We start from the raw sequence: 119763 nt of genomic DNA, 5'->3' as shown, positions 1-119763 counted from the left end.
TTTGATATTGGAGAAAAGGAAGATGAAATACTACGGACGTATAGTATTCAAGACTTGCGGCATGAATTCAAATCCGTGGCAAAATCGTGTTTTTTCTAACTCTGAAGATGACGTGGTAGATATGTGATCTTTGGTTGAAAGGTAGAGATTATTTCTCTTGAGCAGTTTTTCCCAGAAGCAAGAGTAGCTAATATATGTTACAACTAGGCATTCAGGATGCAGTACGATGTCTGAATGATTCAGAGCCTCTGAACCTGGAAGTTGTATTATACGATCGATCAAAGTTCGCCGTCAACAACGCCGTCAACGCCGAAGTTAACAATCTACAAAACGCTTATTAGACTGGTAGCCCTCTAGGACACGAAGCGTGGACTCTACGTGCAGACCAAAGCGCCCTTGAAGTTTTCGAACGGAAGGTGCTGCGTACCATCTACGGTGGAGTGTAGATGGAAGACGGGAATTGGAAAAGGTGAATGAACCGTGAACTGCATCAGCTGCTGAGAGACCAACCATCATCCACACCGCGAAAATCGAAAGGCTACGGTGGGCGGGTCACGTCATCAGGATGTCGATTAGCAACCCAACTAAAATGGTTCTTGAGAGTCATCCGACCGGTACAAGAAGACGTGCTGCGCAGCGAGCTAGGTGGGTCGACCAAGTGGAGGACGATCTGCAGACCCTACGCAGAGTGCGGAACTGGAGACACACAGTCATGGACCGAGCAGAATGGAGACGACTCCTATGTACAGCAGATGTCACTCAGGCCTTAGTCTGACCAGTAAGTAAGTACTGGGAATTATTGTATCTTATCCACAGCCATAAAGAAATCTATAGTCAATAAAATACCCGGATAACTTTTTATATCGAGGGGCGCGTAAATGTTGTGAACGAAGATTGACCATAATAAAAAAAATGTTTTGGGCGGATGGCGATGGTACTTTGGATAAATTTCAGTGTAAGCGTATCCGTTTCAGGAAGCTACAGTGCAGAGTTAATTCCGTAAGTATCTTACCATAGCCCATTAGTCATGCCCCGTAGCATCTTGATTTGAATTCACGCCAGATTACCGCCAATCGACCGTCAGCTCCCTCTGAAGACAATAATTATCAAACGATGTGGAACATATACTTCAGAAATTGAAACATGTTCCTATACAGGAAAAATCAATAAAGTACTGGTTGACTGTAATGGCCACTCGCTGCGGTGTATAAAGGATATTAAGATGCTCCTTGTAGTAGCGTTCAACAGCTCGTTACAAATTGCGTGTGATTTGATGCCTTCGGGCCATTCGGAGCTAAATTAGCCGACTCGCGTCAACCGATCAAATTTAATGAAGCTACTCCCACAAGCACCGAACAAGTCAATAACGCTAGCCGCCGCCGCCGCCGCGTTTCGGAAAACTTTTACTCGCATCGGACTTAAATTTTCCTCTTGGCCACGAGGTGCGCACTACTGGTGATGATCGCCGCCATTGAAAGCGAAAATTCGCAATTCTTCAACGGCTGGCATCGCATCGATAATCAACCCTCAGCACGCATCTTTTGTGGGCAGGGGCGCTCGGTGGTTCGCCTGGAGATGTGCTACTCCGTCTTCGTTGACATTGGTGTAGCTGGGGATTTTTTTGAGGGAGAATATAGGGGAAGTCCGGATCCGGAACGCTACTGGCTTATATGAAGACATGTTTTTGTATGTTACAGCTTTTACAAAAGATTTTCATTAATTCTACAAAGCAGCAACCAAGAAGCGAACACACTCAACTCTGAGTTTGCACTATTCCATCCCCAAGCAACAGTTAATGGCCAATTAGTCTTGAAGGGGTTTTTAGAACCGTCATAAAACCTAATACCTTTCATTTGGGTGTTGTGGTATTTTTAATGACCTCTTATAGTCTATTTGTCTTAAAAATGCTACTTGGGTTGTAACATAACACATTCATTCAGCGAAAAGAAACTAACGAAATTTATCGAAATACCTTATGAATTTTTTCTATAACTTAAAATGATGGATGTAATAAGAATACCTTATGAAAATTGATCGTGCATGTTTTGACAAATTTCATAAGATAGGTTTATGCAAAGAGCAAAAAAAATCTTAAAATGATGCAGACTGGATTCTATCCATGAACATCGGGATCAACGCTTGAGAATACCATGTTGCTAAAAGCCAAACTGTGAGACAATTCTGCGTCATAGAGTGACCTTATGAAATTCATCCTATTCATTATGAATTGTTTAAAGGCCGTTTCATAAGTTAGGCCTTACGAAAATCTTAAGTTTATTTGGTTGAGTGTAGGATAAATCATTCGATGTGATAGTGCTCTCTTCAGTTATTATTGTGACGAGTTTGTCATCCCTTTTTACGCCGATGGTTGTCCATCGTCTTCGTGGTAAATGGAGGAGAAATTTCACTTCCAGGATCACGAGACTGAGCGCGCGCGCCTTCGCCACCGGATACCAATACCAACCAATAAATGTCCGAACGTCGAAAGTAGATACTCCATTCACTGACCACATTAAGACCACACCCGAAGCTACCAACTCGGAGACGACGATGGTTACAGTTTTTTTTATTTATAAAGCTATCTGATGCGGTGGTGGTAATATTCTTGTTAATTGAGGAACTAAGTGTTTTTATTGCATTTTTCTTCGCCAGTGTAAAAGATAATAAATCGTCCACGTCAAGGTCATTGAAAGGGATTCATAAGCATGCGGCGCGGCTTGGAGGCGCTGACGCTTTGGTGTTATGCGTAAAAGGGAGAAAGGCATTCACTCGTGACCATTGGCGAGTTATGCGTGTGCGTTTCGGTAGCTTATGCATTTTTAAGCTGGAAGCAATTACGGTTTTGGCGCCGATAAAGTTACGCATTTTATCGAGCATAATCGATGTGGCACCTTGAAGATGGATCGTTCAGATTCACGATTGCGTTCGATCTCGATGGATGCTAAGTTGAGACGCTGTTTTTTGCAAGGGATAATACATTTATGTCATGAAGTCTAATTTTAATCATACAAATAAGAAAACAATACAAATACAATACAAATACAATACAAATACAATACAAATACAATACAAATACAATACAAATACAATACAAATACAATACAAATACAATACAAATACAATACAAATACAATACAAATACAATACAAATACAATACAAATACAATACAAATACAATACAAATACAATACAAATACAATACAAATACAATACAAATACAATACAAATACAATACAAATACAATACAAATACAATACAAATACAATACAAATACAATACAAATACAATACAAATACAATACAAATACAATACAAATACAATACAAATACAATACAAATACAATACAAATACAATACAAATACAATACAAATACAATACAAATACAATACAAATACAATACAAATACAATACAAATACAATACAAATACAATACAAATACAATACAAATACAATACAAATACAATACAAATACAATACAAATACAATACAAATACAATACAAATACAATACAAATACAATACAAATACAATACAAATACAATACAAATACAATACAAATACAATACAAATACAATACAAATACAATACAAATACAATACAAATACAATACAAATACAATACAAATACAATACAAATACAATACAAATACAATACAAATACAATACAAATACAATACAAATACAATACAAATACAATACAAATACAATACAAATACAATACAAATACAATACAAATACAATACAAATACAATACAAATACAATACAAATACAATACAAATACAATACAAATACAATACAAATACAATACAAATACAATACAAATACAATACAAATACAATACAAATACAATACAAATACAATACAAATACAATACAAATACAATACAAATACAATACAAATACAATACAAATACAATACAAATACAAATACAATACAAATACAATACAAATACAATACAAATACAATACAAATACAATACAAATACAATACAAATACAATACAAATACAATACAAATACAATACAAATACAATACAAATACAATACAAATACAATACAAATACAATACAAATACAATACAAATACAATACAAATACAATACAAATACAATACAAATACAATACAAATACAATACAAATACAATACAAATACAATACAAATACAATACAAATACAATACAAATACAATACAAATACAATACAAATACAATACAAATACAATACAAATACAATACAAATACAATACAAATACAATACAAATACAATACAAATACAATACAAATACAATACAAATACAATACAAATACAATACAAATACAATACAAATACAATACAAATACAATACAAATACAATACAAATACAATACAAATACAATACAAATACAATACAAATACAATACAAATACAATACAAATACAATACAAATACAATACAAATACAATACAAATACAATACAAATACAATACAAATACAATACAAATACAATACAAATACAATACAAATACAATACAAATACAATACAAATACAATACAAATACAATACAAATACAATACAAATACAATACAAATACAATACAAATACAATACAAATACAATACAAATACAATACAAATACAATACAAATACAATACAAATACAATACAAATACAATACAAATACAATACAAATACAATACAAATACAATACAAATACAATACAAATACAATACAAATACAATACAAATACAATACAAATACAATACAAATACAATACAAATACAATACAAATACAATACAAATACAATACAAATACAATACAAATACAATACAAATACAATACAAATACAATACAAATACAATACAAATACAATACAAATACAATACAAATACAATACAAATACAATACAAATACAATACAAATACAATACAAATACAATACAAATACAATACAAATACAATACAAATACAATACAAATACAATACAAATACAATACAAATACAATACAAATACAATACAAATACAATACAAATACAATACAAATACAATACAAATACAATACAAATACAATACAAATACAATACAAATACAATACAAATACAATACAAATACAATACAAATACAAATACAATACAAATACAATACAAATACAATACAAATACAAATACAATACAAATACAATACAAATACAATACAAATACAATACAAATACAATACAAATACAATACAAATACAATACAAATACAATACAAATACAATACAAATACAATACAAATACAATACAAATACAATACAAATACAATACAAATACAATACAAATACAATACAAATACAATACAAATACAATACAAATACAATACAAATACAATACAAATACAATACAAATACAATACAAATACAATACAAATACAATACAAATACAATACAAATACAATACAAATACAATACAAATACAATACAAATACAATACAAATACAATACAAATACAATACAAATACAATACAAATACAATACAAATACAATACAAATACAATACAAATACAATACAAATACAATACAAAGTAGAGTAATTTATAACATGACAACAATCAGCATTATTTTTCTTGTTTCTAGCAAGAAAAAGCATATTGGGGCCGATTAACATCTTGGAATTTGTGCGGCTAACAATATTTTGTGGTGAAACTTTTCATAATCGAAAAGCTAGTAATTTGACAAATACCATTCACTGGACCTAATGATGTTTGGTTTATAAGATGGTGATCATTATATTTCAGGATACATCAAATCGAATTTAAGGTATGTGGTTCCGAAGCGTTTATTTCTTCACTTAAATTGAACCAACCTCTCTTACGAGGCTCCCTTAAATGAAAGTGAAGGTTTTAACGGTTTACCTGCTGTGTGTAGTTCACGATGTACCTTCTTCCATCCATATAATGTATTAAAATACTTTTCGTGGTCACTAAACGGCCAGCAACTCCGGTTGCGTTGTGGCGGCTATGTTTATTCTTCTCGTGCCAAGCCTCAGGCTTGAAGCCTGATTAAAAATACAAGCTCGCTTTACATTTAAAGTAATTGTGGCTTCATCACACAATGCACCACAGAGGTGCCATCGGTTTTGGCTCGATTTGAAAAAGGCGTTAGCTGAAAATTAACATTTTTAAGTATATCTATATATGATGTGTATAGTTTTTTTATTGCTGTGTTTCCCAGAAACGGTTGGAATAAAACTGTTCCACGCAATTAGAGTGATAGATTTGCTTTTGAAACATAGTTTTGATGTACAAGAAAAATTATACGCTTTAAGACTGAGGGTTGCAAAAAGGGTGAGTAGACAACCTGAAAGGAGAGTACAACATACCTCTGATATAGCCATCCGTAGCATGCAATCAAATTTGATTGGACATCGTATCAGCTGTGCATCGTTCTGAAATTAGCATGCAAAGTGATATTAACCCTCTAATACCCAAATTTTTGATTTTGATATAAATATCATTTTTCGTCATCTAAAATCGATTTAAACATGTTTTGGAAGATGATTCTTTTTAATTCTCGATTTCGTGAATTTCAGTTATTGATTTTTCTAATTTTTGTTTTTGAACATCCCCACACTTTTATATTTTTCCTGGAAGCCAATTTGGGGAACGGTTTTTTTGAGATGAAAGCATTTTGAGATTTTATGATTATTGTTAAAATATTATGTTCGTGAATTTCGACTGGAATTTGATTTATGATTTCGAACTGGCTTTCTCAGTCTAGGGAAATTCAAAACGACTGGTTTTGTATTGCCCGACGGCCAAATACACAAGGCCGAAACGTCGGGCAATACAAAACCAGTCGTTTTGAATTTCCCTAGACTGAGAAAGCCAGTTCGACATCTTAAAATATTATTATTTTAAATTTTTTTCACAGAAAATTTTATTTTCCGTGCAAGTTTAATGAAAATAATTTTAGAGTGTATTCGATTTCCTTAAACTATTAAACAAGGATAGAATGATTTGGGAAAAATTTAAAATATGTTAATTGTAGCGATTCAATACAAAATAAACAATGACTTCTAAAAGGTGACTAAAACATCAATTTTTCAATGTTTTTTTTTTTAAATGTAAATACGCTTTAAAATATACCTGAAACCATTTTGAGATATACAGAACAGTCCTAAATATCAGCCAAAAATATAAAAATATTGATTTTCCACGAAACAAAAATTACAAAAATGCTCAAACTATACCCCGTCTAAAGGCGGGATTGGGTATTAGAGGGTTAAACCGGATAAAGGAGAATATTGATGCAACTCTCCGACGGCAGCAAGCAGGATTCCGTGTCGGAAGATCCTGTGTGGATCATATTGTCACGCTCCGTATCACCGTGGAGCAAATCAATGAATTTCAAGAGTCTCTCTACCTGGTGTTCATTGATTACGAAAATGCTATCGACCGCCTCACGAAAAAATGTGGGGAGCCCTTAGGTACAAGGGTTTCCCTGAGAAAATCAACGGCCTCATTGAAGCACAGTACAGGGCATTTTCGTGCAGAGTAATGCACAACGGTGTCTTGTCCGACTTTTCCGTCGCTGAAGTAAGGAAATGTTTATCCTGGCTTTATACGAACATGTGAAAAAACTAGTTGTTCTATATTAGTTTTATGTGGTAGTTTTTTACTTTGCACCTTTGGCATTTACAAAACTATCATATTATTTCTGCTATAAACATCGTCAGTTAAAGACTTTGAAGTGGTCATGAATTGGTTTTATCACATATTATATGTCATTTCAATAAAACTTGCATTTGCGGTTGTTGTCGGAGAGATTTTTTTTTGTAAACAAATATACAAAACTGTGAGGCAATGCTTAAAACCAACAAAAGATTTCGTGGCCGTATTATGGATCAAGAAAGGCTGCGATAAAACCGTTAGTTCTATCATGAGCTCAGTTATGACCACCTCAGGAAGGTTAGCCCTATTGGAGAAATCCTCAGGAACACATAGTTTTATCAGAAAAAACATGTTGCCTAGCTGGGATAATTTATGTAAATACTAAAAAAATCATTACTCAATTTAATGCTTTCACGAACAGCTAAGATCAAACTTAACGTTTCAACACGTTTCCGTCAATTTATTTTCAGAAAAAATACATTTTGTCTTTGAAACTCCGCTATGTCAAAGAAAACCTTGCATTTAACTTCCAATTGCACAGTTTGTGTGGCGCACTTATTTTTTTGTCATTATCACAGTCGCATTCACCACAAATTTCCCGTGGCATGTCTCTTGACACGTATTAAACAGGAAACCTGAATTCCAGATCGGCATCTTTCCAAATGATGGCTGGATAAATAATCAAGCATAATTTATTTTGACGATCGAACATTGATAGTGAAAAATAAACAAAACAAGTTTTTGACAAGTCAGAAGATGGTTTTATTTAGAAGGTTGTATCGGGGATACGATAAAACTATGATACAACCCGAAATCCTGAGCCGGTATGCATACGAGGTCCTGTAGATCATAATGAAATAGGGCTGAAAAATCTTCGATAAAATCAAAATTGTTACTTGCAATGCCAATGGTTGCTACTCCGTGATTGATCTGAGCTGGTACCAATTGCACTGAGATCCAAATGAAAAAGGGACTTTGGCACTCCACTTATTCTCAATGCACAATTTAAGCAGCTCAAACGTTTTTGATCAATAACGGCGCCGGCCACGTCCTTATAGTCAGTTGGGAAGGGAAAGGAATGTTAGAGTGTGCACCGAGAGCACCTCTGCATCCCCACAACCAGCACGGACTGGGGTATTTGTTATGTCGAATTCGTTTTTGAACCTGGGTTGGAACTGGATCGGCGGAAAATGTGTAAACAAACAACGTCAAACAAACTTTAGTACAATCGAAACCGAAGTCGGGTTGGAGTTGAAACTGTGATCTGATCCAGTCCCAACCCAGGTTGGAACTGAATCAAAAACGAAAACGACATTAGATGGAAAGGATGGGAGATCTGGAAGTTATCGTTGGGTCGGTGATGCGATCCATGACTAAAAGTAAGTAAATAGCAAGACACTTCAGAGATTTCTCTACGAGTTTTGTTTTACTGTTTCTCTACTTTACAACATTCACTTTACAACATTTTCAACATTCACTGTACTCACTGTATTGAAAAGTTCCTACAGCCATTCCTTTGTCCTTTTTTGTAATTCACTTAAGAATTCCTTCAGTATTTTTTCAAGGATGGCTGCTAGTTTTTGGATGAACTGCTAAAATAATTTCTAGAGGAACTTCTGGGACCAAGGTACTAAAGTTGCTCCTGAAAGAATTCTTATAGTAACTTCTGGAAGCATTCCACTCGGATATCTTCAAGAAATGCTTTAAGAAATTTTATGCTGCTTAGTATAACAACAGGAGTCTCAACAGCAACTTATAGTTTATGGAACCTCACAGCTGCGTGATTAGCAAGTTTCTAAACGCACAACGCTACGAGATGAACTTATGCTATGGAAACGGTTAAGCAGTCTCGAGGAAATCAAATGATTTTATTTTATTTTACCTAACGTTTCGACCACTTTTTTGGTCTTCATCAGGGGTTAATCGCTATATGCGATGAAGGTTCGATTCCCACTCTGGGTGATGAAACTTTTCTCGAGAATGGGTTCTTTCCTGAATTCACTTGAGCCAGCTCCATGTCTCCATTATATAATGTTAAGTTGTGTTCATTCCGTACAGCCTCTGGCTGTGTTTTTTAACCATTCAGGATGCGCGCCGTTGTAAAAAGTACAACACAGCCAAAAACCTCGCTTGTCGTGTACAGTGCGAGCGTGGTGCAGTTTTGGTATCTGGCACGCACGCGTCCTGAACGGTTAACTATCAAAGGAATTCCTAATAGTTGGTATGTGACATACCGTATATGTCCTGCAGAAACTTATTGATAAATTAGTGGACATTTTATGAGGAGTTTTTGTTTGAATACCTCAACCCTAGTGGGATGTTATGACCCAGATAGTCACGCTGAATGTACACTACGCCATCGTGATGCAAAAAACCTGACATCGTATTAGGGTTAAGAAACTCTTGATAAACTTCTCGAGGAACACTTTGAGAATTTCTGACGCATGCTGTAAGCGGAACTCCAACAAATTCTATTAAAATTATTCAGACATTTGTTGGGAGACTGAGGAATCGGAGCTTCCTAAGGGATTCCTGGAGAGACTTTTCCTGGAAAAACTCATGAAGAATCTTTTGGAGAAACACCTTGGGTCATTTAGGAATCAACAGAACGTTCCCCGCTCCGAAGCAGTCGATGGAGGTGGCTCGCAAATGCATAGTCTGATTACACTAGTTTACAAAATAAAACGAAAGTCGGGAACTTCTGTCAACGACCAAAATTTTTGAAGCACAATTTAGCGCTGATTTCGAAACCGACCCTCAAAAAATTTTAAGTAGAACAGTTTTTGAGTTTTACAACTTTTCAAAATATGTAATTTACTAAAATTCAAATATATTGCTTTTTGTTCAACCAATTTTAAATCTTTTTCCATAAACTAAAAGCTGAATACAATACCATTTGATCATCTGAATACAGGTTTTGCGTCAGATTGATGTATTTCAAGATATTGGCGAGTTTTAGGGACGATCTCCTTAAATTTTAGCAAAATTCCCAAAACTTTTTGAAGAAATGTATTTTTTTTTTCAATAAAAAAAAAAACAATTTAAAAATTCTTTCTCGACGTTCATTTGACACATCATATGTAGGCGAGTTACAGTAAAAATTTCTGCTCAATCGGAGCATTGATCACGGAGAACGAGATGTTTGAAGTGAACGACTTTGCTAAAAAATAAAACAAACATCGATTTCAAATCATCAACCTTGTATGGAAAGTCGAAAAAAATTCCACTCTACTGTAATTTTTTGCCTTTCTCGTACACCAAGTGTACTGGAGGAGCTATATGTTCACTCCAAAAATGACTTTTTGATAGAAGGCCCGGATGGTCGAGCCACATATACCAATCGACTCAGCTCGACGAATTGAGGTGATGTCTGTGTGTGTGTATGTGTGTGTGTGTATGTGTGTGTGTATGTGTGTGTACAAAAATAAACTCACGTCACTTTTTGGCAGTAAACCTCAATCGATTTTAATGACCGACAGTTCATTCGACGCGGAATCTGGTCCCATTGTTTCCTATTGAAAATGGTTTGGATCGGTCCAGCCGTTCCGGAGTTATGGCCATTTAGGTGTTCCGGACCGGTATCCCTGGAAGGGGTCAGACATGAAAATGCAACAAACCCATGCATGCGACCCATCAAACCACGGCATTTTCGATTATCTGATGAACGGTAAGCAGGAAAATAGTCTCAGACCATATCTGAACCGGTAGTGTTCCGGAACCGGTTCTGGGTGTCCCGCCAGAAGAGGCCAAATATAAAATTGATCAGAAACCATTCATGCGACACTTTAAACAGCGGCATTTTCGGTGACATGATGAACGATTATCAGGAAAATAGTATCAGACCACCGGTAGTGTTCCGGAACCGGTTCCGGATGTCCCGCCGGAAGTGGCCAAATATAAAAGAGAACCAAACCCATGCATGCGACACATCAAACAGCGGCATTTTCGATTATCTGATGAACGGTAAGCAGGAAATACTCAGACCATACCTGAACCGGTAGTGTCCCGGAACCGGTTCCGGGGGTCCCGACGGAAGTGAACAAATATAAAAGTGAACCAAACCCATGCATATGACACATCAGAGCGCCGCTTTTTTGATAACCTAATGAAAGGATTGCAAGAAACCAGTCTCCGACTATATCTGATCCGGTAGGGTCCCAGAACCGGTTCCGGATGTCTCACCGGAAGTGTCCAAATATAAAAGTGAACCAAACGCATGCAAGCGACACATCAAACAGCGGCTTTTTTGATAACCTGATGAACGGTTAGCAAGAAAATAGTCTCAGACAATACCTGAACCAGCCTTGTTCCGGAACCGTGTTGCACCGGAAATGACCTTATATAAAAGAGAACCAATTCCATGCATGCGATACAACAACCCAGACAACCAGTAATCGTATAAGATGTTGCATAAGATGATAAAGTGCAGGTCATATGCGTGATGCCTCCATTTAGGCGCATGCAAAATGTACGCATATCGCCTCCACTTAAACATCTTATGCAACATCTTATACGATCACTGGTTGACTGGGAAATAACGGCTTTTCCGAGAACCTGATGACTGGTTATCCAGGAAGTAGGCTAAGACCACATTATGAACTGCCGGTAGTGCCGGAACTAGTTCCGAGTATTCCTTCGAAAACGGCCAAGTATAAAATTGAATCAAATCTATGCATGCGACACAGCAAAGCGTATTTTTTTTTAGTAATTGAACTTTACATGTTTTTGACCTTGCTTGCCCTAAACTGGCTATAACTTGAAAATGATCAAACTTGTCGCAGCTTTTTAACCCTCATTCGAAAGATTATTAAATTTCCTACCAAAAAAGATCCTTGGAATTTATTGGTTTAGTTAAATTACTTTGTTTTCTAGAGCAAATAAGTTCGAAAGGAGTGTTTTTTTATTCGCTTTCTTTAAATTATCTTTAAAAAATGCGTATTAAATTTGAATTTTCTCTTAGCACTTTTGCAATGGTGCCACTGGAGCTTGCGCACGTTGGTATCACGTTTTGCACCACGCACATAGTCTTGATCAACTGTACCGTAATCCGGGGTCAAATTGATCACTTTAAACAACTTCTGCGGATAACATCAGTGGCAATTCATATATTGCCAAAAGAATTTCCGTAAAACCAGTACCCAGTGGATCTCCATGGAACTATGTCACAGATTTTTGTTCAACAAATTTAAACTTTAAGTTAAATAACTCCAAAAATCAAAAAATTGGAAGTGCCACCTTGGGGCGAAATTGATCAGTATACAATTAAGCATCGGTTGGAAAGGAAAATTTCCTTCTCCGCTTAATTTTGCTCTTCTTAAACCGAATAACGCGTTTAAAATCTTACAACTAGTCAGTTGAATACTTTAAATGCAAAATTAAATTTCAAAATTTCCCCTTAAACGCCTCAAGATAGGCAATTTCATTTGAAATAATTGTTTTCTTATACAATAAATGACTATTTCATCATAAAATGATCTTTTTTTTTAACTATTTCATGTTCTGATTAGCTACATAACTTCCCAACCAAGGCTCCACGAAAATGTTAAAGCAGAGAATTTACGGTAAGACCTATTAGCAATCGATTGTTTAATAGCAATGATTTTACCTAAATGAGTAATACATTGCAAATTTCTAAAAAAACTAAGGCGAAACTAACTTTTTTCTAAAATATTAAAAGACTTCACTCATCTCTAGAAATCTACGAACCAGATGACGTAAAAAGTTCAAGATCATTATGACGCTTAAGAGTTCCTAGTATGGAATTACAATGTAGTAATTAAATGATCAATTTCATCTCGCTGATTAATTTGACCTCGGTTTACGGTACGTATGAAATAAAAGGAAAATAAAGGTTTGTACTCACGAACTTAACACCCTTATTAGAAACTATTGGTAGTGTCCGGAACCGGTTTCGGGTGTCCGGATTTTTAGCCCTAGGCTAGTTCATCTCAAGACCCACGCTTTACTTCCCTTCTGAAGGAAGAACTCACTTTTTGCGAGTTTGTCGGGAGTGGGATTCGATCCCAGGTCCTCTGCGTGATCAAAACCAATGTTAGCGATAAATCAAATCGTAGCTTTTTTATAGCCTGGTAAACGCTGGGTGAGTTTAAAAGTGAAATAATGAGCAGTTTTCATATATGCAAGAGAACCGTGACCAAAGTAATCCAATTAAATCACACCATTTTAAATTCTTGCTGTGTTAATATAAAGTAGGATCGATCAATGTGTTATGGGAAAATTGTAATTTTATGCATCTAAAATTAATGTGCACATTTTGGGTTCATAAGGAGGTCATGAACCGTATTAAGCGTATAAGTGTTCCGAGTGTCGGCTAATGTCGACGTAAAGATCATGAATACATATTTTTCGAGAAAGGCACTATCACCACTAGGTGGATCAATCTGGGTTTTTCTTTTGCGTTTTCGAACTCAGAGCATGATTCTACACCAAAAATGATCATCAGTTTACCGAGTTCAAAAATGCTGTAAACTAGTGTTATTTACCAAACCGAATCAGTCAGTCACCTTCAGTAGCACAACGCTGATAGCTGGTTATGTACAGTTAGCACCACTGTCATAGCGTTATTCACAGACAATGGAATATTATTAGCATTAGCATAAGCATTAGCATTAGCATTAAGCGAGTCACACAAATTCATAGGTGGTACAGTCCTAGACCGCTGTTATGAGGGTTGCCTCCTTCCCGTCTGAACCAAAGCACAAAGATTTGGGACTAATCTCTGACTCTTAGACAAGACTGACGCAATCCTCCAATGGTCGAGCACTGTACTGGCCACGTCCTTGCGACTGCTGGGGGATGGGAAAGGATGGTTAGTTTTGGACACCTATGAAAAATGTAGACAACTCTACGATCTCTCAGGTCTAGGTGTCACGGGAATTTGGGCGTTGTTAGTGGAAGGGTAAACTCCAAAGGATACGCTTGGTCAACGATCAGGTACACCATTGTTAGCCTTTTTCGAATCAGTTGTCTGTCCGAATCATCCTGGTTTCCTCGTCATCTTGATGGCATTTGGTTGAATTACTAGATTCTTCGGTTGATAATGTGAAATATAAAATAATATTAACATTGTTCACAGACAATGGAATATTATGAGCAAATTTTTAAATTTTGGACGTGGGATGTGCAATGTGCACTGTTCACTAGGAATGCCTGTAACAGTTGTGCAGCAACATCGGCCCCCAAAAATTATTTTGGGCGTTTCTTTAGAGGCTTCCTCGCAAATTCTTCTTAAAATTACACAAGAAATTCTTCCAGGAGCATTTCTCTTGACTCATACAGTGTTTTGTTTAGCAATTTCTTCGGGTAATCCCGCAGGAACCAGCAGAAATTGGCGGATTCTTCAGGAGTACCTCCAGGAATGCTTTCAGCTGTGGATTCAAAATTTCTTTCAGGAGTTACTTCAAAAATTCCTTCAGAAGTTGCTGTAGGAATTTCTCCCGCCGTTCCTCCGAAAAGTCCTTCAGGAGTTGTTTTGATCATTCCCCCATGAGATTCTCGGAGAATATCTTCAGTGGCAATCTACGTGACCTTCAACCGCTCTCCTGTCGAACACCGGGACGCAACGATGATAGCTCCATGGAAGCCCCAACTCCCCCTACCACAGTCGAGCCTATCCCGCCAGCGTTCAACAGCCGTTCTGGTCCTGTGTGTGGGAATGAAGGAGGGGTCTTCCAACCATCTACTCACGGCAAGTACAATGTAGCAACGAACAGTCCAGCATCTGATCCACCTTCCGGTTTCAGCGGATATTTCTGCGGATTTCAACTGCCACGCAGCGAGGTACCTGAATGCTACGACGCCAGTTCTATTGCAACCTCGAACTTTCCACTGGTCGAACGTATGGACAACGATTCCTCCCAACATGACATCGCTTTCCTTTCCATCTACTATCAAAACGTTCGTGGATTACGCACCAAGACAACAGATTTGAAGCTGCGCTTGTCTTCCTCCGATTACGACGTTATCATTTTCACGGAAACATGGCTCCGACCTGACATTAACGATTCGGAACTCACGTCTGACTACTCGATTTTTCGCTGTGATCGTAGTGCAGCTACAAGCGACCTGTCGAGAGGTGGGGGAGTTCTCGTCGCGGTCAAATGTGGACTACAATGCTCGGCTGTGTCTCTGGTCGATTGTGAGCACCTAGAGCAAGTTGCTGTTCGTGTGAGATTGCCCAATCGATCCTTATACGTTTGCAACGTTTATTTGCGCCCCTGTTCGGAAGCAGCACTTTATTCAGCGCATGCTATGGCTGCACAGAGGATTGCCGATCAAGCTGCAGATATCGACGTTAGGGGATTCTGGGGTAATACGCACCACTTAAGGAAGATGCGTCCAAATGCATATAAAAAGGCAATAATTTATTGGTTTAATGCATGCATTCGTTGCATACTCGAGCAGGAATGAATAACTGCCACATAACTGGAGCATACCAAAGTCAGGTATCATACCAAGACAAGGTATTGGTCGGTTGTCCAGGTATTAAAAATAACTAACTTTGGTATTTTGTAGGTATTGATAAAATACCTCAACAAGGTATTGATTTGGTGTTGAGGACTGCTTGAGGTATTATTCAATTATGGGAAAATCGCTATTTGTATGGAAAAATCTCCGATTATTATTTAGGTATTGCCATACCTGATGTCATTATTCACGCGTTATGCACAGAATACACACCAGTTATTATTTTAGGTATTTTACTTCTTATGCAGGGCTATTTAATACCTCATTCAGGTTGTAGGTATTCGGTTTTCCATACCTGAGTTAGTTCTTCAGCTATTTTCTCCTGCTCGGGTATACTTTCATTCTAAGAGAAACCAAACAAAATTTCGGCCTTAATACAGTTCAGCTCTTAAAAATAACGTTTTTTGTAAAGACTAACATTACAGCTTCGTATGTTTATGCGGGGCAGTATGCACCCTTGCTCGGGGTAAAATGCACTACAACAATGGGGCAGGATGCACTCAAACAAAGGGGCAAGATGCACAACAACATTGAGGCAAGATGCACCGTCGAGTTTAGAAATCTTTTTACTTCTTAGACAAAATGCATGTTTCATAAGGTTTTAAGACAAACAATAGCTCAATTTAGTTTGCGATTACTTACAGAGCACTCATAGATATGATTACAGCTTGTTTTCTATAGGTGCGTTTTGCCCCAACCAATGGAGTGCATATTACCCCAATCAATAGCAAAAAATAAAATAGTTTAAAACATATAATTTACGTAGATTACTGTTTAAGTTATTTTTCCTCTGCTTAGAATTGCCCTCAATGAACTGAATAAACACAACAGCATTAGATGTTTGGTCGGTTTTCACCATCAAATCATTCGACAAACGATCGGGAAAATTACATCAGAATCGTGCTTTTTAATTTTATTCATTTTTCTCACTAATTACGTAACGCAGATATGTAAAATTTTCCAGATGCTCATTTATTAAGAGGGAACGTCCATAAATTACGTCACGCAAAAATTGCCCATTTTCAACCCCCCCTCCCCCCTATGTCACACTTTTTGTATGAGACCTCTAAAATTTTTGTAAGGGTCGTCACACTTTTCTGAACCCCCCTCCCCCTAAAAGCGTGACGTAATTTATGGACGTTCCCAGACGTTCTATTAGACTGATAAGGTTGAAACCTTATTAAGCTCTAAAACCGATAATCCCTGAAAAACAAAGGGGGTGCGTTTTGCCTCGACAGTGCGTATTACCCCAGATGCCCCTATATTGATATTGGGAGACTACAATCTTCCCCGCCTGAAGTGGCGCTTCGATGATGACATCAATGGATACCTGTCCTTGAATGCTTCCAGTGAGCCGGAACTGATTCTTGTAGATTCCTTGTCGTCGTGTGGTCTGGTGCAACTAAATCCCTTTGTCAACTCTAGCGGAAACGTGCTTGATCTGGTTTTCTCGAATTCTCTTAACGATTTCGAAGTACACTCATTGCACAATTATGAGTCACTCAAGGAACAATCATTTCATAATATGAATCGTATTTCATACAAAAATAACACTTTCATTATTTTTATTTTATATTCTCTTCAATGAAACTCTTTTTTATTGTTTTATGTAATAATCTGCTTGTAAAATTCACTTTAGGCGGTGAAAATTACCAAAATGTTGGTGAATAATGAAAACCACAATAATGGGTCAAAATTGGCTGTGTAACAATTATGGGTCAATTTGTTGCCTATTATGGGTCACTCAAGAGGAATCGGTTCAACAATAATGTTTTGTCTATTTTTTCAATGAATGATCACTTATTTTCGATAGATCAACTATAGTAGAATCCAAAACTGGTCTCAAACCTCTTAACGAAGCTTGTTTTCACGATTTGGAATCAATTTTTCAAAATTGGAACAAATTCCCAAACACAACCATCGTTAAACGCCTAAAAGTATGTAATGACCATGTACGCAGAACTCTCAATATTATGCTGCACAAAAAGTGACCCATAATTGTGTGATTTTCGCTGTTGTTTGGAACAATAATGAGTCACTTAAATTTTGCCTGAAATAAGCTTTAATTAGCTGCAGTCACATAAATTTGTACATTTAGAACGTAAATTATACCTTTGTTCTGGTGACGATACCATTTCACACTCGAAAATCACTAAAGCTCGCTTTTACAGAGCTTACGAAAGCAGCGCACGCACTTTCCGATGTTCATAATCGAAGCGTTACTTTAACAGATGGTTTTGAACCGAACAAAAAAATATTGAAAATATGTATGTTTTGACGTATAAGCCCGTGTGCAATACGTATAGTGACACAACATAAATCAACTTATGAACGAAAAATGATGGTGGTTAACAAAAGCTTGCAATTAATTAGTATTTATCTATAAAAGTGGAAAGTGACTAATAATTGTGTGTGACCCATAATTGTGCAATGAGTGTACTGCAGTCTCCGCATCCGATTTTAACTTCAGACGATTATCATCCGCCACTCGTACTGCAGCTAGACACTCGCAGCTCTGTGCTTGCCCAGGTTGTTTCGGAATCCAGCACTCCCGAACTTGACTTCAAGCGCTGTAATTATGAGCATCTCAACACCATACTGGCATCTGTTGACTGGGAGCACTACCTAAATGGTTGTTCAGTCGACGCAAATGTGTTCATGTTTTACGACAAGCTTTCTGAGATTCTAGCTTCGCATGTGCCTCGTCGACGGTCTTTGGATGCATTAAAAACATCCTTGGTGGACGACTGAACTGCGTAATCTGCGAAACAGACTCAGAAAGGTGCGTCATCGCTTCTTTTCTGATAAATCTAACGAAAATAGAGCGATGCTCCGCTCGGTTGAGTCTGCGTACAACGAACTGCTCACATCGACCTACCAAGGATACGTAAGTAGATTAGAATCCAACCTTAAGCGGAACCCTACGATGTTTTGGAAGTACGTCAAGTCCCAACGATCAGGTAATCGAGTTCCGTTAAACGTGACATACGGCGATGTTACGGCTAACACACCCGCTGTTCAACCGTTCCTTAGAGGAAAAAACTTTCCCAAGTTTATGGAAAATCGCCTTCATGATACCCATTCATAAAACCGGAACATTGAGTCATGTGGAAAACTACCGTGGTATCCGATTCTTTGTTGCCTGGGTAAGGTTTTCGAAACTCTAGTACACGAGATTGTGATCAACGCTGCTAAACCGCTAATCTCGGAGTACCAACATGGATTTCTACCTCATCGGTCTACCACGACAAATTTGTTATGCTACACTTCCGTACTATTCAAAGTAATGGAACGCCGAATGCAAGTTGACTCGATCTACATAGACTTTTCGAAAGCGTTCGACACTGTTCCTCACAGGTACGCCGTTGAAAAATTCAAACATGTTGGTTTTCCTGATTGGTTTACTGAATGGCTGATGTCGTATCTTTCTGATCGTAAAGCATTTGTAAAAGTGAATTCTGCGTGCTCGAATTCCTTTGACATACCGTCTGGCGTTCCGCAAGGTAGTGTCATAGGCCCCCTAATCTTCGTGCTGTACATCAACGATTTGTGCCCTCGGATCTCCTCAGGAAAGCTGTTTCGCTGACGATATGAAAATGTTCAGAGTCATTGCCACGGTTCTAGACTGCCTTGCACTTCAGACGGATATTAACGAGCTGTTGTGCTGGTGCCACGAAAATGGAATGAACGTGAATATCAATAAATATAAGGTTATAACGTTTAGTCGCAAATGCAGCTCGGTAATCGATCAGTACCAGATGGGTTCCATCCAGTTAGAACGTGTGCAGTCAATTCGCGATCTGGGTGTGAACATTGACAGCCAACTTCGTTTCAACGAGCACGTGTCCGTAACAACTGCGAAAGCATTCTTCGTTCTTGGATTTATCCGCCGCAACGCAACGCACTTCACCGACCCGTACACGCTTAAGTCATTGTTCTGTGCCCTGGTGCGTAGCATCTTGGAATATGCAGCTCCGATTTGGAATCCGTATCACGCTTCGCAGATAATCCGCATCGAACGCGTCCAGAGGCGCTTCATACGTTTTGCGCTTCGCAATTTACCATGGAACGATCCTGAGCATCTCCCGGACTACCCTGCACGCTGCCGCCTAATCGATCTGGAACTGCTCTCTGATAGGGGTAAAAAGTCACAGCAGCTAGTCGTGTTCGATTTATTGCAGAACAATATTGACAGTCCGGATCTCCTACGGCAGCTGTCATTGAATGTACCGACGCGTCAACTTCGACAAAACGACTTCCTTATTGTTCCTGGGCATAGAACAAATTACGGCCACAACAATCCTTTGAGCTCCTGCATACGAGTGTTTAATGAAGTTAGCAACATGTTCGATTTTGGCATGACGAAGGAGAACTTTAGGAATAGGTCAATAAATTAGATTAAGAACCAGTCTGTACGATTTTTTATATCGAAGACATAGTAATAATAAATAAATAAATAAAAGCCTCCTTTGGAAATCCATCCAGCTCATCCAGGGACTCGTCAAGGAATTTTACTGGCAATTCCTACATGAGTTCCTTGGTGAATTTATCCAGTAGTTCAAGTTTTTTTTTCAGAAGCTCTTCCAAGAATTACAACTTCAAAAAATCATTCAGAAGATATTCCGAAAGTTTCTGAGTGATTTTTTTCTAGGAGTTCCCCTGGATGTTTCTCCAGGAGTTCCTTCGGAAATTAGAGAAGTTCCATGTGATATTTAACCGCGAATCAATCTTATTTCTGTAGAAGTTGCACAGAAAGTTTATTTTTATTTGCTTCGGCAATATCTTAAGAGAAACCCTTAAATAATTCATTCTGCTATTCCTTCTGTGGGTTTTTTTGTAATGTCATAATAAAATTGCAAATTTTTATGCGTTTATTTCGGACTTTTCTTCTTAGGATTTTGTTTCCGTAATTAACTTGGAATATTCCTCTGACTAATCCTTTGGGAATTCCATCGACGGTTACTGCAGATTTTTTTTTTGGAAATTGCTCTGAGAATTGTTTTAGGCATCTTTGCCAATAATTTGAGAAATTCTTCGGAAATTGATTTAAAAGTTATTTCAAGGGGTTGATCACTCGGCACATTGTGCCCGGCACACATGCCGGCACATCTCGGCACACATGCCGGCACAATTCGGCACACATGGGCACAACAATAAAATCCAACGTTGCTCTATAGAATCAACCTGTCAAAATACTCACGATTGAAAAAAAAACCGTTTATTTACATTTTTATCAAGTATGCTGGGTAGGATTTTGTTTGTAAACACCAATCAGATCAACAACATTCGACAAAAATTGACAGGGTGCTTCATTAGCGCAAAAACATTCAAAGAAAAAAACCCACTGGGCACGTGCGGCACTCTTGGGCACACACTGAAAATTATCCGGCACAGTTTTGGCACACATTGGCACACGCTCAAAAATAATGGCACAAACGAAGTGTGCTGAATGGCCAACCCCTTGAGTTATTTTGAGAATACTGTTGGCGTTTTCTTTGGAAATTACTCCAGCAAATCCTTCAGCAATCCCTTTAAGAATTGATTCATGAATTTTATTCCTAGTTCCATTAGGAAAATCATTTGGTTTGCTCCTTTTTTCAGAGATGATTTGATCATTTCTTTGTTTTTGGGATATAAGAAAAGTGCTGCTTTTGCAATACAGTGACCCCACAATTTATGAATCGGCAAAAATGACCACAGTTTATGGATCACTCATTTGATCAACACGGTGATACATAAATAGTGTACAAAATTAAGGTGATTCATCGGTGTGGGGTCATGCAAATCTACATAGGATATTGGTTCCCTTATTGAGCATGTGGCTCCCATTTTCATCCCACAAAAAACAAAGGATTGAAGCGCTATTTGTTTTGTTTTTTATTTTTGTATTTTTTGTTAGAAGTGAGCACCCATGAAAACAAAAAGAACGGAATCAATCGGTGCCGTAATCGCTTGTTTTCGAATAGGATGGAAATGGGAGCATGAGATTACTGATGGCACACATACCCTATTCATCATCATTCTGGAGTTCCTGCAAGAATTTCCACAATAAATGTTATGAATTGTTCAAGAAGTTTCTTCTGAAATTTTCAAAAATCGGAAAAAAATCCTCCCCAAAATCCTTCTTTAAGTTTTTCTGAGAATTTCTTCAAGAGTTCTTTTGGAAGTTTCTCCGAGAGTTCTTGCACAAGTTCTTTACTTATTATTTTAAGATTTGGCCCACAAATTGCTTCAAAGTTTTCTCCGAAAGTTCTTTCAGGAGTTCTACCGAAAATTCCTCCAAGCAATTCGAAAGAAATCATTGCTAGGGTCTCTTGATTGGCTTTCCAGTTATTTATCCGATTTTTTGGAATGCCAGGAACTCCTGAGGCAGTTTATTATAAACTTACTTCAGGAGTTTGTCCAAGATTGGCTTCAAGAGTTATTCCAGGTGTTATTTTGAGAATAGCTTCCTGCGACAATTCCTTTATCGGCTCTTCTAGCAATTTCTAAAAGAGCTCCTTCGAGTGCTGAACAATTCCTGGAGGAATTCTTAGTGGAATTTCCGGAAGAACCACAATATGAATTTCTGAAGTAACTTCTAGAGGAGTTACCGAAGGAACTCCTAGAGGAATTGCCGGAAAAATGTCTGGAGAAGAAGCATGTCGGAAGAATATCCCAGAAGAAAGTGTAGAAAAATTTTCAGTGGAACTCCTAGGGACATTCTCTTAGCAATTTTCTAGAAGAATTTCGAACACTTACAGGAAATTTCCTATGAAACTTCAGGATTTATTCCTAGTAAAACATCTGAAAATACCTCAGGCAAAATTTCTGAAAGATTTCACAATGGAATTCCTTATGCAACTTTCAGTGAAACACCTCGAGGAATTCCCCGCGAAACTGCTGGTGGAGTTCCTCATCTATCCTGTGAATTTCTCAACCATTTAATTTTGCTTGAATCTTGGCAACACTTTAATACACCCTAAACTACTAGTTTTCTATGTAATTCCTAGATTTCTAGAAACCATGAGCTATCTTCATCCCCGATATGATCGAGAACTCTAATAACTCGTAATAAATTTGAACAAAAAAATGTGTCACCGCTGAAAACGACCTTGAAGCACAGAGAACAGAAGTGCGGTTGTGTAAAGTATTACAACGGTTGTTTTGAAATCTTTAACTGGGAATGTGGCCATTACGCGGCGCTGCCACATTTCGAATCGGGGTACAAATTTGCCGTTGCTTTACCTCTTGGCGCTAGTGTCACCATGTGCGCATCTTAGTATAGTTCTACCAAGCAAACGCGTTGGTTTTCCTTGGAAAACAATAATTGTATTATTGTTCAACTCATCTCTTATTGAAACTAGCTGACAATAAGTTGCTCAAATTTTGTTGTTAGGTTTGTGTAATTACAAAATACTTATTGTTATTTGAGCAAATGTACCTCAGTCTCTGAGTAGTAAAATTTAAAGGTCAACTAGTGAAATATTTCTTTAGTTAACGCCATCATGGTGTCAAAACAAGTTTTTAAGTGGAAAAGTCACCGTTGATGTCGCTACTGCTTTTTTCTTTACACAAGATTTTTATGAAATTTTGTTAGAGCATGTTCATCTGTTCTCTGTGCTTGAAGCACAGAGAACAGACATTCAAGTCCGGTTCTGAAACTGTGTAAGGAATATAACGGCCATTTGAAATCGGCAACACAAGTGGCAATAGCGTGGTGCTGCAATCGGTTGATTTTCCATACTAATTTAATTCACCACTTGAAATGTTTCAATTCACCACTGACTGTGGCAATATGGTGTTTGGCGGCGTTAGTGATGGCATCGTGTATTGGTTTGCAACCTTACTCAAGTGAAGATTCAAATCCTTACACAACTTTCCGAATGAAATTTGGTCTAGCCTGGATGTCTGTTCTCTGTGCTTGAAGGTTCCAGTAGTCTGTATTAGCTCTGCCTTAAATCCTACGAGAGATTCTTAAAGAATTCTGAGAGACATTCTTCTTAAATCCTAGAATTTCCTTAGAATCGTGAAATGAATTTCTCCAAAATCATGAGATGTATTTTCTCAGAATCTGAGAAACCATACCCCGGAATAATAAAAGAACTGTCCCTGGATCTTTGAATACTCTAGAAATCTAAGAGAGACTCTTCGAAATTTCTGAGAGAAGTTACCTCAGAAGTCAGAATTGTTTGTGAGATTTTCCCTGGATTCTGAGAGCGATTTTGTTAAAATACCTAAATGATTACTGAAGATTCCTGACAATAATCCTGTAAGGTGACCTCCACAAATTCCAACAGGAAATCTTCCAGTATCCTGAGAGAAATTCTCCCAAAATCATGATAAAGATTACCTTTGAACCCTGGGATGTAATCCTGGGAGGAATTCCTCCGGCATCCAAAATTGCCGCTTGCTTGAGTTTACTCCAGATTTCATATGATGCTAGTATTGGTAGTCTTCTATTCTTAAGGCGACACGACAGCTGGTCTATGTGAAAGTGAGGAAAGACGTAATGGTGCAATGTACAGTATCGAACAATAAACATGCACCAAAGCCGTTTTCCCATACAAACTTGTCAATTTTAGATTGCCATATCTCAGTTATTTCTCAACCGATTGTCTTCATTTATCTGTGACGAACTACATAACATGTAAATTCTCGAAAACTATTGAAAAGGTTCAGGGATAACTATATTGATACAAAAGCTACAGATAGATTGAATTTTGACAATAAAAATGCACCAAGATGAAAAAATTGATAGAAAAAAATAGTTACGTCATAACATTATGGTGACTTCGGCAAATATATTTCTTGCGTAATGACTAATAAATTTGCTGAAGAGACCAACATAATTTGACTTCAGCATTTTTTGGTATTGATTTTATGGTTTTGGTGCATTTTTTTTGTCAAAATTCAACCTATCTGTAACTTTTGTATCAATAGTTATCTCCGAACTGTTTCAATAGTTTTTAAGAATTGACATGTTTTGTAGTTCGTCACAAAAAAATGAAAACAATCGGTTGAGAAATAACTGGGATATAGCAATTTAAAGTTGACTAGTTTGTATGGGAAAACGGTTTTGCTGCATTTTTAATGTCCGATACTGTACATGTCGAAATATCTGAGAAATGACTATTTGGCAGATGATCACGTTGGTGGATGGTTGCCATTTGGTAGGCGCAAGATGCTAGTCTGTGTGTTAAGATTACTGTGCAGATGATTTGGAGTTACTAGCACAGTTAAGGAAGGCTCGAGCTGCTTTGAAGAGTTTGCCAAATATATGGATATCCCAACTAGAATAGTAAGCGAGTTTTAGTCCGCTAACATTATAGTTGCATTGTTCAATGTCAGTGAAAGGTGGTGTGTATCAGTAGAGATCTCATAGAAGCTGCTTGCCTTCATTGACCAATGACTTCATATATCATGCTTGAAATTCTTTATTTTGGTTCGGAAATCGTTAAGATTTAACCCTTTGGAGCCAGATAGTTTCGCCACTGCTACCGTAACCTCGCTGGCCTCGAATACGTTTGTTATGATCGGTTTCATCACTGGGGTCATATTGACCTGTCCGGATCCAACGGGTTCAGTCAGAAAACAATACATAATGCGCTAATCAGAAGACAGGGTGAATAATTCGGCATAAACAAAACCAGGAAGCCCACGTAACATGTTTTGGTGTTTTATTACTTATTTATTCATAGCTACTGCTAAATACTGTCTATGCGTCAACTCTACCATTATTCAACTAAATCGTTTGACTATCTACGATAAACATGAGCATTTTGTTAGAGTAAGTTTCACGGATTGGTCGGTTCGAGTATCAATCAAAAGTACAAACTTTGCTTCCACGAAGCATTTCCGTGGAGCCTCCGGTAAGGTCGATTTCGTTTTCTGCGTCATAATTGTCTATTGTCAAATCCCACTGTCGGGAATTTTGGAGCCTTGCAACAATCAAAACGAGTACTTTTCCAAAAAGAGGACTATCATTATGGCGGCATCATCGTAGATCCTAAATCTTTTTCTTTGTACGAGTGCATCACGCACTCTTCCACAATCTTTTTTTTTCATCGAGCTTCCATCGGGTTAATAATTTAAATAATAAACTCCTAACTAGTAAATCTGCGCAACTAAAAATACATTTACATCGCGAAGCCCTTGTGGCTCCCCAAGGGTGGGGCCTTACTGACTTTTGTTGGCGTCGGTCTCACTCCGGGCCGTGGTCGAAGCCGTGCTGCTGAGGGTCTTCTTCTTCATCCGGTGCACCATCTTGTTGATCTTTTTGAACTGCTCCTCGGTGTACGGGGCGTCCCGTTTGCTGGAGGATTTCCGATCGGAACTAGACGAAGACGAGCTGCGGCTGGAGCTAGCGGATTTGCTGGAGCTGCTTCCACTGCCACTGGCCGATCTGGTGGCATGCATCCGATGGTGGCCAGAGTTGGACCGGGGCGTGTTGGCGTGGTAGTTGTAGATGGCTGCTTTCGGTTTCTGGGTGATGGCAACGATCGGTTCGGTATTGTAGGGTGATTCGATTTCCGGTTCCGGAGATGAACCATGGCTATGGAGGTCGTTGATCGCTTCCGGGGTCACTGGTTCGATGAAAGCTTTGTTTTCCAAGTACGGAGTTTGTGAGGGATATACAGCTTGGTAGATGTACTGCTGTTGCTGGTGATCGTGCTCTTCTGGTTGTGGGGCATGGTGAGCGGTATGGTACTCGGGTTGTTCTTCGGAGGCCTGCTGGAGCTGGGCCTTGACGGCTTGTGGTTTGTAGACGACCCGAGTGTGCTTGTCGCTGGGATAGTTTTCGACCAGTTTGGGTTCTGGGAGGTATTCCTCGGGTTCCTGGTGTTGTGGTTTGTGCTGAGCATGGTACTGTGCGAAGTTCTGGTATTTGGGAGGAGCTTGGTGATGGTAGTGTTCTTCGTGGTCATCGTGATCTGGAGTAGGAGTAACGAAGTTGACAACGGGTTTTTGATAGACGTATTCTTCTTGCTGTTGTTCAGGGGCAGTTTGAGGCTGTTGGTGTACGTATTGGTACTGAACTTGCTGGTGCTGTTGATGAGCAACGGCTTGAGGCTGATGGTAGGTTTCGTATTCATAGGATTGATGGTCAGGTTCCGGAGAGCTGTGATAAGCGACGTGGGTTGGAGTTGGTGATGGCTTGCGATAGGATGGTTGTGTTGGTCGATTTCTTGGGGACTCATAGTAGTGACCGTGAACAGGTACGAACTTGCCGTGACCAGCATTGTACATTGGGACGTAGACTTCTTCGGTTTGATATGGATCAGGTTGACTGTACTTGGTTGGCTGTGCTTGGTGACCCTGATGTTGGTGACCATGGTGATAATGCTGTTGTGCTTGCAGCTGCTGTTGGTGTTGGTGGTGCTGTTGCTGCTGAACTAGCAACTGTTGTTGCTGTGCAATGACCTGTTGCTGATGATGGTATTCTTGTTCCTGGAATTCTTTATACAGCTGGGCAGCGCGAACTTCTAGATATTGTTGTAGGAGAGCCTGCAGATGTTGAGCATATTTAGCAGGACCAGGAATCTTCAGGACAATCGTGGGAACATCATCATCTGACTGATGCTGATGGTGCTGTTGTTGTTCGTAATATTGTTGTTCGCGTGATGATTGCTGATAGTGACCATCGGGGTAAACCTGGTAGACCTCTTCGATGGGTTTCAACTCATAGCTGTGCGACGGTGTGATCTCCAATTCGGTGACTGTTTCCTCAGTAGAGTGGGTGGCTTTCAAGTGACCGGTATGCTGGGCGTAGGGATATAACATATATTTCTGCTTGGAAAAATGATACCCTCCTTCATGATGGTTGTAATGACCATATCTAAAATGGAACAAAAGAAATTTGTATTATCTACAACCTTAGAATCAGTACCATTAAACTTCAAAACAACAAACCCCAGTTCACCGTCGATGGTCCGCTTACTACTTCTCGTTTCGGAACTGTTGTCTCGCTGGACCTTGATCTTGAGCTTGTTTCCGCCGGCTTCGTTGAACTGCTTGTCCAGTTCCTTGATGAAGTCGATATCCTCTGGCGGCAAGCCGGTGAACTCTTCGACAATGGATTTCGGTGATTTGGTGGGCTTCGCCGAGGAAGCTTTCTTGGTGGGTCGCTTCTCCGGTTTCTTCTCCCGGTCAGCGGCCGATGTTTGCAGGGCCAACACCGCCACTAGCACCGATAACTGAAGCGAAAATAAAAATGGAATTAGTTAATGGACTTATCATCGTCCTGCTGTAATCGCTTTTAAAGAGCTTATCACTAGGTGCCACCTGGTTGAATCCATTAATTCTGATGATGTATAAATGTTGCAATTTTTGGTTGAGACGAACGGAAACAAACGCAATTACACAATTAGCGAAATTGATACCTCTGTACTAGGACCGTCTGAATGTGCGCTGCAAGAAATCCGACGGTAAAAGTTTGTGAATAAGTCATGAGTTTTCTTCTGCTACTGTGGTCCGTGAGGTATGTATGTAGGGTAAAAACACTAGACTTCGCCCCCCTAAAATTCTGCACTAATCTTCGCCACTTCATACATAAAAAATGGAATTTGTATAGAGGGGGCGAAGACTAGAGCAGTGGCGAAGTCTAGTGCTTTTACCCTATTACTATCTGTCTGTAGGCGTATGTTTGTTCACAGTTTGTTTTGATCAGTTGAGGTGGGAAGAGTTAAATTTAATATTCAATGCGTTGCGTTGATTACTAAGGCTTTGAGCACACAGAACAGAGGTTGAGAATATTATAGTATGTTTTCAGAGGAATCAGAATGTCAATTTACGTACGGAAAAAATGTATCATAGTTTACAATCCGGATTTTATACGCAGATTTTTCTGATGTTGTTGTTTAGGAATTATTCGAAGGAGTTTCCTGAGTAACACACCAAGATTTCAGTTACATTTTCGAAGTAATTTTAATAGTTATTTATGTAACGAGTTGCAAAAAGTTGATTTTTTCAGCACGAGTCGTACATTTATCCAACGAGGCTTGCCGAGTTGGATAAATACGAAGAGTGCTGAAAAAATCGAGTTTTGCAACGAGTTCCATACAAAATTTTATGCAATGATTTTTTTCATAATGCAACCCATTTGAGTTGCATAATGTTCATAATGCAACTCAAATGAGTTGCATTATGAACATTATACAACTATTTTTCATTATGCAAATCATTTCAGTTGCATAATGAGTCAGTTCGAAAAAATGGCCATTATGATACCAAAATGAGTTATATAAAATGTATATTATGATACTGAATTGCATAAAAGAAATTTTTACTGATACTTCTTGTACATTTTGAAGCATTCACTCACAAACAAGTACCTTCTCTTTCATCCCTTTCCTTCTCATGTTTGTTTAGGAAAGTAGGTAAATAGTTGTTTATGTAACGAGTTGCAAAAAGTGGATTTTTTCAGCATGAGTCGTCATTGGCGTATCTAGGATTTTCTCCTAGGGGGTGCCTAGGGGGTGCCAGTTTCAGTGGCTTCCAGGTTGCTTTTTTTGTAAAAAGAAATACCGATCCACCCTCAATTTCTTAGTATTATGATACACTGCGTCGCGGGAAAAATGAAATACATGGAATTTGAATCTTCAGTTTGAACTTAACTACTTAACAATCATCGCGACAATACCTGTTTTGTGGATTGAAAACAATCAGGTCCATTAGAACACATTTTCAAAGCAATTATTAGACGTGTAAATCTCGGAAACTATAAAATATCCACAAATTTGCAAAAAACATGTATGCATCGTGCTCTTTGTTTTATTGCATAATAATAACCCTTAGAAAAATAGTATTTTAAGAAAAAAAATATAGAGTTATAAATACTTAAAATTGCAAAATCAGGATACATATTTGCATTTTTGGTTTGGCCACAACATTAATGGCTGAAAATCGTTTTTTAATTAGTTGAATATTACCACGTGGACATGAAAGAACTTTTACAGGAAAATTGTGAGTATGATTCTTAAAACTACTAAATTCGCACTCGGTTATCCTGAGTTCCGTTCTGAAGCTTCACTAACTTCTTATCAATCCAGTTGAAACCCGGAATTTGGTGCGAGCAAATTTCTTTTTTTCTCATCGGGATTCTGATGCTCGCACCAAATTGCGAATTGGTAATATATCTGATGAATGGAATGCTAATTTTTTTTTATTGATATTTGCTTTAAAAAAAATCCAATTACTCTTCAGGCAATTTCTTTTAGTGAAGCCTTTGATAATCCATTCGACAATGACTCTGGGAATATCCTCACATATTTTTTTTGGAAATATCTTCGGCAAGTCATTCTACTTTTTTGGATTTTCGTCCATTTTTGGGACTTTTATTATTTAAGCTATTTGGTATTCCTTCGCCAATTCCTTTGAGAACTCCTTTGGATTTTTTTTTCATAAATCGCTTCTATAATTTTAATGAAAAATTTTCAGACAGTTTCTTCTAGATTTCTTTTTATGTAAGGAATTCCTGCAGCACATGATTTCGGAATATCTTTGGTAATTCCGATGTTACTTGCATTGAACTTTTTTTTTGAGAATTCCATCAACAATTCAATCGGAAATTTGGAAACTTCGATTATTACTTTGGGAACTTCTTTGGTGATTCCTTTGGAAATTGATTCGGCATATTTCTTAGAGATTTCCTCAGGGAATTTATTTGAAAAAAAAATCTTTGGTGATTTTTTTTAAATTTTGTTAAGGTGATTCTACGGCAATCAATTTTGGAGTTCTTTTTCAATTTTCTTTAAAAATTCCTCTGATGCTTTCGGATAATTATTTGAAAATTTTGTACGAAATTTGTTTTGTTTTTGCCTTTCTCGTACACCAAGGTGTACCGAAAGGCTATATGTTCACTCCAAAAACGAAAATTTGATAGAGCCCCCGGAGGGGTCAAGTGTTATATACCAATCGACTCAGCTCGACGAGTTGAGATGATGTCTGTGTGTATGCATGTGTGTGTGTGTGTGTATGTGTGTGTGTGTGTATGTGTACAAAAAGGTCACCTCATTTTTAGATAGTAAATATGAACCGATTTCAACGACCGATGGTTCATTCGACGCGGTATATTGCCCCATTGTTTCCTATTGAAAATGGTTCAGATCGGTCCAGCCGTTCCGGAGTTATGGCCATTTAGGTGTTCCGGACCGGTACCCTAGGAAGGGACCAGATATGAAAATGCAACAAACCCATGCATGCGACCCATCAAACCACCGCATTTTCGATTATCTGATGAACGGGAAGTAGGAAAATGGTCTCAGACTATATCTGAACCGGTAGTGTTTCGGAACCGGTTCCGGGTGTCCCGCCGGAAGTGGCCAAATATAAAAGTGAACATAACCCATGCATGCGACACTTCAAATAGCGGCATTTTCGATAACCAGTTGAATGGTGAGCAGGAAGGTAGTTCCAGACTATATTTGAACCGATAGTTTTCCAGAACCGGTTCCAGGTGTCCCGCCGAAAGTGGCCAACTAAAAAAAGAGAACCAAACCCATGCATGCGACACATCAAACAGCGGCTTTTTCGATAACCTGATGAACGGTAAGCAGGAGAATAGTTTCAGACCATATATGAACCGGTTATGTTCCGGAACCGGTTCCAGGTGTCCCGCTGGAAGTTGCTAATAAAAAAAACAAACCCAGGCATGCGACACATCGAATTGCGGCTTTTGCGATGATGAACGGTAAGCAGGAAAGTAGTTTCAGACTATATTTGAACCGGTAGTGTTTCAGAACCGGTTCCAGGTGTCCCGCCGGAAGTGGCCAACTAAAAAAGTGAACCAAACCCATGCATGCGACACATCAAAGAGCAGCTTTTTCGATAACCAAATGAACGGTAAGCAGTAAAATAGTTTCAGCCCATATCTGAACCGGTTGTGTTCCGGAACCGGTTCCAGGTTTCCCGCCGGAAGTGGCCAATTAAAAAAAATGAACCAAACCCAGGCATGCGACACATCAAAGAGCGGCTTTTTCGATAACCAGATGAACGGTAAGCAGGACTATATCTGAACCGGTTGTGTTCCGGAACCGGTTCCAGGTGTCCCGCTGGAAGTGGCCAATTAAAAAAGTGAACCGAACCCAGACATGCGACACACCAAATAGCGGCTTTATCGATAATCAGATTAACGGTAAGCAGGAAAATAGTTTCAGACCATATCTGAATCGCTAATATAAGAAACTGACGAAGTTGAAGGGGTGAATCCTGCTGAATGCTTCTGATGATGACCGAAGAATAGTAGGTCGAAACGCTTAACGCTAAACAAGCTGTATATCACCGATAATCACCAATCAATCCTCTAAATAACATATCTGAACCGGTTGTGTTCCGGAACCGTTTCCAGATGTCTAGCCGGAAGTGGGCAGTTTAAAAAATGAACCAAACCCATGCATGCGAAATATCAAATCATCAAAAATGTTCGATAACCAGATAAACGGGCAGTAGGAAAATAGTCTTTGACCAAGCTCTGACCACACCTAAGATTACCGGCAGTGTTGCAGAATCAGGATTAGATGCATCGCTGAAATTACAACAAAACAAAATCGATGCAAGCGATACATATGCGTAAAAGAACAAAATTTTGATAAAAATTCAAGCGATCTTGCAAATCACACCATTTTCCTGAGGCGTAATTATACAGTAGGATGAATCAACGTTGTAAGGGAAAAATTTAATTTTATAGCACTTAATTTACTGCGCACAATTTTGATGTAACTGGTTGAGCCATCGCGCTCTGTAACACGGTTGAAATTTGAATGGGTTTTATTATGGGCAATTTTACTTGCTTGCACTTTTTTGTCAAATTTTACATGAATCTTATACTGCCGTTCCACGTCCAATTATCCCATGTTATATGCGAATCCCATATAACATGGGATAATTATGCGTAGAACGGCAGTATAACCAATGATAATAAAGTAAAGGCTAAACTGTGCAGAAAATAAATTGCTGAAATGTCTTGATAATGTTCGGCATCCAGTGCTAGTGAAGGTGGTCAAGCAGTCAACTGAGAGGTTTAATATTTTTTGCAATTTCTCATCGTAAGGGGACGTCCATAAATGACGTAGCTTTTTAGGGGGGAGGGGGGTGTTTGTGATTTTGTGACGAAGTGTGACGATAGGGGGGTAGGGGTTTATGATATGCTACGTAGCTTTCTACTAAGCCTATTAAAAAAAAGTATTTCGTAATTAATAGAATTCTTATTCGTTATCCAGTAAATCAAAAAACAAAAACCCGATTTAATCCACCTATGGTGAACAGAACCCTTCTTACACTTATTAAAATTATTGTTGTATTATTTGTATTTAACATATTTGTTTTGTGTAATTTACCAAAAGTTCTAGAAAATATTGTGGATTTGGCATCTAGTGGATTGGTTTCCTAAATAGCATCATGGACCATGGACTAAACTACCAGAAATGCCAGACACTTCCTAGAGTCTTGTATGGAATGTTTAAAAAATAGCTTACATATTCTGGAATTTTGTATCTTTTATTAACTGCCAAAAGATCTTGAATCGATTAACAAATGGGTAAGAAAATCAGCGAGATACAATATATCTTAATCAGTCAATTAAATTAGCTCCGAAGTACTTGGTATTCATGGTTATGGTGTAAAAACGACAAAAATGATATATCTCTTAAGTTAATCAGTTTTGGCATTAGCTAGTTATTTTGGCTGTCTGGTTCTTCAAAGCTTTCATTTAACATATTGTTAGTTTCCATAAAATTCCTGTGTATTTGTAATTTGTTATTTATAATTTTGTTGAAAACAATAACCTGCTAGTATACACTTTGTATGAGGTCAGCATCATTTATTTAAAAATAGACTGGTCAAAAATAAAAATAAAAAAAGAATTTATTGAAATACTCTTCGTAAGATATCTCAGTAATCAAATGTCGAATCGAAATAAAATTGCAGGGTCTTATACAAGCATATTGTAGCGTTCATTTGGGGCTTAGAGAACCTAAAACGGTTGACAGACGGCTGAGATATTTATTATGATACTTTTGGTCAAAAATCTCAAAAGGTTTAGTTGTATAAATCCGAAGTACTCTTCGAAAGATATCTCTGCAACCAAATGTCCAATCGAAATAAAATTTCTGGGCGATCTACTAGGGTGATGTAGCTTTCATTTGGTGCCAAGGGAATCCAAATCGATTGATAAACGGTCGAAATATTTATTATGATACACTTGGTCAAAAATCTTAAAAAGTTTAGAAGTATAAGTACTCTTCGAGAGATATCTCGGTAACCAAACGTCCAATCGAAAAAAAATTCAATAGCGTTCTACTAGGATGTAGTAGCTTTCATTTGCTTCCAAGAGAACTCAAATCGGTTGACAGACGGCTGAGAAACGTGCGTGACTTTTTTTTGTAACGCACATACACACACACACACACACATACACACATACACACACACACATACACACATACACACACACACATACAGACATTTGCTCAGTTCGTCGAGCTGAGTTCATTGGTATATGAGACTCGGCCCTCCGGGCCTCGGATCGAAAGTCGGTTTTTCGAGCGATATTTATACCCTTCTTATGGGTGTAAGAAGGGTAATAAAAAGAATTTATTGAAAGAATTTATTGAAATACTCTTCGTAAGATATCTCAGTAATCAAATGTCGAATCGAAATAAAATTTCAGGGCCTTATACAAGGCTATTGTAGCTTTCATTTGGTGCTTAGAGAACCCAAATCGGTTGACAGATGGCTGAGATATTTATTATGGTACCCTTGGTCCAAAATCTTTCAAAAAGTTAACCTGTATTACTCCCAAGTACTCTTTGAAAGATATCTCGGTAATCAAATGTCCAATCCTAATGAAATTGTATAGGGTTCTACTAGAATGTTGTAGCTTTCATTTGGTGCCAGGGTAACCGAAATCGGTTGACAGACGGCTAAGATATTTATTATTATACAATTGGTCAAAAATCTCAAAAAGTTTAGTTGTATAAATCCTAAGTACTCTTTGAAAGATATCTCTGTAACCAAATGTCCAATCGCAATAAAATTTTTGGGTGATCTACTAGGATGCTGTAGCTTTCATTTGGTGCCAAGAGAACTTAAATCGATTGACAAACGGCCGAAATATTTATTATGATACACTTGGTCAAAAATCTTAAAAAGTTTAGAAGTATGACTCATAAGTACTCTTCGAGAGATATCTCGGTAACCAAACGTCCAATCGAAAAAAAATTCAATAGCGTTCTACTAGGATGTAGTAGCTTTCATTTGCTTCCAAGAGAACTCAAATCGGTTGACAGACGGCTGAGAAACGTGCGTGACTTTTTTTTGTAACGCACATACACACACACACACATACACACATACACACACACACATACAGACATTTGCTCAGTTCGTCGAGCTGAGTTCATTGGTATATGAGACTCGGCCCTCCGGGCCTCGGATCGAAAGTCGGTTTTTCGAGCGATATTTATACCCTTCTTATGGGTATTTAATGAATGGAAATTCATATAAGGGTGAGCAGATCTTGTCTGTTTCACAGTTGGAAAATGCCTCTGATGAGATTATTGATAAAATGATTTCATCATATCATGCTAGTTGCCCAATCCGACAGAGGTCATCCAACAGGGATGTCCCTTGGTGGAATGATAAGCTGGCAGATCTGAGGAAGAAATCAAGACGGTTGTTCAATAGAGCAAAAGTTACATCTGATTGGGTTCAGTATAAACAAGCCCTTACAGAATACAACAGAGAATTGAGACTAGCCAAACGCAAGGACTGGAGACGGGTATGTGAAGACATCAATAACGCTCCTACGGCTGCAAGGCTTCATAAAGTCCTTTCGAAAGACCATTCAAATGGTCTTGGAAGTCTTAAAAAGGAAGATGGCAGTTTTACTGTTGATTCTTCTGAAACATTGGAAGTAATGATGAGAACTCACTTCCCAGGATCGATTCCTTATTCGGATGAAGAACAGGACTCGGATAAGGCAAGACATGCGTGGTCGACCAATGCCTATCAAAAAGCTTGTGAAATCTTCACACCGTCGAGGGTCGAATGGGCATTGAGTTCTTTTCAACCTTTCAAATCTGCCGGGAAAGATGGAATTTTCCCAGCTTTACTTCAACATGGAAAAGAGGCGGTTTGTCCGCTCTTAACCGAAATATTCAGAGCCAGTATTACTTTAGCTTACATACCTAAGGCATGGCGGAAGGTTCGTGTTGTTTTTATCCCAAAAGCTGGCAAGCGGGACAAAACAACTCCAAAAGCCTTCAGACCCATAAGCCTTTCTTGTGTTCTGTTAAAGACCATGGAGAAAATAGTGGATGACTTTGTCAAGTCTACCAGCTTAGTAGAAATGCCTCTAAGCAAGTTTCAATTTGCTTATCAAACAGGCAAATCTACTATAACAGCGCTACAGTCGCTAGTCGGCAAAATTGAGAAATCGTTTCAAGCCAAGGAAATAGCCGTGGTTGCTTTTCTCGACATTGAAGGAGCATTCGATAACGCATCCTACAGCTCAATGCGTTCTGCAATGGAAGCAAGGGGCTTGGATAAATGCATTATTGAATGGATAATATCGATGCTTAGAGATCGAGAGATCTCTTCCGTTCTTGGAGGTGCGCAACTATCAGTAAGATCTGTGAAGGGCTGTCCTCAAGGAGGAGTACTATCGCCCTTATTGTGGTCTTTGGTAGTGGATGAACTCCTTAAAAAACTCATCAATCAAGGCTTTGAGGTTATTGGATACGCAGATGATGTAGCTATTCTGATACGTGGAAAATATGACGACACGATATCTAGTCGGCTACAATCTGCGTTGAATGTTACCATCAAATGGTGCCGAGAGGAGGGATTAAACGTAAACCCTTCAAAAACTGTAATTGTACCCTTTACTAGAAGGTTAAAAATAAATCTTACTGAACCTTCTTTAGATGGAGTTCAAATTCAGTTCTCAGAAGAAGTTAAACATCTTGGGATAACTTTGGACAAAAGACTGAATTGGAATTCTCATTTAAACAATGTTTTAACCAAGGGTACCAATGCCCTTTGGGTCTGCAGCAAAGCCTTAGGAAAAACCTGGGGTCTTAGACCTAACATGATTCACTGGATCTATGCTGCAATAGTCCGGCCTAAGATTACTTATGCTTCACTTGTTTGGTGGCCCAAAACAAATGAGGTAACCTGTCAAAAGAAGCTAAGTAAGTTACAAAGACTTGCATGTATATCTATGACAGGAGCAATGAAAAGCACTCCATCAGTTGCTTTGGATGCCCTTCTTAATTTACTGCCATTGCATCAATTTGTTAAACTACAAGCGGCAAAAAGTGCCCTGCAGTTTATACGTTACAATAAAGTCCTAGACGGGGATCTTGCTGGACATTTGAGGATCATCAAAGACTTCAAATTAAACATGGACATAAAAACAGTAGAAGATTGGATGATAACGAAGACCAACTATGATGTTCCCTTCAAAGTGGTGAAACCATGTCGCTATGTTTGGGATGCTGGTGGGCCAAGTTTACGTCCAGGTTCTATTGTATTTTATACAGATGGGTCCAAGATGGGAGAAAATACTGGAGCTGGTGTTTTTGGCCCCGGTATCAGTAAGGCTATACCAATGGGATGCAGTCCCACTGTATTTCAAGCGGAAGTTCAAGCCATTCTAGAGTGTGCCAACATTTGTCTGAAAAGAAATTATAGATCTGCCAAGATCTGTATTTTTTCGGACAGTCAGGCGGCTCTAAATGCGCTAAAAGCTTTCACGTGTCAATCAAAGCTAGTGTGGGAATGCATTATTTCTCTGAAGCAATTGGCCAGTAGGAACGAGGTAATTTTATACTGGGTGCCCGGTCATTGTGGAATTCTGGGAAATTAAAACGCCGACAATTTAGCTAGACAGGGTGCGGCATCAAGCTTTGTAGGCCCTGAACCTTTCTGTGGAGTTCCTGAGTGTGCTCTTCGGATGAAACTAAAAACTTGGGAAATGTCCACGGTAGAATCTAATTGGAATGCCACGGATACATCCAAGCAAGCAAAAAGGTTCATAAAACCCAGTGCAGAAAAAGCCAGGTCCATACTGAATCTAAACAAAAGAGATCTCAGGGTAATTACTGGTCTGATGACTGGCCACTGCCCGAGTAAATATCATCTAAGTAAGATTGGAAAAATCCAATCCTCCGAGTGTCGTTTCTGTCAAACGGAAAACGAAACTGCCGAGCATTTACTCTGCAACTGCGGAGTGCTGTACCATCACAGATTGGCGATATTTGGTAAAGGGTTTCTAGAGCCCTTGGAAATTTGGAGAAGTAATCCCAACAGGGTAATAAACTTTATAAAACGAGTTGTGCCTAGTTGGGATCAGGTGTTACATCAACCATTGTCCATCACAGCTCAATTGTGACAGGATACTTGACTAGCACCAAATTAAATATGGGTCATACCACAATATTCCTAAATAATGGACGCAGTGGTTAAAAGGCTCTACAGATGAGGGAAAAAAATGGGTGTAAGAAGGGTAAAAAGAATTTATTGAAATACTCTTCATAAGATATCTCAGTAATCAAATGTCGAATCGAAACAAAATTTCAGGGCCTTATACAAGGATATTGTAGCTTTCATTTGGTGCTTAGAGAATCCAAATCGGTTGACAGATGGCTGAGATATTTATTATGGTACCCTTGGTCCAAAATCTCTCAAAAAGTTAACCTGTATTACTCCCAAGTACTCTTTGAAAGATATCTCGGTAATCAAATGTCCAATCCTAATAAAATTGTATAGGGTTCTACTAGAGTGTTGTAGCTTTCATTTGGTGCCAGGATAACCGAAATCGGTTGAAAGACGGCTAAGATATTTATTGTTATACAATTGGTCAAAAATCTCAAAAAGTTTAGTTGTATAAATCCTAAGTACTCTTTGAAAGATATCTCTGTAACCAAATGTCCAATCGAAATAAAATTTCTGGTTGTTCTACTAGGATGCTGTAGCTTTCATTTGGTGCCAAGAGAACTTAAATCGATTGACAAACGGCCGAAATATTTATTATGATACACTTGGTCAAAAATCTTAAAAAGTTTAGAAGTATGACTCATAAGTACTCTTTGAGAGATATCTCGGTAACCAAACGTCCAATCGAAAAAAAAAACTCAATAGCGTTCTACTAGGATGTAGTAGCTTTCATTTGCTTCCAAGAGAACTCAAATCGGTTGACAGACGGCTGAGAAACGTGCGTGACTTTTTTTTGTAACGCACATACACACACACACACATACACACATACACACACACACACACATACAGACATTTGCTCAGTTCGTCGAGCTGAGTTCATTGGTATATGAGATTCGGCCCTCCGGGCCTCGGATCGAAAGTCGGTTTTTCGAGCGATATTTATACCCTTCTTATGGGTGTAAGAAGGGTAAAAACATTGCCTGATTTTTTTTTTCATTAACATCAATGTAAATAACCAATAAAGGAGATTAAAAGCAGCCTCATTTAATAAGACATGCAGCAACAACTGTAGCTGAGAAAATGGTTTTTAAATCCTGCGTTAGGAATAATGTATTGTATTTGCAGATACAATTTAATTTCGCTCAAATATTTCACACGACCAATAGTTTGTTGCTTGTTATAGAGCACTGCTCACCACTAAGATTGCAAAGGATTTTTTTTTCAGGACTTCCTCGAAGAATTTCTCCAACAATTTCTTAAGGAGCTCCTGTAGCAGCTTTGTAAGGAGTTTCTCATGGGGTTTTTTATAGGTTTCCCCAACAGGAAAAGGATAACATTTCCACAGAAATTCCTATTGGTAATACCAAAAAAAAACTACGGAAAACATTCCAAAAGGATCTGGAGGAATCTCAGAAGGAACTTCCAGAAGAATTTCAGAAGGAACTCCTGGAGGAATTTTGAAAGGAAATCATAGAGAAATTTCAAAAGAAACTCCGTGAGGAGTTCCTTGAGCAATTCTAGATGGAGCATTCGGAGAAATCTTGAATAAACTCCTGGAAGAGTCTCAGAAGGAGATATTTGTAGATTCTCAGAAGGAACTGCTGGTTCAACTTTTGGGGAATCCCGGAAGATTATCTGGATATAACACCTGGTGAAATATAAGAAAAAACAAATCCTGGAGAAATTCCAGAAGGAACAATGAGAGGAATCCGAAAAGGGATTCCTCGCGGAATTCTAAGAGAATGGAGGGATGCCGGAAAAATTCCTGGAGGAGTCTCGGAAAAAAAAATCCTGGATAAATCCTAGAAGGAAGTCCGCGAGGAATTCCAGAAGAACCCTGGAAGGAATTCCTGAAGGAATCCGAAAAAGAACTCCTGGAGGAATTCCAGAAGCAATTCCTGGGAGGGCTTTTAAAGAATGCCGGTGGGGTTTCCTGCCGAGATCTCGGATTGAATATCTGAGTGAACTCCTGAAGGAATCCCGAAAGGAACTTTTTTGGAAAACATAGAAAGAAGTTCTGATGGAATCTCAAAAGAAATTCCCGTTATATCCCTAAAAAGACGTCCGAAGAAACTGCTGGTGGAAGAGAGGAGAAGAAACCCTTGAAAGAACTCTTGAAGGAAACCAGAAAAAAAACATTAGAAAACAAACTCGCGGAGAAATCTCAGAAGGAACTTTTTAAGGAATCTAAGAGGGAACTCTGGTAGGATATATTGGAGGGATCTTTTAGGAACCTCTGAAGGAATACAAAAAGGAGAAATTCTCAAATGGAATCCTAAAGGAAATTCTTGCAGAAATCCCGGAAGGAAGTCCTGGAGGAATTAAAAAGGGAGAAATTCTCAAAAACGGGAATCCGAAAAGAAACTCCTTGAAGAATTCCAAAATGAACTGCTCTAAGAATTTTAGAAGAAACTCCTGCAGGGTCCTTAAAATGTCGTTATTCAAATGAAACCAATTTGATATTCTGAAGAGATTTATTAGTGAGCAAACTAATATCTTCGGAAGAGCTCAGGTAATATATTGGGAGCATCAATTTCCTGTTCTTCGGCATCCAGCAGAATGATGGGTGGTTTATTCAGTCATTAGCTTTGGTGATAATCTCCACTAGTTGCACCTATGGTCTTGATGTCAGCGATCTGATCCAGGCAGTCGGCAATGTTTTTTGCTATTGTTATTTTTTCATAATATGCTAATAATATTCAATAAACAACAAGTTAGAATTGAAATCAGAGCTAAATTTGAGTTTTTTTTTGTTTTTTGACATGAAATTTGTTTAAGGGGGGGGGGGGGGGGGTGTTTAAAAGCTACGTCATTTACAGAGGGGGGTATCTGAATTTGTGACGAAATGCTACGAGGGGGGAGGGGGGTATTAAAAATCGCTTAAAAAAAGCTACGTCATTTATGGACGACCCCTAATAGGCTGTTTTCCCTCACGCAAATCTGACAGGAAAAGGCTTATTTTCCCACACCAAATTAGCAGTGTGGTAATGGTTCATTACAGCACTGATTTGCGTTGCGTAATGAATCATTACAGCACTGTTTTCAGTTTCGATCAACTTCTTGATACTTCAGGACGCAGGTTTAAAAAATTCTGACAACCTCACAGCATAACCTGCTATGATCACACTTTCTTAAACATGGCTATGAACATCAGTGTGGAGTTTGATGAAAAAGTTTTGTTTAAAATTATCCTCAAATCTTGCCTCAAGTAGTAATTTATGAAATTGCGAATAACGTTGTACGAAACTCGGTGCAGAACTCGATTTTTTCAGCACTCATCGTAATTATCCAACTCGGCAAGCCTCGTTGGATAAATGTACGACTCGTGCTGTAAAAATCCTCATTCTGCACCTTGTTGCGTAAACTACTATTTCAGCTCTGCTTATACGTTTAACATAATACATAACATAGGAATAAGAGCCATCAATAAGTTTCCAAATTCGATTATGGCTTTGATAAGGTTCTTGCTTTTCTGAACAAGGCTGACACAAATTTCGATTTTCTCTTAAGTCAAGAGGGGTCCCCCTTCGAAATTTTGGATCAGAATTTACCATTTTGAGGAAGGGCACAAATGAATAAACCAATAAATTTTTAAATTTTAAGGTGAAGAGTCCTCCAGAAAATTTCTTACCCAACCCGATGAGTTAAGCGGTTTTGCTTAATTGTTTAAGTATTTTTTTCATCAAATACATTTATTATTTATCAACTCCACCCCCTTATTGACGAACAAGCACTGTGACAAAAGAAGAAAATGATATTTGTTCCGTTCTAGAGTATTTTCAGGATTCAGGAACACTTCAGCTTATGGCGTCGGAAATATCTTAGAGTACATATTCGCGAGAAAGGCGCTATCACCACTAGGTGGATTAATCTGGGTTTTTTTTTATTGAAAATATTTCCGGAATTTATTTTGAGATTGGATTTGGCCAATTTATTTAAAAAAAAATATTTTCTTCAGGAATTCCTGTTTTTTTTTTATGGAAGGCTTTTAATGCTGTTTTTTAAGGATTCTTTTGGCAACTACTTTGATAGTTTTAAGGTATTTTTGATGGATTTTTTCCGGCAATTTCTTTGGGAATCTGTCAGTAAGCTTTTCGTGCATTTCATAGGATTTTCTTTGACCAAGACCAGTTGAGAATTTCTGATTTTCAAATTCAGCCATTTTTGGAAGTAATAAATATACACTACCCGCCAATAATATGGAATCGTTGCAATACTCAGTATTGCAGCACCCAAAAAGTTTGGCATCACCCAAAATAAGGAGGTAAAATAAAGTAAACATAGAACGAATTAGGTTGTCGGTACGAGTTGCATTTTGAAAGAAAATTTGGGGGGTCATAAATGATTTTTGCCTCGAAGACCTGAAATAATCACATTTTAGGGTGATGCCAAACCTTTTTGGGTGCTGCAATATTCAGGTATCAGGCACGTTCTCCTCCATTTGGGAAATTTGTGCCATGCTGCAATATTCAGTATGAGTGTTGCAATATGCGATTCCATATTTATGGCGGGTAGTGTAAATACAAATAATTCATAAATAATTTCAAAAACAATCACGATAAAATTGCCAAATAAATTTGCAAAATAACTGAAAAAGAAATTGCTGATATAATTTCAGAAGAATGGCCATTGAAATTATAGAAAAAAAATCCAAAGAAATTGCTGATGAAATTTTAATGAAACTACCGCAGAAATAAAAAAAAAACAAACATACCGAAGGAATCCTCAAAGAAATGGCCATACTATGGTCTAGCGAATTCGGGGCGTAGGTTCAAACTCAACCAGAACGCGATTTTTTTTCGCAAATTCGTCTCACAATTTGTCAATTCTGTGCTTTCTAACTAATTACATGTTTTTTTTCGTACATTCCTATAGGATTTCACTAAAGATTTCTCTAGTAAATAACACCTCCTAGGATTTCTCTGGAAATTCCAACTATTCCCGAAATTCGAAAGATTTCTACTGGAATTCCTTGAAGAAGCCCAAAAGGATTTGCAGGAGAAATACCGTGATTAATTTCTATAGTAATCCACGAATAAAAACAGTAGAGGAAATCCTGGATGAGTTTTTAGTAAATTCCCTGGAAGAATCAAAGGAATTTCTGAAAGTATCCTAGGAAAACTGCCTAGATGAATCCTAGCAAGAATGCCATGAGAAATCCCTAGAGGGATTCCTGCAGGTATCACAGTGAGAATTTCTAGTGGAGACCTAGGAGGCATTACTGTAACATTAGAAGCAGCAGGAATAGCTTATTGGATCTAAGAAGGAATTCCTGGATGAAAGTCAAGAAGAGTTTCTGGAGGAGTCCAAAGAGAAATATTTGGAGAAATCCCAGGAAAAAACGGATTTCCAGGAGGAAACACCGAAGGTACTTCTGCAAGGCTCCTAGAAAGATTACCTAGAACAATCCCAGCAAGTTTTTGAAGGAAGCCCTGGAGAATAATTTCAAGAAGAATGTCGGGAGGTATTACAGTAAGAAATTCTGGAGGAGTCCTAGGAGGCATTGCTGGAAGAACCCATGAGAAATTTATGAGAGAATCCTTGGATAAAATATCTTCGATAAAAATTCCTGGAGTAATCACCGGAAAGGTTCTCAAAAAGTCACAGGAAAAATCTCAAGAGGTATTCTTAAAAGGACTCTGGGATGTGTCATTGTAGAAATCACAGCGGAAATCCTAGGAGGAATGGCTGGAGGAAACTATACAGGAATTTATAGAGAAACCCCATCATGAATGCCTGGGGGAATCTAAAGAAAAAATCTTTGGAATGCCTAGAGAAGTCCCTGCAAGAACCGGTAGAGGTATTCTGGAAGAATCTATAGAGAAGGCCCTGAAGAAATGTGAGGAAGATTTTCCGGAAGATATCCAGCTATAATACTAGGATAAATTCGTAATGGAATCACTAGAAGAGTTTCTGGACGTATCATAGTAAGAATTTCTGAAGGAATTGCTGGAAGAATCGTAGAAGGAGTTGTTTGAGGTATTATTGGAGGAAGGCCAAAGGTAGTTTCTTCAGGAATTCCATGAGGAATTTCTGGAGGAATCCTTGCAGAAATCCCTGGTAGGACAACCAAAGTAATTTCTGCATGAATTCCACGAAGATTACCTGGCACGATCCCAGCAAAAAAGCCAGGAGAAAGCTCTAGAAAATTCCGTAGCATAATTTCTGAACTACCACAGTTAGAATTTATTAAGGATGAATAGCTGGAAGAACCGTAGGAATTGCTAAAGGAATCCCAGCTGGAATATCTGGAGCAGCGCTTCCCAAAATCAGTTTTCGTGGCGCCCCCACGTGTCGCAGGTTCGCTTGTTCTACTCCTTTTAGCGAGCCTGCAAGAGGCTGGTGCGCCGCGAAAACGGAGTTTGGGAAGCGCAGATCTGGAGAAATTCCTAATAATCCGGGAGGTATCATAAAAGTAATTTCTAGAGAAATCCTACAATCAGGAATGCCGGGGATATCCTAAGAGAAGTTCCTCTAACAAATGCCTTGAGAAATACCTACAGTTCTTCTTGAAAGAATCGGTAGAAATATACTGGAAGAATCCATGATGGAATCGCGGGAGGAATTTCTGGAGGAATCTCAGGAAGATTTCCCGAAAGTATTGCAGCAAGTAAGTATGCCAGGTGAAATCCCTGGAAGTATTTCTGAAGGAATCCTAATGGGAATTGCTTGAACAATTCCAGCTGGAATTCATGGAGGAAGGCCAATAGAAGTTCTTGAAGAAATACCCCGTGCAATTTCCGGAAGAACCTCTGGAGGAAGTCCTGGTTAAATCCTTGAAGAAATCTCTAGAAGAATCACCGATTTTCTGGAAGAATTTTCGAAAGAACTTCCCTAGTAGAATTCCTGAAGGTACTACAGTGAGAATTTTTGGAGGAGTTTAAGAGAAATTGCTGGAACCCTAGCCACAGTTCCCAGAGGAAAGTCAATATAAGCTCCTTGAGGAATTACATGAGAAATTTCGAGAAGAATCTCTGAATAAAATCTCTGAAGGAATTCCAGGAAGAATCAACGGAGGAACTTCTGAAAGGATCCAGGAAGGTTGTCGTGGATAATCCCACCAGGAATTCCTGAAAAAATCCCAAGATTTTTTTTTAGAAGAATCCCTAGAAGAATTCCAAGAAGTACCTTAGTAAGAATTTTCGAAAGAAATACTACAAGAAAATGCTGGATCAATCTCTACAGAAATTTCTAGAATGTACAACCCCATTAGAACTGCCTGGAGAATCCTGAGGGAAGTTTATTGAAGAAATATCGGGAGGAATACATAAAGAAAGCCTAGAGACATCACTGTATGAATAGATAAAGGTATTTCTGGATGAATCCATGGAGAAGTCTGTTGATTGTACTTACCAATATCCAAAGCGCCAAAACGTACAACAGGCATATAAGTAATTCTGGGTGTGTTTAAGTTTTATTCGAATGTGCCATTAATAAATATTGGAATTTATTGTATGAAATTCTAAATTTTAGGTGACTGTCAAGGAAAAAATCTAGGGGGTGCCAAATTTGTTCTAGGGGGTGCCTGGCACCCCTGGAACCCCCCCTAGCTACGCCAATGTGAGTCGTACATTTATCCAACGAGGCTCGCCGAGTTGGATAAATACGAAGAGTGCTGAAAAATTGAGTTTTGCAACGAGTTCCATACAAAATTTTATGCAATGATTTTTTCATTATACAACTCATTTGAGTTGATGATGATTAACCTGGGCTTGTTAGGGGAATATCTGTGAATAAAAAGAAAATCGCGTTAAGTACTGTTCCTTTGAATTCCACTAAGAATTTGCATCCTTTGACAGATACGTATTTCGACCTCAACTGTAAGGTCGTCTTCAGTGTCTTGTACTTGCGTCGAGTCAAGTACAAGACACTGAAGACGAACTTACAGTTGAGGTCGAAATACGTATCTGTCATTTGCATTATGAACATTATGCAACTATTTTTCATTATGCAACTTATTTCAGTTGCATTATGAACCAGTTCGGAAAAGTCGGCAATTATGACATCAAAATGAGTCATATAAAATGAAAATTATGATACTGAATTGCATACAAATCTTTAAAGTATCGGGAATCTTTTAAAGGACTTTTGAGAACGGATATTTCAAAAGTACCGATGAGATATAACATTCATGGTTTATAATTCTACGGCTTTGTACACGACTCATATGAAGGAAAGTGTCCAATTATTGCTTGGCATCTCTGCATGCACAAACAACTTCGGGATCATAGGCAATTACTACGAGTGGAGAATCCGGTCCGGCCCGGTGTGTGACCCCACGCAAGCCACGTATGCCACTGCATTTTTATGTATATAGTTTTGTGGATTTCTGAGTGCAAGGGTACGGGACTATTTGGGCGGGAGTTTTATCTTGAGAAATCTCTGGAATAAGTCTGTCAATTTTAAATCAATTGAAATTATTTTAAAATTTCAAATTTTTAATACGTAAAGTAATAAACCGTTGCGAAATTACAAGTGAATTACAATGTCTTTGATTTTTCACACACTTACGTTGTTACGTTGTTAGTCATAATCTCCTACAGAAATACATTTCAAAATAAGTCCAGGGACTTTTTCGGGAGGCCTGAAGTTATGTTTAGGATATCAATATGAAACATCTCTACATCTGGCGCACTTAAAAAAAAAACATTTAGCGAATTTTGCTAATTATATTACAAGGAAGTCTCATAGTGATATCTTATGAATATTTTCAGTGATATATTTTTGCCCTTCTTAGACAATAATTGCCACTTTTGCACTGAAAAAACTGATCTTAAGAAAATCATAAGTTTGTCTTGAATTTCGACATAAGAAAGTTTCGATTTCAATAAGAAATTTTTATCATACCATTTCATTAGAAATCTTAAGGAATATTTTTAAGCAATATAAAATATTTGTCGCAATCTGGAATCGAACCAGGGACGTCGAGATAGAAGATGCTTTATTCACGCGCCTATCGACGCTTCGGAAGTTGGGATGGTTTTCGGGAATAACGTTTCATTAGATATCTTATGATTATCATAAGAGCCTGTGATTTTTCTTAAGACCGCTCTAATGAGTTTCTTAGGAAATGTTTGCCTTAGTGCAACCGGACTTGATGTGGTGGTAGAGCAGGTGACTACCACACCGAAGACCTGAGATCGAAGTTTACTCCCGACAAACTCACAACAGGGGAGAAAGGTCCTACCCAAACATGCCCACCTGCGCGCCATCTACTGTGGGTTCTAATTTGTAACATCTTTTGTTTAATGGGTTTATAAACATCAACAATAGCACAAACATCAGTGTTTTTCTCTCGATTTAGATGCTTATGATCAGTGTTTTCGGTAATTATCGAAATTTCTTGAGCCACAAAATTAAATTATAACAGAGAACAGACATCCAAGTCCAGTTCCGAAACTGTGTAAAGAATTTAACGGCCTTTTGAAATCGGCAACACAAGTGGCAACATCGTGGCGCTGCATTCGGTTAATTTCCCATACTAGTTTAATTCACCACTTGAAATGTTTTACTTCACCACTGACTGTAGCAATATGGTGTTTGGTGGCGTTAGTGTTTTCATCGTGTATTGGTTTGCAACCTTACTCAAGTGAAGATTCAAATCCTTACACATCTTTCTGAATGAAATTTGTTCTAGCTTGGATGTCTGTTCTCTGTGAAATTATCCTCTCATTTGAGAAAAATAATCGCCCAGGAAGTTTTCAATTTATAGCCGATTTTCGCACTTCAAACAAAGTAACAACAAAAACAAGCGAGAGTAGAGGCTAATATTTCATAATGGTGAAAACAGAACACTGATTTTTCCGGAATATTTTTTTTTCAATCCAGTATGCTGAATATAACCACAGATAACAGATGTTTATGCTAGTACAAATTTTTCGCAGAATCCTGTGTAAATGTTTAAAACGATATACGTTGGCTCACTACCGCCATCTCAACTGATTGCGACATTACATCTAACTTGAATGCAAGAATAGTTCAAAGTTCCACTTTCATTCAAGATCGAATACAATCTTGAATGTAAAATTGCATTGTGCATGCAATCTTGAAAGCGATCACTGACTATCGATCACTGCGCCATCTCTAAATGATTGCCACATGAATTTCAGCTGCTCGTTACATACAAAATGTGTGTGTGTGTGTACGTTTCATCGCAAAAATATGATAAATTGGATGTCGAATATTGTACTGTAAATCGAACTAACGCCGCTGTTATTAAACTGCTTCACATGTATTGAAGCCTCCTGTACAAATAATTAACTGTTTATCGATACTCAACTACTAACGCATTTAAATCATGGTCTGCAAGAGCTGCTCGGCTGCCACTGTTGGAGAAGTAGTCATCGTATGTGAAGGGTTTTGTGCCAACACTTATCATGCCAAATGTGTTGAGCTGTCGATTGATGAAAAGAAATCGACAATGATTTTTCATAAGGGCCTAACTGACTTGATCGATTTCTCTTCGTCGACTCTCTTTTTCGCTAATAGCTTGATCAAAACAAACAAAATGTAGTCGTCTTCTTCGCATTTCAACCAAAAACAAATTGAAAAACTCAATACACATTCTGTGACAACTTGAAGAGAGGATCGATGAAGAGAACTCTAAAATGTCAGTTAGGCCCAAATGAAAAATCAGTGTTGAAATGCTGTTTAGTGAATCCTCACATTTACTGGATTTGTGCAGAATGCAGCAGTTTCTTACGAGATATTCGTTATAGTAATGAGATGAAAAGTGAGTTCGAAAAACGTTCGTATTCCGTTGAATAACTAAACAATAAATAAATAAATAAATAAAATGGCTGTTGAGCATTTTTACAAACATTGCCAAAATAAGCATAAACGTCTGTTATCTGTGGATATACCAAAGTATTCCAATCATAATATTATTTGCATGAACATCCATCGGAATTGTTTATCTACCACAAAATTATTAGCAGTGTTGGTAAAATCACACTCAAAGCACACTCATGAACCGCTCCTGCGTGAGCAAACTCGCGCGCGATTCTCTCATGCAAAATCTCGCTCTCACGAGTCAAGCGACGAATTCTCGTTCGCTTGTAAAACGAATCCAAATCAATTTGAACGACATCCATTGTCGTTGTACGATAGGTTTGCTTTTGCTCTATCATAAAATCCTAAAAACTTCGATGTAAATAATAAGAACACCAAGAAATGACCACGCAATGAGTGAAATCGCGAGTCAACTCATGCATGATTTTTTTCGGCGGTGAGTTTGGCGAGTCAAGATTCGCGCGTGAAACAACTCAAGCATGAGATTTGAGAATTTGAGTATTTACCAACACTTAGTGTAAGTCGCCAATTCTTGCACACTCCATGTTTTTCTAATGAGCTGTGCAATAATTGGCGAGTTTTTAAGGTGTGCAACAATTGGCGATTTACCCTAATCATTTTGAAAGTGTTATTTCATGAGTCGTGCAATGTAATATTCATGTTTTGGGGTTCACAGGGGAAAAAAAATGCGCTTATATAGAGTACGGCAGACATCCTTGGGCTGGTTATATCAATCGGATGCCGGAAGAGTATTGTCGTTTTTCTTCTTTAAAGATCCAAGGTAGGTGTTGGGTTCGTAATCGGTAACGCAAATGACACACAGCTATTTGCAACTACGTATGTAATAACTACTTAAGAATTGTGTGACTACGAGACTCTATAGATAGGTCTGAGCATAACAATACGTCAAAATTATGCTCTAAATATACCTCATTTAATAGAAAATCTTCAAGTTTGATTTATTTCCATTATTAAACTGAAACCCTATGGAAAAAGATTTTAGGTTCATTCAAGTTCGATAATACTTAGGTTCCTGACATGCGTGGGGGTATTAGTTGACTGTCAACTGGGAACAAATTTTGCCTACCCTCTATCATGTTTTAGAACCAGTAAAAAGACGTAACTACCAAACAAGAAAAGTTCAATTTTCGATTACAAAACTAAATATTATACCGTTTCATCATGCTAAAAGCAAGTGCTATAGCTTCAGAGAAGCAATAATTGCACGCGGACACAATACTGTTAACTATTAACTTTATTGATTATAGATACGCTAGTTTACACTGATATGCGGGAGTGAATTTAGGATCGACTGATCGGTCTACCTGTCGGATGGTGGAAGAGACCGACTTCCGTTAGCGTACATCTAAGGAGCCTATTGCTATAAAATAGTCATTTTGGTACTTCATGGTTGGTACCATTATTATAGTTATTCGAGGGATACTACAGTAAGTCAGTATGTGATTTGAACATAAAGATTAATATATTCAGCATATTGAATTGAAAAATTTAATTCCGAATATATTCGGTGTTCTGTTTTTACCATTATGAAATATTGGCCTCTACTCTCGCTTGTTTTTGTTGATGCTTTGTTTGAAGAGCGAAAATCGTCTAAAAATTGAAATCTCCCTGGGCGATTATTTTTCTCAAATGAAAGAATAATTGAACACTATGACTCAAGAAATATCGATAATTACCGAAAACACTGATCATAAGCATCTAAATCGAGATATTTGTGCTAAAGTTGATGTTTATAAAACCATTAAACAAAGGATGTTTACAAATGGCGCGCAGGTGGGCATGTATGGATGGGCGTAGAGGGTGGGACCTTACACCCCTGGTTACAAGCGCAGTGAACCATTTATTTTCCCTAGCTACCGATGTACTAGTTTAGTTATAGTTCCAGGAACATCAGCAGCTGCTGCAGGTAAGCTTCCGTCGCAAGAACCTCTAACAATGAGGAATACATATTATGCTGTTGGTTTCACCCCAAATGGCACAGATTTTGCGGTCTCCACCAACAAATGTACTGCGCGTTTCGCTGTAAATTCACCCGCAAATTTGATCGCAATCGTAAATAGATGTACGCTTTTACGCTGAATCGATTTGTTGTCTTCTACAATAAGTTCGCAAATTACCCCAGGAATAACGCGCATATTTCACTAAAACGGTTTCTTGCAGTCGCGCACGTCTATTTTTGCAATTTCTCATCGTAATAGGCTGTTTTACCTCACGCAAATCTGACAGGGAAAAGCCTACTTTCCCACACGAAATTAACAGCGCTGTAATGGCTCATTACAACACTGATTTGCGTTACGTAATGAACCATTACAACACTGTTTTTAGTTTTGATCAACTTCTTGATGCTTTCTGGACGCAGTTTTGAAAAATTGTGACAACTTCACAGTATAACCTGCTATGATCAGATTTTCTCAAACATGGCTATGAGCCTCAGTAAACAGTTTGATGAAAAAGTTTTGTAAAAACTAGCCTCAAGCGCTAATTTATGAACTTGCAAAAAACGTTGTACGCAACTCGGAGCAGAACTCGATTTTTACAGAACTCGACGTAATTATCCAACTCGGCCAGCCTCGTTGGATAAATGTACGACTCGTGCTGTAAAAATCGTCACTCTGCACCTTGTTGCGTAAACTACTATTACCATTGCGATTGAATTTTCGGGCTAATTTTTCCCGTAACGCAGGATACTACGTTAGTGAAATAAGTGCACACGTGACTGAGAAAAAAAAAATCCTGAGAGAGCGGACCATGAACTATGATTCCGTTTTCAGGATTTTGATCACGTTCACACGAACCTCAGGTATCAGTAGGTTGGCTCCAGAGGCACGTTTTCCTCAATTTGGGAAATTTGTGCCACACGAAACTAGATATGAACATTGTTCTCATATCTGTGAACACAATTCTCGTTTCCTAGCACTAACGGTCAGTTCAGCAGGCGCACCGCAGTGGTCCAAGATAGGATCCCGAGATCCTTCAGGAGCGTTGATATTTCTTGTATTTACTGCATCAATTTTGAGTTCTGATTGATTCCTTTCGACAGAAAACATGTATGTAGCTCTACGTAATGCCTACTGAAATTATCCACACAGACAAACAGACGTAACACTCTTCAAAACGGCTTGGCACATGCATTTAACGATCAATTCAAATTTCATTTTATTTGCGCGATCGTTCCACCAGATGCGCTAGTGTTCGATCGCTTTGACGTTTGCCAGTGTACACGTTGCTGAATGATGCAAACGAAAATAACAGGCAATTTGTGTAGTAGTGTGCGTGTCAGCAAAACGTCAAATCGAAATCCATCATGGCCGACAGTGTCGCGCGCGGTTCTACCAACAGGTGGCAGTGTGCTCATGAAAATGACACCGGGCAAAAGTTTTTGATGAATTTTCTCGAAGAGTTACGTCTGTTTGTCTGTGTTATCCATGTTTTATAGTGAAAACCTTCTTTTTTCGCTGAATTGTTCATCCACTTCTTAAAGGGGTCGAAAATACCTCCCTTACGCTACATACAAAAAATAGATTGTTATCTCGTACACAATTGAAACAATCCCCTTATCGGTCACATTTGATTAAACATATGTAATAAATAAATGACTTTTACTGCTATCTTATATTGAAGGGGACATTGAAGAAAGTTTAGTTATAGAAGAGAGTTTGAAATTATTACACGCATTTGGTGCAATTTAGATTTTTGGAAGTAGTGCAACGCCACGGACGCCACTCTCCGTAATGCTTCCAACCGATTTGTTGGAAGTAGCGCCTAAAGTTATGTTGCACACAACACTTTCTATAAACTCGTATCACAACAGCTAGCTGCGACTGCGAGGTCTAAAGTTGCATGCGATTCTGTCCGACATTTAGGACTCCTTACCTGTGAACGTGTCCCGCTTTAGTGAGCTCTCATTATAGTGGTAGACGGAAAACTATCGCTGTCTTCATAGTTCCATTATTTAACATTATTCAATCACATTGTACCTACATTTTAATAAAGTTTTAACTTATAATAAATGGCTACTATTATGGGTCCATTAGGACCGATTTTTTATGTTCAAACAAATTACCGATTGGGTCTAAAACCATAAAACACTTAGGAGAACACCCATTTGTATGCATAAATGTTCATGATTCATTAAAATTTATGCTCCGCTAAGCGTTTTTTCCACGTTCGGTATGGTGGAACACGCATCACGAACCACCTGAAGAAAGATGAAAGAGAAAATTGCGCCCCCAGTTGCGCGGAGTCCGAAACGCGCGCGCGCGCGCTCGACCTTGCAAGGCCGTTTGGATGGACCAACGCCAGCCAGCGCCAAAGCAGACCATTGAACCACCATGTTTGGGGAATTCGTGCGGCTTTGAAGTGGCCAAATTGCTGGGATGGGCGCTATCGCTAGCTGCTGTGTTGCGCTCTCAATTTCTTCGGCTTGCGCGCGGCAAAATGATTGAATGCCATGAGTCAGTCAGTGATCATCACCGTTATTGGCTGACTGACCGACCGGCCGCCACGCCATCACGCCGATTTGGCAACAGTTAACGAGGTGCTCGTTATTTCTCGATGTGAATTACAGTCATTTTTTTTCGGGCTTGTAGCTGAGGATTGGCCGTATCTTCTCTCCTCTGCTTTTGGTAAGGCAGTTCAATGACAGGTAAACGTGTGAGATTTGGCGTTTTTTTGCAACCGCGCTTTGTTTTATTATTAGTCTCATAAATAGCGTTTTCGTGCCATTTCTTGTTTGTTGGCATTTCAACAACTGATTAGGGTGTGGTTGAAATATTAAAAGTATGCATATAAAAAAAATAAACTTATGCAATAGCAAATACAGAAGCTTTGGTAAATCAACACAAATTTCATTTTTATTATTATTATTATTTATTAAAGAGGATTTAACTTATAGGTCATTCGCATCTACAAACTTCAAAATGTTTACTTTTTTATTTTTATTTTTTGATTCTCAATACCGTAAAACGGGGTAACTTTGATAGTTTTTCAGCGAATTTTTTAATTTTTTTTCCATGTAACAGTTTTTTCCCGGAGTTTTATATTTTTAAAACAAGAACTGGGGTCTCAGTTATCAATTGCAATTGAAAGATCCGATAATGTTGAATATATTGGGTGACTTTTAATTTTTCATATGAGCGAGACTCAAATTTTCATTTTTGGGTTACTTTGATTGTGCACTGAAAAACACATCAAATCTTAAAAAATAACCACAGATTGAAATCGTAGGAGTATGAACATGATGAGAGAAGCCTTGTGGAAAATATCAGATAGAATTTTCATACCAAAACTTTGATTTTTACTAAATTCTACATATAAAAATGTGTTTGTGAAATACTGAGTGAAAAACACAGTGAATTTAGCTATCAAAAATCATCATCTTTGTAAAAATATATGTTTAACGGTACATCAACATATGATTACATGCTATTCATGGTAAGTTCTCTTATTTTTAGGTTTTTTAAATGTTTTATTAACAAATTTTGAACAACACAGATTTATCTACAAGAAATTACAAGAGCCTTGCATATTTTTAGGCGTTTATCAATGTATGGATATTTATGTCACAATTTAGAAAATTGCTTCCATTTCGTAAAAACACACTTCGTTAAGAGATTCAAGGCCAGATTTGGAATCTACTATGATGATTCTATCGATCATTCATTGTAAAAATAGTTGTAACGTAGTCGTATAGCAGATTGTTTGAAGGGGTTGACAAATGACGAAAATATTAACAATTTTTATTTTTTGTCCAAAAAATTGTATTTAAACTAAGTTTTAATGAAAATGCATTTAAGATGAGCTTTCATATGTATAGAATTGATCTACGTTTGCCTTTTTCTTGACTGATTGAAGGAATCATAGTTGTAAGATAAACTATACAATGCCTGTCGCACTATCAAAGTTACCCGCATTATCAAAGATACCCCGTTTTACGGTACACAGTTTTATAGTTGCTTAAAGCAATTCTAGTACGTAGTATGTAGAGTTTTCTATTCCATTACACATACGATAATGTTTGCGAATTTGACAGTTTACAAAATTGTATGGAGCGATTTGTCTGCACATCCTTATGGCATTAAAAATCATTAATTCTCTTATGAGAAATGGTTGAGAACCAGCAATACATTTTTTGATGCACCCTACCCTTTAAATTGCTGGTCTCTGCTGGAAGGACCGACTAAAGTATGATGAAAGAGAAGTGAAAAAATAGGATTGTTGAAGAACAGAAGTGATGACCATTCAGATGATTGGCACTAAACCTCTGGCTGGAAAAGATGCAGGTGCTTCGATAAAGAGTTAGTAAGTGGCGATGTAATTGGTCGCTGCTCAAGGAGCGATCGTAATTGAAAATGCTTTCAATTGTGCGCTAATGCTGAGGGTTTAGGTAAGTATAGTTGATGTTACAGTGGCTGATCTGTAGATGAGGTTTAGATAAGTTCAAGCTGGTATAAAGATGACTGAATCGTACTCTTTTTGAGCGATTCATTGAAACTTCATGCGTAGGAAGGTTGTTAATTTAAGCTCAGATATTCAAGACAATTTTAGAGAAATGAAAAGAAAAAAAAATCATATCTTCACAACATTATCATAACTGGTCCAAAACAATTGTTGGCAGATTTTAAATTTCTTTTCTTGTGTTTTTTTTTTTTATCTAGTTCATTTATTTGGGGCCCAATCGCGTATAACGCTTTACGGAGCCGAGGATCTTTCTTTGTACTTAAAAGTATACATTATACAGAGTAATAACTTTTTAATGATATCTGTTAGTAAAGGGTGGAAGCCAGGGTACTCGTGGCAGCACGAGGCTAGAAGGTCACATTTTGAGGGATGGACAGGGTAAGGATTGGGCCAAAGGTTTCACTGCCGCTCATCCGGGGTGAATCGCATCTTGCTAGCGTATTCGGTGCCTTGTGGTGTTGGTACAGTGACCCCACAATTTATGAATCGGCAAAAATGACCACAGTTTATGGATCACTCCATTTGATCAACATGGTGATTCATAAATAGTGTACAAAAATTAAGGTGATTCATCGGTGTGGGGTCACTGTACCAACTTGTTGTGGGACTTGGTCTTCCGGATGGCCAGGAGCAGCTTGGCAGAGAAAAAAAAAAACTGGAGAAGAAAACACAAGCGAATTAAACTTTTATACCAGCAGAGCGAATAAAGTCGAAAATACATCCCATGTATGTGACATCGCGGGTCCCCAACACATCTTTCACAAGAACAAAAGGTTGTCTACCTCGGGCTCAAGGGTATCCAATAGTAGCGCTCATTATCCGGGCATTGCCAAACTACGTGGTCGATGTCATCATAACCGGAACCACATTTAGTACAAACATTGCTCAACGCGAGGTTAATCCTGTATAAATGCGCGTCTAGCGAGTAATGGTTGGACATAAGTCTTGACATCACGCGAATGAAATTGCGACTTACATCCAGACCATACCACCACACTCGCAAAGAAACATTAGGAATAATGGAATGTAACCACCGTCCCAGCTGGCCATCTCGCCAATCATTTTGCCAACTTTGAAGAGAACTCTGGCGAACAAAATGGAAAAATTCATCATGTGAAATTCTTCTATCATTGATCTCACCTTCCTGTGCGCCCACCTTTGCGAGAGAGTCCGCCTTCTCATTGCCATAAATTGAGCAATGTGAGGGGACCCATACAAAGGTAATCTTGTATGATCTTTCGACCAGTGCACCCATCTGCTCCCTTATTTTTGTAAGAAAGTAAGTTGAATGTTTTACAGGTTTCATCGACCGGAGTGCCTCAATCGAACTAAGGCTATCCGAGAAGATGAAGAAATGGTCTACGGGCATGTTTGAAATCATCCCCAAAGCGAAATTTATTGCTGCCAGCTCAGCAACATAAACCGGTATCAGAAGGCCGGCTCCAGAGGCACGTTATCCTCCATTTGGGACATTTGTGCCATAAAACATAAACCGGACAAGGTTCCTGAAGTTTGCGGAAGGCGGTGAAATTTTCATTGAAAACACCGAAACCAGTGGGTCCATTTATGCGAGACCCATCAGTGAAGAATGGGGGTGGAAGCTCAGGTAAAATATTATCTCCTGGGCGCCCATTAAAAACACCACCCCCGGCGAAGACTGGCGCTCGAGCCTAGCTATTTAGCACTGTAGTTGGAGGAAATGCCAATGCAGAATCCGTAGCTTCCGGGAAGGTAAGCCCAGCTCCCTGGGTTAGTGGGTTGGTGTCAGGCCCTGCGAGCCAGCCGTAAAAAGGACTAGCACCGGAAAATCAACAAGAGAAGAATGCGAACCGATACCAATGGCGACGACCACAGCGACGAAAAGGGACTTGCGATTGGAAGCTCGGTACGTGGAACTGCAGATCTCTCAACTTCATCGGGAGCACCCGCATACTCGCCGATATACTGAAGGACCGCGGGTTCGGAATCGTAGCGCTGCAGGAGGTGTGTTGGACAGGATCTATGGTGCGAACGTTTAGAGGTAATCATACCATCTACCAGAGTTGGGGCAACACACGTGAGCTGGGAACAGCTTTTATAGTGATGGGCGACATGCAGAGGCGCGTGATCGGTTGGTGGCCGATCGACGAAAGAATGTGCAGGTTGAGGATCAAGGGCCGATTCTTCAACATTAGCATAATAAACGTGCACAGCCCTCACTCCGGAAGCACTGATGATGACAAAGACGCATTTTACGCGCAGCTCGAACGCGAGTACGACCGCTGCCCAAACCACGACGTCAAGATCATCATAGGGGATCTAAACGCTCAGGTAGGCCAGGAGGAGGAATTCAGACCGATGATTGGAAAGTTCAGCGCCCACCTGCTGACGAACGAAAATGGCCTACGCCTCATCGATTTCGCCGCCTCCAAGAACATGGCCATTCGTAGCACCTTCTTCCAGCACAGCCTCCCGTTTCGTTACACCTGGAGATCACCACAACAAACGGAATCGCAAATCGACCACGTTCTGATTGATGGACGGCACTTCTCCGACATTATCGACGTCAGGACCTATCGTGGCGCTAATATCGACTCTGATCACTACCTGCTGATGGTTAAACTGCGCCCAAAACTCTCCGTTATTAACAATGTACAGTACCGGCGGCCGCCCCGGTACGATCTAGAGCGACTGAAGCAACCGGATGTCGCCACCGCATACGCGCAGAATCTCGAGGCAGCGTTGCCGGACGAGGGTGTGCTCGATGTGGCGCCTAGAGGACTGCTGGAGTACAGTCAAAGCAGCCATCAACAACGCAGCCGAGAGCACTATTGGGTACGTAGAACGGAGTCGACGAAACGATTGGTTCGACGAGGAGTGCAGAGCGGTTCTGGAGGAGAAGGATGCAGCGCGGGCGGTAATGCTGCAGCATGGAACCTGACAGAATGTGGAGCGATACAGACAGAAGCGGAAGCAGCAGACCCGTCTCTTCCGGGAGAAAAAGCGCCGCCTAGAAGAAGCGGAGTGCGAGGAAATGGAATTGCTGTGCCGTTCAAAGGCTACGTGCCGCAAGCCGAAATATGCAGGGATAAGGAAGGGAGCCTCCTGACGGACAAACGTGAGGTGATCGAAAGGTGGAAGCAGCACTTCGACGAGCACCTGAATGGCGAAGAGAATGTAGGCACGGAGGACCAAGGCAGCGGAGGAAATGACTATGTTGGTGCAGCAGAGGACGGGAACGAACCAACCCCCACGCTGAGGGAAGTTAAGGATGCCATCCACCAGCTCAAAAACAACAAAGCGGCTGGTAAGGACGGTATCGCAGCAGAACTCATCAAGATGGGCCCGGAAAAGTTGGCCACCTATTATGCGGTTTTATTGGCAATTATCGGTGAAAAATATTTTTCACCGATAATTGCCAATAAAACCGCATAATAATCGTTGGCCACCTGTCTGCATCAGTTAGTAGTCAAGATCTGGGAAACCGAACAGCTACCGGAGGAGTGGAAGGAAGGGATAATCTGTCCCATCCACAAGAAAGGCGACAAGTTAATGTGTGAGAACTTTCGAGCGATCACCGTTTAGAATGCCGCCTACAAATTGCTATCCCAGATCATCTTCCGTCGTCTTTCACCTAAAGTAAATGAGTTCGTGGGAAGTTACCAATCCGGTTTCATCGACGGCCGGTCGACAACGGACCAGATCTTCGCCGTACGGCAAATCCTCCAGAAATGCCGTGAATACCAGGTCCCAACGCACCACCTGTTCATCGACTTGAAAGCGGCATACGATAGTATCGACCGCGCAGAGCTATGGAGAATCATGGACGAAAACGGCTTTCCTGGGAAAGCGAAAAGTCCCAAAAAAAATGACCACGTGGTTTATGGACAGCCCCAAACTGCGGTCAAAAAAGATTCACCCCCGCACCAAATGTACCATGTACAAGACGTTAATAAGGCCGGTGGTTCTCTACGGACACGAGACATGGACGATGCTCGAGGAGGACCTGCAAGCACTCGGAGTTTTCGAGCGACGGGTGCTAAGGACGATCTTCGGCGGTGTGCAGGAGAACGGTGTGTGGCGGAGAAGGATGAACCACGAGCTCGCTGCAATTTACGGCGAACACAGTATCCAGAAAGTAGCCAAAGCTGGAAGGATACGGTGGGCAGGGCATGTTGCAAGAATGCCGGACAACAACCCTGCAAAGTTGGTGTTTGCTAACCATCCGATTGGTACAAGAAGGCGTGGAGCGCAGAGAGCACGATGGGCGGACCAGATGGAGTGTGATCTGGCGAGTGTTGGGCGTGACCGAGGATGGAGAGCTGCAGCTGCAAATCGAGTATTATGGCGGCAAATTGTTGATTCAGTATTATCATGAATTAAATGTGAACCAAATAAATGAATGAAATGAATCAGTGAAGAATCTCTTACAGGAATTGACATTTTGGTACTTTTCGTTAAAAATGCGAGGAATAGATATACAGCGAAGTTGATCTGGTATTCCATGAATAGCTTGTTTCATGGACAGATCGTATTTAACAGAGGAACTGTCATTAGTGAAGTGTACACGGGGAGGATTATAACTTGGTAGACTTATGTCAGATGACATGTAGAACAGATAGCTTCTCATGAATTTTGATTGAGTGTTCAGACTGAGCATTTCTTCGAAGTTTTCAATGACAAGTGTGTTGCTCACTCCACACTTGATAAGTAACCTTAGCGAGAGCTCCCAGAATCGGTTCTGGAGAGGTTTCACCCCTGCCAGGACCTTTAGGCTCGCATTATGCGTTGAGTGCATACAAGGGCGTAGCCAGAGGGGGGCAGGGGGGGGGGGCGTGGCCCCCCCTGACCGAGCAACTATATTCTAACTTAACCGAAAAACTTAGATGATCAGAGCTGTTTTTGACTAGTAAAAATAAAATTCTCCTGCATCCTCGTATTTTTTAATGTATGCAGGAATTCCTTCGGAAATTCTTGGAGGAATATCTTCGAAAATTCCTGAGGGTATTCCTTCGGAAATACCTGGAGGAATTCCTTTGGAAATTCCTGAAGGAATTCCTTCGGAAATTCCTGGAGAAATTCCTTCGGAAATTCCTTGGGCAGTTCCTTGAGAAAATCTTGGATGAATACCTTCGGAGATTCCTGGAGGAATTCTTTCAGAAATCCATAGAGAAATTCGTGAGGAAATCCTTAGGTGAATTCCTTACGAAATTCCTGGACAAAATAATTCCAAACTTCCTGGAGGAATGCTTTTGGAAATTCCTGGAGGAATTCCTTTGGAAATTGCTGGACGAATGTCATTGAAAATTCCTGGAGGAATTCCTTCGGAAAGTCGTGGAGGAATTTTTTCGAAAATACTTTTTGGATTTGTGAGGAGGTGAACCAGCCTGTGGCTGAAAGCCTCACTAATAAAGAAATAATAATAATAATTTTTGGATTTTTTTTTGAAATTCTTGCAGGAATTCCTTCGGAAATTCCTGGAGGAATTTTTTCAGAAATTTCGGGAGGAATTCCATCGAAAATTGCTGGACGAATTTCATTGGAAATTCCAGGAGGAATTCCTTCGGAAATTCCTGCAATAATTTCTTCGGCAATTACTGGAGGAATTCCTTTGGAAATTGCTGGACGAATTCTTTTGGAAATTCCTGGAGGAATTCCTTCGGAAATTCCTAGAGGAATTCCTTCAGAAATTCCTGGAGGATTTTTTTCGGAAATTCTTTTTTTTTTTTTTTTTTGGAAACTCCTGGAGGAATTCCATTAGGAATTCTTTCAAAAAATTCCTGGAGGAATTCTTTCAGAAATTTCGGGAGGAATTTCTTCGGAAATTGCTGGACGAATTCCTTTGGAGATTCTCGGAGGAATTCATTCGGAAATTTCAGGAGAAATTCCTTTAGGTATTCCTGGAGGATTTTTTTCGGAAATTCTTTTTATTTTTTTTTTTTGAAATTCCTGGAGGAATACCGTCGGAAATTCCTAGCAGAATTCCTTCGCAAAATCCTGCAGGAATTCTTTCGGAAATTCCGGGAGGAATTCCTTCGGTAATTCCATTAGGAATTCTTTCAAAAAATTCCTGGAGGAATTCTTTCAGAAATTTTGGGAGGAATTCCATCGGAAATCGCTGGACGAATTCCATTGGAAATTCCTGGTGGAATTCCTTCCAAAATTCTTGGAAGAATCCCTTCGCAAAATCCTGGAAGAATTCCTTCGGTAATTTCTGCAGAAATTCCATCGGAAATTCCTGAAGGGCTTCGTTCGGAAATTACTGGAGGAATGCCATCGAAAATTCCTTGGCGGGGTCCTTCGAAAAATCTTGGATGAATACTTTCGGAAATTTCTGGAGGAATTCTTTCAGAAATTCCGGGAGGAATTCCTTCGGAAATTGCTGGACGAATTCTTTGGAGATTCCTGGAGGGATTCATTCGGAAATTCCAGAAGGAATTTCTTTAGGAATTCCTGGAGGAATTATTTCGGAAATTCCGGGAGGAATTGCTTCGGAAATTCCTGAAGCAATTCCTTCAAAAAATCCTGGAGGAATTCCTTAAAAAATTCCAGAAGGAATTCCTTCAAAAATTCTTGGAGGAATCCCTTCGCAAATTCCTGGGAAAATTCCTTCGGAAATTCCTGATGGAATTCGTTCGAAAATACCTGAAGGAATTCGAATTTCATAGGAATTTCACCTGGAATTTTCAAAGGATTTCCTGCCGGAATTTCCGAAGGAATTCTTTCATGAATGTTCGAAGGAATTCCACCAGGAATTTTCGAAAGAATTTCTCCAGGAATTCCTTCATAAATTTCAGAAGGAATTCCTCCAGGACTTTTGCGAAGGAATCGCTCAAGGATTTTCTGAAGGAATTCCTTCAGAAATTTCAGGAAGGAATTTCTCCACGTATTTCCGCAGGAATTACTCCAGGAATTTCCGAAGAAATTTCTCTAGGAATTCCCGAAGGAAATCCTCCACGAATTCTAGAAGGAATTCCTCCAAGAATTTTCGAGGGAGTTCCTCCAGGATTTTCCCGAAGAATTCCTCCATGAGTTTCCGAAGGAGTTTGTCCAGGAATTTCCGTAGGAATTCCTCCAGGAATTTTCAAAGGAATTTCTCCTGGAATTTTCAAAGGATTTTCTCCTGAATTTCCGAAGGAATTCCTCTTAGAATTTCCAAAGAAATCCCTCCCGGAATTTCCAAAGAAATTTTTTATGGAAAATTTCCGAATGAATTCCTCCAAAAATTTCCTTAGGATTTTCTCACATAATCCCCAAACGTGTTTCTAAAGGAATGTTTGAAGAAGTTTCTGAAGTTTTCGTAGGAGTTCCGCAATACATTATTGAAGGAATTTCTTGAGGAATTTCCGAAGAAACTTCTCAAGGATCTTTCACCGGAATTCCTTGAGGAATTTCGTAAAGATTTATTTAAAAAACCGAAAAAATCCTCAACGAACTTATCAAACAATTTCTCACGAAATTTCCGAAGGTATTCCATAAGATATTTCAGACATACATATGTCAAAAAAATTTCCAAACGACCTCCTTTAACAATTTCCAAATTTTCCTCATCAAGGCATTTTTAAAGGAATTCTTCAAAGAATTTTCGAATGAGTTTCTCTAGGAAATAAAAAATCACAAGAAGCATTTCTTCAGGAATTTCCGAAATATTTTTTCAAGGAAGTTTTGAAAGATTTTTAAAGAAATTCCTTATGGAATTTCAGAAGGGATATCTCATGAGACTTTTTGTGATTTTTTTTCAATATTTTCGAAAGAATTGTTTCAGGAATTTGGGAAGGAATTCTCACAGAAATTTTCGGATGAATTCCTCCAAGAATTTTTGAAGGTATTCCTCAAGGAATTTTCGGAAGAATTCCTAACGAAAACTCCGAAGGAGTTCTTCAAGGAATATTCTAAATCTATTTCAAAGAAATTCCTCAAGGAATTCCCGAAGATTCTTCTAAAGGAAATCGTAGAAGAACTCTCGAAGGAATGTCTTATGGAATTTCTAAAGGAGCTTTAGAAATGAAGGAATTCCTCAAGAAATTTCTGAAGAATTTGTCAAAAAAATTCCAGTGGAATTCCTCAAGGGTTTTCGAAATAAATTCCTGACATTATTTTTTAATTGATTCTTTTAAAAAATTCCGAATGGATTCCGAATATTCCTCCAGGAATTTCCGGAAGAATTCCTTTGAAAATTTTCAAAGATTTTTTTCCGGTAATTCCGAAGGAATTCATAAAAGGATTTTTCGAAGAAATTTCTCCAAAAATTTCTTAGGGTATTCCTCAAAGAAAGGAATCTTAGTTTGATTGGAATTTTTGAAAGAATTCCCGGAGAAATTCTGAAAGTATTTTCTGGAGCTTCTCAAACGGATTTCTGGTGGAATTAAGAATGATATTTGTAAAGAATTACTGGGGAAATTCTCAATAGTGCATGGTGAAATTCGTAATAAAACTTCTGAAGGAATTATTGAAGAAATTTTTGAAGGTATTCCCAACGGCATTACTGCAAGTTTTCCGAAGGGAATTTCTGCTGGAATATCTACATTAAAATAACCTGGAAAAATATTAAAGAAATTTCTGGAGAAACTGCTGGATAAATTCAAATTCATGATGGCATTTGTTAAGAAATTCCTGAAGCAATATCTTGAGGAATTCCTCAGGATTATAATCATAGGGGGATTAGGGGCATAATGGACACCCGGGGCGAAATGGACACCCCTGTTTTTGCCGAAACCGTTAACTTTAATGTAAAACTTTCAATGCATAAGTGTAAAGGAACAAGTCATTGTTCTATTTTGCAAAAGTACCATTTATATTCCTTCAAAATAACCAAAATATCGTTGAAATTGAAATATGTTTTTTATATGGTGGATTTCTTATAATTTCGAAGCAGCAGCAAATAAGGTATTACGAGTGTTTGAGTGTGTCCACCATAAAAACAAGTGAATTGTTACCTTATCTACATGTATACGGAGATTTAGCAATGGATGAAGTATTTTGTTTTTGATCAGAGTTTACTTAAAATAGCAAATTTAATGTTGTAGTCGATTCGGGGCGAAATGAACACTGGCAATTATGGATGGATGTACGCGCGTTGCATACTGTTAGGCGTTTTAGAGAGTTTGGAAAAAATCAACCCGATTATTTTAGCCCAAAATTTATTTAATTAACTTTGATGTTATGTAAACTCGTCTAAGATGGAGTATTATATCTATGGTATTGATCTCCGTAGGCAAATTACTTAACTGGTCGATATTATCAAAGATACAGCATAAAATATGCAGAGGTGTTCATTATGCCCCGATGGGTGTCCATTTCGCCCCGTACCTTTCCCGCCAGCCCCAAAAAACACACGGTTTACAATTCATTATTTCTTCACAATAATGACATTCGACTTACTGTAAATGATTGAAATACATAGGAAACAAGTTAAAGTTGTAAGAAAACTGATAATATGTTAAGTTTTTGTCTGTTATACAGGCCTAACATACTCATGTGCTTAGGGTGTCCATTATGCCCCTAATCCCCCTATATGATTCTTCCATTGAACCATTCCTGTTAATCACCCATATTTCATACTTCACTTTTATTTATTTTTTAATGATGAAGTATTTGAACTCCTTGTTACTGCAAAGTGGTTTTCAGTGTAAGGGTGCTCGCCCCCCCCTGGCTGAAAAGCTGGCTATGCCCTTGAGTGCATACAGCCGAGAGCAATACGCAAACAACGGAATTGGATTCGTTCCAACTTTATTAGGTGGCAGTTTGCTGCTGAGTGAAAGCAGAAAGAGCCATACTCAATAACAGAGAGAATAGTCGTTTTGTAAAGTTTTATAAGGTCTTCCGGGTGAGCACCCCACCATGTTCCGGTAATTGTGCGTAGAAAATTCATCCTTTGTTGACATTTTTGCACCAAATACTTTATTTGGGTACTCCAAGTGCCTTTTGAATCAAACCAGACCCCAAGGTATTTCGATGTCAAAGACTGGTCGATTTCTATTCCCAAAAGATTGAGTTTCAGTTGGGCTGGGTTCCGCTTTCTAGAAAACACAACCAATTGAGTTTTTTGCGGAGCAAACTCGATCCCTAAATCTCTTGCCCAGATTGACAGATTATTTAGAGAATTTTGCAATGGTCTTTGCAACATTTCTGCATGTGGGCCTTCTAGAGAAACCACAGCATCATCTGCAAGTTGTCTTAGCGTGCATTGTCCATCCATGCAACTATCAATGACTTTCACGTAAAAATTATAAAGCAAGGGACTTAAACATGAGCCTTGGGGTAGACCCATGTAGCTAATTATGGAAGTTGTCAGTTGTCCGAGATTGAAGCTCATATGTTTTTCTGACAACAAATTATACAAGAAATTATTTAAGATTCCTGGAAGTCCACTATTGTGCAGTTTTTCTGACAATATGCCTATGGAAACTGAATCAAAGGCGCCCTTAATATCCAAGAAGACTGAAGCCAGTTGCTCCTTTTCCGCAAAGGCAAGTTGAATATCTGTTGAAAGCAACGCTAGACAATCGTTTGTTATTATTATTGGCTCTTTATTATGGGGATTTTCAGCCCGAGGCTGGTTCATCCCCGCCAATCGTTTGTTTCTTTCGTTTGTTTCTTTGCCCTTGCGAAACTCGAACTGTGTATTTGAAAGCAAGCTATTCGATTCAACCCAATGGTCGAGTCGCGATAGGATCATTTTTTCCAACAATTTCCTTAAACATGATAACATAGCAGTTGGGCGGTATGAATTATGATCAGACGCTGGTTTACTAGGCTTTTGAATAGCTATTACTTTGACCTGTCTCCATTCTAGCGGAACAATGTTGTTCTCCATGAATGAGTTGAACAGATCCAGTCGTCTTTTCGCGATATCTGGGAGATTCTTAAGAAGATTGAACTTGATCATATCGCGTCCCGGAGCGGAATTGTTTCATGAAAGAAGAGCCATAGAAAGTTCCAGCATAGTGAAGGGTCTGTCCAGAGAACCGTCTCTTGGGGATGTTTCCCAAGAAATCGGTTGTGCTGACTGAGTCTGGGCAGACCTTTTTCGCGAAGCTGAATATCCAACGGTTGGAGTATTCGTCACTCTCATTAGAAGAAGAGCGGTTTCGCATGTTGCGAGCCACTCTCCAAAGCGTTGTCATTGTATTTCGCCGGGAATTCGCCCAGTTGAGCTTTGATCTCCAAACCTCCAAAACCCTTCGATGACAACGGATGCGACAAGATCTAATGGGTCACACTGGCTCATCACCAGTCTTAACACCTCTCGTTTGGTGGGAGTAACAGCTGCGTCAAGCAGGCGCTCCAAATCTCTCCAAATCTGGGTAGCCAGACCATTTCCAGGATGCGTTCTTGCCCATCAAAAAGCATTTTACTTCATTAGAATTTTGCTCTCCGATGCGCTCCAACACTTCGGGTGAGTTTGACATCTAATTTCGTGTCTGGAAGCCTCCTCGAGCGTGCACTGTTCGTACATCCGATGCCAGCTGAACCGCATCGTCGACGCTGTCGACGCTATCCAGATAGTCGTCGACATAGTGGATCTCTATGATTGGCGTAGCTGATTCTGGGAGTTCCATCGAATGTTCCATTGCGTTTATATTCTTGGCAAATCGTGTATAGCATGTTGAGCTTGTTGAACCGAATATGACCACGTCCATCACAAACACTTGTATTGGGTCCTCCGGTATGACATGCCACAGAAACCTCTGAGCTTGTCGATCCTCGTGCCTTACCTCCACCTGATGGAACATCTCCACAATATCGGCGCTTATCGCAATTTCCTTCTGACGGTAGCGACAGCGCACCGCTTGAAGAGGCACCAACTAATCCGATACCTCTCAGTAGAGCCGAGTTAAGATAAACTCCTTGTACGACGGCTGCTGCATCCCAGATGATTCGCAACTTCTCTGTTTTCCGGGGATTCACAACGATAGCCAAGGGCAAATACCAGATGCGATTAGGGTCCGACTCTTCCAATTCTTGCTGCGAAGTTCGATGTTCGAAGCCTTTTTTGGTAATCAGCTATCTGCTGCCTCATCTTGGTGTAGAGCTCCGGTGACTTGGATAGGCGACGTTTAAGAAATTTCAGACGCCGCTCAGCCATCGGACGGCTTTTGGGAAATTCGAAGGTGTCGACCGGAAAGAGTCCGTACCGTTGTCGCTTCAAAAATTTTCTGCCGATTCTACCGCAACAGACACACCTACGCTCTACGTCGAGAAAACTGCTTGATTAAGCCATCAAGATCGTGATCGTCTTCTACAAAGGTGTAACTCCTGCGCGGTCTTCCAACGAGTGTCCAGCAATTCGGTTTGTGTCCACTTGTTTTGCAGACCATGAAATCCGGTGTTGTTGACGCTGGTTTGTAGTCTTCTTGACTTCTACCGCCATGCTCAGTCGACGCGTGGGCATTTACGACTGCTTCCTCGGTTTGTCCATCACCGGCGTCACTCGACTCGCTGCGTTGACGATAACATTCATGTAATCCGAGATAGTTCTCAGATCAGCACGGGCCACTCGTTGCGTGTACAGCATCCAGTCCAATTTTATGTTGGCTAGGGGTTTGTCAACCAACGCGTTGACTAACATAGGGTTTGCCAATTGCATCTCTTGGCCGGTGGCGACCAAGTGAGCACAGAGTTTTCGAACTGCTAATCTGAAATTGATGACGTTTTCCAACTTCTCGGAACGTAGGGCCGGCACAGCTCGCACTTCTGCCAGTAGAGTTCCAATGATGGTTTCAAATTGACCGTACAATGTACTTAGCGTTCGAATTATTTCCGGAACGTTCATCGGGTGAAGCAGGAAACAATTGACAGCTTTCCGTTGAAGTCGCATGAGATTTTCAGCTTCACTATAGCCGCAGTCGAAGTATCATAACTACTCCAAAATAGCGGCCACTCCGCGGGGTTTCCCGAAAATTGGGGAACTTCCTTCGGGACAACGTGTCCTGAACAGTTTGAGCGTTAAAGTTGACCGCTTATGCCCCAAATTGGAGATGGTACTGGGTTAAATCCCATGCCCTGCTGGTGCGCTGGATATAATGGAAGGCTTCATACAGATTCCCTAGTATCGCGTTGACCGCCGCCGGGATATTCACTGATACCGCGTTGGCCACAGCGGATCCATGCATCGCAATACAATGGGACTTGAAGATATACCGAACTGACCATTATATAGAGGAATAAGTGACGGCCGGCTATGGAAAATTTCACATGAATTCATCACTGGCACAGATGATATCGTTCCACTGTTGAAACGGGTTGGAATCACTGCTGGTTCAGTCACTCGCGAATACACAGAATGTGAACTTTCACCTATCAAAAACCATTTAAATATCGAGTTTTTGTCATACCCGAAGCAACTTTTAGCTGTGTCCAGTGTTGCGAAATGAGCGAGTACTCACACAACTAGTCAAACTCACGAGTGAGTATGAGCAGTACACCTTAAACTCACCGTGAGTATTACTCACATTTGAGTAAGCGCTGAACAACTCACACTCACTCGTGAGTATTGACGTGCAGATACTCACTCACGAGTATGCTTTACTCATAGTCATACGGTAATCTAAAATTTATCTAAAGGCTTGGAATCCTATCAAACATTAAAATGGTATGTTTTATTGGGGCGAATGTTTTGAATCAGTAGACAAGGTTGCTTGTCAATAATTCTATTGTTTTTTTTTTATTCTAGTGAATTGTATCTAACTGGTAGTTCTAAGCGCTCCGTTAAGGGCGGTCCTGAAGAGGTCCCCTTTGAGCCCAACAGCTCAATGTGAGGGCTTTTGTTTGAACTCAAACCTCTTGTAGACAGAGATCAATCCCCTGAAATGGCTGTCATCCACATATAACTGGCGTGAAGCCAAAAATTTGGTGCAGGACGTGGTGCTGATTTGAATGGGCGGTTGCATTAAGCTGAGTGATTTTTTTCTGTTAGTGCAGGCGTGACATTCACATATAATTGAGTTCAGCGTTGTTTTAAGGTGAAACATCAAGAAATCCTATTGCACTTTTGCATACAAACTTTAGAAGCACAAATCTGACGAACGAAGCATCGAACCAAGCCGTACTTGTTTATCCTGGCTTTGCTCACTTGAAAGAAGAGGCAGCTTTTCCAAATCGAACGCATTTGTTTACGAATTTTTGAGATCGGTGCTTTTGAAAACGTGAGTAGGGGTCCGAGCCGGCCATTGTGGCAGCCATATTTGGATTCTCTGAAGTTTCTCCTTAAATGGACGAAATGTATTTGCATGCTTGTGCGTCTTGTAAATTTAATAAAGAACACTAAACGCATTGAACAAATGTGTAAACGATCGTTTCTCAAATGCACGATAATTCGTACGACAAAGTTCGCTTCCGCACGTAGCAGATTGAAAGGCAGGCTGAAATTTCGTAAACGAGTCCGTTAGAACCGGCTTCAAGAACTAACGCTTTCTTCAGGGGGTTGGCTGAGATAGCAATTAAGAAAAAAGTAATTTTATGGAATCGTGTGGTGTGCTCGATTGGTAGCCGATTTGACCTTGGATTTGACAGTTCGATAGCAGCAGACCTGCTGCAAAGGCGCATATAGTGCTGAATGATAGCCATTTTAGCTGCTTATTGGTTACCTGGGTATGATTACTGACCATGTTACTGGTAGTAATTTGCTCGGCAGTTTTTTTTTCTTTTTAGGTCCGAGGCTCATATAATTAGGGTGGTCCAACTTTATATGAAAAAAAAAACTAAGACTTGAAAAAGCTCATGGGATTCCTTCAGAATTTGTTCCCTTTTTTTCATTCTTCAATCACTTAACCTAATTTACAGCTCGTTTGTCCACCAGGACACTGCGTGAGCAATTCCAATTGGAAGCTGTACTTACGCTTTGTACAGCTCCTAAATGTATTCTATTATAATTCTACTAGATCGAGCTGGATTCCGTTGCGCTGCTTTCACTTTCTACACTATCATGGTAGAATGATGAGCACGAGGATGTTGATGTGTGGATCTTGTTCCTTTTCCAGTCCGATTGGGGGTCCATTATGAGTTGCCGTTAGCCGATATCCAGGTGTCCGGGTCCGTTGGAGCATATGCTCCGAAGAGGGTCAGGTGCCAACTGCTCTCGGGGGGAGAGCAATTGACGAAAAATTGCAAGTGCCAGGCTGGGATCGAACCCATGACCATCCACTTATGAAGTGAACGTGTAGCCACTACGCTACGGGCCCTGGCAATTTGTTCCTTTTGTCACCCATAAGTTCCAATAAAGTTTTGTTTCAATTCTATCAAATCTAAGCACTTTTTTATGAAACATCCAGCAATTTGTGCTGATAGGGCACAAAAATCAACTATTCGTTTTGCTGGTTTTTGCTTTGCTGGATGCGTTTAGTGTGTAAGTTTCATGTTCGAAAGATGAGTACTCAAGTAAATTTACTATTTTTTGTAAATTTTAAATTACAAACTGATCAAGTGTTTAGTATGAGGAAAAACATTATTTTTCCTTACGGAATAATAGAACGGACTATTTTGCCGCGCAGAAAAAACTACAGCTCTTTTAGATTTACAAGGTAGGCGTAACCAGTGTAAAACTTTTTTTCCTTACTTGCCAACTCAAGTAACTTTGAAGCGAAACGACTATTTGTCCATTATATCTTTTTGCACAGTAATAGTAACTAGCCATATGGGAAAAAACGATCAAATGTATGCAGAAAAGAAAAGTTTCAAATGTTTGGACCTAGGAGATGCTGTAATTGACCCTACCATTTTTAATTTGAAGGTAGGTAAATATATGCCAAACATCTAAAGTGACCCGACGTATGCGAAAAAAGTTATACCATTGACAAAGTGTGGTGAAATATAGAGATTTCCTAATTGATGATATTACTTTGCATGCGTAGGTAAACAATAAGAGTTTTTAATAGCCTATGGTGCCAAAGCTCTCGAGCAGATCCACCTTTCCTCGAAAACTGTGCCTTGTATATAAATAATCACCATTGCAGTACAGAGCAAACGAAAACATTATTTCAAACCAACAAAAATAACTTACTCACTAAACTCACCATGAGTAAAATGAGTAACTCACGCGTGAGTAATGATGTCATTACTCACGCGTGAGTATACTCATACGCGAGTGACTCACTGCGTGAGCATTACTCGCAAATGAGTAAGGTGAGTGAGTATTTTTTACTCGTGAGTATGAGTTTCGCAACACTGGCTGTGTCATTATGCTCATAAACCATATACGTCTTCAGGAATAGACCCAAATATTTGATACTGACGACCTGAACGAACTCATAAGGCACGCAATGTTCTGATAATCAGCATGCCATAAGCCTCACGCATTCGGCATTTTCTCCTATGAAGTGTAACGCTTCCTCGTCGGGCTCTCGGTCGAGTGAGAAAGTTCAGATGTTTGGTAGGTATGTTTATTATCGCTCAAAATTGTATACCAAAACAACGATCGCTTGTCAGCTATACCCCAGCTGCAGTCGGCGTTCAACCCGTTTCGCACCCATCGATAAGCTCGTTTTTCAGACAATCTACAACTTCTTGGCTTTTCATCGCAGCTTGGTACCTAATAGTAAGTAACAGCGGTGCGATGCGGTGGCGTCGTCGTCGTCGCCTTAGCAAGAATGCATGCATTGGAAAATTGTATAATCAGCTAAACCGGTCGTCGGCAGTTGACTGGGGGCCAGTTGTTTGGCATCCTAACTAGGCGCAATTTTTAGCGAATGTGTGGGCCTTATTTTAGTGTTTTAGTCGCAAAAAACCTGATGCGTGCGTGAGTGAACAACAACAACCGGCCAAGACCGATTTTCGATATAGTTGGGGATTTTTCCGCTGTGACGTTCCTGGCCAAAAACAAGACGCACGTAAAAATAAATACGAGACTGAAAACAACAGCACATAAAATATGTAAGAAAGGTGTCTACCTCAATCGATTATGAAAGCGAAATGGAACGCAGTCCACGCGAATTGATAAACAAGTGTTTAACATGACCGATAGATTAGAGACGACCACGAACGATAAAATTTAACGAGCATGTTCATACCAACAATGTTGTTAAACAGAGGGCGGCTTACTTGATTGGGCATGTGCCGAACAGATGTTAATTTTTTCAACATTCAAGCAAAATTCAATGATTGATGTCTGAGGAAGTGTGGTAACAGTAAAAAAAAACATTGGTGGAGACACTGTAGATCTTGAAACTCTTCATTCCAAAATAGCTTGGGTGACCTTAGAACTAGAACACCAAGGCGACGCGCTTGTAATCAAGACCGAACAGTGCTCAGACGTATTGAGGACGGTGCGAAACGACGTCAAGCTCGTGGATCTGGGAGTCGATGTGCGCAATACTAGACGTACTCGTACTGGTGAAATGCACCTAGAGCTCGGGCGCGACAAGAAGCGTAAGGGCGCCGTCTATAAAACACTGGCGGAAGAGGTTCTTGGCGAAGGGGTCGAGGTGAGGGCTCTTCTTATAGCAGAAGCGACTCTGAAGGCGAAGAACCTAGACGAGATCACCGAACCGGAAGAGATTGTCACGGCACTGCGGCAACAGTGCGAGGTGCAGGTGAGCACCGCAGCCGTTCGGCTACGGAAGGGCCGGCAGGGACACGGATAACCTTGGTACAGCTACCTGTGGCGGACGTGAAAAAGTCCAATAAAGTAGAAAAAAGATCAAGCTGGGCTGGTCACATTCCGTGAGCCACCGGAGATTTTCTTCATGTGTCTGGAACCAGGATCAGGTGTTATAACTAGGCCCTGACGGATTGGAGACCGTCTGAAAGCCTGAAATCTTCTGGAAATGCACTGAATCTATGAAAATCCTCTGATTTTTTTTTTGAAATGCCACCGAAAATCCTCTGAAGTTCCTGGAGACACTCCTGAGTCCCCGTAAATCTGTAACGTCTCCGGAACCTTCTCAAATTGCACTATCAAATTTTCGTGATTTGTGCAAACATAAGAAGAGTAACGACATTCAAGAAACGCGTGACGTGAGGTGAGACATAATACTTATAGTTCTTACAATCGATAAGATTTAAAAAAATACCTTTCGTCGACCGAGTACGGGCGCGATGTCACCCATCAACAGGACAATGGCCGACTACTATCTTGACGATTGCAAGAACTATAAGTGTTATGTCTGGTCTCATGTCGCGCGTATTGTGAATGCCTTTAAAACTGCTTTGAGGATTCCTGAGATACCTCCGCGACCCCCGTGAAACCCCCTCGGGTTTCGTGTAACGCACCTGAGACCCTCATAAACCCTCAAAAACACCCCTGGAATGCCTCCGGAATTTCTTAAAAAATCATCTGAGTCTTCATGAAATGGCTCCGAAAACCTCTAGAAATCCTCGCGTACACCATGTAGCGCACCTGATCTTCCGAAATTCCCGTAAACACTTCTGTATCGCCTCTAGAACCCCCTGGAAATCCTCTGCAACTTCCAGAAATGCCTACAAAAGTCTCCTGAAACCCCCTGTAAAGCACGTGAGACCCTCGAGACCCTCCCTATGAAACTCCCATGAAAGCCCTCTGAAATTTAGCATGGCCCCCCTTTGAATTCCTAGTCACTCGTTCCCCTTAAACTTCTTTGCAATACTGAAATCCATTTACACACTCAAAACAGATTTGCTGACTCGGCAAAAACGCGCACAGCCGTGTGTCAACAACCTACTGTTCTCGAAACCCAAAAACAGTTACAGAAACCGAAAATGAATGATTACGAACTGATTCAACGACAAATACTTCTAGCGCGAAACAACGGACAAGAATTGAAACTTGCACTGACCCTAGCACAGCAGGGTAACCTGGCACAACTAGCCAAAGACACATGCCGTATAAAGCTTGAGATCCTAGGACTGAGTGAAGTTCGTTAGCCGAACTGTGGAGAACACAGATTGGCGTCGGGCCAAATTCTGCTATATTCTCGCCTACGAGGTAAACACCCTCCTCGCCACCGTGAAATTGGTTTCCTGCTCAACGCTCACGCCTGCCTACGCTGCGCTAATGAAGTGAAAACCTTTTATTGTTAGTGCAGTTGAAAATCGGAATTTTCGACACGCGAAAATCGATTTTTCTCCTAAACCGTCTGTCGGACGTACGTCGGGCACAGTGCGCTGAATAGAGAGCCAGATCCGCTGTCCAGCGCACTATGTCCGACGTTAGGTTTTACGTATGAATTTTGAGGAAATTCGATTGTCGGGTGTGGGGAAACTTCGGGTTTCAACCGCGACGACAATGAGAGGATAATTGTATTCGGATTCAGAACACGGGTTCGAAACCTCATTATGACCCAATGTTACGCGCCAACTGATGCTGCCGAATTGCAAGCAAAGCAAAGCAAAGCAAAGCAAAGCAAAGCAAGCAAAGCAAAGATAACCGTACACATCGTAGTTGCTACTCCGTGATTGACCAGAACAATCGAAGTTGCACAGAGAGCCAATGAATGTGAAAGCTTGGGACTAGCTAACCATTCTCAATGTGCACAATTCGAAAGTTCAGCTATTTAGAGTCAATAACGGCGCTGGCCACGTCCTTAGGTCATCAGGAAAGGGAAGGAATGTTAGTTCGACAACCGTTGCTACTAGAAACCGTGGAATCCACAGCATCCCCACAGTTGTCACGGGAAGGAATGGTGGTTAGTAGGGTAGGGTAAGGTGTGGATCTAGGAGCCACCTTTGTTAGGTGATATGATCCACTAGTTATATGGAAATACACGTCGCGGTCTTCATCACGATTATGATTTATTTGATCACGATGACCACTGATCCCGGATTTCGTGCTCGCGTTTCCATCGCCCTACCGTGGAAACCAACTGATCTACGATTATTGTAGCGCGATTCTGAACCCGGATTTTTCACTCGCACTTCCATCGCCCTACCGTGGAAACCGACTGACCAACGAATATTGTAGCGCGATTCTGATCCCGGATTTTTCACTCGCACCCCCATCACTCTTACCTGAAAATTGTCTGCCATTCGAAAATTCTCAAGCTAATCTAATTCCGCATTCCACACTCGCGCTTGCATGGCTCTACCGAGAAAACCGACTGACCAACGAATATTGTAGCGCGATTCTGAACCCGGATTTTTCACTCGCACTTCCATCGCCCTCGCCAACTGATGCTGCCGAATTGCAAGAGAAAAAGAACTTTTAAAGACAACTGAATGCTGTCGTAGATAAGATTCCAAAAGATGATCAAGATCCTCGTGGGCGACTTCAACGCGAAGGTCGGGTCTGATAACTCGGACTATGAGCACGTCATGGGACGCCGAAGAAATGAGCGAGAACGGTGAGCTGTTTGCAGAGTTTTGTGGCAACAATTGCATGGTGATTGGGGGATCGCTTTTTCCCCATCGACCAGTGCACAAAGTGACCTCAGCATGATCCACCAAGGGTTCAACGCATTACCCGTGTTAACACCGAAGCTCCATAATTGCAGGAGATAGAAACAGCCATCCGTAGCATGAAATCGATCAGGGTCCCAAAGCTCGAAGATCTTGTCGATCGCTCCTCGGCGGTAGGTCTCACCATCAACCTCAACAAGACCAAATCGTTGGATGTAAACACGGTCAACTCTTCCGGCTTCACGGTAGCTGCGAAAGCTTCCAATATTTTGATAGCCAACCCGACTAGATGGACATTACAAAATTATACCAAGCTGTGTCATTTTGTTACAATAAATTTTTATAACAAGGGTTGTTATAAAACATGTACCGTTAGTAGTTAAAATAACAAAAATTCTAACAAAATTCACACTGAAAAGAACAAAAATGTAATAACTTGTGTTATGATCATAACAAAAATATTACAAAATTTGTTCCATGAAATATGATAGAATATAACAAAATTATAACAAATTGTGTTATAATTCCTTTGACACCAATTAGGGTAAAAACTAATTTTTATACTCATTTTTTGGGTAAATATTTTTAAGTGTGTTATTCTATTTTTAGAAATAAGTAAATAACATAAAATATAGTTTTCAGAACGTTATAAAATTGTTGGATCCGAACGGGATTTGAACCAAGACACCTACCATCGGTAGAAATCTGGCGCCTCTGCCAATGAGGCCATCACGGCTCTTGGGAAGAGCGGTGATAAAAGCTTTACTGGTTCTACGTATTGCCAGCTCCGTCATTCAAATCCTTGTTTGTCAGACGTACACAAGAGGGGTAGTATGACGTCACATTGAGCTCGTTGGCACATAATAGACTTGATGTCGATAGAGTTCTTGTTTTAATCGATCACAATTATATCCTAGGCAGATTTGATAACAACTTTAGATATAATTTAGTTATATTCAAAATTTTATTTTGTTTTAAGCAATGAAATGAAATCCATCACATAAGTGGTCATCCATTAAGTATATCGTCACGTTTAGAGGAGGCAGGGAGGGTTGAAAATTTCCAATTTTAGCGTGACGTTTACCCTTTCAGGAGGCGCGTCGTTGGAAAAAGTATAACACCACCAAAAAAGCTCGCTCGTCGAATACGGAGCGAGCTCGGTGCAGTTTCAGGATCAAACTGGCGCGCGCCCAGAAAGATGATCCCTAAGGTCGGACCAACATAGGCAGAATAAATCCCATGATTAACTGAACAGAATTAGTAGCATAAAGGGCATTTTTTAATGATAATAATTATTTAATTCTACTTTTGCTCTCCACGTTCAATAACATTCACTACTCGGTATACTTTATCAATTTTGTCAGAGAGCAGTAGTAGTAGTACTGTTTTGGTATTTTCTGTAATCGATTTCATGTTTTCGTGTGTAGAGAGAGATACGTCATTTGTGTAAAAGTCAAGTCAAAAGTATTGCAAGTTCCATGTAACGGAAGAATTGTTCATCTGGACGGAAATTACAGCACATGCAATATCCATCGTTTTGGACAGGGTGACTTTGGGTATTATCAGCAGGTTTGTTATTTTCGTCGGCCGCATTGCCTTAAACTTGCTCACGCAGAAAAAATGACGCTTGTTTAAAACTATGAAACGTATAGTTGATTATCAAACTGAGAATTTAGTTATTCCAAAGCTATATTTCTTTGTTCTTACTTAGAGTTAACCGAAAGAAATTTAAAAAAAAACTCATCAAAATTGGTATTGAAAAACCTGTTTCAAATAATGTTTGCTTCATGTTTCATTTTGTCAACAAAATATCCGAGTTTCCTTCAAAATTATACACTGGTCAAAAATACGTATTTTGGGAATTAAAGTTTTTGTGTTAAAATATGTTTTTTTATGAGTATGTTTATTCTGTGTTTATTTTTTCACAAAGTCCATTTGTTTCATATAACGTACAGTAGAAATCGATGTCCATCAGATGTCTCAATAAGGCTAGGCAATCAAATTGTTGAAAAATGTGAAAAAATAAGAGATTTGGGTATAATTTTAGACACAAAATTAACGTTTGTAGAACATTATAATACAATTATCCATAGAGCATATAATATGTTATCGTTTATAAAACGTTTTGGTTATAACTTTCAGGATCCATACACTATAAAAACATTATACATTGCGTATGTGAGATCAATATTAGAGTATTGCAGCGTTGTTTGGTCTCCTTACATGAAAAAACATGAAGAACGCATAGAGTCAATTCAGAAGCAGTTTCTATTGTACGCACTACGTAAGTTAGGATGGACAGTATTTCCTCTGCCTTCATACGAAGCTCGTTGTTTGCTGATCAACATTCAGACATTGAAAGAACGACGTGACTACGATGGTATCGTTTGTTACTGATATTGTCTCACAGCGTACTGATTCACCTGAATTATTGTCCAAATTAAATTTTTATGCTCCCAGCCGGTATCTACGCGAGAGAAATTTGTTTACAGCGGAACGTCATCATGCTGATTATGCAAAATATGGACCGTTAAATCAAATGATGTACACTTATAATCGGCATTGTGAAATGATTGACCTAAATATGACTAGAACGCAGTTGAAGAAACATTTTCAAAACATTCGAAATCGTAGAAGCTAAATAAAATAGCAGGAAGATGTGGCCTTTAATGATAAAAATCTGAGCTAATAACACTTATAAATATAAAATATGTATAAATAGATATTAAGCATGAAATGTATTGAAATTGGTCTACGTTTGATTGACGACAATAAATAAATAAAAAAGTTTCCTTACCATATTTGTTCAGACACTTTTTCTCTAATACGAATGGTTTCGGTATAACAGTTTTTCAAGAACATTCATGTTAAATAAAAACATTCGTTCTTCTCAAAAGTTACTCTCGAAACCAAACGATCATTTATCACGTAAAATCACTTATACTGTTATTGCTGAATACGTTAGCTACGTTTTGCCTGAAACCGAGGTATTAAAGTTTTGTCGTTTACCGATTTCGCGCAGATTTGCTATATAGTGGATTCACTTCTACTCCACTTTCTCTACGCTGCTTTTCCACAGTTTCGAAGTTACGCGAAGTTCATAGTGGTTTCGCAGCGCGGCATCACGAACATTAATGCAAATCTACTGGTTGAAAATATGCCCATTTGATTTTGCCGGGATCAGCTGATTTTTGTTTACTATTTTGAACCAGTAACTCAGGTAGTGTTCGTGTAATGCAACGTGTACGTACACGCAACGCCACTTAAAGCAGAAATCACTATTAGAGAAGATTTTTCTTTCCTGTTAGCCTTTTTCTCCACCGGCCCTCCAATTTCTACTAGAGAACGCTACAAAAGCTGCCACATTACAAAATAAACTGTATAAAAGCAACGGTTTTGTTGGTTGGATTCTTATTAGATTGGCATATCGTCCAGCAACTATTCCGGATTTTGATTAGAGTGTAATAAAAGAATCCCAAAAAAATAGGAAACAGATACCTGTGAATCATTTGACTTGCAGCTATATATCCAGCTTACAGTTTATTTTGATAAAAAGTCATGTTGATATCCCAAGAGTTATTTTTTCACTACAGCTTCTAGCTATAAAGATATCGCATAACGATAGCTACAAAACACTACTTGTATGTGAATTTGGTAGAATAAAAGTAAATGATAATTATCAAGTTAATTATCAAGTTAATTATAACAAGTTCTGTTACTTTTTTTTTATAAAAACGTAACGCCGTCCACAAATTACGTATAAAACATGACGATTTTAGCGTTGCGTTGCGTTATAAATGAATACTACCTATGTTATACGTTTTGTTTTTAATCTTTTGGCTCGAATGGTCAATATTACAAAAATGGTCAACTTTTTCGCGTTGATACAAAAATCCAACAAATTTTGGAATTATTTTGTTGCAAAAATCATAGCAAATATTATAATAAATCTGTTACGAAATCATGTTATAGGTAATTATTTTAATATGCATTGTTAACGCACATAGAACGTTCGGATGTACGCGGTGATATCGGTCACTACTAAATACACGATTTCGCGGTATAAACAAACTGCACTTTATTTCCGTTCGAAAGTACAACACGGTATCTTTATTCACAGTACCGATCGCGGCGGAGGGATATTTATTACTGACTAGGGTATTGGTTCCCTTATTAAGCATGTGGCTCCCATTTTCATCCCACGAAAAACAAAGGATTGAAGCGTTGTTTGTTTTGTTTCTTATTTTTGTATTTTTTGTTAGAAGTGAGCACTCATGAAAACAAAAAGAACGGAGTCAATCGGTGCCGTAATCGGTTGTTTTCAAATAGGATGAAAATGGGAGCATGAGATTACTGATGGCACATATACCCTATTTACACTTTCTGCTGCCTCTATCCCGCAGAGATGGATAGGGAGCAATCCGATCGTGAAGCGATCGTACAATAGTATGCGGCGGTCAGCTGTTGCTACTGGTAGTGCACAAGAGAACAGAGAATGAGTGACCACGCGCTAGTATGGCACTCACAACTAACTGTGTTAATCTGACTGTTGGCGCAGACATAGCCGGCCGGCTTGAAACCTATGGATTTCAAAAACTGGTTTCCTATTCGCTATTCTCAATGAACTAAATTTTCAAGTTTGGATTGGGAACTAATTCACTTCAATTGACTTCAACGGCACATCGATTCAGCTGGACATCGAGGGTTCATCGGCTGCGGTTCGGGAAAGTTGACATGAATATTGCCGGACCGCTTCTTCGGTCGCTACACGGCATGCGGAAGTTCCTCCTGAATTCGATCTCCTTCGGACTCTTCGAGCGAGGGCTTCATGGGATTCTTCTCTTTGACGTTGCTTGACGACTGGGACTGGATGGTACGGTGCGGGACGAGTTGATCTTCGGATTCCTGGTACATCGATTGACGACGCACTTCTTCAGGGATGTCCTGCGGTCGTCCTCGACCGCGGGGGGAGGGGATCTTCACGCGTTGCTGCAGATGAGAGGGTGCTTTTTAAACTGGATTTATGAACAATGAAAGGACTTGCCTGGAACGGAGGCCCTTGCGGCCTCCGCAGCCGCTACCAGCGACGGTGACGATGCCCAACGGATGCAAAATACGGATGCCAAATCGACTGCCGAGGATCTCCTGACGGTTGCGGTGAACTCCTACCGCTTCGAGGGTGCTACGATCCGGTGGTCACAGTGCCGATCGTGGAGTTGACCAAACTTCAACAGACGCTAGGGATTGCTGGATCATAGGAGGGTGTCAGGTTGTACCTCGACGAGACGAACAGGTAAGCTTCGGTTGAGTCGGTGGACCGAGAAACAAACGGAATGCTCCACTAGTAGGGGAGCCTGAGTTGGACGGACGGACTTCAAAGGACTTCAACACAGCTACCATCACCAACGCATGCAGATACCTCAAACTTGGAGACAAGGACTGGTTGACTTCGGAGGTTGGAATGCCCCGGGGACCCGGGACCGGGTAGAACAGCGGCTATGGGGTATGAAACTTTCGGTTACTTTTTGGAATTGAATTTACATACAAAAACTTACTGGAGTGCGGAGGCCACAAAGGACCTCCGCGGGTGCCGAAGCACCACCGGTGGAGGCGAGTTATGCCTCTTCGTTGGAAGACTCCACGCTGTCCCTGAACGGGAGGACGCAAATCTTCGAAATTGCTCTCCGAAATACCCCAGTGCTGGTCCGCACTTCTACCCCTCGGATGTTTCCGTCCGAGCCTCGGAACACCTCAGTAACACGGCCAAGGTTCCGCTTCAACGATGGAAGCTGTTCGTCCATCAGCAAAACTATTGTTCCAACTACGATGTTGTCACGTTGTTGCCTTGTCCACTTTGTCCGGATGTGCAAGTCGGAGAGGTACAGCATAGTCCACTTCTTCCGTACCTTAACCACGAGGCAGACGAAGACTGCTACAAAGCGTTTTACGGGAGGAATACGGCATTGCGGATAGGAAACCTGGAACGGATCGCAGTAATCCACTCCAACCTTGAGGAATGGCGGTGCCGGATTCACTCTCTCCGGCGGCATCAATTGTTCCTGGCATCGTGGTCTCATTCGGAAGCATGTGACACACTCGTGGAGGACCTTCCGTGCGTGCTTCCGAATGTTCAGTATCCAGAACCTGTCTCTGGTGCTGGCGATGACTACCTACTGCCCGGAGAGCATCTTCAGATGGTAGTGCTGGATAATCGTCGAGGCGAGCGGATGACGGTGGTCAATATTCATCGGATGCTTCCGGTTTTCCGAAACTGGTGCGTTCCGTAGCCGGCCGCCAACGCGGAGTACTCCTTCTCGCAGCTTGGGAATCAGAGTCAATATTTTTGAAGAATCTATAACCTGATCCTCCCGGGACAAACTTGCTATCTCCGCTTGAGACAGCCGCACTAACTGGAGCAGCGCATCTTCATACTCCTGCGAGCTGATGTACCCAGTCTTCCTGGAATTGCGGTTCACTCTCAGCGAGTTGCGCCTGAATCGACGTATCCAAGCAACCAGCTGGACTAGGAACGACAGGGACGAGCGCAGTGAAGAGATTTCGCTGGGAGGGACTGCTTGCACCGGAAACGCTACGGCCTTTCGTTCTTTTAATGATGTTGGATCTGAAAAACCGTTCCATTCGGTGGATACCGAATCCTTGGCGAAACCGACCCATCGCGGGATACTTTCAATTATGCTCTGCTTCCTCGGCAACGGTCCTCGGTCTTGGGGCACCGCCGTACAACACAGCGTGGTGGTAGCCAGTGGCACGGACGCAGTGGCTTCGGAGATTCGGCCAGACACGATCCAACCAAATACCGTGTTTTGGAACGTTGGTCCATCTTCGCTCGGTCGGAATCTTCCCTCCTGCAGCAGATCGAGGTAGTACTCGGCACCGATGATCATGTCGATGTCCGACGTTTGGTAGAACTCGGGATCTGCTAACACGATGCGATCTGGTAGATTCCACCTGCTGACGTCGAACCCTTCACATGGTAGCGGAATCGTCAGCTTCGGCAACACGTTGAAATGCATTACTTCCTCGAAATTGGAGATGCTTGCGAAGCGTGGACTGACCGTGCCACTCACAGCCCTTTGGGAGACGCTAGCTGAACCTCCGATTTCCTTCACCGTCAGGTAGTTCGGGAATTCCTTAAGGTTCATTCGTCGGCAGAATTCGGATGTGACGAAACAATACTGCGAGCATGAATCCAGCAATGCTCTGGCCAGCATCGTGCTTCCGTCGTCATCACGAATCCGAACAATAGCAGTAGATAGCAGGACTTGCTTTGAGAAAGGTCTTATTTGTGACGGAAGGGACAGTGTTTTGCAATATGGGCTGTTGGTCTGTGGCGAGTTGTGGGTTTTGCGAATGTGTGTGGATAATGGATAAAGAAGTGGATGGTTCGTATTGGTGGTGTGTGGTGGATGCTGTCTGGTGTGTTGGTGTTCCCGGCTGTGCTTGCGCTTGAGGTTGACTTGGGGGTTTTGTTGACGTCTGCGGAACGGAGGATATTTTGGCACTGTTTGCTTCGGAGTGAAGCAGAGTATGGTGTTTTCTTCCGCATTGTCGGCACAATCCCTTGCTGCAGCTCCTGGCCAAGTGTCCCGATGACAGGCAGTTCATGCACAAGCCGTTTTTCCTAACAGCATCGTATCGCTCCGGTATCGTCATCTTCTGAAACCTTCCACACAGAAACGCTGGATGGAATGACTCTGAACAGAAGCAGCATCGCCCGGTGCTGCTGGTCGAAGGATGGCTCACACTTATCGTCGGCTTCTTCATCTCGCCAGCGGGGTTTCTCGACTCGACGGATTGGAGAACAGCGCAATGATTCTTCAGGAAGGTGATAAGGTTCCGGTATGTGGGTACTTCCTTCGAATTGTGCGCCGCTTCCCAGAATCGCAAGGTAGTGCTATCGAGTCTCGAGCAGACCATGTGCACCAGAATCGTGCTCCAGCTGTCGGTGTCCTGGTTCATCTTCTTCAACATCTGCAAGTTTTTCTCGAAGTCGCTGATGAGCTGGCTCAGCGCTTCATAGCTCTCTCGTCGCATCGACTCGATTCCGAAGATGGCATCGAGATACACCTTCACGATTAGCTTTCGGTTGTGATAGCGATCCTCCAGCGCGTCCCACGCTACCGAGTAGTTGGCAGCGGAAAGCTCGATAGAACTGACTTCCAGGAGTGCATCACCGGACAACGATGATCGGAGGTAGGTGAACTTATCCATGTCCGTGAGCTCCAGGTTCCGATGAATCAGGCTTTGGAACGCGTCACGGTACGAAACCCAATCACGCAGAACGCCGCTGAAAGATGGGAGCTTTATCTCCGGAAGCTTCACCCTCGAGAGAACCGGCTGTACAGCTGGGACAGCAGAACTTGGATTGGCAGGCCTCATCTGATTCTGCCACTTCAGCAACGCAGCCTTCGCCTTGCAGTAGCAGTTCTCCACGCTTCTCGAAACAACTGCGCTTTCAGCTTCCCGTTTCTTCGCCGTATATTTGAGCCTCGCTTGACGGTCCTGTTCCGACTCCTCTGTATCGACCACTTCATCTTCGTCGGCTTCATCCAGAATCACGTCAATCTTCTCACGCACTTCGTGAAAGTCATGGAATGCACTTTCTAACAGCTGCAAACGAACTTCCACCTCATCTTTGTCTTCTTCTTCTTTGAATTCACGCACAAACGAAGCCACGGTGTCTAAACTGTCCCGTATGCGCTTCTCTCGCTTCAGCAAACCACGCAAATCGTCCGCCATGATTCACTAATTAATCACTGAAGTCACTAGCCAAAGAATGTTCACAACACTGAGGAGTTCGTTTGCACTGTGCACTAACACCGCACTATACGCTGCCGCACTATTCACTGCCGCACTGTAACACTGCACTTGTTGACTGTTGATCGACTCAACGTTCCGCGCCGCGAGACGAACCACCCAAATTGACAGCAGCAGCGGAGGGGAAACCGACCAACGAACGATCCAAGCCAACCAGAACCAGCGGAATCCAAGATCGATTGATGGCGAACACCACAGGGACCAAATCCACTAAATCCAAAAACACAATTTCGCATGCAAAAATAGCTTTATTGCCTATCAGTCGCCACCGTAATGGCTAACCCACAGTGACTTTCCTCATGCAATTGCCACAGACCCAACATGCAAAACAGTACTTCCCTGTATTATCCAAATCCGTCCAAAAACGGTAATCGTCCAACTCGTTCCGCCTTGAGTCCTGGTTTCGTCGTCGTTCCGTCGTCCTAATGAGGGTTCCGTTCACCGGTGGTTGTTCCGTATCAGCAAAGTAATCACTAAGGCCCTCGATCGTCGGTACACAATCCACCATCAATTTCTTCGTCGCGCCGCAGTGCGATGGCGATCAATCAATTAATTCGCACTCCACAAAGCACTTATTGTTCAGCCAAACTTTTCACTTTTCACCCGCGAAACGGAGCACAAATCTGCGCGAAATTAGTTCACACCGCGTATGATCCGGCTCGAAGGACCATTTATGTTAACGCACATAGAACGTTCGGATGTACGCGGTGATATCGGTCACTACTAAATACACGATTTCGCGGTATAAACAAACTGCACTTTATTTCCGTTCGAAAGTACAACACGGTATCTTTATTCACAGTACCGATCGCGGCGGAGGGATATTTATTACTGACTATTTACACTTTCTGCTGCCTCTATCCCGCAGAGATGGATAGGGAGCAATCCGATCGTGAAGCGATCGTACAATAGTATGCGGCGGTCAGCTGTTGCTACTGGTAGTGCACAAGAGAACAGAGAATGAGTGACCACGCGCTAGTATGGCACTCACAACTAACTGTGTTAATCTGACTGTTGGCGCAGACATGCATAATGTAACAAATTTTGTTATATACCTGTTTGAATGAATAATACAAGATTTGTTATAGTTTTGTTTCTAAAATAATAACAAATTTTGTTACAATTTTGTTATGATCATTCACATATAAGAATCCTTACAACAACATTATATCAAATTCTGTTATTTCTAACAACGGTTGTTATAGTTTTGTAATTATCTTGTTAGGTGCTTCTGGTCGGGAAATGCCCAGACAACCAATTTACACGTATAATGAAGTTTATGTTCATGTTATACGTACTTTTATGCGGTAAAGTTACATCGCATAAGATGCAGTAAAAGTGCCTTATGCGTACAAAAGTGGAGGCGCTATACGTGCATTGACGGAAAAATAATAACGCTATATGACTTCAGGCGATATCTTATGCGATGCACAGTGTGCACTATTGCGACGTAATATATCATCTTATGCGACTTAATAATATTCGAAAAAAAAACAATTCTTGTCACCTCAGCATCGAACTAAGAACCTTTGGAATTTCGAGCCACACTTCACACTGAACACCAAACACTACTTATGAATCACACTGATTAAATGTCATGACCTTCTAACTCATCTCAGTGTTGGAATGCACTTGGTTTCCGTGCGCTATCTAGAGCTCAAAATGACGAAACGTGATTTCCCGCACAGTTATCACTACCTCTCTCTTGCTAGCACCACCAATTATAAATTATCAGGTCATTAAAACAAAAATGATGACTTTATAACTTATTTTGTAACCATAATTATGACTGTTAACTTTCTTGTAGCTTTTTGGCACTCCAACAGCACCTCTTTCATTGTTATCACATATCACATCGCAACCAACGTTAACGATTCTAGCTTATGTGAGTTTGTATGCACATTTTAACGAGTTTATTTTTACTTTTATACGATTTAGTTTGTACACAAATGCGAGTTTCACTGACATAATAAGAAAAGCACCAAGTGAAGTCGTATGATCATCGCAGTGCATAATTTTGCGAATTCAATTAACACTTTACGAGTCCGCTCGAACTCTTTTGCGAATAAGTAAAGATCGTCGCAATAAAACATCAGAATATCGTCTACTACGATGTAGTTATACATTATTAAAGTTAATTTGCAGTCTTATATGATTTTACCAGATACATCACAATAAGTTCAAAAAATAACATAATATGCGATGAAAATTGTCATTCAGCCGTATATAAATGCGATAGTGAGTTAAAATAGTACTTTATACGATGTACAGCGTACATCCTTATGCGGTTTCTGGTTGTCTGGGTGGCGGCCGATGGTGGCACCAAGATCGACAGAGATGTATCGATCAAGAAAGCGAGGACTGCTCTTGCGAGTTTAAGAAATTGTGCAACTTTAAACAGAAAAGCAATCAGATTAGTCGACGCACCAAAATCCGAATTTTCAACTCGAGCGTGAAATCTGTGCTATTGTACGGCAGTGACACTTGGTGTGTATCAGCGGAGAACACTCAACGGCTGAAAGTCTACATCAATAGATGCCTGCGGTACATAATTCGTGCATGGTGGTGTCACAACTGGATTACCAACGTGGAGCTCCATCGTCGATGTCATCAAAAGCCGATAGCGACAGAAATTCGGGAGCAAAAGTGGAGGTGGGTCGGCCACACTCTACGCAGAAGCGAGAACGAAATCTACCAACAAGCGTTAGATGGGACCCAGCAGAACAACGCAGCAGAGGCAGACCCAGAGGCTCGTGGCGGCGCAGCCTCAACAACGAAATCAAGCAAGTCGACAGAAATTTGACCTGGCCACAGTTCAAAGCGATAGCTGACAATCGCCCAGGATGGAGATGACCACCATGGGTGCTCAGGACGAAAGTAAGCAGTAAGTAAGTATGTCGTAAGGTAGGCGCCGTGGTGATACTCTGTGCCTAAGGAAGTCAAAGGAATTTCCATATCGAAAAGTCCCTGATCCAATCGGGAATAGAGCGCGTCACCTCCAGCATGGTCTTGCTGAATATCGTTACTAAGCGTTACTGAGCCCTTCGATCATGTTCATGTCATTTGTGCCGATTCAAAGTATGTCGTTCTTAAATGACGTATTAAAATACGTTTATTTTTGCAAGTGTATACATCTACAGTTTCCATTATACAATATCGTATGATCCTGCACATCTGGAATGAGTTTTCCACCTAGTGACATTCGTGATTTGCGTTTTCAGGCTGTTTACTCTAGGTTGTTGTACCCATTGCTTGAAGCTAATCCACCGACAAAAAAGAAATACTTGTCTCTGTTGCTTTTCCATAAAGTGCCCCGATGAAATCTCTCTGATGTGACCGGTTTAACCACGCTGTCCGCCGCTGCCCCGCCGAGTCTTGAAACGACTGAAGATGTTGCATGCCCGCTGTCATCCGAACGAACAAATTGTATGTAGGTACCTGATCGAACGAGGAAGAGATGTTCTCCCGTAGGCTTGCCCCAACCCAACTCGACAACAGGCCGCCACCATCGAACGGGTTCGTAATAGGTTAGTGGGATTGCATAATTGTTGGTTGTAAGTGGCCGTCGCTTGTTCAACTGACTGTTGACAACCATGGGTCGCGTTGAATGGGGCACTTTAGGGTCGCCATATCGCTTGTAATTACCATTGCTGATGGTGTGATACAGTGTCAATAAAGCCAACCATTAGCAAAGGTCGTCGTAAATTATGGTTTGGTAACACACTGACCCTATTGACGATGGTGTAGAAGATGATGTGTTCATTGATTGCCGCCAGATGATCATCTTTCAGGAAGGCAAACATTTTTTTTCAGCGAAAGGTGCCTTGAAATGGAAAATTAGTCGGCAGCTGATGGATCCAATAACGCGATCATTACCTTTGCTCTTCTCATCCTGGTCTCGATTTTTTCCCTCGGTTGAAAGTAAGTCTTCGTCATGTAACCTTCCAGCTTTCAGCAGTGCACCAACCGAACAAGTGATGCATCATCGGAGATAATCTAGTTCTCCGTCGGAGCTAGCGTCTCGTAATTCCGCGAAGAAGAGTCACTGAAACACTGGTGTTTACCCGCGGTATCCAGGCCGGGTGCAAAAAGAAGGAAAATCACTCCAATTACAGAGCGGCGGCAGTCGGTTAGTTTTTATGCCGCGCTGTTCCCGCTAGAGGCTGAAAAGTATAGACCGGTAAGTACCGGAATGCTACTGCAGGAGAGCACGAAAATCCGACCGAGAAGAAGGCCAAACAAAAACTCATTAACTGGATACATACACGGTAATTCATCAATCTCAGTATAGAACGACAACGGCGACGATGTCGGAACAGTGCCTCTATTTACTGGGAAAGGCGTCCATAGGAAGAGTTAAATAAAGCACAGCTATGCTTGATATCAAAACCTCACTAGTGTTCTGATACAATCATTCGGTAGATAATTTTATGTAACTCAAAACAGCAAAAAAAGATATTATTACGGCTGTAGACTCCATGTTATATATTGCAGGACAATGTTTACAATTCTGAATATCCCGAAGCTATGTCATAGTATCTGATTATATTCTGTGAACTCGAATAAGTATAATATATTATGCGACATAACTCTGTTAGGGCTGTCCACCTTTTCAAAAATGTTCTCTGATTCTCAAGTCCACCCCCACATTTTAATTGGCATCCTAAAAGAAGTAACTGGTCAAAATTTCAGCCAAGTCCAGTGAAATTAAGAGGTGCATCAAATCAATTTTGTGTTTTTCGACTATTTTTGAACTTCAAAAAATCATAACTACACTAAAACTTGTCAAAACTTAATTCTTACAGCAGAAATTGAAAGCTATACTTGTTTGCTACAACTTCTCCGAACAACGTGTGCCAATAAAATAGAAGGAAACATGTTTAATTATCACATTTGTAATCAGAAAAACCTTAAAAAGTTGATTTTTTGAAAGATTTCGTTCTGGAATACCCTAATATACGTAATAAGTTGGATTTTTCTAAACGGCACCATATTCTCCAATGTTTTTTGGTTATTTGCTTTTTTGACACCAATGCTGTAGGAGTTGAGCAAAAATTACTAAAATTCGTGAAAGCCAAATGTGGCCTAAAAACTAGCTTTTCGGGTGCAATCACGCTTTGGCGCGCAAAAAGTGGCATCGCGTCAGCACTGATATGATAACCAACACCTGCCATCACGCTTGTTTGTTATCACTCGTCGTAGGGGGTAGCCAAGGCAAACTACAATGAAGCAAAGCTACTACGTTCAGTACGATTTCGCGCCACAGCGTGATTGCCTCCAAAAAGCTAGTTTTTAGGCCACATTTGGCTTTCCCGAATTTTAATATTTTTTGCTCAACTCCTATAGCATTGGTGTCAAAGAAGCAAATAACCAAAAAACATAAGAGAATATGATGCCGCTTTAAAATATCAAACTTATCACGTATATTAGGCTGTTCCAGAACAAAATCTATCAAAAAATCAACTTTTTAAGGTTTTTCTGATCACAAATGTGATAATTACACATGTTTCCTTCAATTTTATTGGCACACGTTGTTCGGAGAAGTTGTAGCAAACAAGTATAGCTTTCAATTTCTGCCAAAAGAATTAAGTTTTGACAAGTTTTAGTGTAGTTATGATTTTTTGAAGTTCAAAAATAGTCGAAAAACACAAAATTGATTTGATGCACCTCTTAATTTCAATGGATTTGGCTGAAATTTTGACCAGTTACTTCTTTTAGGATGCCAATCAAAATATGGGGGTGGACTTGAGAATCAGAGAACATTTTTGAAAAGGTGGACAGGCCTACTCTGTATAGTCTTCCATTGATGCTAGATTTTAAACATCATAATAGTTTGAATAACCTCAACTAATCTGATGATGTCCATTGAACATTCAGTAGACTTTCTAGACATGATAGATAACAAATCGTAGCTTTGTATAATGAAAGAAGTTACCGTTACATCTGTAGACTTGCGGATATAAACTCAAAAACATTTTCAATGTTCTAGGATACTCCGACTGATCTGATACTGTCTATTGAACTTTTAGAAGTCTTACTGGACATGATAGATTACATATTGTGGCTTTGTATAATGAAAGAAGTTACCGTTACTTCCGTAGACTTTGAGATCTAAACTCAAGAACGATTTGGATGACCTAGGATATTACGAATGTTCTGATACTGTTGTTCTACCTTTTAGAAGATTTACTGGACATGATAGATTACATATCGTAGCCTTGTATAATGATAGAAGTTACCGTTACTTCCGTAGACTTTGAGATCTAAACTCAAGAACAATTTGGATGACCTAAGATATTCCGACTGATCTGATACTATCTGTTGAATTTTTAGAAGACTTATTGAACATGATAGATTACAAAACGTAGCTTTGTATAATGGAAGAATTTACCGTTACAGCCGTAGACATTAGGATCTAAACCCAAGAACAGTTTGGATGACATATGATATCCAGAAAAATATGCTGCATCATATTCTACCTTTTTTTTTGCTGTTGAGCTCCAAAACTACAGAAATACGTGCCAAAAAGTCTATAATGACGCTTGAAATGATTCCGGCTTCAAAGGGTTAGGAAATTGTTGAAGGAATTCCAATCCAGGAACATCTGAGAGAATTGCAGAATGATCTTCCGGAAGAAATCCAGAATGATCTACAATAATTTCCGAAGGAACTCCTGTAAGCATCCAGAACAGAGTTCCTAGAGAAATCCTGGATGAAGTTCCTGAAAAAAATCTAAAACTGCTTTTAGAAAGAATCCCGGAGGAATCCCAGAAGGAGCTCCAGAAAGCAGTTCCTGGATAAACTCCGGAAAGAGTTTCTTGGTGGAATCTCGTAAGGAGATATTGAAGGAATCACCGAAGAAATTCCCGGAGGAATCCCGGAAAGAGGTTTTGAAGCAATTCCGGATGTAGCTACTGAAATAATCCAGGAAAAAGGAAGATCCTAGAGGAATCCCAAAATAAGTTCTTGAAAAAAAAAACGGAAAACGTTTTTGAAGGATATCTGGAAGGAGTTTCCAGAGTAATCCTGGAGGGAGCTCCCAATGGAATCCTGAAAAAAGCTCCTCGATTAATACAGGAAGGAGTTTTATTTTTTATTTTCATAAACGAGATGTTTAGCCCAGGCCACGGACTTTACTTTCCTTCCGAAGGAAGAACTCACACTGTGTGAGAAAGTCGGGTGTGAGATTCGATCCCAGGTCCTCGGCGTGATGCTTATCATACCAGGTTCGCTCCGCAGGAAAGAGTTCTTGAATTAGAAGAAAGCCAACTAACAGGCCCTGAAAGAATCCAAGAAGTAGTTTCCGGATGAATCCCGGAAAGAGCTCTTGAAGCAATCCAGAAGTAGTTCTAAAACAAGTTTTTGGAGGATTCTCGGAAGGATTTCTTAGATGAATCTAAAAGTCCCTATAGAAATTCGAGAATAAATCTCGATACTCTCTATAGTTCCTAGATAATGCAGATGTTTTTGGCAAGAAGCCGGAAGGAATGACGATTCCACTAACTTGCAGGAAGTTTTAGGTGAATCTTAGAGTGAAACAATCATTCGGAGTTGCTCCAACATAAATTTTTTTTTCAGGAATTCCATCAGGGATTTTTCTGAAATTCCTCCGGAGATCTTGAGTTTCCTTCCTGTCAGAATCGAAATACTCAGAATTTTGTTTTTTTTTTTCTGAATTTGTTCCGGATTTCCACCAGCGTGTTTCCAAGTTCTCTTGAAGCTCGTACCGAGTTTTCTTCAGAAGTTCCTTCCGGAATTTCTCGAAAAGTTTCGGGATTTGTGTTGGAGGTTTCTGAGATTTCTTCTGGTGTTCCTTCCTGGTGATTTCCCGGAATTACTAACAGAGAATTTTGCTGGATTCTTCCAAGGATGAACCGGGATTTACCCCAAAGTTCCTCCCCACAATAGAGAAAAAAAATTCACACTGTCTTCAGCCGCATGCTGTAGAAGAACCCTTGTAGAAATTTCTGAAGAAGCTTCTGTAGGAATTTGTGGAGGTCCTTATATAAGAATCCCTAAAGGAATTTTTGACAAAAAAAAACACATGGAACATTTTTTTTAAGGAATCACTGCAATATTTTCTGAAGTAATTCTTGTGATATTGAAGAAGTCTTCCAACATATTTCCGAAAGAATACTTTGATACTTTGAGATATTTAAGCAGAATTTACACTTGTGAAATTTATATAAATAAATAAATTATCATCAAGTATCGAAGGTTTTTCATAATTAATTCTTGGAGAAATCTTTGGAAAAGTTCTAGAAACAATTCTTGGAGGAGTCTCTGAAGGAATACAAGCAAAATTTCAAAAGGAGGAGCTTTTGAAGAAATTCCTGAAGGAATACATGCAGAAACTCCTTGGGAAACCCCCTCTTGAGGTATTTGTAGACGAATTCATGTCGAAATTTCTTAATACAATTCCTGAACGATTTTTTGAAAGAAATTCTAAAGGAGTCCGTGGGGAAATTTCTAGAGATATTTTTGGATGAAATCCCGGAAAAATTTCTGAGAAAATACAAAGCGGAGTACCTGAAGAAATTTCTGAATGTATTCCAGAAAAAAAAAACGATGGAGTAATCTCCGAAGCAGCCGTTGGATGAATCTCCACGAGATTTTTTCCAGAAGAGTCCCTGAAATTAAATGTTCATGGTAGGTTTTCTAGAAGAATCCATGGACACATTTCTGGAGGAATCTCTAGAAGAATATCCGAAGGTACTTGAGAAATTGTTGGAATAATTCATCCAGAAACTTCTGGAGTAAGCTATGCAAAATGTACTTAATGAATCTATGGGAAAAGTTTTGGAAAATTTTTGAAAAAATATTTGTTACAATTCTGGAAGCAATCAATGGAATACAGAAAGATAACATAATGGAGAAATTTATGAAAGAAATTATAGAGTCGGAAGGAACTCCTGAAAGAGTTTCTATAAAAAACCTTCAGAAGATTATTCGAAAGAATCTGTGGAAGAATTTCTTAAGGATGGAGCCTGAAGTATTTTTTTAATGAAAAATTGCAGAATGTCTAAAGGTCTTTTACGAGGAACAACCCATTGGTGATTCTCTAAAAAAACCGTTTATGAAGGAATCCCTAGAGGAATTTCCGAAGGAATTCCTGGATAAGTTTGATAGATTGATCGATAGAAGGAATTCCTGGAGGAATTTATGAACAAATCTTTGGAGAGAATTTCCAAATGAATCTCAGATAAGATTATCTAAAAAGAATATCTGGAAGAATTTTAGAAGAGTTTATGTAAGACTTTTTAGAAAATTCTGGAAAAATCTTTTGATGAAATCCGAAGCAATACATGGAGGAAGTTTTACAGAAATTCTGATTTTTTAATGGTCTTTTCGATAATCTCAAGAGAATTTTTTGAAAGTTTCTGGAGAAATCCCTAGTAAAATTTCTGAAGGGAACACTTGAGGGAAGGGAACACTTTCTGGAGGTATTTCTGGACAAATTAAAAAAAAAACATTGTCAATACTTTCAAAGAAATCCCAAGAGGATTTTATTGGTAAAAACATGGAAAATTTTCAGAAAAAAATCCCTAGCATTTTGTGAAGGAATTTCTGAATGATTTCCTCATGGAACCCCTGGAGAAAATTCTGAATAAACATATACAGGATTTTCTCAAATAGCCCCTGCATATAATTCTCAAAAAAAGCAATCCATGCAAGATTTTCTCAAAATATATCTGTAAAACTTCTGGAGAAATCTAACATGAAATATCATGAAGTAGGAAACGGAATATTTTTCAAAAGTATCCCTCGAAATGATTGATTTGATTCTCAGAATTGAAGAAGAATTAAAAAAAATCTCTGGAGAAGAATAATTAAAAGTTTTGAAATAAAGATTTTTTTTCATCAAGTGGGCGCGAACGAATTGGAAACCTTTAAAAGGTTTTCTATGTTTTTGAGCTGGTTACTCAGTCAGTTGAGTAACCTCGATTACAGCACTGATTGTTCTTGGGAATTTTTCTCAAAGTTTTTACCTGGATTTTTTTTTTTTTCGGATTTATCTTAGATATTTGCGCCTTGCGGGAGATTTCCTAGAGTTTATAATTCATCTTGACATTTATCTGGGACTTCGTCTTGAGATTTCTTCATCATTTTACCTGGAATTCCTCCTGAAGTTATCTTTTGGGAGTTTTTCTAAAATACAGTTACCGAAATATCAGACAGTGGCAACTTAATCTGTTTTGATGGAATATATAAGACTGATAGCCTTGGAGAGCCAAATATCTCCTGGAGCATTTAACGAGATTATCCAGAAGCCTTGCTCATTATACCTCCTGGAATAGCCTCAGTAATTCCTTGTGAGAAATTGAAGCCTAGGGAAAGTAATTTTTGGAAAAGTATAAAAAGAACTAATAGAACAGGCAGAAACAACAAATGTGTGATGATTCCTGAGAAAACTTCCAAGAGAGGCCTCCGGAAGAGCTTCGGGAGAAATCGCATATGAAATAACTTCTGGGAGTTATCCGGGAGGAATAAATGGGTCTGGGAGGATTCAAGAAACTCGGGTTGCAAAACGGTGAGTCGATAAGGAGAGTTGTAGTTCTGGTCCTCATAAGTTCCTACCTCATGCATGCATGCTTCCACGGGTCAAGCGATGCCAAAGACCGCCAGCTAAGAGTTGTGTGCAGCCTGGGCACTGTTGTCAATTTGAATTCAGCTAGATTGAGGAGGTACGTACCGAGTGTCTATTCTCCAAGGAGGTGCGGCTCAAACAGTGTCTGTTCTAGCATTCAGTGGCTGAGTATGAAATGCTCCTCCACCGGAAGCTATATCTAAGGTGGCAGCCCCACCACGGTGGATAAGAGACCTTAAATCAACAACCTACTGTTTTTGAAACCCAAAAACCATTACAGAAACCGAAAATGAAAGATTGCGGAAAAGTGTGAGAAATGCTTTAATAGCTTCGGCATGTAAGGAGCATGAGTTCAAGTTGAAATATTACTACAAGAATAAAAAAAAATAAAAAGAGTTAAAAATGAAAATGCACCGCAGAAGAAAAAAAAAATAAAGATAAAGTAATAACCAAACAAGACGAATAAGGACAACAAGAAGGCGGCGAAAGAAGTAGAAGATCAGCAAGATTAGGTACAATAAACATACGATGGAAAAGTGGAATCACAGACAAATCTTCATTAAAACTTGGTTTTTGGTGGAATTTTGGTCTTCAGTCAGCACCACTATATAACTAATTTCGCTACCGAACTACTGGAAGATACAGGTTACCTTGGCGCAGCAGCGCGGGTAATAGCAAGCAACCCACCTGCAGATGCGGCAAAAATAAACGCGACCAAACAGTAGCAAGTGGAGGAAAACCTATTGCCCCACTACACAGTGGTACCGTCATAGGCCAAAAATCGAAAAATTGATTTTCTAATCCATGAGTTTGTATAATTTTTACAAGTCAATGATGTCCCCAAGAATGCAGAAAAGTCATTTTTATGTAAGTTTCTGTTGCATATTTTGCTTGAGAGCGTGGGTACTGTTATGCAATTTGACATTCTTAAAATTTGTCGAAAAATTGCATGACTTTTAAGATGTACACAGCGCCTTCATATAACAAAAACCAAGTGGATTTTCAAATGGTTTTGAACGCAGAGAATCAGAATAGATGTTTATCCGTCAAACTCAAAGCACCAAGAAGCGGAACTGGATGTTTTTTGGATCAATAGAGATGTGACAAATAGGCACCTTATTTTACCCATAGAATATATACAAAATAAAAATTCAAGTAACATTTCAAACATGTTCTTAACCACATTTAATCAATCGTCAGCCATCAAATGATCAAATTTGAGTAGTAGAATCAATTTGTGAAGGTTGTAGCTGCAAATATGTGCATATAAGATTGCAGGATGTATTGGAAGTTACCCGTTATTTTTATAAAAATATGTATTAAAATAACTACAAAATTATATATATTCTAGTCTTTCTGTAGCTGTCTGAAATGCGCACCAAAATCACTGAAATTTTTACAGGAGTTATTTCAATGTTTTTTTACAATAATTGAGGAATAAGTTTGGGAGCAAACTTTGCAAGTGTTTTTTTTAATTATGAAAAAAATGCAGTTCTGGAGGTACTCATACCTTAATGAGTAATTGAATAACAACCATTCTCATTTGGCCTCGTCAAAACTTACCTTTGTAATTGTCAAATTTGATATGAAATTTTGCATTTTCTGCCAATATTGACAAAATTTCCTCAAAACCCATCCACTACCTAAAACTGTAGTGCTGGAAGAAGAAGCAGTAAATACGTTCTTTGAGTATTATTTACTGGACATATTACTTCATATTCCTTTTCCAAATCTAAATATTTGATCAATTTATTTACGTTAATTCTTAGTATTTAAATTGATTTTTTTGATACTATTGCAGGCACTCTGTCGAATATATAGCAATGTAGAGCGATATTTGTATGTATTTATTTAATTGGGTTAGAGTTATCTTTGGTTAAAATTCTACATACTTCATTACTGGATAGCATTTCCAATGCAATTTCTAGAAACAAAAACGACTGGAACTACATGATTTTTTTTTCTTCGAAACGCAAGCCCATGAATCGTACGACATATAACTATGTAAAGCAATAAATTTTCGGTTTTAAAATTTTCTTTTACGTATGAATTATGAAATAATCCCGAATACTTGTTTCAAGACGGTGAAATAAATAAATAAAATTTTGCCATTAAAGTAGCAATTGATTCTGTTATTGCACTATTATTCTATTATTTCAATTATTAGCATTGGTTATTTGATGCTGTATTTATACGAACTAATTCGATTTGTGATGATTTTGCTGTATTTCGACAATGAAAACTACCTTATTTCTGAGGAAAAATATTCAGTTTTATATGTATAATGTTTTATTACAGCAGAAATGAAACCTATGAATAAAATTACAATTATGATGCTAATATTGATACTAATAACAAGAATCTATTATGATACTGTCGTGTGATACATGTTTTAACTTGTTATACTTGACATAAACTTATATAATTCGACCCACTCTTCGTAATAATTAAACATGTTTGATTTGTGATTTTTGTGCAAAATAAAGCTTTTTTAATGATATTTTCATTATCATAAAAAAAATATTTAAAGTCAATATTTTTCAAGTGATGTTTATGAAAACGTACTGGAATATCCTTTTTAGTCATAACATTCTATTCCTGGTCATTAATAATGATTCTGCCATTCGAAAAACGAAGAAAATGATTTATGACCGCTTCCCCGAACAAATGGAACCACTGTGCACTAGGTAGGTAGCTTCCAAGCAGTACTGGGTTCCAGCACTTTGCAGAGCTATGACTCTATAAGACGTAATATGAGTTGATTATAGACTGCCAGCCGCTGCTGGTTTCTCCTTTCGTGCCCGGTTCGTAGATTTAGGCAACTAACAAAGGCCGGCCGATGGATGGCGGTGGCGATGAAATTGGCTCTGTTTTGAATAGTGTGACAGAGAGTGCAACCATCTGTGAGAATAAAGGGGTTTCCTGCTGCTGCTGCTGCAGTAATAACAAAAGTTTGCCTTGGGCGGTTCCATTATTGATGCAGTTGGTAACGTTGTAAATCACATTTGAATGTGACCCATTTCTTGAACATTTGAAAATGGCATTTGTTGTATACCTTTCTATGTTGCGTATCGCAACATGTCATCCGTTTTTTTTTCAGCTGAGAAAAGAACGGATCAATAAATCAAGTTCAATCTGTAACGGAGATATTTAAACAAACGCAGAGTCAAACTAACTCGAATGCCCGGACGTAGTGGCTATTTCAATATCGCCTGATCAGCTGTGCTTACATAAGGAATCAATGAGCTGACTGCAGGATTTGCTGAGAATCTTCCACTGATTTTTGTAGAAGTTTTATCTTGGATACTTTTTTAGGAATCTCAAAGATTTTTTTCTATGAAAGCTGTTGGCTCTAGGGTTGCTTTTAGATTTCCTCAAGAAGTTCCTTCTGGGATTCTTTCGGGGTATTTCGAAACATTCCGCCTGGCTATTACTTGAACTACGATGTGCATTTTTTCGAAGAAAGAGTTTATGTCCCCTGGGATTTCTTCAGGAGTTCTTTTTCGGTTTAACCCAGATGTTTTTTTTAGATTTCTTTTGAAGTTTCTTCAACGATTCCTTCAGTACGTGGAACTGCCGATCTCTCAACTTCATTGGGAGCACCCGCATACTCGCCGATCTACTAAAGGTCCGCGGGTTCGGCATCGTGGCGCTGCAGGAGGTGTGTTGGACAGGATCCATGGTGCGAACGTTTAGAGGTAATCATACCATCTACCAGAGCTGCGGCAACACACGCGAGCTGGGAACAGCTTTCATCGTGATGGGTGATATGCAGAGGCGCGTGATCGGTTGGTGGCCGATCGACGAAAGAATGTACAGGTTGAGGATCAAGGGCCGATTCTTCAACTTCAGCATAATAAACGTGCACAGCCCACACTCCGGAAGCACAGATGATGACAAGGACGCATTTTACGTGCAGCACGAGCGCGAGTATGATCGCCGCCCAAGCCACGACGTCAAGATCATCATAGAAGATTTAAACGCTCAGGTAGGCCAGGAGGAGGAATTCAGACCAGCAGTTGACGAACGAAAATGGCCTACGCCTCATCGATTTCGCCGCCTCCGAGAACATGGCCATTCGTAGCACCTTCTTCCAGCACAGCCTCCCGTATCGTTACACCTGGAGATCACCACAACAAACGGAATCACAAATCGACCACGTTCTGATTGATGGACGGCACTTCTCCGACATTATCGACGTCAGGACCTATCGTTGCGCCAACATCGACTCCGACCACTATCAGGTGATGGTCAAACTGCGCACAAAACTCTCCGTCATCAACAACGTACATTACCGGCGGCCGCCCCGGTACGATCTAGAGCGACTGAAGCAACCGAATGTCGCCACCGCATACGCGCAGAATCTCGAGGCAGCGTTGCCGGACGAGGGTGTGCTCGATTTGGCCCCTCTAGAGGACTGCTGGAGTACAGTCAAAGCAGCCATCAACAACGCAGCCGAGAGCACTATCGGGGACGTAGAACGGAGTCGATGAAATGATTGGTTCGGCGAGGAGTGCAGAGCGATTCTGGCGGAGAAGGATGCAGCGCGGGCGGTAATGCTGCAGCATGGAACCCGACAGAATGTGGAGCGATACAGACAGAAGCGGAAACAGCAGACCCGTCTCTTCCGGGAGAAAAAGCGCCGCCTGGAAGAAGCGGAGTGCGAGGAAATGGAACTGCTGTGCTGTTCACAGGAAACCCGCAAGTTCTATCAGAAGCTCAACGCATCCCGCAAAGGCTACATGCCGCAAGCCGAAATCTGCAGGGATAAGGACGGGAGCCTCTTGACGGACAAACGTGAGGTAATCGAAAGGTGGAAGCAGCACTTCGACGAGCACCTGAATGGCGAAGAGAATGTAGGCACGGAGGACCAAGGCAACGGAGGAAATGACTATGTTGGTGCAGCAGAGGACGGGAACGAACCAACTCCCACGCTGAGGGAAGTTAAGGATGCCATCCACCAGCTCAAAAACAACAAAGCGGCTGGTAAGGACGGTATCGCAGCAGAACTCATCAAGATGGGCCCGGAAAAGTTGGCCACCTGTCTGCACCAGTTAGTAGTCCAGATCTGGGAAACCGAACAGTTACCGGAGGAGTGGAAGTAAGGGATAATCTGTCCCATCCACAAGAAAGGCGACAAGTTAATGTGTGAGAACTTTCGAGCGATCACCATTTTGAATGCCGCCTACAAAGTGCTATCCCAGATCATCTTCCGTCGTCTTTCACTTAAAGTAAATGAGTTCGTGGGAAGTTACCAAGCCGGTTTCATCGACGGCCGGTCGACAACGGACCAGATCTTCACCGTACGGCAAATCCTCCAGAAACGCATCACCTCTTCATCGACTTCAAAGCGGCATACGTCAGTATGGACCGCGCAGAGCTATGGAGAATCATGGACGAAAACGGCTTTCCTGGGAAGCTGGCTAGACTGATTAAAGCAACGATGGACGGTGTGCAAAACTGCGTAAGGGTTTCGGGTGAATTATCCAGTTCATTCGAATCTCGCCGAGGACTGCGACAAGGTGATGGACTCTCATGCCTACTCTTCAACATCGCTCTGGAAGGTGTGATGTCACGAGCCGGGCTCAACAGCCGGAGAACGATTTTCACAAAATCGAACAGCGTAATTAATAGTGTTACGATAGACGGGGATACTTTCGAGGTGGTGGAGAAATTTGTCTTCCTCGTATCCTTACTGACTGCTGACAACAACGTGAGCCGTGAAATTCGGAGGCGCATCATCAGCGGAAGTCGGGCCTACTACGGGCTCCAGAAGAAACTGCGGTCGAAAAAGATTAACCCACGCACCAAATGCACCATGTACAAAACGCTAATAAGACCGGTGATCCTCTACGGGCACGAGACATGGACCATGCTCGAGAAGGACCTACAAGTACTCGGAGTTTTTGAGCGACGCGTGCTAAGGACGATCTTCGGCGGTGTGCAGGAGAACGGTGTGTGGCGGAGAACGATGAACCACGAGCTCGCTGTACTTCACGGCGAACCCAGCATCCAGAAGGTGGCCAAAGCCGGAAGGATACGGTGGGCAGGGCATGTTGCAAGAATGCCGGACAACAACCCTGCAAAACTGGTGTTTGCAACTGATCCGGTTGGCACAAGAAGACGTGGAGCGCAGAGAGCACGATGTGGCGTACTATTGTTGATTATGTCTTGTCATAAATGTGATGTTGAACATATAAATGTAATGTCTGCTGGGATTCCTCCAGAAATTATTATCGAGACATCTGAAAGCTTTTCTCCATGGACTGTCCCAGAAATAACTCCTGTGGTTCCTCCAGAGATTTTTATCATAGATTCCTCCCGGAATTCTTTTTTTGGGATTTGTCCATTAATTTCAGCCAAGACTCACCTAGGAATTTTTTTGGCATTACTACTAGGAATTTGTTGCTGGGATTACTCCAGTCATTCCTGCAGCATTTTTTTTTCATGAAAATCTTCTTCTTAGGATTAGGTATTCTTACTGGGAATTCTCTTCAAATTATTTTAGGAACTACTGCTGGAATTTGTGCATGATTGTTGCTATTTTTTTTTTCTAGGTATTACAGGTAGGAATATTCCAGGACTTTTTATTTCTGGGTTTCCCATGCAATATTTTCAAAGAATCCTTCAGAACTCTCAAGAGCAATAATTGGAGTAATTCCTGCTGAAAATGTTTGTATAAGTCAAGGATTTCCGAATCCCAATTCTGGAAGGAGTATTTCAAGGAATCCCGGCTGTTTACTGGATTTAATGCAAGAGGGATTCCGAGAAGAATCCCAGAAAGAAATCCTGGAGGGATCCTAAGAGGAAATTTCGGTAGAGTTTTTTTTATTCTTAATCACTTAACCTAATTTACAGCTCTATTGTCCACTGGGGCACTACGTGAGCAATTTCAATTGACAGCTGCACTTATATTTTGTACAGCGCCTAAATTCTATTCTACTTTATCGAAGTTGCCTTTCTGCTGCTTTCACTTTTTCTACTTTATACCTAGTAGAATGAAGAGCACAAGGATGGTGATGGATGGCCGTTGTTCCGTTCCAGTTCGATTGAGGGTCCATTATGAGTAGCAGTTCGCCGATATCCAGGTATCCGGATCCGTTTGAGCCATGGGGCTCAGAAGAGGGTCAGTGTCAGTTGCTCTCGGGGGAAAAGCAACTGACGAAAAATTGCAAGTGCCGGGGCTGGGAATCAAACCCATGACCATTCGCATATGAAGCGAACGTGTGACCAACTACGCCACGGGCCCCGGCTATTTCGGTAGAGTTCCAGCAGTCATTCCTACAAGAATTGCTGGATAATATTTTTTAAAAATCCTCATAGAACTCCACCAGGAATGTCTGATGAGATTCTGCAATATATCTCAACTAGAATTCTTCCATCGAATATAATGAATAATTATTCAAAGATTCCTCCAGAAATTGTTGTGATGATTCCTTTAGGGATTTCTTTAATGATTCCTCTAGGAATTCATCTCGGAATACTTCCGGAAATTCTTGCTGGGATCCCTTCAGGAACTCTTATCAGGATTTCCCCAAGCATTCCTGCTAGGATTTCATAAGCATTTTCAGATGGTATTTTTCGCAGTTATTGGAATCCTTAGGAATCCTTCAGGAATTGCTGAAGAATTTCCGTCAGGAATTGCTTGAACAGTCCCGAAAAGAGTTCCTAAAGGATTCCCATCACGAATCCCTGGAGAAATCCCATTAACATTTCAGGAACAATCTATATATATAAAAATGCAGTGGCATACGTGGGACCGCGCATAACTTACGAACGGAAGGTCCGATTTTGATCGTCTTAATTTTGTTCTGTTAGTTTTCACCCAAGGAAGGTTTATGAGGCAAAAAACATGGAAAAATTGAGAGTTTTTGAAAATCGATTTTCCATACATTATGACCGGGGACTTGGTCTTGGGTAGAAACATGAAACGTCAAAAAACGCAGTAGGCAAGACAAAGTTTGCCGGGTACAGCTAGTTTCAACATAAAATCTCAAAGGAAACGAAGGGGACTACCTGGAAGAATCCTTAGAGGCATTCTTGGAGGAATCCCTAGAGAAATTCTCAAGGAATTCCTGGACAAAACTCTCTGGGTGAATTTCTGGAGAAACTCTGGAGAGAAGTGACAGCGGTAGTTGCTGGATGAATTATATCAAGAAGGGTCAAGGGCGAACACGATGAAATTGCCACACAGAAAATATTGTATAACTTTTGATTGCGTTCGCCAAAATAGCTAATTTTTTACCATGAATAGTATATTATGTGTAGCTAATACCATAAAATTTTCATTAAAATCGGTTGAGTAATGGCGGAGATATCGTTGACACAAGGGAATTGCCACTTGAGAATCTTGTACAAACAAACATTTTGGAAAATATCACTTTTTTGCCGTTTCAACGCTGGCGCCAAAAATACTGAACCGATTTCAATGAAAATTTTTTTGTACGTAAAGTATGTATGTAGAAGTAGTTTGTCAAAATTTCATTCAATTTGATCATACCGTTAAAAAGTTATAGCCATATATGTCGCACTATGTCACAATAAGCAGATGTGGTTTTTGGTATAGTGAAATTCAAACTGCTCTTACTTTGAAAGTACTCAACAAAAATGGCTGATTTTCACTGTAAACAGTTTAACACAACAATTTTACACTGTCAAAGTTTTATAAAAGTCGGGACAGTGTTACCAGTTCTACAGTCAAAATAGTGCACGCGGAACTAAAAATGGTCAAAAAGTACCTAACATTTACCTCGAAGCGATTTGAGTTTTGGATATTTACTAGAAAAAGTACTGAACCGATTTCGATCAAATTTTTACCACTTAATTGATACTATGTTAAGAATATCCAGTGAAATTTTCAAACGTTTTGATGAGGTAACAAAAAAGTTATAGTTAGGCCCTCTTAGAGTATTTCCTGAAGGACTTCCTGAAGCAACACTTAGAGAAATCCGAAGAGAAATGCAAAGAGGATTTGTTGGAGGAAGGTATGGAAAAATCTGTGGAGAAACCCTCTTGCAATTCCTTTACAAATTTCTGATGGTATTTCTCTAGAAGGATTCCTCTACAAATCCTGACTGTAATTCCACCAAGGGTTTCTCTTGTGATTTCACCAAAGATTTTTTTTTCTTCAGAGATGTCTCAAGGATTTTTTTAGGAATTTTACTTGGAACATCAGTTGAAATTCTAGCTGTAACTTTTTAAAAAGTGCATCAATAAATTTAATATTTTTACTGTAAGTTGATCAACTAGTTGTGTATCAATGATTTAATTTTGGGAAAGATCGGGTTGTTCTACATGAAGTTAGAAAGATTCTAGAAAAAGCCAAAATTTTCCGATAGCCAACTTTGAACTGTTATATCTCCGGATTCAATAAATCGAATGAAATGAAATTTTGAGCGTTCATGACTTATATGATTAGCTTTGAAAAACTTTTGACATAACCTAATATTGTGTACACGAAATAAAATTATAGCGTTTAGAATATTTTTCTGATATAACACCAAATTATCAAAAATTTCAATATCGCTTCAAAATTCGAGATGGTAATTATAGTTTATTTGAATTCGCTCGGATTGACTTCAATATGAATATGTTTTGAAAAGAATTAACAAAATAACCGACAATAAATTTGAAAATTAATGAAAAGCATTTCAAAATTAGACCAATTTACTAAAAAATCATAAAATAAATGAAATTGCTGTAACTTTTTTTCTTGTAAATAACTTCCTGAGGCGAATGAATTGGAAATTTAAAGCCTTTATAATAAACACAAAAAAAATAACTTCGAGTTAAGTTAATTGTTTTTCCATGCTCATTATATGAGTCATAAACGCTCAAAATTTCATTGCATTCGATTCGTTGAATCCGGAGATATAACAGCTCAAAGTTGGCTATCGGATAATTTTGACTTTTTCTAGAATCTTACTAACTTTATGTTGAATAGCCCAATCTTGACCAAAACTGGACAATTGATAGACAACTTGTTCATCAACTCACAGTAAAAATTTTAGATTTTTTGATGCACTTTTCAAAAAGTTACAGCTGTTTGACCATCTGTATCTATATCTATAAAAATGCAGTGGCATACGTGGTACCAAAAAACGCAGAAGGCAAGACAAATTTTACCGGGTACCGCTAGTTTAATTTAAAATTGGTTTCAATTTTTTAGATTGTATGGTCTTTGAATAGTAGTTGGTTGAAAAACCCAGATTAATCCACCTAGTGGTGATAGTGCCTTTCTCGTTGAATATGTAACCTAAGATATTTCCGTCACCATAAGCCGAAGTGTTCCTGAATCCTGAAAATACTCTAGAACGGAACAAATATCATTTTCTTCTTTTGTCACAGTGCTCGTTCGTCAATGAGGGGATGGAGTTAATAAATAATAAATGTATTGAAAAAAAAATACTCAAACAATGAGGCAAAACCGCTTAACTCATCGGGTTTGGTAAGAAATTTTCCTTAAAACTTGAAAATTTATTGGTTTATTCATTTGTGCCCTTCCTGAAAATGTTGAATTCCGATCCAAAATTTCCAAGGGGGGACCCCTCTTGACTTAACCTTTTGGAGCCGATTTTTTTCGCCGCTGTCGACGCAACCTCGCTGGTGTCGAACACGTTTGTTATGCTCGGTTTCATCGCCGGGGTCATAAATGACCCTTCCGGCTCCAAAGGGTTAAGAGAAAATCGAAATTTGTGTCAGCCTTGTTCAGATAAGCAATAACCTTATCAAAGCCATAATCGAATTTGGAAACTTATTGATGGCTCATATTCCTATGTTATGTATTATTTTAAACGTATAAGCAGAGCTGAAAAATATCAAACCTCTCAGTTGACTGCTTGACCACCTTAACTAGCACTGGATGCCGAACATTATCAAGACAAATGTCACCTTTTTTTTCTACACAGTTTAGCCTTTATTTTATTATTATTGGTTATGCTGCCGTTCTACGCATGATTATCTTATGTTATATGGGAATCCCATATAACATGGGATAATTGGGCGTGGAACGGCAGTATAAGATTGATGTAAAATTTGACAAAAAAGTGCAAGCAAGTAAAATTTCCCATAATAAAACCCATTCAAATTTCAACCGTGTTACAGAGCGCGATGGCTCAATCAGTTGCATCAAAATTGTGCGCAGTAATTTAAGTGCTATAAAATTAAAATTTTCCCATACAACGTTGATTCATCCTACTGTATAAATACGCCTCAGGAAAATGGTGGGATTTGACATGATCGCTTAAATTTTTATCAAGATTTTGTTCTTTCACGCATATGTATCGCTTGCATCGATTTTGTTTTGTTGTAATTTTAGCGATGCATCTAAACCTGATTCTGCAACACTGCCGGTAATCTTAGGTGTGGTCAGAGCTTGGGTCAAAGACTGTTTTCCTGCTGCCCGTTTATCTGGTTATCGAACATTTTTGATGATTTGATATTTCGCATGCATGGACTTGGTTCACTTCTTCAAACTGGCCACTTCCGGTGAGACATCTGGAAACGGTTCCGGAACACAACCGGTTCAGATATGTTATTTAGAGGATTGATTGGTGATTATCGGTGATAAACAGCTTGTTTAGCGTTAAGCGCTTCGACCTTATATTCTTCGGTCATCATTAGACGCATTCAGCAGGATTCACCCTTTCAACTTCGTCAGTTTACTATATTAGCGATTCAGATATGGTCTGAAACTATTTTCCTGCTTACCGTTCGTCTGGCTACCGATACAGCCGCTATTTGATGTGTCGCGTGCATGGGTTTGGTTCACTTTTTTAATTGGCCACTTCCGGCGGGACACCTGGAACCGGTTCCGGAACACAACCGGTTCAAATATAGTCTGAAACTACTTTCCTGTTCACCATTCAATTGGTTATCGAAAATGCCGCTATTTGACGTGTCGCATGCATGGGTTATGTTCACTTTTATATTCGGCCACTTCCGGCGGGACACCCGGAACCGGTTCCGAAACACTACCGGTTCAGATATAGTCTGAGACCATTTTCCTACTTCCCGTTCATCAGATAATCGAAAATGCAGTGGTTTGATGGGTCACATGCATGGGTTTGTTGCATTTTCATATCTGGCCCCTTCCTGGGGTACCGGTCCGGAACACCTAAATGGCCATAACTCCGGAACGGCTGGACCGATCTGAACTATTTTCAATAGGAAACAATGGGGCAATATACCGCGTCGATTGAACCATCGGTCGTTGAAATCGGTTCATATTTACTATCTAAAAATGAGGTGACCTTTTTGTACACATACACACATACACACGCACACACATACATACACACACACACACACATACATACACACAGACATCATCTCAACTCGTCGAGCTGAGTCGATTGGTATATAACACTTGACCCCTCCGGGGGCTCTATCAAATTTTCGTTTTTGGAGTGAACATATAGCCTTTCGGTACACCTCGGTGTACGAGAAAGGCAAAAAAGTAGTTCGTCCAGGGCTTTTAAGGGTTAAGACTCTCTGTCGTCTAAAAAATCCTCAATGAGATACTTAAAAATACATTGTAGTACATTGCCAGAATTTTGTATGAGTTTAGGAATTTTATGTTTCTTAATTTTTTTATTTTTACAAAAAAAAAACAATTCTCGTCTACGTGATATTTAAAAACAAAAAAAAAAAATTGAGTCGAGTCAAGTACAAGACACTGAAGACGACCTTACAGTTGAGGTCGAAATACGTATCTGTCAAAGGATGCAAATTCTTAGTGGAATTCAAAGGAACCGTACTTAACCCGATTTTCTTTTATTTAAAAAAAAAATGTTAGAGAAGAACAAGGATCCTAAAGGAATGCCTATTAAAATTGTTGGACGTAACCAGGCGAAATATCAAAGAAAAACTTTGAAAAAATTTTGGAAAATGAAATAAATAAATAAAAATTATGTTCTGGCTCCCAGGCCCCCCTTCTAGCTACGTCAATGTTTTCCATTTGCTCTGGATGCTTCAGATATTCTTTTAGGATATCCTCCAAGAAAGTCTCCAGCGATTCTCAAAAAAAAAAAAAAACTCTACAAGCCAAATAATTCGAAAGAATTACTCACCAATATCTAATATTGTTAATGTGATCTAAGTAATTTTGAAATATAGTCAAACATTGAGGATTTTTAGAAATCCCACTTAGCCGCAAATTAGACAGTAATGCCCATGAAATCCTCTCTATTGTTATTCAGAAAGTTTAAAAAGTACTATGGATTTCGTGAGTACTTCTGTAAGAAATAATTCGGAAAAAACACTGTTGAAGAATGGCCGGAAATTCCTCCAAGGGTTCAAAGGAATTCAATACATTCTTGCCTTGGGTGGATCTTCAATATATGCTGCTTGTTAAAATTTATGGTAGTACTAAATGAACACTTTCATTTAAGATGTTATGTGATGCATAGATTGACACTTTTGAATTAATATCCTTGAAACTGCTTCTGTTTTTTTCATGTACTGAACTCCCAGTGTGACCTTGAAGGATTATGCAATAAGCAGTGCTTCTATCTTTTTTACCTGTTGCATGCCGCTGTTTCATTCTGCCGCATAATGAATTCTTAAGCCTAGAATCGCTTACCGCATTTGATGTTCGCTCAAATTACTCAAGTCAACTTCACAGTAATTCCCCATCCATGCCATCACTGCGTTCAACCCCGATCAAAGAGCTGCATATTTATGACTCAAAACGTGTTCTTCCACCGCACTCCGTCCGTCATTATGGGTAATTTAATAAAGCATGTCATTCCACATTTATTGGATCTCTTCGCAGCAGCGCGTCACTTATTAAACCAACCAACCGCTGAACCATTATCAAAATCATCGTTATTAATCACACATTTTGCAACCCGCTCCTCCGATCACACCAAGTGCCACACTCTTCTCCGTTCGTTTCGATCGATCTCGAGTCACCACGGGTATCAAAGCACCAAGAACCGCCGCTGAGCCACTTGGCTCCGTAATTACATAACGCATCGCACGCGGAGCAGCAGTACGCCACAGTACAGCAGCAGCAGCCAGCCAGTTAGAAATCCTTGATCGATCTACTCTGCATAGAGAGTTGCGTGGCGTAACAAGTTCGGCTGCGCTTACAATGTATTTCACGTTAACTACCACCAGACCCCCCACACAGAAGTCCTTGGAAGAGTTCTCCGCACGGTGCGCGTGACTTCGATCTACAAACAACACGTCCTTCAAGTTTTTGTTTTTTTTTCAGATTCAACCAGGTAGCACTCTATTAACGATTTCAGTTATGCAGGAAAAGCAAGACAATTTTTTTTAGCAGAAAATAAAATAAATCTAATTAGGACGTACCACAATAATCCACTTCATTCTGTATCAACAGTTCATACGGTACTAAAAGGCGCCAAAATGCGGAATAACACTTTTATAATTGCTTCGAAAAACAAACCACTCGCGTTTCAGCGGCGCCCGCGCTAGTTTGGGGTCTCGGGAACTCTCACTCTCACTTTCGTCGTCGCCCCCTAGTGGGTCTCACTAAACTCTCGCGCTGAGACTGCACTGTCCCACGAGCAAACGATCAACCGGCCTTATCTTTTGGTACACTGTACTAAACTTTCGGGAGAGCAACGCTCGTGCTGGAACTCACTGCACTTCACAACCGCGCTTGGCACGTGCTTGGGGTCGTTACAGCTGGACAAAACTACGGGCAACCGGGCATTCACGACAGAAGCGAACTTACGCCACGACGGTCCGTTGGCGAATGTCGCGCCTCGACGGTTCAGATTAGGACCTGGTAGCGGCGATCGCGCGCCAACACGGACAAGACGGTCGCGTTCACGGGTTTCTCGCTCGCGCGAGCATCCAAGTCACCGGCGTGAGAGCACTAGCTGCGTCCGTCGTCGTCGAGCGTTCAGCGCACGTGTGTTAGCAGCTAGGTATGTTGTCAAAGAAGGGCTTTTCTTTTCCCGCAAATTTTAGTCGGTGCGTCGTTGTTGGTAGTAGGGTGATGCGAAAATTCAAGACGTCGCGTCGCCGTTCTAGAAAGGACCCGAAAAATGCGCGTGTGAGGTTCGAATGTATGCTGCACCACCTACTGACCACTGAGGTGGACTAGGAGGAACAAACTTTAGTGCGGTGAACAACCGTTGCTTTTATATTGGGGGTCAACGGTTTTTAGTCAGTGTGACTTGGGGATCGGGTTGGATCGGGCTGGCGAGAATTTGCCATGTGTTGCTCACGGGGATGGGGATGCGTGCGAAAGTTTAAAGGTTTTTGCAATAATTATTGTGTGGCTGAAAATTCACTGTTCAATTATCAAACATCACACTCTTAATCATGCAAATTTTAGTTAATTTCGATGCACATAACTGGAGCGGCTCATTTGACATAAATTTACACCGTCTAGTACGGTTTACCTTAATCCAGCCAACATACATTTTTCACGTTCGGAAAAGCACAAAACTTGTTTATTTATTTTTTGTTCTTCGACGAACCCTGATGAAACTTTTACAGCTTCCCGAAAAACTCTTCTAGTTTTGGATTTCGGGTATCTGATCCACATGGTTCTGGAGTATTTTTCCGGATTTGCTTGGGGTGCCAAAATAGGCCACATATTTTCACAACGTCTATTAAAGAAGATTCATTTTGTATTTTGTTCTTTCCTTTTACTTGTTTTGTTTAAGTTGTCAGTAATTCGGTGATTCTATTCCTCCTAATTCATTCATTTATTTCATTTATTTAGTTCAACATCAAATTCACGATAACACTGAATCAACAATTTGCCGCCATAATACTCGATTTGTAGCTGCAGCTCTCCAACGTCGATTACGCCCAACGCTAGCCAGATCATGCTCCACCCAGGGGACTGTTATGGTCTTCTTGTTTTCTTACCCCACATTAAAACTATGCTGCTGTGTTGAAAGATAGGTTGCCAGCTTGAGCCTTACTCTTGAGCCGCTGTTATGTTGGCTACGAAAACATTGCATTGGTGGGATAGGGATGCCACTTCCTTGGCTCCACTTGATCCGCCCACCGTGCTCTCTGCGCTCCACCTCTTCTTGTACCAACTGGATGGTTAGCAAACACCAACTTTGCAGGGATGTTGTCCGGCATTCGTGAAACATGCCAAGACCACCGTATTCGTCCAGCTTTAGCCACTTTCAGGATGTTGGGTTCACCGTAGAGTGCAACTAGCTCGTGGTTCATCCTTCTCCGCCACACACCGTTCTCCTGCACGCCGCCGAAGATCGTCTTTAGCACGCGTCGCTCGAAAACTCCGAGTGCTTGCAGGTCCTCCTCGAGCATCGTCAATGTTTCTTCTGGAGCCCGTAGTAGGCACAACTTCCACTGTTGCACAGTGGGGAAAAATAGATATGAAACGCGAATAAATTCAATATCTCTGCTCGGAGTGGATGAATTCGAATGAATTTTTGACACAAACTGTAAAAGTCTCTATAGTTTAAAATAAAGAGGGTGTCATTCGCCGCACGATGCTGGAAGTCAGTGAATTGAGCTCGTTTTACCCCGCTCTCTCTTTCTCACACCTTTTTAGGAAAGTCCTCATCTATTTCCGCCTGGCGTGCAAAATAAATGCCTTATTTAACTCGTATTTGTGTAAAAACTTCCATAGTATCGGAAATTTGACATAGGGCAGGTCCTGCTCTTATGAATTACGTTCTACTTCGAGAGAAGATGCATGTGCACATTTAAAGAAATAGGGGATATCGGGGTTATTTGAAGATATTCCATTTTTTAAGGTCGTGCGGTGAGCCAAACCAGCTTTATTCGACATTACGGAAGCTTTTACACAAACGCGAATCAAATAAATCATTTACTTTGCACTCCAGGATTTTTTTCCAAAAAGGTGAAAAAGAGAGAGAGAGTGGGGTAAAACGGACCCGATATAATGATTTCCAGCAGCGTGCGGCGAATGACACCTTCCTTATCTGAAACTGTAGATATTTTTACAGTTTGTGTCAAAAATTCATCAGAATCCATCTACTCCGAGCAGAGATATTGAGTTTATTCGCGTTTTGTACCTATTTTTTCCCATTGTGTGATGATGCGCCTTCGTATTTCACGGCTCACGTTATTGTCAGCCGTTAGCAAGGAACCGAGGTAGACGAATTCTTCTACCACCTCGAAAATATCCCCGTCTATCATATGAGGCTGTTCATAAACCACGTAGACTTTTTGGGGGGAGGGGGGGGGGGGGGGTCTGACCAAAGTCTACACTCCATACAAATTTCAAGATTTTTGTATGAACAAAAGTCTGCGAGGGGGAAGGGAGGGGGGCTCTGAGATGGCCAAATTTTGGTCTTCGTGGTTTATGAACAGCCCCTAACATCGCTGCCAAGGCTTGTCGTGTCTCGCTCAGTCCCACCTATCAGCATGTACTTTGTCTTATCCATGCTTCACGTTTCAGGCGGGTGTACAATAGAGTGGGTCATCGTTTATATGGAAAAATGAAAACTTCAATGGTATCTCATCAGATCAAAGCTTTTTTGATCCCATTTCAGAACCCAAATAAGTGTGCAAAATTTGGGCACGATCGGTTTTGTCTAAGTTTTGCGCATCGCGTTTGAAGTTTGTATGGGGTTTTACATGGGAAAACACGCTTTTTTGCATTTCCCTTATAACAAGCTCGAATTTTTCTAAAACCGAGTAACCGATGAAGTGAAAACATTGCCTAGGGTATCCTGAAAAACTTTGTCGAAGACCGCGAAGTGATCTGATGCTTATCAAAAAAGTTATAGCGTTGATATTGCTTGGTGAAACAGCATGATTTTGTTGCTATTGTTATTCCTTTGCATGTTAAAACATAAACACATGCATGCGGTTCGTTGGTTATAACTATTTTCATAAGCATCGGATCGCTTCGCGGTCTTTAACAAAGTTTTTCAGAACATCCTAAGCCATCATTTTACAGTATCGGTTGAAAAGTTTCAGACAAACTTTTTCAACTTATGGCTAAAATTCAAAAAAGTATGTTTTCCCATACAAAATCCCATACAAATTTCAACTGCAATGCGCAAAGTGTAGACACAACCGATCGTGCTCAAATTTTGCACAGATACTCAGGATCCGAAACGGAACCAAAAAAGCTTTGATCTGAGAAAACGGTTCCGATGACCCACACTAGTGTACAATTCTGCCACCGTTCCAAATGTTCTAGCAATAATATCCATATCATCCGCAAAACAGACAAATTGGCCGGATTTCGTGAAGATCGTACCCCGGCTCGTCTTATAACTCTTTCCAGAGCGATGTTGAATAGTAGGTAGGAAAGTCCATCACCTTGTCGTAGTCCCCGTCGAGATTGGAATGAACTGGATAGTTCACCCGAAATCCTTACGCTGTTCTGCAAACCGTCCGTCGTTGCTCTTATCAGTCTGGTAAGCTTCCTGGGAAAGCTGTTCTCGTCCATGATTTTCCATAGCTTTGTTCGGTCGATACTGTCGTATGCCGCCTTGATGGGGATGAACATGCGATTCGTTGGGACCTGGTATTCACGGTATTTCTGGAGGATTTGCCGTACGGTGTAGATCTGATCCGTTGTCGACCGGACGTCGATTATTTAAATCGGCTTGGTAACTTCCAACGAACTCGTTTACTTTAGGTGAAAGACGTTAGAAGATGATCTGGGATAGCACATTGTAAGCGGCATTCAAAATGGTGATCGCTCGAAAGTTCTCACACATTAACTTGTCGCCTTCCTTGTTGATGGGACAGATTACACAGCACAACATTTTTTTGTCTCAAGTGTAAACTTATGTGTCTCTGACAGATTTTGGGCCGCTGAATCCAAATCCGGGCTCAGATTTGCTCCAGCACGTCACAATTTTGAGCTATACCTCAATTTATAGTGCAAAATATGCGATTTTGGGCTTTTTTGACTGCAAGGCATTACCCGACTAGCCGATCATAACAAAATTATATCATAATATGTTATTATGTTATACAGATTTTTTCTAACATATGCAGTTATAATTTAGATGCAGGATGTTGTTAAAATAACAAAAATTCTAACTAAAAACCATAAGGGTTCTAACACAAGTGTATCAGTGTTTGTTACAAATACATCAAAAATATATCAAGCCCTGTTCTAAGTTTTTGATAAAATATATCAAAATTATAATACAGTTTGATATTTTCAATTAGGGTAAAAATCAAATAGGGTAAAAACTATTTTTTTTACTCATTTTTGGGTAATTACTTTAAGTGTGTTATTCTATTTTTAGAAAATGATAGGTCACTTAAAAAAACTTTCGAGTTCATTATAAAACTTACAAACATGGTCGGGATTTGAACCACCAATCCTGCCATCGTAAATTTTTCAGTCGCCTTTACCAATGAGGCTATCACAGCACTTGAAGTGAGCGACGAAAGAAGCTTTACTGGTTCTACGTATTGCCAGTTTCCCTATTCCCCCATCTCTTGTTTGTCAGTCACAGGACAAAAATAGACAGAGATTTGAATGCAAGATCAAACAATGAAACTCTCTCTCTTACCAACAGCGCTATCGCGGTGCGCAGACATGCGCACTGAAACACTAATAACAGTGGTGGCGTTCGCATGGCCCGTCGTCGGCTATTTCCATCAAGGAACAAAGAGAACGACGAAAAAGTTCCTAGTCGACTATTTATGATTTAGCTTCGTCATGGGGTGCATTTTGGCGGCGACAAAGATTCTTTCCGGACGGAGATGATTTTTTTATTTTTTGATTTGTTCGCGCTGCGAGAACGGCGATCATACACGTACCTACGTGAGCGAAGGTAAAATGTGGCTTTGTTTTAATTGATCACAATTATATAATATGCCGATATGATTACTTCTGCAGATGCTGTTATGTTTTATTCTGTTTTAGATTATTTATAGTAATGAAAAAAGGTATTTATGATATAATATCAAACAATATATGGTCGAAAATAATAGATCGAAAGAAAAAAAGTTATAGTAGACAAATGCAATCATCAATTGAGCAGAATTTACTGTATACATAGTTGACATGTTTATTGAATTATTTAGTAGGTACCACATTTGGTATCTCCACGCTCACTAACATTCATTGCTTCATAATACATAGTCTTTTCGGTACTTTTTGAAGTTATAATTAGAAGTTAGAATAGCAGTACTGTTAAAATGACATATAAATCCAATTATAAGTTTACTCAATTTTGAGATTAAAAAAAAAACTCATGCAGATGTATCACTTTTTGAAGCTAAAATTTTACTTAACCTATAAGAATTGGGAATCGTAGAAAAGTGATAGGATTTTGGCACCGTAACGGGACTGGTATATTGAAAGAAGGAAATAAATACTTAGATAAACATATCAAAACTGAAATTGAGCCAATGAATAAATTTAAAAAAAAATACGGAAGAGTCTGACAAAATTTCTAGAATTTGCAATGTCTTTATTTTTTACTTCATAATATGAAACAGCAGTCAATAAACTAAAGAAGGTGTACTATGTAATGGTTATATCTGCGATAAATTTTCTCCGATTTTGACAAAATTGATCTCATTAAATCCAGATTTATTTTTTCCATCTAAAACAAATCCGACTGAACCGATCTGGTCATCGTGGGTTAAGGAAACCCCGAATTGCTATACGCGTGGAATTTTCCATAGACCTGCAATAGCATATCTGCCCAGCCTAGGCCCAAAGTATTAACTTCAAAGTAATCATTACGAAGCATGTTTCACGAGAGACCATGTCTTTTCAATACGCTAACTCCAACAATGACGATGTTAGAATAGTGGAGCTTAGAAGCAAAGGGGTGTAAGTTACAAAAACCCACATTCGAGTAAATGAGCTTTGAAGTTTTTCACCAGTTTTTCATCCCATTCAAAATGTATGGAGTTTCAATATCAACCCAATTTTCTCTGATTACTGTATTTTTTTCTAATTATCATAAAAATAATCGTTAAAATGTTCCTGAAAGCTTGAAATCTGAAGATTTTTCGATATGCTCAGCTCAAACTCGAAAAAATGGTCACTTACACATTTTTGCATCTGGGCCCCACAATAGCATAAAAACATGTTCCAGAAAATTTGGACTTTTGGGAACACCGCGTAACCCAATCGTTCCATTCGCATAACCAATCAATGAAAAAAAAAAGATTTTTTATTCAAACGAGTCGAAGTTCACTTAAATCGGTTCAAAGTTGAAAAAATATGAGTACTTTTCAGTGTTGAGGGTAGCCGGATACGCTTCCGGCATTCTACGCAATAAAATAACAAGCAAAACTGCAGCCCCTCAACAGCAATTGAATGTTTTTTCATAAATTTTTCAATTACATAGAATAAAGCTGTTTCTTTATAAGCATTTTTTGATCTTTTACCTGCATCCATCGACCTATTGCTCGACAAGCAATGAAAAAAAAAACGAATACATAATCAAATTACTTATTTGTTGTAATATAGCTAAAAATAAAATAATTTCATATTCTGATATAATTATGTTATTTTTTCAACTGATCATTTTGTTCAGTTGCAAAAATAACAAAGTTATAACAGAGTTTGTTCTGATTTATTTGTAACAAAACTAGTTATAAAAGATTATAATATATTTTGTTATAATTTAGTTTGAAAAAGTAATAAACAGTCCATGTCATAACAAAATTATAACATAATTTGTTAGTTATATCACATTAAGATATAATTATGATATATTCTTGTTATGTTCATCTAGTCGGGTAAGCATGGAAATATTTTTTGTCAGCAATCAAAAGGTAAATTTGTCAATTAACCTTCCTACGGTGTTCGGGTCAATATGACCCGGATCGCACTTTTCAGGCGCAATATCTTTTGATCCTGATTTGCTATAGCTTTGAAACTTTGTGACTTTAAATCTTTTGCCAAAAACTTATTTTTAAAATTTTGACCGATAATTTTGGCCGTTTCTGAAGGGCTGGACAAAAAAAGTTACGTTTAAGGTGTTCGGGTCATATTGACCCGGATTTGGTACAATGATTTCATAGTCATTTATCAATAAAATAATAAAGTTTTTGTACTCAAAATTATCGTTAGGGCTTAAATTTTGTGGATCCGGCTCAAAACTAAGGTTCGGTTGAATGTGGCCACTTGGAACCGACGCCAGAGGGACCATGGTTTGGCCAGTTTCGCAGGAGGGTATTTTTCGCAATAAGTTATGCGAAATGCAGCTGATTTGAATGTTTGGAGTGCTAAATGCACCGGAAAAAGTAGCATCAAACTGCCCCAACCACTAAGCTAACTGACCAGATGTGTTTTGGCTATTAGGTGGCCACGGGACTAAATCTTGAGGCCTCGGAACGGCTTCCCGGAGACCCCCGATAGGTGACCATTTTACAAATATGGTGAATCCTTGCCGTGCGACATATCAAAAGTTGCAGAATTTTATGGAGAATACATCAGTGAACATGTCAGAAGCCAGAAGCAAGATTGACCACTTGGTGGTCCCGGAACCGATTCCCGGGACCCCGGAAATGTGACCAATTCTCGCAGTTTATATGAGCTTATGGCGTATGGCACATCGAAATTCGCAGAAATTCATTGACAATTCACCAGTCATCAGACCAGCAACTGCAGACAACATTGTCCGCTTGGTGATCTCGGAACCGGTTCCCAGGGCCGGTTCCGAGGCCCCCGGAAATGTGGTCAATTCTCGATTTTTTTACTATGCCGTGCGACATATCTAAATTTGCAGAATTTTGTTGCGAATATATCAGTGGCTACATCAGATACGAAAAGCAGGATTGGCCACTTAGTGGTCCTGGAACAGGTTCCCGGTAACCGGTTCCCAGGACTCCGAAAATGTGGCCAATTCTCGCAGTTTGTATGATCTTGCCGTATGGCACATCAAAATTCTCAGAACATCATGTGTAGGTAATTAATCAGTCATCGAACAAGCAACAGGAAACAACATTGTCCACTTGGTGGTCCCGGAGCCGGTTCCCAGGACCGGTTCCAAGGACCCCCAAAGTGTGATCAATTCTCGATTTTTTTTTTACCATGCCGTGCGAATTTTTCAGAATTTTGATGCGAATATATCAGTGGCCACATCAGATACGAAAAGCAGGAATGGCCACTTGGAGGATCCGAAGGCCCCGGAAATGTGGCCAGTTCTCGCATTGTGTATGACCATCTCATGTGGCACATCAAAATTCGCAGAATTTCATAGATAATTCATCAGTTATTAAACCAGCACCTGAAGACAACATTATCTACCTGGTGGTTCCGGAACAGGTTCTCGGGACCGGTTCTCAAGACCTCGGCAATGAGGTCAATTCTCGCATTTTCTATGATCATGCTGTCCGTTGCATCGAAATGTGCAGAATTTTGATGCTCACATCAGGTATCAGAGGCAGAATTAGCCACTTGGTGGTCCTGGAACCTGTTCCCAGGACCCCGAGAATGTGGCCAATTCTCGCATTTTGTATGACCATCTCGTGCGGCACATCAAAATGTCTTTGATCACGCTGTCCGATCTATCAAGAGTTGCAGAATTTTGATGCGAATACATCAGTGGCCAAGTTGAATTCCAAAAACAGGATTGGCCACTAGATGGTTCGAAACCCGGTTCCCTGGACACCTGGAATGTGCCGTGAGACTTATCAAAATTCATAGAATTTCATAGATAGTTCATCAATTATCGAACAACTGGAAACATCATTGTCCACCTGATGGTCCCGGAACCGGTTCTCGGAGAAATGTTGTCAATTTTTGTGCTAACCCGATCACCAATTTTGCAGGGTTGTTGTCCAGCATTCTTGCAATATGCCCTGCTCATCGTATACTTCCGGCTTTGTCCACCTTCTGAATACTGGTACAGTGCAACGAGCTCATGATTCATCCTTTACCGCCACTCTACCCTTCTACTTCACACCGCCGAAGATTAGTACGCAACGGTCGAAACTCCAAATACTTGCAGGTTCCACTCAAGCATGGTCTGTGTCTCGTGTCCATAGAGGACCACCGGTCTTATTGGCGTTTTGTTCATGGTACATTTGGTGCGTGAGTAAACCTTTTAGACCGCAGCTACTTACACTGATGGTACGCGTTCGAGTTGCATGACTAATTTTGTTGACAGCTGTCAGTAAAGATCCGATGTAGACGAATTTATCCACCTCCTCGAAGGTATCCCTGTGTTTCGTTACATTACTGTCTAGACGGATCCGGTCGTGTTCCGTTTCTTTCTACCAGCATGTACTTTGTTTGTGCCGCATTCACTACCACTGCGACCTTTGCTGCTTCGTGTTTCAGGCGAATGTCCGTCACCTTGTCGCAGTTTCCAGCGAAATT

The 119763-nt window shown here is 39.8% G+C and overlaps 1 protein-coding gene across 1 annotated transcript; it reads right to left on the bottom strand.

The window, feature by feature from the left end:
• Nucleotides 1-25750: 25750 nt before the first annotated feature.
• On the bottom strand, nt 25751-110709 carry LOC109400874 (transcription factor SPT20 homolog). Its single transcript, XM_019673359.3, has 3 exons — nt 109827-110709; nt 28001-28284; nt 25751-27926 (listed from the first exon to the last, which is right to left on the bottom strand). The coding sequence occupies exons 1-3, from the start codon at nt 109842-109844 to the stop codon at nt 26267-26269; spliced, it is 1962 nt and encodes a 653-aa protein (XP_019528904.3). The 5' UTR covers nt 109845-110709; the 3' UTR covers nt 25751-26266.
• Between the last annotated feature and the right edge of the window lie 9054 nt (nt 110710-119763).

Source organism: Aedes albopictus, chromosome 3, assembly GCF_035046485.1.
Source record: "Aedes albopictus strain Foshan chromosome 3, AalbF5, whole genome shotgun sequence".
Taxonomy (NCBI): domain Eukaryota; kingdom Metazoa; phylum Arthropoda; class Insecta; order Diptera; family Culicidae; genus Aedes; species Aedes albopictus.
Note: the sequence above shows the minus strand (reverse complement) of the source record. Positions and strands in the feature narration are given on the sequence as shown.

What these genes read in the sequence shown, in the direction of transcription:
- LOC109400874 (XM_019673359.3), bottom strand. An exon ending in ACCATCGACGGTGAACTGGG is followed by an intron (nt 27,927 to 28,000) that starts GTTTGTTGTTTT and finishes GTTCCATTTTAG; the next exon opens with ATATGGTCATTACAACCATC.